The sequence below is a fragment of the Chanos chanos genome, chromosome 4 (genome assembly GCF_902362185.1).
Source record: "Chanos chanos chromosome 4, fChaCha1.1, whole genome shotgun sequence".
Classification (NCBI taxonomy): Eukaryota; Metazoa; Chordata; class Actinopteri; order Gonorynchiformes; family Chanidae; genus Chanos; species Chanos chanos.
Window position 1 is genome coordinate 17,734,676 of NC_044498.1, and position 144,179 is coordinate 17,878,854.

At 38.7% G+C, this 144,179-nt stretch overlaps 1 protein-coding gene across 1 annotated transcript; it reads left to right on the forward strand.

Moving 5' to 3' along the window:
- Positions 1-1,384: 1,384 nt before the first annotated feature.
- On the forward strand, positions 1,385-98,968 carry LOC115810006 (MAM domain-containing glycosylphosphatidylinositol anchor protein 2). The gene is given in 19 exon segments (XM_030771901.1): positions 1,385-1,400; positions 1,951-1,990; positions 8,240-8,259; positions 8,617-8,756; positions 20,937-21,111; positions 33,955-34,151; positions 42,562-42,694; positions 43,805-44,074; positions 56,768-57,097; positions 63,463-63,783; positions 70,526-70,795; positions 77,427-77,575; positions 83,544-83,721; positions 93,047-93,067; positions 94,566-94,721; positions 95,887-96,048; positions 97,924-98,057; positions 98,325-98,424; positions 98,880-98,968. Coding segments are annotated over 19 exon segments (2,901 nt in total).
- The last annotated feature ends 45,211 nt before the right edge of the window (positions 98,969-144,179 follow it).

Below are 144,179 nucleotides of genomic sequence, written 5' to 3' on the forward strand. Positions count from 1 at the left end.
CTTTAAATATTAATCATATGGAAAGTCATGAAATGAAAATACTTCATAAAACATGAATGAAACCATGCACTGTCAGAGTGTTCCTGTAAAGCTTTGCCTTTATACACTCATGGGTTCACAGTGGCAGAATGGCATTTCTATTCCATCTCTGAGCACATTTGATTATGCTCGTCACGTGTTTATCCAGTGTATCTACCTGAATGATTCAGCTGTCTTATCCTCGGTTATTAATGTCTTTGGCTTACAGGAATGTTTATTGTCATAGCATATTTCAAAAGCAGAAATTCATAAGAGATGTTAGGAAGGCGGCACAGATCATTAATGAATCTGTGGTGGAGGACGTTTTTTTTTTTCATTTTTCAGAGTTCTCCTGAGAAATAACCACTGTATTCTGACAATGTCAGGAACAATACATCAGACACAGCTTTAAAAGGTGTTTGTCCAATAAAGTAAACATTTCCCAAAGAAATCTTTCATTCATTGGAAGCAGTCAGTGCAGTTGTAAAATGTCATTGTGCAATATGCCTTAATAATCAACCTTTTTTTTTTTTTTTTTTTTTTACCAGTTGTTTCCCTAAAGAACATTTAGTATGACATTTATTATGAGTTCTGTTTGTTAGAAATTTAGTTTGTCAAGAATAATTTCAGTGTCATTTTCAAGTGGAATTTTTGAGGCTGACTTACATGCAAATATAACTTGATTTTTGTATTGACTTGTATTGAAATTTTTAAAAAAGTTTTTTCCCCAGCCACCTCTAAAATAAGTAATTATTCATAAATAAACTATAAATTAGAGTACATTCATACATGCACATATGCATCTTTTTGTGAATGAATGCATGTGTGTTTCTTAAAGTCTTATGACTATGTGTGTGTGTGTGTGTGTTTACAAGCTTAGAAAGAGTACAAAGTATTTAGCCTTAACCATATACATTCCTTCCACTGTACATATTTTGGCTTGCAATGACTTATTCTGGTTTCACATAATTATTTGCATATTTCTGTTATACATGGAGTTGTCCTCGATCTTTATTTGTTAGTGCTTTTCCAGTGGCTTTGTGTACTTAAATGTTGAGTGTGAGTGGACACTTAAAAAGGTGTCATCTAATAGCACACTGCAACATTGTGTTATCACATTCTCTGGATTAAAAGGAACTTTTATAGATTATAATTAATTCAATTAATCTGTCTGTTAATTTTAATGAGACAATAGAGATGATTTGTTGTTGCATTTTTTTTCTGTTGAAATTCTCTCCAGGAAGGTAAACACAATCATTTGAATAATTAGGTAAAATCACAAAGCACAACAGGATGTGAGAAGACATCCTTAATTGGCAGGGTTTGAGTAGACTGTGGCAGGCGGTGAAAAAGCTCCTGTTTGGAAATGGAAGGTCTCCTCTGTGCATTACTGCACTGTGTTCACAGGCGCACGTGCATACACACAGACTCAGACACACACACCCACACACACACACGCACACTATTAAAGATTTAGGGTCTGAACCATTAATCTGTACCTTTCCTAGGGAGTAGTAATGAAGAGCCCTGGGCTTTTGGCATGGATTAAAGCCTTAGTGGCTGGTGTGAGGGTTATGGAGAGCTTAGTGTAAGCCTGCCAGTGGGCACCCTTAGCTATCCTCCTGCTCCACAGCCACAGATAGGCTGATTACTCAACATCTACAGTGTGCCAGTCAGCCATCAGAGAAACACTTGGCACAGCGCAGAACATCCAACTCTCAGAGGGCAAACCAACAGTCTGTTCCCAGTCTTAATACAGGTCTTGGCGCACTCTTCAGCCGATGGTCTGAGAATTATCGCTGAGGTTTGGCCAGTAGGGAGCTTTATCCCCTCCACAGATGTCTGGTTAATGTTATTTAAGGAAACAAAAACATCAGGTCAGTGCCGCCGGTGAACCTTCAGAAACCAACCTTGGAGCATGGGCAGAGTCAGCCAGACTTGGCATTCTCTTTTTATAGCATATTATGGGTGTGTGCTTGGATGCATGTGCATGTGTTTTCTGCCCGAATTCTTGTTTTAAGACTTCTGGATATGCATCCTGTAAGAAGTGATTGACTATCAAATTACAGTGTCTGCTTATCTAAAGTCATTGTTTTCACTAAACATACATGCATTTAGTGCAGTTGGCTGCTCCTCTGAAACAGCAATAGTAAAGAGCCTAGAACATTTTTACCCAAATATATACGTGCAGAGTTAACAATATTCAGTGCAAGCCATGTTCATTTGGCCATTGAAATCACTGATTCGCAAGATCTTGTTTTGTTAGAAAATGACTGTTCAGTCTAGCTTGGATTCCCTCCAATCAAACAGAAACTGTATGGTAAATGAGGCACACCAGTGTGTGAGGCTTGTACCAGTGTGTGAGTTTGAGATCGCTGGTTTAGTCGGGTTATGAACTGAAATGTGGAGATGCAACTCAAGCAGCCTTTGTCTAAGAGACTAGTGAAGTTGTCCCCATGGCAACTATTTACCATGTTAGGGCAATGAGGCCTGGGGCTCATTGGCCCAGACTGGCATTATGACGCGAGGCGGGGGGAGAGAAGTGTAAAATGGATGAAGGAATCAGTCACTGTGTCTGTCTGCTGGTCCACTGATTATCACTCCAGATTCAGAGCACTCTGTTCATCTCCAGAGGGCTTACACAGCCATGTTCTTTACCACCTGATTTGACTCATCGGCTGGCCCCCTTCCATCAGTGTTGGGTGTTGTGATCTGAATTATGTTCGTGGTTAGCCAATAAGCAGAATACAAACAGTGTAATGCTAGCATGAGCAGCCCTGTGCTTATTACACTTGATCTAAGTCATAATTCAAATCTCATGGTTTAGGACTCACTTAGGGTTTTCGCTTTTTCCTTACAATGACAGGTCCATCACTGATATGGATTGATGGCAGCTTATCTTGGTCACTTGCTTACAGATGTAGGAATCTGAGATTAGTTACTAAGAGCAGAATCACTGCCTGTGTCTCACTAGATCCCTTAAGTCTACACTATTGACGTGCATTTTGGTAACTAGGGGCACTTGGATTATGACATTTGTATCTGATTTAGTAATCACAGACTACTCAGTCAGGCATTTACACAAAGGCAGTACACAAAGCCGCTAAATATACTTTGTACTCTGGTGTCAGCTGATTTTGTTCCACACATCAGTTACATACAGTGAAACTGAGACAGAAATCCAACCCATTTGTTAATGCAATTTTCAGATCGCATAACAACAAAATGACAACCTTCATATAAATGAACACAAAATCAGTGATCATCTGAATGCACATCAACAGCAGAGCAGCAATAACATTGTGATATATTTACATGCACACAATCTCAGGGTCAGATCTGCATATGAGCAGCTTGTGAGAAATTATTAAATTAAGCAAATTCAGTTGAGAGTGGAGATATCAGTCTGAATAGTGTGAGTATGAATGACAGTGTGTGCATGCTAACCTAAATGATGCTTTCAGGTTTGAGTTAATATGCACAGTGCTGACACTCCTTCTGTAGACAGTCTCTGCTTAATATTGAATGTAAATGCAAATGAGCATGTGTGATGTCTGTTGGCTGTCATTTTTGCAAAGGTAAAATGTGAGTGTGTGTGGGTGTGTGTGTGGGTGTGTGTGTGTGCTAAATTTAGCAGCCCGTGCTGCCTTGCCCAGTTGAGAACAGCAATGGTTTTGTTACTGAATGAATATATGGATAAATAATCAGCTAGCTACAACCTGAAGTGCTAATGAGTGAATTGAGGCGAGAGCCCAGTGTGGCAAATATCAAGCATCAATTAGACTCTCCATGACATGAAAGGCAAACAGCACCTCTTTGCTCTAATGACTTTTTTGCACTTAAAAGGAAGAGGGTTCATTCTGTGGGCGTCTGGATGGTCTAGGTGTTTTTTGTTGTTGTTGTTGTTGGGGTTTTTTTTCAGCAGAGGGTGTTCATTGCTCTGTGAAAAGTATCAAAATTCATCCAAAAACAAATACATATTAAGCTGCTGACATGAGACTACATGTGAATGCATCTTTAATCAGTGAGAACTCCAGGATGGTGAGGTATTTGTGACTGCATAAGTATATTGGGTGATGTGAAAACAGACAAGTTCAGCTCTCTTGCCCCATGCTTAAAACACCAGTAGATACCCTTCAATACCTTCATATCTGTATTGTCTTGTGTCCATATGGCAGTTGTGCTAGCTCAAAACTGATTGTATGAATCTCCCAGATTGTCTGGTTTTGACATTCCAATATGAACTCAAACAGTTTGACTTATACACACACACACACACACACACACACACACACACACATATATATCGACGCTCCAATATATCTGAAGCCAGTCATTCTTTTTTCCACTTCATTTTCAAGAAGCATAGTGTTGTAAAACAATACAGTCAGCTTCTCAAGGAGGGTGCTGTCCACCTGATCCCAGTTGCGAAATCCATTTGTGATATATAGATGTCAAATTTGGGTGGGCAAGGTTCCATTTAGCTCAGTTTAGTTTGACATGTAATCCTGTCTTTGCTTTGAATTGTGTAGCAGTTGTGTTTTAAGGATGTTGTGGTCTCTGGTGAATACAACAGTCTGTTTGTGTACAAAAAGGAAAAACATTGGTTAAATGTAAACAAATGTTAACAATGGAGTATAAATTCTATTTACACTGTGTTATTTAGCTAGCATTAGCACCTTATTCAAGTTTTTATTTCATAATAGTTTTTTCATTTTCACATGTACCAAGTTCCATAAATGAAAGACAAAAGGAAAGTACATAATGTGTACTTGCAGTTCAGACTAATATAAAGCACGGGTTTATCAGTGCTTGCAAATGGCTACCACTGTTCCTGAATAACAGTTTTACACGATAGTTATGACAATCATTTAGCTATCGAAGCTGCCTGCATGGATGTTCCCCATCTGGAAACAGCTCAGCTGCATTTAGATAAGAACAGTAAGGCTAGATTTCAAACCTAGACTGATGCTGAGCTGTTCTGAAATTGGATTTTTTTTTTTTTTTGAAACCAAGTTTATTGACAGTTAAATTCCTCAAGTAATCTGGATCAATTCCTAGCTAAACTGCTTTTTACTTTTCTAGGATACACAGTACTGGCCTGACGCATAAAAAAAGTGTGTTTTTTGTTTAGCCTGTGAACATAGTTGTTTTTGTTTAAGTTATAATCTTAACTTCCCGTTTCTAAACACTGTGTTGTTTTTTTTAAAAAAAAGAGGGCACACTAGCCAGAAAAAAAGCAACTAAATGCTGTACATTTTTTAATGCATTTTTTTTTCTGGGACTGAATTTTGAAGACTCACAAGTGGGAGGCAGATTTGAGTAACTGTTTGAGAAGCATGAGTGGAAGGAGGAGACATAGGAGGATATGTGTTTCAGCACAGCCGAGTCAGTGGGTCAGTCAGTCAAAAGGGTGTCTTAAAACCAGCACAAAAAACATGACAACAGCAGGGTTTGCACAGCAAATTTGGCCTGCATAAACTGAAAATGAGAAATTGTCTGTTTTATTGGGGGGAAAAAATTCCAGTTTTGAATAATGAGAGGACAAGTGTTTTTATGTTTCCTTACAGATTTTCATGTCTGTCTTCTCGTTCTCTAAATATACAGAGTCAGTAGAACACATCTTTTATCACACACACCACACAATTTTCATGGGCTCCATAGGCTCGATTCTGGCCCCATTCCAGAGTGCAGTTCCACCACCTGTACCAGTCAGAGTATTGTCTGCCTATGCTAACATCTCAGCAGTTTGGGGCTCTGAACAAGCCCATTTGGTGAAAAGATCATTGAAAAAAGATAGTGAAAAAGGTGATTTAAAAATGATAATATTTGATGGGAAACCTTACAATTTAAAATACTGCAAAACAATGGCAAAAATTTTTTTAAAAAAAATCAAGAAATGTCCACACAAAACACCAAATACATCTGCAAACAAAAAGACATTAAATAAGAGGGACTACAAAAAATGCCAATTAAAATTAGGGAGACTCACAAAGTAAATAAAAGACTTCAGAATGGAATTTGAAGCTATTCAGACAGAAACAAAGTGAGTCATAAACCAAACCATGCCTCAAATAGCAGAACTATGGCAAGAGCTGAAGAAAACCTATGTATGAACAGATAGAGGGTACAGATACATACTGAGCTAACAAATGATCCCAACATAAAATGTCAAACACTTCATGAAGAAAGTAAATGAGATGGAAGGCAATATGGATTATTTTGAAAATGAATAAGTGGCAAAAACAACTATTTCAGGCGAATACAAATGCAATGACATGCTCCAGTTCTTCATAATTTTTTTTTTTGTTTTTTACAAAAGTACCAGAGAGGTTTTTAAAATTTTTCATAAGCATCACATTTTTGGTAAAAACATTGGGAGTAGACATAGAGTAAGGCCAATCCTTGTTACTTTTCTCAACAGCAATACAGCATGAAAGATAAGCCATGAGGCCAAATACAGAGATCAGTATAAACCACTTCAGGAGAAAAACATGCTGGGGCAATGATCCTTACATATCTGAAGTCAGTATTATTCTAGAGGAGACATTTACACAATGTATGGGACTAAAATGAAAGGTGTTCTTATCGCCTAACAGAAACAGTAGATGGACACTTAAACCAATCACTATTTAAAAATGTGCACTTGGAGTATATCCCTCCCTCCCTCCCTCCCTCCCTCCCTGTCAATGTCTCAATGTCTGTCTCAGTTCACATTTAACCAAGTCCAATTTCATCTTGATTGCTAGTGTGAGATAAAGCTGTTTCCACTTTTGCACTGTGTGCCAAGAGAGCAAAGACTTTCCCCATTGCCACTGCTCTGAGTCTTGTCCCTGTGATGCTTAGAGAACAGGAGAGTGACATTATTAGAGCAACACAAAAACCAGAAACTGAAAAAGACAGCTCTCAGACCAAATTAGTGATGGAAATCCATTTCCCAGAATCTGCATGGAAAATGAAAAAAAAAAAAAAAAAAAAAAAAAGCAAGTGTGTGCTTCTCATTTTAGAATATTTTTAGGACATTTTTTCTTCTGGCAGTCATTAAATTTTATCACTGATATCCTCAAAGCTATTCTGTTTTTAAAAGTAAAGTTATTTATCACTGTTTTGCTAATTAGGCTAAATTCCGTAAGATGAACTGTCTACAAAGAATTTTTGGAGAGAAATGTGGCTTCTGCAACTATGGACATAAGCAAACTTACCCTAGTTTTGTTATGGATAAACATACATTTTATGACTGTTAATCACTGATACAGCTCCAGTATCCTCTGACTGCTCTGTCTGAGTCAAGGGACGGATGGTGTATGGCAGAGATGAAGGCTTAGTAGAATAAATTGCATTAGAGCTTGTTTATCTGGAGCCCTGGGGTCTCATTCTAAACCCCTTTGTTTTAAGTGGCAGCCTAGCGTGAAGCTTTACTTCTTCTCTGTGCTTCTAATTAGCTTTGCTCTCATTGGAGTAAACACAGCCTCATCCAAGACCAGACATGTTTCCATATCACCAAAAACCTGTCACCTGGCAACCGGTCACATTGGCCTAATTTCTATAATCAAATCCATCTGAACAGTGGAGAGGTCAGATCAGACTCCGATGAATTAAGATGTTTCTATCAGTTTATGATTTTCATGGCTGCTCTGTTTTTCTTTGTTTAGCAAAGAGAAATGAACACCTTCTACTGGCCAAAGGGGAGGATCTGCTTACCTCTCATTAGTGCTTCACCTAAGGATACTCCTTGAGCTCTGCTCATGTTGCTCTGAGTGCCTCCTGCTTATTTCAGATTCTTCAAGACACACTCTGTACACATTTTATACACACTCTCAGCTCATGACAAACACTGACAACAAACACGCCAAGCTGTTTGACGTACACATCGCTGACATACACTTTTCTGAAACTCACGGTGGTAACACAAACACTCATTCTCTAGAGGTCGAGTATGGCCCTGTGACTTTAAAATGTATGGAAAGCAAAATCTTTGTAAAGTTCTCTCGGTTCCTCTAACTTTGGCATGACAATTTTCTAAACTGTATTCTTGGTAATGGTGGTACTCCAAGTAACACTAGAATCATTCCAAGATATTTTTTGGGAGGTTTTATCAGCAGTGAGTTGCCCTGAAGTTCACAAAGAAGATATTTGACAGTTCAGCTTATTTCTCTGCTCAATTTATATGAGCCTCAATTTTCAAGGACCCTGAAATGGATGAATTATATTTAATTAAAAGACACTGCCAAGGTTGTTTCTGCTCCTCTTAAGTGGGCTAATGTCATTTTCTCTCAGAGGTGTTTAGTTTGAAAGCTGTATGCCCTTCACAGTGTGTAGCAGACCCTCTTTCCTGAGATAATGGCTAGTACCTAACAAAAACACCAACTATATCATTTTATAATAATAATTTTGAAAATGATTACACTGTTTTTAGAAAAAAAAAAATCAACACAAAATTCTGTCTCAGATCATCGTAATCCAGGACGAAGGTTTCTCAAGGAGGATGTTCATGTTTTTTTTGTTTTTTTTGTTTTTTAGCAATGGTGTGGTTGTGTTGGTGTTTTCATGTCCTCCCTCTCTCTCGAGTTTTCTAATTCTCCTGTCCTCTGTCCACAGCTCCCCCTACTGTGCGTATTGTGCACTCAGGTCACGCATGTAATGTGGAGGAGGAGCGATACTCAGAGAGAGTGTATACCATCCGGGAAGGGGAGACTCTTGAGCTCACCTGTCTTGTAACAGGCCACCCACGACCACAGGTAAGGCCTCTCATCACACAAGTATGCAATTAGAACACCTCTAAAGTGGCTACAGACAGTGTACACACCTTCTGTGTGACAGTCATCACTATAGACAGTCATGTATTATTTACATGAAGGGCCTTGTACCAAAACTTTCAAACATGTTCAAAGAAACCTAATGAATGAATATTGTACTCCAGTCCAATCATGAACTCAGAATACCTGTGCACATTCTGGTGTTCCATTTATGGATAATGTAAGAAGTTTGGAATACAAATATGAAACTAGCATCATACACTTTCCTTGATTGCTTGGTTGCAATGATTTTCTGTACATTATTATGGGGCCAAACACATATGCTTTAAGGTGCTTGAACACCTACTTTGTTTTTATTTATTCCTTGTACCTCGTATCTGTCTTCTTTCTCCATAGATTGTAATAGCATTCCATAGAACAGCATGGTTGCTTCTTGTTTATTTTGGCACATAGATAGAGGTGCCCATCCATAGTTAAGCAATTTAGTGCCCGTACACCCACTCCTCTAGAGCCACCTCTTGATCAAAATTCCATATTTAGACACTCATATTTCCTGTCTGTTATGTGCGGACTCATGAAATGTATGGCTTCACATGCAGAACAGCTTGAAAGTTTTGGTTAGCCAACTTGTTGAAAATTTTCAGAAATGTTTAAAAATCCTCCAACAATCATGTTCTCATGAACAAAAATACCAAAGTGCATCAACATGAATAAAAAGAATGACAACAACAACAATACTACTATTGCTACAGCTACTACTACTAATAATAATAATTTATAGCATGATTTTTACAAAAAGACACACTATTCCTTAACACTTTCTCTGAAAATAAAATACAAACGGAAATATATCACAGCATTACAGATAACATGGGGGAAAGGCAAAGGAATAAACAATGGGAGAAAAGAAGGCAAGAAAGAAAATGAGAGCAGTGATGAGGAGGGTTTGAAGCAGAGTGGAGAGTGTCAGGGGTTAATGGAAATGATAGGGGATTAACTGTAATGCCAGGGTAAAAAGGTAGACTTTCAGAAGTGAGGTGAGGATAGACAGTAATTTGATTTCTATTCAGATGGAGGGAGTAAACTCCAGGGCCTGAGAAACCGGGTGAGTTGGTAGGGTGAGTTTAAGACCATTGCTTATAGATGGATCAGAGAAGGATGTGGCGCTGGCTTAAAGCTCAGTATTGCCCATATTTCAGTGGATGTCCAGATTTGGACATGATTTGTCCAAAGGAATGAGGAATAAGGGGTCTGAAGATTTGCGAGACCCTACTATGTTACAGTAACAGACATGGAGGTGATGTTCTTTGGGTTTGTGAGACAGGATCTGTGATGCCCTCAGCAACAGTCTGCTGTTATGTGGAGATCATTCAAAACAACAAGGGCAGTTTCTCTATGGTGGTGGTGGCAAAATCCAGACTGGAGAGATTCAGGCATGGGAGAATATCCTAGTAAAGCTGGGATCCAGGGCAGTGAACGGAATGTTATGTATGGAGTGGCAGTTTCTCAAACTGGAGACATTCAAAGCAGGTTTCTTTAGAACTGGAAAGACAACAGCAGTTTTGTAGTCAGAGGTGACAAGGCTGTGTGAGAGTGACACAATGAAAATGAGGAAAGGACAGGTGGTGAGAGGTTATCAACAGACAGTGATGTATTGATCTTAATGATTTTTTCTTGGAAAAAAGAGGAGCAAGTTAGAGAAATCAGAGGAACTGATTCAGATTCATAAAAATTCTAACTAAAATGGATTTTTTTTGTTTGTTTGTTTTGTTTTAATAACCACCATTCATCAACCAAACTATCTCCTTGTGGCTCCTATCGCTGAAACCTGCAGTATGTTATTTTGTGCAGATGGTCCCACATTCAGACCACTATCTCTTACACTCTCTTACTGTTAAAGCAGCTCTGATTGCCTGTTTAGTGGTATTAGGTGACTGTTTTATAGCTGTCACAGTGAGTTAGTAGAATCACACAAATCTAGTGATTCTTAGCTGGAGGGCACATTTTGATGTAGCCAAGCACTCACACTCGCCTTATCCAGCTAATGCAGGGCTTGGTGATACGCAGACTGTCTTAATCTAGTGAGTTATTGGAGGGAAGTGCGGTAGTGGCAGTTAGGAGCTTTGACAGTGTGACAATGAATAAACTCTCTGCGCTGTAAAATGCACCTGCAAATTCATAATTAACGCTAGTGAAGCTAATGACTGTACAGAAAAAAGAGTGATGACACCTGCCAAATAAAGGCCATATGAAGGGGTATTGTGAATGTAGGAGGAGCTGCATTTCCTGTGGAGTAGCATTAGAGCCCAGGGAGGAACAGTCTGAACAGTTGCACTGGAAGTTAGAAGGGAAGGGGGGGCAAAACAGTGAAATTATTTCAAATTAGGAAACTGAACATTTACAGAAAAGAAAACAAAGAACAAAAGACATAAAACTGAGTATAAGAGGCTCAAAACAAGCTAGAGAAATCATCCATAACCTTTGACCAAGCACATTAGAATGCACTGCTGTTGTATTGGGGATGACTTCGGGCTGGTGCAAAGATTCTTAATTTGATGGCATTTTATTGTAAGGTCTCACAAAAAATTGTCACGCTGGCGGTGTGGTGCAGGACCCAAGTGCAAAGACACGATGATGTGGGTGAAAAAACGGAAGACTTTACTTAAAACGAAGATCAAAATACAGGTGTAAACTAATAACAAAAGCCATTAACAAAAAGGTGCAGCATGACAGTGTGCACTAAAACACAAACAACGATAGACAAAAGACAAGTGAAACACAAGGGCTTAAATACAGAGGGAAACTAAACAGGGCAAAACAGGATTGGTTCAAATTAACAAGGTTAATAATTAGACAAACAGGTACAGGTGAGGGGCGGAGACAGACAGAGAACAGGAGCACAAAGACATGTCAAACCAAAAGTCCAAAATGGCGGTGCAGGTTGTGACAAAAATAGAATAATCGTTTGAAAAAGATCTTAGTTTTGTCATTGATATGGAGCAACAGGCTCTTTTCTAGTCATGCATAGAACATCTTAAAACAGAGTCCAAAAAAATCCCAAACCCTCTTGACCTCTATCTGAAATCAGACTGAATTAAATATTTATTTGTGAAAGGAGAAAAGCTGGTTTAACCAGACTAAGCGTTTTTTGTTTGTTTGTTTGTTTGTTTTCTTTTTCTTTTTTTTTCTTTTTTTTTTGCATGGAGCTGTCCGTATTTGCTCGATTGGACAAATTAAATGAGATGTGCTGGTGTCTTGGGGATTGACTCTGCCCATTTACCCTAATTAATATTTAATTTCCCCTTTGATCAATATACAGCCCATTAATTTGTACACTCCTGCTCAGGTTGGCCATGCATAATAGGTATTGATTCTTATATTTCCATTGAAAAGGTGAGGCCATTTGAATTAGTGAGAAATTCCGCCACACAATTTATCTCCAGAACACCACAGGGGGAAGGTTCTTTGCCTGTCTCCTCTCTAATTAAAATGTAAAAAAAAAAAAAAAAAAAAATTGAGAAGAGAGGAGATCAAAGTTCCTACATCTCTCTTGGATCAGAATAAGCATCTCCTTTGAATTGTAATGATTAAGATATCCACTTAGATCTTATGACAAAGATGGTTTTGGAATGACACAACGGACCAAGGCGCCATGTTCAAGACCACAGGAGGTTCACAGGAAATGATGTCAGAGTTAAGATTTGACTGAGGTGTTAGGACTAATTAGTGCCTGTAGTCACTAGGATGTCAACAAACATTTACAAAAACCTGTTCGCTTCACTTTGTTTGAATCATCTAGACATTCTCTTTTCTTCTGTTTTCTGTTTCTTCTGTCTCAGAAGAAACTGAAAACCTAGAATTCTGGTGCACACCCCCACACCCCTCCAAATAAGGCATGCATATTAGATCAGTGGATGGTTGTTACTTGGCTTGTTAAAGATTAAATGCTGGCCTGCTGACATTTATGAAGAATTTATTCTATTCTAATTGTAAAATCTTTGTCACCTAAGTAGGCCACCAAATATTAACATTAGCTGTGTTGTGCCTCTGTGTTCTCTGCTCTCTTCGTGTGACCTCTCTAGAGAACTATGTGCTGAAAACAGAGTGTTCTGGCTGAGCTAGCATCACTTGAACACAAGGCAGAGAAGCAATTTATGCCCTAACTGAGGTTTCAGCAGCATTTAATTGTGGCAAATTCATGACTTTCAGTGATTGCACACCTTAAATTACACTGGGTCTCCTGCAGATGCCAGCCTCAGATGGATTCACTGGATCTCATCCAATCAGACAATAGATTATTCACAGTGGGCTTTCTCATGAGATGGGCAAAAGCAGGAGAAAAAATGGAACAAATAAAGCATTAAATAAATAATACGAAGATAATAATAAAGATAGGTGAGTGTTTTCTCCCCTTTTTTCAGTTGTTTACTACACTTTTCTCCCTCTTTGTCCCTTTTACATGAGCATATTTTCTGCAATCCACCAGTACTGTTTTGTACTATTATGGGATGTTTCTGATTGTGCAAGATGAAGTTTGTCTCTGGTGATGAATGTAGTATGAACTGAGGGTGTTGATTAAAAGCTTTGTTGTTGCCTGTCTCATTTTCTGACCTCTGCTCTTCTGAGGATTAGGTGCCAAATGTTTCTGTGTCAGTTTAGCCTAAGTCTCCCTGAAATTGGCTGCGTGTAGTGCTTGATTGGGAAAATAATCCATTGTTGTTTGCTTAATCCATGTTGTTTGAAAAGTTGTTTCTGCATTTTTTAAGTTGAATGCATCAGTCTTTATTAAGCGCACAGAGAATACATACATTACACAGTATTTGACAAATAATAGTGTTGTGATAATTTAATGATAAAAAATTTATTGTCAGTTATTAGGAACAATTTGGTTTAACTTTATTTAATAATCAAACCCTATATATATACTGCCATAATTCTGAGCTGTATGTAATATACACACACACACACACATATATATATATATATATATATATATATATATATGTGTGTGTGTGTGTATATGTATATGTATATTACATACAGCTCAGAATTATGGCAGTTTACTACATGCTTATTATTGATGCTTCATAAAGAGACAGAATAGGATTTCCATGAGACTAGTGTACAGCCTGTAATTGACTTTATCCCTGCTGTAGGCACTGTCTCTGTGGACCTCTTGCTTAAGTTCCACTGTTTGAGGACATAATGTACTGACACTGGACCACACTGGGTAAACTCCCTCTATCTCTTTGTTTTGGTAGTTTGACAGGGTCAAGTTTAAACCACTGAGCTCTGGCGGTCAGTGGACAGAAATTAGGGGACACTGAAGAGAGAGTTTGCATGGCAGCAATAAGCCAGAGAGCAAACAGGGATACAGAGATGTTGACTCAGAGTATGCAGTTTACCCTGGAGTGGAGCTGTCTCTTTTCCCCTCTGATCTTCAGTACTGCCTTCCTCAAATGCCTGAGTTAGTGTCATTTTCTGAATGTGTTTTATCAACTGAGGGGAAAGCTTGGGCTACAGTTAGATTCCCAATAATGACATAAAACAGAATGACAGAATAACTGTTACTTTTTTTTCGCATTGCTCACAATGTTGTAGGAATTAGTGTTCTTATTTGTTACTGAAAAAATGCTCTTATGGAAGGGTGATGCAGATTAATTTTCTTATATGAATCTGCCAGATTTATAGATATGTAGATTTGTTATTGAAGTACCTTCCATCAGTTAATTTGTTGTTAGACAAAGAGCAGTACATCTCAACTAACTATCACGTTATTCTTTGACTGTCATGGCAGTCTGTTTTCTTTATGGTTCATCATCCTTGTTACTCAGAACTTGTAGTTTGTGCGGTCATAATTTGGCAATGGAACCTGTTGGGTCACCCAAACCCTGTTCCTCAGCATTTCGGGACTGAATGATCTGCCAGTGCAGCCTCCATCTGTGTGAGAGATGCAAAATATGAGGGAGCAATTAGAAACCAGTAGATAAAGTTTGGAGAGGGAGAGGGCCCAGGGGCAGAGGGAGTGATTTACTAACTGTTTTGCCTCGGTGTAGTCTGCCAGAATGCCCGCTGCCAAATCCAGCCTAACACTTCGTCAGAGCCCTCTGATTTTGGTCGATAAAAATGCATCACAGACCAAATTTACTTAACGTGTTGACTGCAATGTTAGAATAAGGGGATCTTAGGGGGATCTTTGTCATTGCAGGGATTTGCATTACACTTTTTAACTCGGCCGGCTTACAGTGTTAGGCTATGGCTTTCTGAGCACAAGTTAACATTTGTGAGCAAGTTTTGGTATCACCCATCTGTTTAAACTGTAAAAAGTTGGGTCGAGTTGAACTGCTTTTGTTTGGTTTTTATTTCTGTTCTTTGCTGTAACTTATCAAAACCATACCTGTATGTTGCCATGCAGGCCGTTTCCCAGTTTTAGGAATAGGGCAGAAGTTTTCAAAGGGGTTAGCAATGCTTTTAGTCTCCAAATGGTTTTGAGTGCTTTTTTTTTAGCCACCACTGTCATAATAAATTCAACTGAAGACCAAAGGAAGCAGGGGCATAATAGCCTTAACGAGTGTTTTAATGTTCATCTGCAGCAACTTAAAGTCAAAGTAAAAGTAGTTTTATACGGAAGGGCCTGTAGGCTTAGGCGATGAAAGGAGGCTGTTAAGGTGGTCTGTTGCTATGAGAAACACAACAGTAGCACTTTTGTCTGTAAAATCACAGGGTGTTTTGGATACCACCTGCTTAGAGTTTTTCGCAATTGCTTGAACGCATTTCCCACAACAAAACTGACATTTTAAAAAATCCTTCTCCCCCTCAACAGACTAATACTTAAAACATAATTTTTCTTGGTTTTCTTATTCAAACAAAACATGTACACGTTTTAAATGAAAATGAAAACTGATGTGTAATAACATGAAAGGAGATTTAACTGTAGTCCACAATACTTAATATACAAATATTTGGCACATGATACAAAGTCAAATAAAGATAGAGGGGGCTTCACGTAGGCTAGAGCTAAGGTTCTTTTTTCTTTCATTTTGAGGGATTAAGAACCGAGGCTTACGTGCATTCGAAGTTCAATTTAACCTGCTTCAGAGCAGGTTTGGTGAGGAGTGTAAATTGCCAAACCATGACACAGTTGAACATAACGTTGGCCCACTAACCTGTGAATCCCCTTCATAATGCAGCCCTAGTCTGAATCTATAAAAACCATATAGGAAGCTGACAATGGCCTTACAAATATGCAAAGTCAGTTCATATGTATGCATCTGGGATTTTGCTTTTTGAAATAAAATGTCGTTAAAATATATGTGTTTTGCTTGACAGGATTTAAACAATTATTATGTAGAGATGTTTATAGTACAGTGAAAACAAATAAACAGGAAACCCCCTAAGAAGTTAGCATTTTGTTGTGATTACTGTGTTCACTGTGTTGTGACAGACACATGTAGCTTAAAAAATACTGTACACTATTTTGAGAGATGTTACTGATCCTTTGGATTTTTACTGAAATAATAAAGACTTTTTGCTGTGGAGAAAAAGTTTTACTATTTTGACAATTTCAGCTTTTATTTTTTACTTTTTTACATACCGAATCCCATTCATTTGGTACATGCGATTGAAAAAATAAAACTGTAATGTCACTCAAGCAATATAGTTTTATTGATACCGTGTCTCCCTCTGTCTCAAAACTCTTCACACAAAGCCTGAAAATATGAATGTTTAAGCTGTGGGAATATTGAATTCTGTCGAGGTTTCCATTAAGCTTTATATATTTGGTTGGAGGCTTTTGTCCGTGTGCAATTTATCCTGATAACTTAAGTTGCACAGTCACTGCAGGAGTCATAGTGTCCTTATGCCCTGAAAGATGGTCTAATACGTTTTCAGCCAAACTTGTACTTGGCTACTTTATTATCTTTTGGAAGGATATTCACATTCTATGTGCTATAAATCCCCTTCAACGGGAGCAAATCCAAAGCGTTTTCTGTGTTTATTCCAAATTCAGTTTTGACAAACATTTATTATGTGAAAAATAACGCCTCCGGTAAGATTGACCAAGGTGAAAAAAACATGCTAAATATATTAAATTTTAGCATACTTAAGTGTATTCAAGTGTGTTAATGATTAATTAACTTGGCGTGCTATTTTGGAACAACTAATTTTGCATGTTTATTTTAGTTGTAATTAAATTGTAGAAAATCACAATTTCAAATGTATTTAGTGTACTTTTATGTGCTAAAGCGGAACAACTTAAAGTATACTTTAAGTATATGGCTATGTATGTACTAAAATAAATGCTTGATTGGTGAAATTAAAGTGTGCCCTGTTTGTGTTATAAGTAAATTAAAATGTATTTTAATTAATTATTAATTAAACAAAAATAATAATTAATAAATGTAATATTTTCAATTAATACATTAAAAATAATAAACTTAGTCAGCAGCCTCACCCACAGAGTAGTTGGGGGATTATGTGCCTTGCTCAGCAGTACTTCACAGCCATGCATGCGTCCTGTTGGTCCAGGGAATCAAGCCGGTAATCTTTCAGTGGCGAATCCGCCTCTCTGACCGTTACGCCACGGGATACCAGTAAGTTGTCTGTCAACTTTCGCAGCTTTAACTTTCACGGATTTGATTATACGCGATCTTTCCATCAACAATTAGGCCTAAATAAGTAAAGAAAACTAAAAAAAAGTAGGACATAAATGCATGAAATATATTTATTATTCTATTTTATCATTTACTGCCATAAATATATACACAAAGTTTTTATAAAAAGTTTTGCAGAAAGTTTCAGTGCGCTAAAGATCTGTGGACTACGCACTCTGTTTGGGGACGCCACGCTCTTTATTTATAAAACATACTGCTGCAGTATACTGTACTGTTTTACTTTTTTGTGTGTGTTAAGTATGGTCAACAGTATTAAGAGTTAAGGTTGGGGAGGCCTAGAGATATTCATGGTTTTTCCATTTTCATGAGGATCCTGCACCCCTAATCCCCGCTAATGTGGTGGGCCAACTGTAAAGTGTTTAGCTTTATGTTTAGCACTCGCATTAGTGTTTTGTTGAACATGGTTTTGTGTGAAAGATGTTTTGTAACATGACACTTTTCTGCCAGTATAAACGTATTAAACACTATTAAACATCAACTTATTAAACATCATCACAACTGCAGGAGTAGCTATTTGTACACTTTATACACCTTATTGAAAAATGCGATAATTGGGCTTTCAGCGCATTATTGCAGTGATATATTTGAACACTCTCCAAAAGAAATGAACAAGTAATATACTGAAACACAAGCATGAATAAGTGCACTTAAAAATTACACTCAATTTTAACTTAAAATATAGTAGAACGTCAGGATACTAAAATGTGTATTTTTAAAGTATGCTTTCAGTGCATTGCCACAATGATAATTTTGAACATACATTTATAAATATACAAAAAATATATTGAAAAACAAAGTTCAAATAAGTACACTTTAGAAATTCCATAGAACTTTCACCTAAAGTATATTTTCATATAATATATTTATAGAAAGTGTACTCTATTACAATTATTTTAAAGTGTGTTAAAAGTTTTATTGTGAAAATTGATAAAAGCATGATGTTAGTAGAATTTTCATATATTTTTAGAGATGGTATGATTCTTTGTTAGTATATTTGCAATGTACTATTGAAAATGTGAATATATTTGAAATGCAACAGAGTATTTTTTTTCACCAGGGGACAGACACAAGGACATTCCATCTTTTCTGTGCCAGAGATTAGATTTTGTGGAAATAGTAAACTCTGAGTTCCCTTGTTCTTTAAGATGACAAAGGAATTCTACAGCTACTTGGTTTTTCACTGAAAAAGGTTTTCCACCCGAGGGATGGAAAATGACGAATAATAAATAGCAGATTGTGAGAATTCTCTGCGCCCTTTCCCTCCCAGGCATTTCTTCGTACTCTGTAGAATCTGAAATTATCAAACAAACTGACATCCTCATGCAGAAACAGCCCAGGGGAGGGACATGCGTGTGTATAGTTCTGCTGATATCAAACATAGTGTTATATCTATCTAATTGGGTGCAAACCCCATCCAATATGAGAGTTCATGACTCACATCCATACAATTCCAGATCTGTTCAGTGTGTTTCTAACCCTACGTTGATGATGCTATCACAAGCTAAATAAAATGAAATGAAAAAGTCCCTCCCCAGTAACTTGAATGAAGAGCACTCATGAACTCATCAGTACAAAATATCCATACACTGTCTACTGTGAGTCCATTCCTGTTAACTTAAACTCTGATAGGTTTGATCCTTAGTGATTCTTATCAAGGCAACAGCTCAGTCATGCTAATGCAGTGTAATTAGCAGATAGCAAATCTATGGCAGCTGTAAAATTGATGCAAGCACTAAGTATTTTTTAATCTGTGTAATGTCTATGAAATCACTGAAATGATGAGCTGTGCCACAATATTGACTCTTTACCATGACTGACACTGCCTAACATGTGAAGCACTACTCATTCAGTTTTCTTCCACACCACCCCATACATTGAAACATGCATTAGAAATAGATTCTCTCTCTCTCTCTCCATCAGAGTGCTCACTGTTTTCTTGTTTTTTGGGGTTTTTTTTACATTTCATCAGTTATTCTCAAAATACTCCCTTCATGGATGTGGTACAACAATTAAATTAATAATTAACTTAATTAAATATTTAACATTTACCAACTGGTTCACAGATCTGCTGCTAAAATCACTTGCTGAAATGAAAATGTTGTTTGGGAAGATTACATGGCTTTTAAAAACAAATTTTGGTATGGCATGTGAAGTCTTCATTTTGACATTCCCTAAAAACCCCACTGTCTTGAATGCACTATAAATCCAAAAACCAGACCCACATAGAACGATGGGACGAAAAAAGCAGCTTGGTAATCTATGGTAATGTATGGTGATATACATTTAAGTGCTCATCTGTTGAATATTTTCAGCTCAGCCATTGTGATTCAATCTAGAGAGTCAATGAAAATAAAAAAATAAGTAAGAATTTCAACAGCTTATCAGAATGATGCCATCTTGTGACAGAGAGGCATGATAGCTGGATGAAATATGTCTTGGACCCTGAAAACAATGTGAAGCAGCAGCCCTATCACCAATATCATCCTTCACAAAGCTCAATAGCATTCATGTTAGCATTTCAGTGAACTCCGTAACAAGTACAGTCCAACTGAAATCTGAAGGACAGATTCCTATGTTACATGTTGGGTATGTTGTAGTGTGAGGTGAAGGTTAATATAATAGTGTTATGTGACGTTTTCAGATGTTCTTTTTATTTCAATACATGTCATTATTGTTAGCCACAAATGTCTAGCAGTACCAGATATCTGCTGGGTACCTCTTCGTGAATTCTTAGTGAACCAAGCTTAACCAAATTTAATAGATTCATGATCTTGAATTCATGATCTTGAAGTTAATTTCATAAATGTATAAATGTTCATAAATGTGAGGGAAAGTTTTCATACAATTATCACATATTTAGAAAAAATCACAAGTTCATTTTATGTGAAAAAAGCTACTAAACCAACTACACTACACTGACTTTACTGGTGTCAACGATTTATATGTTTTTACTGTCATGATTATGACAGCACGTATTGTTGTATGAAGAAGCCATAATGAGCACCAGTGGTGATCGAAACGTTGCAGTATTGTTCCATAATTACTGAAATGTTACCATGACAACAGAACACACAGTGGTCATTCTGCTGCAGAACTTGTTGGTCCCTCAGTTTCTAACATTCTCAGTTTCAATTTCTTAGTCCTTGAAAGAGAGTCTGAGTGTGGTACAGTTTGTTTAACCTCCAAACTACACATTGTAAAGATATTTTTGGAAAATCCTTGAATACACTGACACTTTTATCGCAACAAATTTTGTTCAAATAAATAAAAATTTTCAGCATGTTAACACTGAATGGCCAGTTTTATTAGCTGGTGTGGTTTTGTAGACATGTTTGTATAGAAACCTGTCATGCTCTCCCTTACAATTTAGTCATAGTTTCTCAATATTCAACTGCAACGACCATCTCAGACTCATTTATACCAAGATGTTCCATATCCATATAAAAGCCTATACCTTAGATAACTGCTACCTGCTCTGTTTTCTTCACAGATACGGTGGACCAAGACAGCAGGGAGTGTGTCGGACCGCTTCCAGGACTCCAGTGTGTTTAATGAGACTCTTCACATTGATAAAATCCAGAGACACCAGGGGGGGCGCTATTACTGCAAAGCAGAGAATGGCCTTGGATCACCTGCTATCAAATCCATCAGGGTTGATGTTTACTGTGAGTACCATCGCATTCTCCGGAGCTAGAACAAATGAAGTCTCTCTCTCTCTCTCTCTCTCTCTCTGTCTCTCTCTCTCTCCCCCTCTCAGTGACCCTCATTTATGAAATGAACGTACGACAGAAAACTCAGCATTTATAAATGTGGACGTGAGCAGAGGCTACAATCAAATCTCACGTCAAGTCTCAACTCGTGTATGCAAGTTTTCGAGTCAGTATGGACTTGCACTGCAGCACAGTAAATCTAGCTGAGTCGGAGAATTGTTATTAGACCATATATTCTGACTGGCATCTAAGCATATGCAACCACATATTCATCACTTAAAAATATGGCAAAACTTTCTATTTTTTAAAGGCCTCCATCGACTGTGTGTCATATATCCCTAACATAAATAGATATTTTCAAATTATTTGCAATTAACGGGGTTAACAGTTTTTTGGTATAAGATTAATTTCTCCTTCATTTTGAGATAGCATACTTGTTAGGCTAGGCTACTGGTGACATAATTATAAGCAATTAAAATTAAGCGATTAAAAGCAATGGGTAGGCTAACCGATTTGCAATGTGATAGGTTAGATGCTTATTCAGTGACCTATTTACACATTACGTATTACCATATTACGCATTTCCATGTCACAAACTCCAAGGGCGAGGCCTCTAAACTGAGCGTATGTAGGAGCGTGATATTTAAATGACGATTGTTTTCAGCCGCCACATGTATCAATGCCCGATCATTCTTATGCTGTGATTGGCGAGATATGAACATTTCATGAATCACACATGAACCCTGTCGTAAGATGATTTCTGAGCTTGGATCTGCGCTGGTTTCTATGTTAGACTGATAAATGAGGGCCTCTGTCTTTCTTTGTCGAATGTATAACAACCAATTCAGTTATTATACCCATCAATGATTACGTGAGGTTACACTGCACTTCATTATTGAGGTTGTGAGCTTGATCATTACCGTCAGCTTGTACCATAGTTGACTGTATTCAGGGAGGCAGCTCACCAGGGTAGTTTCCCCATCATCGCACTGCAGAGGCTCTTAGTGTTAATGGAGTGCCTGCACAGTTGCACATGAATCTATTGAAACAGCATGAACCTCCACATGTGCTACGTTCCACTACTGGTAGGCGAGAAGAAGCAGTAGCGTATGTATCAAAAGACATATGCGGCAGTCATCATGCCTCTGGATTTCTGTGATGGGGACTTTAAATGGTACAGGGAACTGACCATTAAAATTGGTTAAAGAAGGGATCAAAAAAAACATACAAGGTGAATAACACTGTAGGCATCGCCATCATCGTGCAAATTAAATTTTATTTCACACAGTATGGAATATGTATTTGGTGCAACTAAAAATATAAAATGCACACCTGTTATAAATATGTATTTTCATTGGTCCACAGATGTGATATAGTTGTATGCATAGTCTGCAATGTGGCAACTCCCCAAAGCACTCTGAAATCCAGTCCAGTAACTTATCTGAAATATTAAAATACAAAAACATTAGTTGAAGTTCTGTCAGCTTGTCAGTCTTCCCAGTTTTGAACCGAGCTTGTGAGGGTCATCTGCTTTGTTGAGACCCTCCAGTGTGGCTGAGGGACAAACACATGACTACTAAGTAAAAGTATTCTTTTAACTTCATCCAGAGCCAGCTCAATCATTAGTCAACGTTGTCATTGTGTATCTGGGACTCACAGAGCTCACAGAGCCAAAAAGTGTCCCTCTTGCCTGTCTAAGGGTTGTTTGCTGTCTGTGGTGTAAACCGTATGTGTGCCAGTTGTTTGGTATTGAGAGAGGCATAGCCATGTAGACAGGCAGTCTAATTTGGAGATAGTGTAAATGTAGAACGGGTAGGCACAGCAGTCACTGCCGCTGAAATGGCACCATAACTGAAGAGCCTTTGTTGCTTTCAGCATAGTCACGCTACAGGATGAGAGACACTGTGTTTTCCTCATATTATCCATTACTGAGACAGAAACCTGTAAGTGTTAAAAGACTGGTGTCATCCCAGACAGGTGATTTTAAGAGTAAAGGCCACTGGGACCCTAGGTGGTGTAGCAAAGACATTGTATTACAGCCCAGAGCTGTGTTTGTACACGTGAGACACATTGTTCAAATCCTTATCCCAAACTCGGCAACTGTGGCAAGAAATCCAAGGAAGACCAGTTCAATCTCAATGCTTGTCAGCACTCACTGAGGCTCTGTTGTGGATAGAAATAAAGTGAATAGAGGTCTTCTCTGAGCATGTTACATTACATTTAATCACAATTGCACCACAATGCTAAAAATGCTAACTTACCTTGCCTGAGGTAACTGCCACACAAGGAGAAACTGACAAGCTCACGGGTAATCGGACATTCCATATTCAGGAGAAAATTGGAAACTAGGCTAAGTTACTGGGAGCTAGTAGCAGCTTAATACATTGAAGTTTGCCTTTGGTCTGTAGTATGCAAAGTAGACAATCTAATTATAACTTTTTTGGTGTGTCATTCATCAAAGAGCCACTGAACAATGACACTATCTATCTCTAATTAATGCAATCTGACTATTCGTGGGCAGCACTGGAATGCATTAGTGCAACTCTGGTCTCAATAATTAACTAGTGAACTGTAATGTGGAACCTGCCAGACCATATGTCATTTTTATCTTATATATTGTTTAACCATCATCACAACCATGGGCAGGATTAAGGGGGACAGTTATCACCCGCTGACTCTTCATCACTTCATTATCATCTGCTGTATTATTTTACATTTTATTTCGCAAATATATCTTTTTCATCTTATGGTGGCAGTAATAGCAATCTATAACTAGTATTTTTGACAAAGCTAAAAAGGGAATGCTTCATTTTAATTTATTTCATTTTTATACATGTGGACAAGCATAGTAGCTACAAATGTAATTACAGTCTGTCTTACTGCATTGATGTGAAATCTGCTGAAACCAGTATGTGCAAGCAACAATCATGTTGTTAACATGGAAAGCACTTGTCTGCATGTGAAGCAAAGATGTCAGTTAACGTATAACAGAAGAAAATAAGAAGTCTAAGCCCACAGGAGAGGCAAACAATGCTACCTGGAGCAGTTGTGCATAATAATTGCTTGTTTGATTGTCCCACACTGATCATGACTAATAAACTACTCTTTTTAACTAGATACAACCATTCATTACTTAATACTATTGATGTCCTTGAGCAACCTAAAAACACACATCCATATTATCTAATTTAAACATATTACTATGTTTGTAACAACCAAAACTAATTACGTACAGCTCACTGGAACCACAAATTTATAATTTGTCCGAGTCAAAAATGTCATATAGAAAAAAAAAAATAACAAACAAGTTTTAAACAAACAGTTCAAATTATTCTTTCTGCCTGTTGTCACCTGCAAAATAACTGTGAAGTGACTTTAACTCAGTGATGGCATCTGATATGTGATGCATGCTTGACTGTTTGATTTCAGTACACTTGATCACCACAATCTCCCCTGATGTGGAACTGTAAGCCTGTTTTCGTTTATTATTAATCTAAACGTAAGTCTGCACACAGTTCTGGTGCTAGAGCATTTACTTTCATATAAAATCCCAAGAAGTAAAAACTGAACAGCGTTCCACGCAGTCACACACAGCAGTAGATGTGTGACTAGAGCCTAAATGCATCTATTCCAACTGAAATAGTCCAAAAGCCACAACACTGTAGTTCAGACATGGGCTCCATGCCTCACCAATCCACACTGGGCTACACCACTTCCACAATTTCTCCTACCCCTCACAACAGCGTTAAAAGCAAAAAAAAAAAAAAAAAAAAGGACAATTTTGAGTCAGGTGTGGTGAGCAACTCTCTGTGATGGACTTAATAGCTGTCTTTCCTGTGCGAACACCTTTGCCACACTGAGTTTTTCAGCAGAGACAGAAAGGGAAAGACATATGACAGAAAGAGATTTTTTCTGTCTCTCAGTTCAAGCTCAAGGTGTTAGGGTAAATGAGGCAAGAAAGTGAAAAGATAAGAATCTGACATGATGAATTTTCAGTAGCCCACTAGTGTCAGAGAGGATGACTACATTAGTTCCATTCCAAACAAGAGCTTTTTTTAATATGGATATTTCTTATAATAATTTCACCAGTGCGTGGTGTTTGTTTTAGCAGTATTTTTACAGTTACTATGGTTATTAGACTAATAAGCACAAGTGTTTACATCATGTGCCCTTGTATTTGGCCTTGTTGCTCTTATATTGAGTATTTTCATTAAGTTCATTTTGTTGTTTTGAGCATGCTATAGAAACACATTGTTTCTCTGCAGAAATTGTTGAGCTGTCCCCAGGGCTGAACTAAATTGATGGGCTACATGTAGCTGCTGCTGCTATTTTTAGTGCTGTGTGGCCTTGATTGTTAATTAGCATTGAAATTGCAGCCTTGGACACTGGAGCCCACAAACACCTTCAGCTTGGCAAGATGAAAAATGGCATGGTAATGTTTTCCCTTCGTTTATGCTGTTGTTTCTTTGTCTTGTTATATTTGTGCGAGTTTGTGTGCAGTCTTCAGGATGTTGGATGGACAGTCCCATTAAGCTGGGGACATATAACAGAGACATGTCACCACATAGATTGGATCAGAGAGGGAGAGAACTGGTGGGATGTGCCATCAGGGAAGAAGATAAGTAGATGTCTTGCGGAGAGAAATCTTTTAAAGCCTGCTTCTTGTGGTCAAAATGTCTGACTTTTCATTGTGCATTAGTTTCTTTCCTTTTTATTATTTTATGGTTTATTATTATTGTTATTGTTATTATTATTATTATTATTAATATTATGTGTTTCTGTGTGTGTGTGTGTGTGTGTGTGTATGCATGCATACACACAAGGTAGAATTCTACAGAAAATTATTTAGTAGCCAGTGCGAAAGTGTGTGTGTGTGTGTGTGTGTGTGTGAGAGAGAGAGAGAGAGAGAGAGAGAGAGAAGGGGGACAGAGAGAGAAACTCCTCACAGAGATGAGTCATTGTTAAGAAGTGTGACTGAGAGATGGTGCCTAGGGGGTGAGTTATGGATTGGGCAGTAGGATGAATCTGAAGGTGATTTCCCTGGATCCACAACTGAGGTGGTGTCCTTGCCTTTAGTGGCTCTGATGACTTTGAAAAGTTTTGAAAGTTTTCAGTAATTAATATATTGACTATATCTGTCTGTAGTCCTATACCTCTTTTCTTCCCTCTTTTCTCCTTGTCTTTTCTAAATTATTAATACAAGTATTAATGCTATCATGTCTCATCACAATATCACAACTGAATATATTTCTCTAAAAGGCCCTGAGAGAATTTATTTGTGTTATAGGCACAACTTTCTAATAATGATCAACAATAGGTTTGTCATTTTTTTTTAACACTCTCTACTTTATGAAGTGGTTTAAATGGCTGCATAAGTGGGCTCAGGTTTTCTGACACCCTTGTTGTGTTTTATGGGATTGCTAGTTAGAGGCGAAGCAAAATCACCCTTTTGTTTTATCAGTTTTATTTTTTACATTCTTGAGAGTCAGTGGTAGACCACAGGATTGTTTATGAGCACTGGCTCGCTGACAGAGGACTGTGCCAATATGACAAAGGACAGTTTTATGGTCAGTAGATCCAAATTGTTTTTTGTGACTGATATATCTTTCATTCAGTTACATCTGTCATTTAGGAACTGACTTTATGTGACTTTAGTCTGCTGTTCCACCTCAAGAACCAATAATGTCCACCATCTTAGAAGTCCACCATGATATTTTTGGAGCTCTTGGTTAGCTCTGAAATGCTGCAGTAAAGTAATGCTTCAGGATTGTGGCTAGATTTGGGCCACTGCTAGTACTACAGCAACTGTTCAAGCAAGTACTCATTCTCACTGCATGTCTTTTCTACTGTATGTATTCCAGGGCCCTTTTTTGTGTTCTGGGATGTTTCTTTTGCTATATCACCCGTTTCGTTATTTGAGTCTGTTTTATGTAGTGCTTTCTCTGGTCCACGTATTGCTCTTAAGGTACATTGTCCATTAAGAAGATCTTCTGATGTTTTCATCATTATAAGTGAGAACCTTGGGGATGGGACAGAGCTGTGATTTGCACTGTGTGAACAGAATCACAGCAGAATCAAATCTGGAGTTACATTTTGTCGCATTTACCAACGGCTAGCTGATGTATGTGCCTGATTCATCCTGGCGGCATTAACTATTTACAGTCCTCATATTAAGCGCTAACAGTGTGTTAGGTGCTGACATTTTTCAAAGGCACACTTAGAGGATGATATCAAAGAACATGTCAATGCCACAGTTATGCGTGCTCACCTCATTAGTGCATCCCTACATTAGACACACATGTCATAACATGTGGGATGTGAGGAATAACATGTGACTGCCCACACTCGCCCATGGCCATAATCCATCAAGTTACACTAGATGTCATTTATTTATTTGAACTGTTTCAGTCTTTGCCTATTTAGTCGGTTCTTGCCTGCAAGCGTTGGTTGCAGTGGGGGAGTTCATGTAATCTGCATTTCTTTTACAGTTGTGGAGGTAAGAGAAAAATTATATTTATTCCTGTTACAAGGTTTCTGAGGAATTTTACACGAAGCCTGAGTAGATACACTGTTGAACCTAGCTCAAAAAATGAGTTCACTGCCTTTTTCTGACAGAGAGAAACAAGATTTTCCCATTCTGTGTAGAACTGAGTTCTGTGTAAAATATAAAATAGAATTTCTCAGTGTCACTTACACAACAGCTATTCAGTCTAAGGGCATCTGGTTTGACCATGAAAAAACTGTATTCAGTATGACAGCTCATGTCCTTCAGTTCACTTTCTGTCTGAAATTCTAAAGAAAATACAGATGTGGCTAGACACACTCAGTGTGCAGACACAAGCCCAGTTTACTGTCCTTACTGAAGGACTTTGACTAAGGGAAAAAAGTCCTTAAAACACTGTGATGGTGAGGCTGACCAACTCTCTAACTGCTCGTAGCGCATGATGATGAACACTAATGTTGTCATTAAATGGCTGATGTCATCTCTAAGAGAGGAAAGAAGAACATGCAAACGTCCATTTTATCCATTCTTTTTAAAGAGCCTTTGGAAAAGCATGGTGATGACGACAATGATTACTGCTTCTGAAAATGGCTTACAACAGTGATGGAGTCAGTCTTTTCTTATATATATCAGACAGCAGAACTCAGTACGTCATCCAAATATAATAATTCTACATGTCTAACAGTCATTCACTCTGTCAGCTATTCTATTCTATTCTATTCTATTCTATTCTATTCTATTCTATTCTATTCTATCATGTTATATGTTTTTTTAATAACTTTAGCCTTTTTCATATTTTGTAAGTGCTGTGAATATTTAGCACAGAGTGATAATTGTTTTAACATCCAGTCCTTTTTGAGAATGATGTGAAGCGTTTGTGAGGTTTAAGTGTCCTAGCCAGACTGTAAGAGAACTTTCTTTGGTCTGGCAGAATTGGAGGTGCTGAAAAGAGTTTGTTCAGTTTGTGTGGCTTGTTTTCCTCTCAGATGAATTGATGAGGAGATAAGCTCAGACAGACTCCCCAGTCTTAGTGAGAAGATGAAGAGGGGATTCATTACAGACCTGACTGGTCTACTGGGTCTCATTATTTCCTCATCTCCATCAGGAAGAAGAACAGGGCCACCTCTCCATCCATCAACCCCCCCACCCCACCTCCCCCCAGTTTCCTCCTTTCAGTCCCCTTGCCCCTGCACACAGCTGAAAAAGAAGCAATGCCCCTCACTGACTAGGACAGTGGGGGCAGAGAGAGAGAGAGAGTGAGAGTGAGAGTGAGAGTGAGAGAAAGAGAAGTTAATACAACAGTTTAACTGTGAGAGAAGGTGGCATTTAACTTCTCCCTGCTTGGCTACAGATCACTTTGACTTACTCTCTTAAATTCTCTGCTCATCTCAGATACAAACGCTCTGTACCACAGTTACTCTAAAACCACGGAGGAGGGACTCACATAGCTGTTTTGCAAAGTTTAAAAGTTGATTTAATTGAGAACATTGTGCAAATTCATTCCTTTGATTGATTTAGATCAATGTTACTGACTTAACTTGTGTTGTTTCTAATTACAGTGTTACAACAGACAAAAAAGAAACAACGAACAAAAAACAAAGCTAAAATCACTCACAAGGTAGAATTCTACAGAAAATTATTTAGTAGCCAGTGCGAAAGTATGTGCGTGGGTGTGTGTGCGTGTATGTGTGCGTGTGTGTGTGAGACTCAAAAAATTAGACAAAAGTAATAACATAAGAGTATGCTGAGATTCCTCCAAAGGCTCTGATTGGAACTTGTTGACTTGCAAGTCCCAGTCTGTGTGTGTGTGTGTGTGTGTGTGTGTGTGTGTGTTTGTGAGTGTGTGTGTGTGTGTGTGTGTGTGTGTGTGTGTGTGTGTGTGTGCGTGCAGGTGTGCGTCTCTGTGTCTGTAATCTTCAGTTTTCAATATGTGCCAAAATCTCCTATATTATGCTGTGATGATGTGATACTGTACCCCAGGTTTATATCAGCCCAGTCCAGTGGAAGAAGAGTCTGGTGCTCTTGTCGCCCAAAAATGGGAGAATATAAAATTCTCTCTCAGTTCACATTTAATGTTCTGAAAGACCAAACCAAATTGCATTTCGAGAAAGCCTCTTTTATAGAGAAACTCTCATTTTGAGATTTGATTCCTCGGTAGTTTTGTGCTTCACAATCATTTATCCTCAAGTTTCTCTCAAACACTCTTCTCCTTCACAGTAATGTTCTTATTATTAGAACTCTGAATGACCACTCTGTGAGAGATAGAACCGATTATCAGGAGGTACTGAGGACAACAGCTTCAAAGAAGCCCTCAATCTCAAAGAGAAAGGTATACTTCAAATCCCTGAGCATGAATAATGGAACAAAACTGGTGCATCCAGTAACATTGCCAATTAAAACCAGCAGCTCAGTTTTCCCTACTGAAGCAGATTTGACCATTATAATTTAGGTATATGGTCCCATTGTGGAAAACACTGACATCCTGCACATGTTCCTGTGTGATTTTCATATGTTGATGCAATATCTGAACTTGGTCTGTTTTTATAATTAGTTGGAGAGAGAGAGAGAGAGAGAGAGAGAGAGAGAGAGAGATGAAATATTTGGAATGTGGTTGTGAGGTTTAGCATTCATACTGAGGCAGAGAAGTGATTCCATGATCAGCAGGGTAATATGTAATGAGACATAACTGTTGCTTGTGGTATTTAGTCTATTTATATCTGCCTAGTTGTCTTTAGTGGGTGCAACAAGGTTGGAGACAGGAGGCTGATATAGATATCTGGATGCTTAAAAAGTTGGATGCCATCTCTTATGTCTAATGTTTATTGCTTTTTGTACATATGTGTTTAAATTTTCCTGTTTTTGACGTTTGAATCTGTCTTTTTTTGGCATATGACAATGACAGAATTTGTTACAATTTCGTTGAAGTCCTTCATCAATATTCTGCTGTCCCGTGCTAAGTATGGCAGCTCTAATTTGCAAGCGGATGGCTGTGAAGTCTCTGAATTCTAGACAAAGTCAGTCTCCATCAGCTGAGCCTTGCTGTGAACAGACACTTAATCTCACTGTTGCCCTGGTCACAATCTCAGCAGCCACTATTAATATGTGAAATCATCCATCTGGCCTGAGGAGAAAGAGAGGCACATTCCCTGCCAAGAACAGAAGTTCACATCTTTAGTTTCCTTTTATTTTAATGTGGAACACAGGTAGGGCTTTGGGCCTTCTGACCCCCCCCCCCCCCCCCCCCCCCCAGTCCAACAGGGTGATGACTGAGTTGTAACACAGACAGGTAATAGCATCTCTCCCAACAACGCTTCAGGTCAATATCTCTACCTAAATAGCTCTTGGGGAATTAGGCTAGTTTGCTTCTCATGGGCAATGATTGCAGGATATAGCCACTGTATCTGTGTCCTCATTAACTGGACATCTGGATGATGGCAATTTGCAAGTTTTCAACCTCACCCTCACCTCCCCCCTACCACATTTGTGGAATGGAGGCAAACTGCTCATCTTTGCTATAATGGGACTATTTTTTGCCCTGGAGAGCTGGAACAGAAATGTGTCCCAGGTCACAGGTATTGTGTGTAATCACGCTGAGAGACTGATTATTGCCATCCAGACAAGGTGAACTGAACTGAAGCCCAGTGACATGCATAGCTGACTACTTGATGGGTCTAATTTGGTGTGTTTTTCCTGTAATGACAGGTATAGATTACACTGAGAGAAAGAGACAAACAGAGAGAGAGAGAGAGAGAGAGAACTGATTTCCATTAAGCTACCACAGTTTTGACTATGTTGATTTAGTATGAAGAGACCCAATTATAACCGGATACCTTTTCTGTTTGTTTCATTTAATGTTTCAAGCAATGCATTTCCTGGCAGTTCCTATTTACAACAGTAAATTCACAACTTTACATGGAAAATATGCAGAATTTTACACGTAAAAATCGCTGAGCAGAGAAAATGTTTTAAAATCCCAAGGAAAGTTAAATAAAACTAAACCAACTAAGCTGAGAAGGTTTTAACTGAGTCTTAATCGCAGAGCACTTTGGCTAAACCTTGGCTGAATACGATGAGGAGGCCCCGACATTTGTGAATTCACTGCAGTGCCTTGTGCCAGAAGTGACTAAGTAGGTTTTTTGCTTATGGCTTTATAATTTAAGTGCAATAATCCATCAACCATGACTCACTGGTACCTTTGGTAATTGCACAACACCAACAGGGGCAGCAGAAGACTGATAATGGTGGATATTGAATTTTGTTTGGAATTCATCATATGTTTTATCCAGTGTGCACATGTACTTACTTATACAAGTATTTGGTTCCCAGACACATCTTCCTTTTTGCATATATCAGCCAAGCTGTTCAGCAAATTGTCCACATAGCAGAAGACATGCATTGACAAATTTAACAACTGTAGCAGTCATACTTAAAAGCTAGCAGATGGAACATGCACACTACCCTATGCGTTATATTTTGTGATTGCTTTCCGTCCTACCACGCTGCTACACCAGAGTATTATATGTGACGAGAACTCTCAAGAGCTGCTACGAGATTTTGAATACATATAGACTCTCCTCTCCATAATGAATCAGTGTGTTTATTCAGAGCAATTGTGGTCTGCCAAACGATTGCACTCAATGGCTGCATTCTCAGAGCATTCTCTAACCATTGCCATCGCCTCAAAGGTAATTGCTCTTGCCTGCGTTGCCGTAATGGATCCTGGATGAAGTATTGACCGCCTCTAGGTTTTGATTAAGGGGCTGCAGGGCAGAACATGTCTTAATGAAAGTGAGGAATCAGCATTCTAGTGGGAACTCAACAGTCCCCGATTAAGCCTCGATCTTCATCCCACACAGGGATCTGGGTGAGGGGTATTAAATTAAAGGGTGCTTTCATCGATTAACATTTCCACTGTGTTCTATGTTTCCACTCTGTGTCTGAACGCCAAAAATGAAGAGGATGTTTATTAAGATGGTTATGGCCTCCTGGGAAGCGGAAAGGTCAACACTAATCATTTCCAATTTCAGCCGAGAATATCGCTTATTCACTCCCTATCACCCTCTTTAGATGGTCATTAGAAATCTTTGAAGATCATATCACACACACAGGAAGTCTCAGCACCCACTTAAGTCACTGTCTAACAGTGGTGTGATCATAGATTTGTGGTTCAAATCCTGTCTGCTCCACACTTGCTGATTGTTGCTCAGGGTCCATTGGAATGCAGTTGGACAGGTTCCCTTTGCCATGATCACTCTCCCTCTTGTCATTTGATGATGGTCACTGATGCTTCAATACATATGTAGTGGCAAAATGTGTCTCATCTCTTGACAATGCAATGTAGCTTGTAGTGTGAAAAGATGCATTGGCTGGCTTTGGAAAAAGTAGGTGAATTATCCATAAACAGTTCGTGAATAACTGGATTGGGGAGCAAGTACAAAATAAATCCTAATATGAAACAGTAAAAAAAAATCCTGCCCAGCTCACAGAGTTATGAAGGCAGACATATCTCTTAAAGCAAATCGTTATCAAGATGCCAAACTGCAGGTGAATTAAATGATTAATATCCATTTCCATTTGATTTTGTTGAAGGTGTTGCTCAAAAAGCTGTGAGTCAGAGACTGGGTAACAAATGTAATCTCTTCTTCCTGATGGGATAAAAGGCCAGGTCATTTGGTTGGTTGGTTGTTTTTTTTTATAGGGGGGGGGGGGGGGGGTGAACAGTAAACTGTTTGCTTAGGATATTCTTGATCCAGGCTGGATTCTAGTATGTGTCCACATGGTCAGCCAGTTAGGGGTGGGCACTAAGGATAATAAGTTGAGAAACTGTGAAAAATATGCTTTTGAAGTGTGTATAAACAGCACAGAGACTGCAAAAGGCTTATATTTGTTATATGAATGTTTTAGCAGGTTCTCCTACATATCTGTTCAAATAAAGTACAAAACTTGTGGTTAAATCTCTTTTTCTTTTTCTTTTCTTAATAATCGCAGTGCTTTTTGTATATGTTTGTGTAGGTACTGTTAATATTGTAGTGTCATGTGAGTAATGTATAGCATGAGTATGGCAGGAGCCTATGCTCTTGCTAGTTTGAATAATTTGATTATAGTAATTTGATTGAATTTACACATGTTATCAGCACAGATTTATAATATTCGGGGACAAAAATTTGTGAGTGGCTTATTTGAGATAGCCTAGATTAAATATTCAGAAAATGTTTTGTTCCAATTACAGTCTCGTTCCTTTGTCATTTTGGATTCAACTATAGCTTTAATAATTCCCCTTTTCTTCCTCCCCGTAGACCTGGATGACCCTGTTGTGACTGTACACCAGAGTATAGGAGAAGCCAAAGAGCAGTTCTACTATGAGAGGACAGTGTTTCTCCGCTGCGTGGCTAATTCAAACCCACCAGTCCGCTACAGCTGGCACCGTGGTCGAGATATCCTCTCTCAGGGGTCAGACAAAGGTGTGGAGATTTATGAGCCCTTCTTCACACAGGTAAGAATGTCAACAACTCGTCAACTTCTAATTAAGAGTCTGAAAACTTTATCTAACGGTTTCCAATCATCCAGTTAAAAGTACTGATGGCCAGTATGATAATACCACTGTCGCTTTATTCCACAGTGGTAGAGGATTTGGAATCTTAGGTCTAGTAGTGCTGATTGTCTAAGGGGTAACACTGTTCATTTTACATTTGTGTGCTTTCACAGAATTGCACAGAAAGATCTGTTTCCTTTTTGCAGACTTCTTTCCTTCATTTTAATCACGGAAGCTCTTGAGATCTATGGTGATTACATATGCAAAATACAATTACACTTTATCTGTGCCTAACAGTCTAACTAATATTCTTCAGTATAGCTCCAGGTTGAGTCATTTAAGGAAAGCTGTTCTGGTTTCTGGCACAAACCCCTTTAGTTGATCAGAGAACCTTAATAAGATAGTTCTACATGGCTCTTGAAAGGTTTCTTTGCCTTACCTTATCACATTGTAGAGTTTTTTGGGGCCAGGGAGAATCTTCTAAGATAGTTCTTGAAACGTCCTTTACCTAAGGGTTGTACTTGACAGAAGAAGAGGTTCCGTCACAGGAAAAAGATGGATAACCATGTTATCATTCTGTCCAGAACCAGTCTGAAAACTTAGATGAAGTACTACATAAAATCATTTTATTATGTCAGCAACTTGGTTATTTTTAGACCTTTAGTATGAACACAAATGTTATATCCCCATACCATAAAGCGTTGACTCTTCAAAGCATGACGTGCACTGATATGTCAAACTTATTTATATACTTACAGCTTAACTGTCCAGCTAGTTATCTTACCAGGTCTTACCCATTCTACTCACTTTTCTTAAATCAGATTACAGACATAATCCTAAATCATAAAATATTAACTAAGATCATCATCTGGGCAAATATAGTCTTTCTCTTTTTAGCATTGTGAACAAATATATTTATTCTTACTGTTCTTATTATTCTGACATTGCTGCAATTCTAAATTAAACAGAGCTGTATTTAGTAATATTCATATGTAAGTACAAGTACAAATTCATAAGTCATATGAGATAGGGGGTAAATAAAACGCACACACCCTTGATGCAGGATCTACAGTAAATATCAAAATGTTGAGTGTGAATGTCATTAAAATGGATCGAGAAGGTTTGTCTTTTACACAATTACTGTCCAGTAGATGAGAACTGATTCAGTTAAATGAAAAGGAGAGCAAAATTAATTAAATGCTTTTTTGTAGTGATCTAAAAGCTCAGTGTAATTAGATATGCATCAAACTCCATGGCAGCCTGAAATCAAATTCAATCAGAAGCTATTTTCAAACACCAAACCCTGATGTAGTTAGTAATCATTCTAGGTACTAATGATTATCTTAACTGACTGGAAGCATATTGAGAAGAATTATTAGTTTGGTCATTTACATATCAAAAATACATCTTGCCCTTCAGGGCTTCCAAACAGCCTTACTCTCCAGTAAGTCCAGTAAGTACTCTTCTCTTATGAAGGGGTGCAAGGATGGGAAAGATGGTATTATCATAAGTGCCAGTTATAGGCATTATAGGCCCCTTAATCATTAGATCTGTTCCATAATACCAATGTAGTCTTTTATTTGACAGGTGGTAACATTGTGCAATTCACGAAAAAATAAAAAAGAGAAGAAAGTACGAGTCCCTTTTGACAAGAAACAGCAAGTCAAACCCCTGATGAATTACCCAGAAAGCCACAGTAAGCAAGATCACAAATACTGTAAATGTTCTTTTGAAAGGCAATTTCTTTCATTCTGTATACACTGCCAGCAGTCTGGCATTTTGTATACACTGACAGCACTGATGTTCTAAATGAAAAGTAATGTAACAATCTCTTTTCATTAGTTTATGGCACTTCAACCATTTCCCCACAGAAGATCAAATTATGTGATGTGTACTTTGCAGAAACTGCGCTTAAGAAATCTAAGAATGGGTTATGGGACCATCTCTCTGTGCTGAAATAGTGAAAGGATTGCTTAGGTTGAGTTTGAAGTGTCAAAGGGAGGAGTGCAAAAAAGTGACTGCGATCACTACTACATCAGATTTGGCCTAAAGTGCATAGGCTTGCATTGATTTGAGAGAACAATGTCAATTTTGTTTATTTTGCTGATGCTTTTATCCAAGATGCCTATTATAAAAAGAACTGTGCGAGTAAAATTGAACTGAATTGATCTGTACCTGGTCTAACACATCTGCTTCAGCAAATGAAAGGACTCATAATTAGCTGATGATTTGAATTAGAGGCATCAGAACAGGAAGAGACCTAACATGTACTGAGCGTCCAGGAACAGGATTGGGAGGCTCTCTCAGACACATATATTCCCAGTCCAAAACACACAGTGTACCCTTCATCATCCTTTGATACTCCTGCAAAGCACAGAGAACAGACCTACACAATGTCTTTGGACTTATTTTAGTCAATTATGGGAATACTTTGTGACACCAAAAACCACTGAAAACTATTTTTCGGAGAAGTTAAAAACAGAAACCATTATCATGAAATAGCTCTTCATTTTAACAGAATTAACAATGAGGATTTCACTTACTGAGGAAAATGGAAAATATTTGACCCTATGTTATAAGATCTGAAGTGTGTCCAGGTGTGATGTATTCTTGTCATCCTCTCTTGATTGCTTTTCCTCTGCCTGCTTTTTTCTGCCTCCATTGACAGATGCATTAAATGAGCCTAAATTCTCCTTCGTTCTCACCTTCATTAGCACCGCCGTCACAGAGCAAATAATCAATGAAACATCTTATTTGTAAAATTGTAGAGGGAGGTAATGGAAATCTGGTAACAGCAGTTTGAAAGAAGACTTATCATTTTTCTCAAGTTGGTCTTTTCTCTCTAATTCAGGAACTGAAAAGGCCTTTCTCATCCTCATTTTGTTACCTCAAGGCCTCTCCATTGGTCACCGTGGTTGCCTTTCTTTTGTTACTTTAGCTTTTAAACATTCACATAAGCTATTCTGGCTAAAGTGCCCGGGCACTGTATTTGTATAGTTTACACCCTCTGCCAAAAAGGAAGCTATGAGTGCACAGATGAATGAATGGATGAATGAATGAATAAGTAATGAACAGTAGTATTTGAAAATCCCATTTTCTTTGGTAAGAAGGGATAGGATGTCAATAGGAAGGCACCAAAGGTCAGTACAGTGCTTATTAGAAGAATACCTAAAAAGACTTAGGGACAGACCATCATTTTTACTGACTGTGCACACTACTTCTCCATGCAACACAACATAACTATAAGATTTCACGTGCCTGTCTGCATAAAAATTGGAAATTGATATTTTGCTGAGAGGATAGTGTCTGGATCATAGCAGTTTTGAATTTAGACCACATAGCTGAGGTCATCTTTTGGTCCTGGGTGAGGTTGCCTAAGTGATATCAGTTCTGGGCCTTTAGATATGATGCCATAAGTGATGTCAGCTCTAAGTCCTTGGTTAGGTAGCATAGATGATGTCAGCTTTGTAACTTGTTGCACCACTCTTGAAAAGGATGCAAAGGGTCCAATGACAGCAATTGACTGAACTCAGATATTTACTGCACTTGGGGCCTTTTCTGGTTTATGGTTTTGGGTGAATATTCAACTGAAACTCTTAAATGTGCAGCCAGAAATATCTAACTGGTATCATTATTTCATCACTGGCTGCATATATCAGTTTCTTTAGGTTGATGTTGAGGACTGGATAAATATGTAGATTTTCTAGCCAACCAATGATGCCTATGAAGAGGACTTAACTGATGGCCTTGAAGACCAAATAGAAAATCAATGTGTACTGTACTTGCCTGAAGGCAATTTTTATATAACTCTCAAAATAGTGGGGCATGAAGGGATTGGGCCTGTTCTGTTTCAGTTGTGGGGAGGGTCATTTATTCTGTCTGTTAAAATGCTCAGAGTGGCCTTGTCAATTTTATGCTATACTAAACCAAGTAGTTGTGTTTTTTTAATCAATACAGCTCCAGGCATCAAAATCACAACCATCAACATCATACGGCACTCACAATGATGAACACTAAAGACACACTACACAAAATAAATAAATAAATAAATAAAGTGAAATGAATGGAGCTCCATCAATTTTCTGTGTCCACTTTATGTGCTTTACTGCCTATTCATTACAGCAATCCCCCGAAAAAAAAAAAAAAGAAAATGAATGCCAAAAAATGTACTCTTCTTATTACAATATTATAATGGAACCATAGCATACACTGGAACATCTGTCAGTCATTCAGGTGAGTAAAACTGACACGCTGACTTTATTGCATCCTTAAAAAGGCAGGGTGTAGATTAGTAGGCATCTTTCCATGCCATGTACAGGCTAGAGGGTTAGCCTTAAAAAGAAACCTGATAACCATCAATCTAATGTAGCTCATACAACCTTCCATTTATTCCCATTTTTTCCTGAATTTGGAATATCCAAATACATGAATAAATTACCTCCTAAATCTCACCCGCACAGGGCGGCCAACCACGTTTAGGAGAGTGCGGATAGCTCCGCCTCGTTGGCTCCACTTCTGGCAGGTCATTTTGCTCTTTTCAAAGGTTTCAAACTACATAAAGGGACAAAAGCTCTCATGCAAAGCCTGCATCCATGCTTGCTTGACAAATCACCAGGTGGGAGAACGCATCTGGGAATTTGGAGACATGCTGAGCTTTCACTCTCAGGATATGAATTGCACCCAATGGCCATGACGGTCTTAATTTTATACTCTCAGCAAGTACGGAGATTGGAAAACAGAAGAAGGTTCAGATTTACTTAAGTTTTGCTGGTTTCTCAACACTTGTAAGACTGTGAACATAAGCAAAAAGTGTTGTTTCATTTAGGTGGCACACAGAAGTTTGCTGACCTTAAACTGGTGACCTGAGTTGTGGATTTTTATACAAGGACCCGGGTTAATGTATAATTTTGCATGTTCCATTTGGACTGTGACTACAGAGAGAGGATGATATCAGTGTAATTAAGGAGCGTAGCACAAAGCTGAGAGAGAACTCACCTGGCTTTTTTCAAATCCCAATTTGGGTCCATCACCTAGTGGCCCAGAAAAATAATAGTGAAGCACCTTCTAGCATTGTCTTCATATATTTGCTCCAGTTATTTTTGGAGATTAAAGTAACTGATCAGAGTTAATGTAACTCTGCAATACCATCGCTTTTGTTATTGTTGAACAAATCTATGACTTGAGGATGGAAGTTCACCTTCCATTTTACGTGTGCTTACCATGATTTGAGTCAAAATATCAATACACAAACACGTCATTTAAAAGATCACCTCCAAACAGGAAACTTTTTGTCTTTACTGTTTGTTTTTCTGCACAAGCACATTAGCTCCTTTTATGGTCATTCTTAGCATGTCTAGCCCTAAGAGTTAAACTGCTTAGTTATCAGATTAGCACATGTCAAAAATGATGGCGCTGTCGTAGGGGAAAGAGTGAAACTCGCAGACGTGTTGAATCTAAAAGGAAATTTCCAGACCACCAGTGAAATTTTAATGTCTTTCCTATTGCCATTTTAGTTGTAAATCATTTTCTAAAATAAATCCAGCCCCTCATTTCCTAAAATCCTCCTAAGTTTGGGACAGTCTTAAAAGTCTTCTTCAGACGCATCTTTCTTATGTAAGGTCTTTCCAAAAGCATCCTCCTTTAAGAGCCTCTTGAAAATGATTGTAAATTAACGTGCCTCAAACTAAATATAATATCAGAGAGAAAAACTCCCCATGTGCCATCTGCAGGACTTACTGCAAACTACAGATCTGTCCTGTAACTTCTTATGGCATTTATTTACAAGGCCCACATTTTGTAAGACTTTGCAATCACCAAACATAGAAAACAACCAAATTAAGAGGGTTAATGTTTTTCATAACATTAGAAGACTGAGAATTACAAAATGTTAGTTTTAGAATAGAGAAACACAGGCTACTGACATGTTTATTGTGATGTGTTATTCATTAGACGTTCCATCATGTAATGTTTGAAAGGAATGGGTTTTTTTTTTGCAATATGATTCCAGAAATTGCTCTTTTCTCCAGTGGTGAAAAAGCCTATTCCACAAAATATTTTTATTTTTCTTAACCCTCTTTTCTGATTCCCTTACCTTGCCTTTAAGTGTAGGCTTTGACCTGGTTCCCCTATACTGCAAAGAAAGCCATTTGAATTTTCCTGAGCCATTTAGGGGGCAAAAGGATTCCACATGTTTACATTGCTGTATATAGGACATTGCTGTGTATTGAAGAGCAGTCAACAACATTTCAATTTAACAGTGTGTGCACTGAAGTAAGACATCCACTGGATTCCAGTTATAACCACAGTGTAAATGCCTTTTAATCCACAGTGGAATTCATGGAAGAATCTGTCTAATTGTGTCTTTTTTCATGATTCACCAATCAGCACAAAAACAATGGTGGAGTCGTTGAATTGGCCAGGTCTTTTTTTTTCTTTCTTTTTTTTTTTTTTAAACATAGCTTTCACACAGATAAGCTGAAAAATGTGGGAGGATTTTAAGCTCAGCACGATTGTGGCTCTGGTAATTAGCCGAGACGTGCACACTGTTTCCGATTGGTCTTTTCTTCATTTGCTTTTCTCCTCTGTCATCTTCCCCACAAAGAGATTTCAGAACACACAATGCTCAGCGGACACTTGTCAAACCTGTTGCGTTGTTTGTTGTTTTTTGTGTCGGTAAATGCTAGTGTATAATATCTCTCACTAAGAGGACTACAGTTAGAGTGGCTTGCTTTTATGTGTGTGTGTGTGTGTGTGTGTGTGTGCACCCCTGTTTGTGTAACTCTATGTGTGGGTGTGCTTCAGTAACATAGCATTCCAACATCAAGGAAAGGATTCTTAAAAGCTTTTATGGTGTGGTCATTCAGTGACACAGCAATGCAGAAAGAATGATCATTTTCTCTCTACTAGAGACATATATAAACACACATTTACTGTCCACTGTTTCCCTCCTACCCTCTTTTCTCCTCTCAATTCCCTGTCTTTCTTTTACAATAGTCTGTACCCCCTCTTTATTTCTCTCTCTCTCTCTCTCTCTCTCTCTCTCTCTCTCTCTCTTTCTATTTATCTATCTTCTTTCTTTCTTCTCTGTGACATCTACACATTCAGTCTGACTCATTCTATTTCTCCCTTGTTCCTTCCTCCCAGTCATGCAGTAAATGGATTTTTACTCTTATTGGTCTCCCAACAGGGGCTTGGCCTCTGCTCTTCAAACACAACATATTCTGATATCAGCCTAAAACAGAGAGGTAACAGTCTCTGCTTATCTCGTAGAATTATGTTTTGGGATGATTATGGAGAAATGACAGAGATGAATGATCTTAATTCTGAGGACTGCCACAGTGTGATGCGTCTGATATTCTAATCTCTCCTGATGAGAGGGGAGCTAGATCAAAGACCTTCATCAAAACTCCCCATCACTGGCTCTGTCTGCTCTCAGATCTGAAGATGTTAAATACGCATTCAGAGGCAACCAGGCTAAAGACCCCCTGCTACTCTTCATCAGACTGCTGTAGTATAGTTTGATGGAATAACACATAACATAACCCACTGAGAAGTTATCATCTTCTCTAATTAAAATCTTTAGCACTGACATATCATTTGCTCATGGTCCAGTGAATGTATTTTCATTTAGATGTGACTGTTTGAAATTATGTCACAGTCCATGTGAGGATTAGTGCCAATGCATTCAGCGTTTATATTTTCATCTCATAATTGCATATATTCAACATGAGAAAATGTAACGTACAGACAACATTTCAGTATAGGACACCCGCTGCAAGTGGTGTCTATGTGTGCGGATTAACAGTACATGCACTAATTTGCAGACCTCATTTCTCCTCATCAATACTGCTCTTTATGAACTGATCAATGCATGTTTGATTGGGCAAATGAACTAGATTCTATGGTATTGTGAACATACATCTCAGAGCTGTGATTTAGTTTTTATGTAGGGAGATTTTTTTCATCAGTACTTTAAATAGAATAGAATAGAATAGAATAGAATAGAATAGAATAGAATAGAATAGAATGTGATACCACATAGAAGGTTTGATTAGTGAGTTGAGTGGCCATTCTAAAATTTTGTGTTTTTAAGTTTATGCATCAAATAAATTTATCTTCAGTCAAATCAGGTGAAAATCATTTAGAACATAACGTTGAGGGGCGGTTCTCATGAACCCATTAGCATTTCAGTTTAGCACAAATCCTGCCTGTCATTCCTGCTATTTACTTCTAAATAAATACGCGTTGTGAAGGTGACTCTTAAGTCAAATCTGCGGCGCTGTTACCGGGTTAAGTGACAGTGCAAAGATGTGAAATGTTTTTAGAAACATACATTTGCACATTACTCCTTGTCTTTTGCTCTGAGCTGCAGGGGGAGACTAAGATCCTGAAACTGAAGAATCTGAGGCCCAAAGACTACGCCAACTACAGCTGCATTGCCTCCGTCAGAAACGTATGTGGTATCCCTGACCGCAAGGTCATCTTTAGACTCACCAACAGAACAGGTAAGAGCTCCTTCCAGGACTGCTTTGTCTCCTGGTCTTCACAGGCCCTTCATGAGTCAAAATTCAGTTTAGAGTTTGTTTGCACAATGGGGAATTTTTGTCTGAATTCAGTATGCTCTAACATGCAGCGGAGTTTAACTCATTTAAGAGGTTCGTTTGTTCATAGGTTATTAAAGTTTGTCAAGAAAGGTTTTTTTCCCTAAGTGTTTGTAATTTTAGGCACAGTCCTAAGGAATATGCATAGCAAACAGCACAGTAATAAAATGACATGGAAAGAGTTCAAACGTGACATTTACACACGACACTGGTATTATTGAGCTAACTCTGCTGGCAGGCTGTCTAGCCTGTTCCTGTTCAGATATCTGTGACCTTTTCATTACGTGTTACATTGGAGAACCATGAAAAAAACAGAAACTGTGACACATGACCCATACCCCTGCACAGTACTGCATCTAAACAGCACATTTCCCATTGAAAAACATCCAACCATGTGATCAGGTGCTGGAAAGGTTCTGTTTGTTTGTGCAAAACAAATCCTGTTGAAATTATGCAGCATAGCAATGTACGCCTCTGAAACACTTATGTGTTTTTGAATTCTCGTTCACCTGAACAGTTCAAACTAATTACTGTTGTATTTTTGATGACAACTGTATATAAAAAAAGCGACTGAAATATGGTATAGATTGTACCTGTACCTGTGATAAAACCGCATAATTTCTGAAGGTGTTTACTGCAACACTGGTGATGCAGAAGTGGTTTTGGAGTTTGATAGATAGATGCTCATTCCACTTCTATGTCAGAGTTGCCAATATCAAAGCCCCAGTCAGCACTTTCCCAGTGAATTATTTTCAATAGCAATTTTAAAAATGATACCAATGGTCAATGTGCTTACATAAGTGTGTTTGTGTGCAGAAATGTAATGGAGTACTTCAGTGTAGTATGCACAAGCAAAAATGTAAACAAAACTTAGAACTGTGAAATAAATTATGGTTTCATGCAGATGTGCTCATGCATTTTAATTCCGTTCAGATAGGGAAAGTTGACAACTTCAAATCAGGCCATTTTTATTTGTGTAGACAGTATAAATGAACTCATTTTCTGCCACTGCAGCATCTCCCTCTATAAAGCTGCTGGTTGAGGACCCTATTATAGTGAACCCAGGTCAGTCTGTCTCCCTGGTGTGCATCACGACGGGAGGAGAGCCCCCGCCCACCCTCACATGGATCAGCAGCAGAGAAACCCTGCCTGAGAAAAGCGTGGTAAAGGACGGTACCCTCACCCTACCCTCCATCTCCTCTGAGGACGCAGGCGTCTACAGCTGCATCGCCAGCAATAACGTGGGCAACCCTGCCAAGAAGTCCACCACTATAATTGTTCGAGGTACTGTATCCACACTGAAGGTACACACAACATAACCACCCAAACTGGGAATAATTGTAGTAGCATTGGAAAGGTCTGTTTAGGTCAAGGTTTTCATATTATTTGCCGTATAATGAGGTATACTATTAAAGTGTTTGTGCCATTTGAGTGACTGTCATACTGACAGAATAGATTAGAGTCTGATGTGATTGCGGTAATCACATTGACTCTTAATTTTCAGAGCAAATGATGGACTCCACAGAGGAGGAAACTGCTTAGCAGCATCACACCCAGCATTCCAGTGCATGCTAGTCTGCGATATCTGAGCGTCAGATTTAATATTATAACTTGTTTGGCTGTGAAGGGCAAAGCCTGCAGTGCATTACTGCGGGTGGACTTATTAAATGGCCAGTTACAGCAATTAACAGACAGCACTCAGGGTAATCACTAAACAGCCAACTTATTCCATTAGCAGAGAGTTTGAGGCTCCTCCCTCAAGGTATAAAACGGCTGCCAAATCTACTACTCGTCGAACATCACAATTACTGACTGTGTATGTGTGTGTGCAGCATATGGCTTGAATGTGTGTGCCTGTGAGTGTCTATTGTCCATATGTGAAAGAGTGTGTGTGTGTGTGTGTGTGTTTGTGTGTTTGTGTTGTTTATATTTGTTTATCACACTAGTCCTTGAAAAGCTCACTTGTGGCTGCACTGCCAGAAGGACTGCGTGTGTGTGTTTGTGTGTCTGTGTCTGTGTGTGTGTGTGTGTGTGTGTGTCTGTGTGTCTGTGTATGCATGCATGCTGTGTGTCTAGATCTCGCCTCAGCAGATGGTGGCTTTTCTGTCCACACTTCCCAGCAGTCCTTGAGGACATTCAGTTTGGCCCAGTCCTCCTGAATCCCAGCATGCTCTTGGCATGCCATACACCCTCAGTCATGATCCTCCTTCTGGATCTGAGAACTGGCTCTTCTCTCCAACACTAAATCACTTCGCTGCTTCCCTTAAAGCTGCACACACATGCGTGGGCTCTCTCCCTATCTTTCTGAAAAGATCAGTCCCAGCTGGATGAAGAGAAGTCTGTGTGTGTGTGTGTGTGTGTGTGTGTCTGATGAAATGGATTTCAGTGGTTATGAGCCTTTGCTTCTCACTAATCAAAGGTTTTGGGTCAAAGGCACCACAGGAGCTGCGCTCTTTGCCTTCATACAGAGAGCAGTTGGCTGGGATCTGGGCTAAGTTTGTAGCCTGCTTCCCTCTCTTTTTTCACTCCTAAAGTCTGTGAGTTTTATTCCTCTGCCTAATGATGTGATGAGAGTCACATATTTGGAGCCAAAGAACTCTGTGTTAAATGTCTCTATGCTCATACCATCACATTTCCCCAGGAAGCTTTCAGATCACTGAAGGAGAAGTACTTAACAAATAAGATTTTATTCACCTCATATAAAAAACCTCTCTCTCTCTCTCTCTCTCTCTCTCTCTCTCTCTCTCTCTCTCTCTCTCTCTCTCTCTCTCTCTCTCTCTCTCTCTCTCTCTCTCTCGCCATCTCTCTCTCTCCATATGTTGCCTCATCACATTTATAGGAGAGCATACAGCCATCACTCCCTGCTGAGTTATTTGAACTACAGAAAGAGCAAAAAAGAAACCAGTCCACCAATTCTGCTTTTCTCTAACGCTCTCTGCCTGTGTGAGACAGAATGAAAGCCTTTGTCCTGCTTGTAAATCAGCAGGGGAACAGTTGCCTTCAAATTTGCTTTGGGATAAAAGTGGATGAATCACGTTTGTGTTTCTGTGTCAGCAACCAATGACATGGCAGAACTGAGCAGGCAGAGTGGACAGACATGTCTATGTCGTGTGTGATGGACTGATAGAGATGTCAAGTCACACATGATCAACAAATTCATTTCACCCCTTTGCCAAACTCTGTTTGCGTGTGTGTGTGTGTGTTTGTGTGCATGTGTGCATGTGTGTGTGTGTGTGTGTGTGTGTGTGTGCCTTTGTGTGTGTCAGTGACAATTGTACATAAATATTTGTATGTTTGTACTAGGGCTTGGTCGATTGTTTTAAGAATTTTGATTCCATTGATTATAAAAGTAGGAAATGACTGGAAATATCACTGTTTTAAATTTTTAGTATGCTTGCAAATTCTTTTTGGAAGTATGTGAGGGTCTCTTGACAATTAAAGCATTTCTACAGTAAATGCATCTCCTTACAAATATTTGAAGGACAGGCTCTTGCTCATCCTAATTAGGGTCGCAAAGGGTGCTGGGGCCTATCCCAGCATTCATTGGGTGAAAGGCGGGGAAACACCCCGGACAGGTCGCATCACAGTGAAGGACGCAGTGTCTTTTCACCCAAAACATAGGTTCACTCATTAATAGCTGTATATACTCAGTTGCTACACTTTGAAAGGAAATCAACACTCTACACTGACTCTTCACTCAAAAAAGGTCACTGAGCAATGTGCACTGATCATGAGTGAAAATACACTCTCCAGTGCAGAGTAGGTGCTCCACAGGAACAGCTGCAGAGGATGCTGAAACATCAGAGATAGAATTTGCTCAGAACTGGGAAACTGCCGCTGTTTATCTTTCCTGAGTAACAGTGTGGCAGATGTGGGTTTAATGAGATATTTCTCAAGTTCTCTGCTGATGAGAATGTCTCTGAGTGCTGTGCTTGGTTGCTCCATAAAACCAAACTTAGAAACGCAAGCCTATCCACCTGAGGCTATTGTATGGGACATGTTGTGTTGTGTAAGTTAATTTTGCTGCAAGAGCTTTGACCTCTTCAAGGATAGCCCTGTCTGCATTACTGCACCGAGCTTGCTTTGAGTAAAGATCTGGGCCCGGGGCTACTCGGGGCAGATTTTTCTTCACACACGTTCTGTACCTGGCGGGCCAGTAATTAGGGTGGATGGAAAGTCCTCTGATCTGTGAGAATGATCTTCTTCACAGTGACAACAGATTCTCGCATGTAAGCAGAGGAAACTTCAAATGAGTCTTAAAATATCTTTGGCGTCGGTCTGTAAATATTTCTGAGGTCGCTGGCCTTGGGACAGACAGCTCATCCAGCTTTGAATCACTGACACCGGAGCTGAATGATCTCCAGGAGTTCCACCTCGTTAATGATGCTGGCTGCGCACAGTTTTCTTCTGCAAAGAGGTCTGTGCAAAAGAGGGATGTAGGGAGAAACTGATGTTTGAATCTTTGGAAATGCTGTTTGAATCTTTGGAAATGGCTTTGTTGAGCTTAGATGTAGATTTCAGGCCATCCATTTTTGAAGTTCAGCTAGACCTGTGGAGCTGACTGACAATAGATCCTGGTTAGTGCTCTATTCTTTTTAGGACTGGTTTTTACATCTGTGTATTGTAATGTAATGTGTTTGTGATTATGTGTTCAGGCACGTGTGTATGCATGTGTGTGTGTATGTGTGTGTGTGTGTGTGTGTGTATGCTATGTACGTACATAAGCATAGATGGAAGCTGTATAGATTGAAAAGAGGTGGGGTGGCTACACTTCTTTCTCTCTCTCTCACGGTCATCTGTCTTTCTCTGTCATATTTGTACCCTTGACTAAAGTCATTGGTAGCATTGTGTCAATTGGAGAGTGCCATCTGGCCCAGCTAAGAGTGTTAATCTTTACATGCTGATTCTGTGCAAGGCATCTAGAAGTCCAACTTAGTAGCACACCAGTGGTGGACGACAAGGACAGGAACATCGCAACAAGGACAAAGAGAGAGAAAGAAAAAGAGAGAGAAAAGTTGTAGATGTTGTGCTTTACTTTTGTTCAGATACATCTTTAAAACAAGGCAGGTTCACTGGTGGTCATGTACAACCAACATATGAACATCTTGTAGTGCTTATTATAAAGGATATGTACCATTCCCTGCCCAATAAAACAGAGTGCACAGTAGGTGAATCTGCAGTTTAAAAGCATAATCACTCGATCTCATTACACATTTTGAAGCAGCTGTTAGAAGACCTTAGCATAACCTCTCTGTTCAAGTCCAGAAAACAGAGGATTAGTTTAGTGATGAGGAATTTGCTAAAGATGTGTGAGTTCATTTTGTTTCTTATCATCCAGAGCCACACAGTTTGGAAGTGTAAGTATGAGCTGAGTGTGTGTGTGTGTGTGTGTGTGTGTGTGTGTGTGTGTGTGTGTGTGTGAAATCTTTAAGCTATGGGGCATGTATGCTACAAGCCATTAGACTGAGCTAATGAGATCCATTAATCAAACACAAGTACTTAAAATTCTGCTGTATAAAACACATTATGAATTTCACTTTAGATAAACGATGCATTTGCAAACTGAACTTGTTTAATGATTGCTTTTTACTTCTTTTCATTGAAATACTTTTTTTTGTCATAAAGCATTATGGAATTTTCTGATGGCAGTTTAGTCCCCTGTTGTTTCTGCTTATTCAGCTCTGACCTGTGTCTGATGTGAGCTCCACTAATGTCAAAAACATTGAGAGCAGTGGAAGTGAATGTGTCCAGCAGATGCTGTATCATTAAAATTGCATTCTGAATGTTGATTTTTGCATGTTAACTCCCATTTGTGTACCTTGTGTGTTTGCTAGAGGAGTACTTTTGAAGCCAAGTTCCTAAGCAAGTGTTGTACTCACCTCAAATTATATATATAAATATATTAAAAAAACACTTAGAGCTTTTGTTGGCAGTTCCTTTCCTGTTCAGTGAGCCAGTTTCCCACTTTCAGATTATTCTGGAACATCCACAGCAGTGTAAACTGTGCCCTCGGTTTACCTCACACTGCCTCATAAGATAGGTAACCTGATGAGGAAACCATGAGAAAGAGTGGAAGTACTGTTTTTGCCAACCATCCTCACAGTATTAATGAGGAATGATGAAGGCTGGTCGTGTGTGTGTTTGTGTGTGTGTGTGTGTGTGTGTGTGTGTGTGTGTGCATGCGCACATGTGTGTGTGCACTTGCATATGCGTGTGTGTGTTTGGGCAGTAGATGCACTGTGTCCTAATTGGAAAAGCATCTCTCCTGTCCTGCATGCTGCTTTACCAAAGGCTGAAATCCCTTAGGGATGACTCTCATCTCTTTGTAAATGTGGTGACTTGCCTCTGCCAGCATAAGGAAAGATCCTCCACTTCCTCACAGCTCTGAGTAAGCAGGAGTCATCAATGCTGCTAGATTTTTCACCGTCCGTCTCCAAAACTGTTACATTCCCGTACTTCCTCCTAAGAATGAAGTTTTTGAAATCTAAATCTGAAATTGGAATCAGAAAAAAATCTTATACTGTGCATGGCATTGTGTTATTTTATTACTTTTCCCATAAATCTGATCAGTAGAAAATACAAACCCTTCCACTCTTATTATTATTCTTATTCTTACTCTTATTCAACAATCAATATTAAAATCCACCCCAGGATGTAATCCTCTCTCATTTAGAGTTTCATCTATGAATGAAACAAAAGCCTAGTGTAAGCTGGGTAATATCCATACTGGGCTTATTACCTTTCTTTTATTTGTCCTCTGCATGTTATGAGGGGAGCCATATGTTAGAAGAGTAGGAACTCTGTATTATATGCCTCCCTGTTCATCAGTCATTACTTTTCCTCCACAAGCTGCCCGATGTCTGAGGAGGTTGCACTTTACAAATAAGATTGTATTTACATCAAATAAAAAAACACCTCACCAGGCTGTCACTGCTGCACCAGACGCGCACACACCGCTCTCCATATGCTGTCTAATCAAATTTCTAAGAGAGCATGGAGTCATCACTCCCTGCTGCCTTATTTGGATTGTACACAAAAACAGCGGGTCAAAAACAAACTAATCTGCATGTCTTCTGAATGTGTGTGTGTGTGTGTGTGTGTGTGTGTGTGTGCATGTGTCAGAGAGAGAGAGAGAGAGAGAGAGAATAAAGCCTTGCGTTTTGCTTGTAAATCAACATGTAAATGAATGCCTTCAAATTTGCTTTGGCATAAAGAGTTGGCCAGAGCTGCAAGAATTTCCATATGTCAGTGACCAGTGCCAGTTAGATGGCAGAACTGAGCAGGCAGAGTGGACACACATGTCTGCTGAAGGGACATAGAGTTACGTTATCTCTGACCAGCTGACGGAGATGTCAGTCACACATAATGGACGTCAAAGACATTTCACCCTTTCACTAGGTGGAATGTGTTTGTGTGGAAATGTGGTTCAGTGTGCGTATTTTTGTATCAAACCTGTGCGAAAATAGTTTTTTCAAGGCTTCATTAAATAATAGAGAATTTCTTTTTAGATGTTTGTGTCCTTGTCGTTTTTATCATTGAGAGCTTTAGAGAGTGTAAAATTCTGCTGCATAAACACATTACAAGTATTATTTTAGACAAACAATGTACTTTCTAGTTCAGCTTGTTCAGGGATTACAGGTTTTATTTTTCTTTTTAATTAATCACTTTTTATTCGTGTAAAGAATTTAAGGAATTTTTTGATGGGAGTTGAATCTTCTTTTGTCTCTGCTTACTCAGATCTACCATGTATCTGTGAGAGCTCTTAAGGGTATTGGGAGAAAATGGGTCTAGCAGAAGCCTTGTCATTAAAAATGAATTCTAAATGTGTGTTTTTGTACGTTAACTTGCGTTTGTAGCCTTGTCTGTTTGATACAGGAGCGCTTTTAAGCCAAGGATTCTACGCTAGTGTTTTACCTCCGCTCTGCTTGGCAGTTTTTCCAGTTTAGTAAGCCACTTCCCTGCTTTCAGAATCCACATCCTCAAAATGTACAGCCTTGTTTAATGTGACCTCAGTTTACCTCTCACTGCTGAGTACAATAGGTAAACTGAGTACGATACGTAAGCAGATGAGGATGTAGTGAGAAACATGTAAAAGTACTGTTTCTGCCAACTGTCCTCCTCACTGAATATTTTTCATTAATCATGTTGAGTGTGTGTGTGTGCGTGTGTGTGTGTGTGTGTGTGTGTGTGTGTGTGTGTGTGTGTGTGTGTGTGTGTGTGTGCGCGTGTGTGCGTGCGTGTGTGTGTGTGTGTGTGTGTGGGTAGGTTGCTGGGAAGAGACCTCTAGTCTCCCTGTAATTGGCATCTCTCTGGACCCTTTTTCACCCTTTTCACCTAGTTTAGCAAAATCTCAAACCCCAGAGGGTGACTGTCATCTCTTTTTGAATTGGTGATAGGTTTCCTCCACAGCAGCAAAATCCCCCACTTACTCTGAGAGAGCAGGAATCAGGATTGTTGCTTTACTTCCAGCCATTTACCAAGGGAAGCAATAACATTCTTGTATTTCACACTCACTAATGTGAATGTGTGACCTGTGACACATCATGTCCTTTTATCTCAGGTGTCCTAGAGACAGCTGTTGCTAAGCAGTTATGTTCGGTCTCACAGAGAAATAATATTCATTAAGTGTTTCAGTTAAGTTTTAGAGGACACCATAGCACATAGCATAGATACTGTTCTGCTTAACATACTTCTGTCCTCCAACCATGCTTTTTATATATATATATATATATATATATATATATATATATATGTACTTGCGCTACAATAATTATGTAGGACAGGTTACATAAGACAAATGTCATCCTGCTGCTAAAGAACAGGTGTGGGGATTTTACATCCACCAATGATTTGTGTCATTGTTTCTCAGTTCTGCTTCTGCGGAACCAGAGTTTTGCACATTTCAGGTGTCTCACTGCTATAACAAACGTCAATCAGCTGGTCGAGCAGTAGATAAATATCCGATGGGTCAAATTAGTCGTGATAGATCAGGGAGGAGAGTCTTCAAAGTGTGTCATGCCGTGTGCCCCTAGGAGCAGAGGAATTGAGCAAAAGCACTGATTTAAAGTTGATACAATCTTTGATGGTGCGATATCGGCCGGTATGAGGCAACAGATACCCTTGAGGGATTTGGGCACTTGGCTGATCAAAAGCTAATTCGTATGACGCTCTGCAGGAGAGTGCCACAGTGGTAGCAACACAAAGTGGAGAGATGAGAGTCTCATAAGGGTTTAATGAGAACTCTCCAGTCACACACACACAGGTGTATGCCTCAGACACTAAATCTGTTGTGACTGCTGTCAGCTTCAAGATGGTATGACAGAGAGTGTTCTTATTCACTTTTCCCCACATATCCATAACTGTACAGCCCTCACTAAACATAAAAAAACCACATCCTTTAACTGTTTCCATATTTCTGTGTCCTGTACCATTTGTGTTATTTTTTTCTATGTAGTGTAATATGTTTCATCAGGCACTGAGCACCTTCACTGTAATATCAGGCTCGTGCTTTTTAAAGGCGGGATTCTACGCTCCTGGCATGAAAACATTGCAAAGGGTCTTGTGTCTTTGCAGCAATTTATAAACTGTTGGCATACATCTATGAAACATGTATCAGGTCTTATGAAATGTATGAATGTAGAGGGTCATCTCTCTCAATCTACAGCCACAATCAACAACCAAGAGACTTCCTATTTTTTCAAGGTATAAAACAGATAACGTCTGAGAGCTTCTGCTTTTTGTGGAGACCCTGTGAAGCCATCTTAACAAACAGAAAAAAACCTTCAGGGTCTGTTATTGTTGCAGCTGTTACGACTCTTATAAAATGATTTTTAATGCTGATTGTCTTTTCAATCTTCACTGAGAGTCTGAGAGGAGAGGGGTTTTTTTTTCCCACTAACTTGATTTGTAACAACAGACCATACTCATTTAGTAACCCAAACTGAGAGTACAAGATTTTAATACAGTAGATACAGATGATGTTCTATAGATGGGCTAAAAAATATTGCTGGTATAAGTGCATGTGTTTTCTCTGGTTTAGATCAAATTGATGTCTACCAATTTGTTCATGTAAAAAATGAGTCCCCTGAGTTCACTGAAGTAAAGTATGATGTACCAGGCTCTGTGCCCAGACTGCTTTTGTCCTCATCGTATATGTTACAGCTAAGTGATATTATTTGTAAAAGTGACATCATCTTCCATTGTTATGGTTACAGCATAGACAGCTGTATATCTTTTGTGTACTTCCTATCAGATGTATATCATTTCGAAAGTATCTCAGCTCCCCAAGACTGTTTCAATAACATCAGTAACTGGATGAATTGGTGACTGCTGAACTGTGATGAAAGTGTTGATACTTGATCCTTAGGCTGCCAGAAATTAGCTAACTAATTATAGTTTGCGACAGCAGCTTTTCTCTGTTGCACTTAGTGTGGTGTTAAAGAACATAGATTTTGACTGAATTTTTTGGTGCACGCATTTAAGGTGTTTCTGTTGCAGCGTTCTTTTAATTAGAGAACATTACTAAGTAAGCGTGGGAACGTGCTGTTTTCATGATGCTAAAAACTACGTGTATTGATTCATGACTGAGCCACTGCAAAGCTTTGTTCTCTGAATGTTCCCCACTTTCTCTAAAAAGGCCTTTCAGTCTAAAATGTAGCAAGTAGAGCTCTTTTGTGAATTAGAAAACTTTCACAAATTAGACCTGTTCTGTATTCTGTACAGCTTCAGGTTACATTCTGTTATGATTATAAATTACCATAGCTCACTTACAAAGCTGTGAGCGAGCTTTCTCCTCAATACTTTTTTGTGCAGTCCTCCCCCATATGTTTCACTCACAAGGTCCAGGTTATCTGGCGCTGTCTAGTGTAGCATACAGACAATACAGCATTTTCTCTCAGGACTCCACGGCTATTGTCTTCCAACAAATAAATGGGATTGAGATACTTGAGTCCAAAAACAGCAGTTTCAGCCATTGTTATGAGTATATGCTGGGATGTCCTGTCTTGTTTTCAAAGTCAAAGGAGCATTGCTACCCTCTCTCCATAGCTCATCATTTGCTGAGGAGGTGCTTATGTGTCAGGTGGTCTTCCTACCTATGCTTCCCAGTGCCTCTGAATTTTAGTTATGGTGCTGCATCTAGGCCTGTGAGAGATTCATTACTGCTCTCTCTCTACCACACAACCCATATACTCTCCTCCTCTGATCTGTGCATCCCCTAATCTGTGCATTGTTTCGTGTTTTACCTCTCTGGGGTGGACCATAACTGACGGCAGCTGTATTTCACAACCAGTCCTGAGCCTAGTCGTTGATTCCACTTGAGTATCTTATTGCCCACTTACATGCATGCTTTCCTAAGCATACCTGGTCTCATTTCTTTTCCTCCCTGTGACCTATCTGTGCACACAGCATTTAAGCTGTCTGTGATACTAACATCTGTTATTTCAAATTATTAATACGAGCACCTATTCACTACACTTCTTCTCCACCTCTACCCACCCTGGGGCCACCTGCCCCTGGAGTCCAGACATATGTATTAAGGATGAGTGGCACACCAGACTCAGCTCCGGGCCCTCTATCGCTTTGATTATCACCTAATCTCTAGAAAGTTCCGCTTTGATCTTGTGTTGCCTGCCTGCTGGCCCTATCCCTTGTGATGGCTACTCATGCTTTCTCTTCAGCTGCATCTCTGCCTCCTCTGAACTGATCATGCAGTCTCAAAAAACTGATTCTGCACATGCGCTTTTAATGAGTGAAGATAAATCACAGATCTTCTTGCTCTTTTATCCCTAGTTCCGTAAGGTAGACTAACTTCTGGGTGCCAGTAAAAGGACAATGGGCCCCCTTTTTATGAACCCTAGCTGCTCGAAAGGCTTCTTCCAACTGTAGCCTAAGGGGGTATTTCCATGCCACACTTGCCTGAGGCATGCTCACTGTGGGTTTCAGGCCAGGTATTCAGCAAGTTGCTTTGTGGGAAGGTCTACCCTAAGCAGAGCTATATTAATATAATTGAAATGATTAGAATTGAATTATCAGTGTAGACATCCTTTGCAATGGAGACATTAGGACACGTTGCAGGTCTGTTGACAGGAGCACTAGCATTGGAAAAACAGGTGACTGGAGCTGCAGTGTGCCATGGCAAATAAACAAGAGAAATTTTCAGAGAAACTGGGGGGACAAGAGTGGTGTGTATTTGTGTAGATATTTGATTTGATTTTTTGAAACTATTATCAGTGAATTCAGGGGACTACTATAGCCGAACTGAGGCGGTTGTTTACTTGAAATGAAATGTTATTTCATATTGTCCCTGGTTGATCCTGTTTCATGTTAAGCCGAGTTTATTTGCAAGTTGTGTCATTAGGAAAGAGTGTACAAGTGACATATTCCAGTTGCACATGACAATTGCTGGACAATCCAACACAGGACGGATGGAACTGTATAGGACTATATAAAATAAATCAGTAAAAAGATACAGATTCACAGAATAAAAAAGTCACAAAAGTATCTTCTGGAGACAGGGCATTTCGCATTTTTTCATCAGAATGAACCCCATGTTTGCAGGTAAGATCACTTTTTGTGTGAAATGATAAATCTTATAACATTATTCAGTTACTCCAGCAGTTCTACACATTGTCACTCAAGGAGCTGCATGTGACTGACGAGTGTGAGAAGAAAAACACCTGTTATTTAAACTGAAAAAGATCTTCTGTAGTGTTAGTTCATCGTTACAGTTTCTGTTTCACAGGACAAGGGCAAGCATGAGTCAAGCAACCAAATCAAGCCTTCTTCCCTAATATATCAACACAATTATAAGACTTGAACTACAGTGAAATTACATTGATCAAAAACAAGGGAATGGGAAAAAATATCATGACACTGTCAGTCATTCTTGTTTTGCCTCTGGTATTTTGTCTTTATTCAGTTTCCTGCATTTCAATCTGACAGGGTTTGCTTTTTGTTTACTCTTGTTTTAAGATGATAGTGTTTCACAAGAACAGATTTCAGAAGAAGAGATTTTGTGGCCCCTTGAGTTTTTACTGAGGTAAAACACTGCCACACCTTCTGAATCAAATAAACAGCTCCCAGGCAAAGAAAGGAGGGGTGGGGTTGGAGCAGGCTTGATGAGTGAATGAGAGCTGGCATTATTGCAGAGCTAGTGACGGTCGTTTTTTTTTTTTTTGGTGGTGTTTTTTTTTTTTTTTGTGATACATTCTCCACAGTTGGTCCATGTAATGTTCTTGTTGTGGGATAATTAGTGCAATTACAGCCTCACCTGCATGTCTAAATGAAAACAGGCAGCGAAGAACTGCTGTTGGTGAACACACAAATTGGATGGCACTTTGCTTGATGAACCCTCTCATGATGCTGCATTACTGTGACTGCATCATTTACATATCACATATATGTATTTATTGGCACTTAACTCATCACACTAAAGAAGCTCATTCCCCAAAACAATGTGGTATTACAGAGTGTCAGAGGGGAAATGTTTCCGGAGTTGTGATGAGCTGGGGACATAACCATTAACTTCCCTGCAGGTTGACAAGCTTGGGCTGTAGACTATTGGGTTGCTTGTCAGCTCAAGCTTTAAAATGAAGCCTCTCAAAGGACTTTCTTATTTTAGAGTTGTTTTTTACTTTTTTTTTTTAATTAAATTATACACCAATAAATGACCCAGTATCACCTATGGTCTGCCTACGGAGCGTTTCTAACTGTTTTCAGTCACAGTTTACCTGGTTGATGACATTTTCTTTTCCCTGAGGCATTGTGCACTCTAAGTTTTGATGCAGGTGTTCTTTCAGGGATTTGGAAACAGTTAGACAGACAAGCTCCAATAGCAATAAAGCCTTTAAGTATCCTTTAACTTTACTCTTTAACTCTCTTTCTTTTGACTGTGAACTTGCAGCTCTGTCAGAGTGAGGCTTTGAAACTGGATTGCTCTGTTCCACTCATGTGGGTTCTTGTGTGCTCTTGTCACAGCTCTGAGAAAAGGACGGTTCTGGATCACGCCAGACCCATATCACAACGACGACAACATTCAGATTGGCCGAGAGGTGAAAATCTCCTGCCAGGTGGAGGCCACGCCCCCAGAGGAGCTTGTCTTCAGTTGGCTGAAGAATGGTCGTGGCCTGCGAAGCTCGGAGCGAATGGTCATCACTCAGACAGATCCCGACATCTCTCCCGGAACCACTAACCTGGATATCATCGACCTCAAATTCACAGATTTTGGTACATACACCTGTGTTGCATCACTCCGTGGGGGAGGAATCCCTGAGATCAGCATTGATGTCAACATCTCATCCACCACTGGTGAGTCTAACACACACACTATGGCCAGGCTGCTGCGTTTTATGCACACATACACACACATGTAAATGTACACACAGATACATATATTTGCAATTCAATACATACACTCTTACAGTGGACTTTTACTTACCAACATCCATAATCTCATAAAACTATAGATAATCTTTTTCACACTTCAGATCTCTCTAAACGTTCTCTGTGTTGAATGACACCGACATTCCTTAGATGTTTGGATTCAAACAGTCCTATAATTAGGACCACCAAGTGGTGTACTCATACAGAGAATCATCTGGTGCTTCTCCCATGTCCTACATCAATTCCTCAGATCTCAACTGCACCTCATTTGACTGCTGTGGTAGGGTTTCCAAGAGACTGCCAATGCCCACTTGGTCCAAGGCACAATAAGCCACGTTCCTTCAGGCAGTTGTGCCGACCACACTTGCTCTCCTTCTCGATGCTTGTTAGTCTCTACAGACAATCAAACACCCATGTAGTTGTAGGTATCAGTGCATGTCTAGTGCTGTTCCTGCACATTGATGCAATGGCACTCACAGGGAGAGATTTAGTAGAAAGGTTTACTGGTGCTTTAGTACATGTTTAGCTGTTAACACAATCCAGAAATCACTACAGTGGCAGTTGTAAGAGGTGGGAACCACAAACAGGGATAACAGAGAAAAACCATACCATCTTAGTTGGATGACCCACAAGATAAGGAGTTAGAAGTGTTAAGCCTGATAAAACATCACTTAACACTCATAAGACCACCTGCACATAAGAAGCAATTTGCTGTTTTATTTTTCTAGACAAGTAAATTAGTTGTGTTAAATTTCTTAGTAAATCTGACCAGTGGTGAAACAAAATACAGGACTTCACACAAGTCAAATGAAGTACATGCTAGTTTTACTCATCTCAGCTGATGTGGCTTAGCTCTACAAGAGATCATAAATAATTGGAAATTTCAAATTTGGGAAAAAAAATGAAGAGTCAAAAGAAAGTTTACCTATTATTATTATTCACTGGTTACTGTAGTATTTATTAGCATGTTTGCAATTTTGTGTAAAATTCATGTTTAGTTGTGAGAGTTTTGCCTAATCTTCACTGTGTATTTAAATTTTCACTGAAGTGTTGGACAGGCGGGTGTGGAGTAATGGAAGGCCCAGGCATTGGGCTTTTCTGGTCATGAGGTCCCATTGAGTGATTCAGTAAGCACCATCTATCACTGTTCCATCACCATTCTTTTCAACCTGCTTACTTTGGACCAGATCGAGGCAGACGTCATGCGCTGTCCAAGAGTGGGCAGCACACACAGGTCTTACCGGAGTTATCTGGCACAACTGTTCTCCCTGATACTTTTTGTGTTTAGGCGTTTGTTGCGTGTTCTGTTGCTATAAATGTTTTTGACAGATAGACCAGTGTATGTTTTAAAAACCTAAAAGAAGAAAAAAAACATTGACTCCGGTGACAACTCTTTTACAGCATAGTTCATACTCTGTCTAGCTCGATTCCTGTCTACAGCTTCAGGTAAATATGTACAAGAAGAATAAGTAAAGAATATCAAATATCAAAACATAGATTACACTGTGTGGGGACAATGTAGGAGTGAGTAGTAATGGGACATCTTTCTCATATACTTAATACAACAAGGTTTGAGTTCTGTCTGTCATTTTGTTTTGCTCAGGTGCAATCTTGTCTCTTTAATAATCAGCATCAAGTATCAAAGCAACTCAGCCTAAGAATAATGCCTGAATAATTAGTATGAGATAATCCTTTGATGATTCCTTTGGCTTTAAAACAGTGGGATCAATAGCACCCGCCCAGTCTGTTGCCTCATTGTCTTTTAAGTACTGCATGCTTGTGCCCCCCCCCCCCCCTTTTTTTTTGGTGAATGCGTTCATCTGACTTTGCTAACCGACAGAGGAATAAAGTGCCTTAATGTGCATGTGATATTCTGTCAGGTCAGAATAAAAGATTTCTGTTTGATTACCCTACATAATACAAGGCTTTGAATACATGATTCACCGAGATGAAAGAGAAGTCGATTTAAAGAGTGCGTGGGCTGTTGCAACTGTCTTTCATCTGCAGCAAAGTGAATGGATAAGAATCTAGGTCAATGAGACTTTTTTTTCTGATGAACTGTATCTTACAGAGTGACATTCTCTCAGGGGTTAGATGAGTTAGTCTGAGTTTAAGACAAATTATTTATAGTGACAGAAAATGTCATATGAATCGTCAGTGTTTGTTAAACTGAGGAATCTATTGTTCTCTTGTATTTTGTCAACCCTAAATATGGCTCTGTGTGGCCATGCATCTACCACAGGTATATCTAATATGGTGAAAGCCTCGAATCTGCATGTGTTTCTGTGTTTGGTCTGTTTTTGTAAGAGAGACCATGTGGGGTGTGTGTGTGTGTGTGTGTATGTGTGTTTCTGCCAAGGGCTGGTTTTTCAGGCTAAGCTGATCTGGGCCAGGGTTACTCTCTCCTGTTGATGGAGGAACTGAAGTACCAATTAGAGCTCTTAATAAAAGCATTAAGAGGAGATTAAGAAGCAATTCTGCCAAAGTTTCACACTGTGGATATATTTGGCATTAGTGTCCACAGTATGTGTCCTTTTGAAACAACACACATCTACACTAGAATACTACCCAAATAAAATAAAAATCCCATAGAGAAAGAGTCGCCACTCACACAACTTCTGGAACTTTTATGATTTCTGTTTCTCTCTTCTTCCGGGTTCAGAGCAGTTCTAATATTTTAAGTCTTCGCACTCTCCTTAACCAAATCATTCTTTCATCCATTTGAGATTGTTCAACCACTTATTTATTCATAAAGGCTATCCAAATGAATGCAAAGATTTCTGCCCTCCTATAGTGATAGAGGGATTAGGGGAGAACAAACAGGCCAAATGGGGAGTGGCCCCCCATTTTCATGCACCAAGGTTATAGACAATCAATCTTCATTGAGCTCTGCACTTTTAATGAAGCTGTAAAAGAAAGAAAGAGAGAGAGAGAGAGAGAGAGAGAGAGCGAGAGAGAGAGAGAGAGAGAGAGAGAGAGAGAGAGAGAGAGAGAGAGAAAGATATTCCAATCAGCCACTAGGCAATTTATCTTCACATTAGTCTGTACATTTAAAGAGGCTTTGCTTAATAGGAGAAAGAGAGGATGGGGACACTAGCTAAAATGTTGTCCCTGGTATACGTTTAATCAATCTGACATTCTCTTTGTCCTTTACTGTGATTTCTGAATTCATTAGGCTCTTAACTACTACTAGTAGGTTACAGCATGTTGGACATGCCTTCAATTTATCTTTAAAATAGAAATTTGTGAAGGGCTTATCAGAGCAAAAACTGGAAATTGTTACAGATGAACTCTGAGTTGTGGCTTCACAGGAAAAAATGCTCAGAGACTGTTCATGTCTGTATAGATGGCTAAGTAGAGTTATTTGGTGATAGGTACTTAACATTAAGGATTATCCATTAGCATTGAGTTGATAAATCTAATATTTTTTATGTTCTTTGGTCCACTCTTCAGGCTTTATTTAGCTGTGTTTGAGTAGGTGAAGCTGTTGTGCATGTCAAGTGAAAATGTTTAGTGGAAATTGACTTGAACTGAGTTCTTTAAGACCACAGCACAAGACCTGAGAAACAATCCGTTATCAATCATGTCATTTTTCATGCATTATATTTGTCTGTTTTCGCCCCTCCACACTGTTTGCCTCTATCTGTTTCAGTGTTTGTTCTGCTGCTGGCTGGTTTACATTATCACTGTGTACGTCACACTTTCAAGGTCTATGCTCTGAGAAAGAAGAGTGCACCATTGATCGCTGTGGTACACTGATTCAATAAAACTGGAACCTTTACCCTGACCTCCACTCCTACTTGTTAGACCCGCGGACACATTTTCAAACACTGACACTTATAGTACTACGTACACTGGAGCACATCATTGGGTGGGATGGTATTAGAGTACTGTGACCTGAACTGTTTAGGTATGCTCTGTATGTCGATCACAATTACATCCTAGTAGAGTACTCACAGCTGCTTTTTTTCTCTGTCCATCTCTCTCTCTCTCTCTCTCCTTCTCCCTGCAGGGTAGCTCAAGTCCCCTAGGGAGATTGTGTCTCTCTTTCTGCCCAAAGACTGTAGAAAATGTTTTCAGCTGTCTGGGTGATCCCACGCACACAAACCAGACACATTCTTGCAGACTTGCATGCACAAACACACACACACACACACACATATATATATATATATATATATATATACACACGTAAATACTGTTTGGAAGGAAGTGGACTCGATTAAAGATTTGGGTAGACATTCACTGACAAGCTGATGTGTAACCATGGCAACCAGTCAGTGACGTCATCCATTTTATTTCAGAGGCCTTTGTCAGCATTCTGAATCTCTAAGGCATAAAGGTGGCTGTGATTGCTCTGAGGAACGATGACCACAGGGTGATGTTTTTGTATCTTTTTTTTTTTCTCTAAATTTTCTGCTTCCAGTGATCATCTTGCTGCTATGTGGGGCTTGTATTGTACTGTCGCTAAACAAAGTAGATTCTCACTGCAGATTTGGTTTTGAAAAATGAGTGTGGTTCATTTTGTCTGTGAAAGTAGGTTGAACATTTTATTACATTTGGGAGACATATATGTGCTTAAGCCAGACAAGACTTACAGATAATGTGGTCTTGGTGTCATTTGAATAAGAAAGGCATTGTTTGTTAAGAGGATGATCAGGGTAAAAAAAAAATCTCTGTTACGCTTTAATTTATAATCAATAGGCAGAATCAGTTATCAATACCATCATTACTCTTCAAAATGACAGCATAGTGCATTACTGCATTTGACACAGGAGTTCATACGTAGTCATGATATGTGTGCAGAAGATATTTTATTACAAAACCTGAATAATACATTGTACAATTAGCACATTACATGTAACAATTATGTAAAATGTCACACAGGACTTTATGTGACATAATGGCTTATAGTAAATTGTCCATAGATCATTATATGCTGGAGTTGCAGTAATGTATTATGATATTGTCAAATCATATTATCCTCCTTTCATTGGACAGTAATGTAGTGTTGGTGATGACACACATTTATTGTAATGCTACAAATAATGTGTATAGCTCATATAGAATTATATGGAATCGTTGAATGCTTGAAGTGATTATATGTATATATCACAGTATATTTCCAACATTACGTTTATTGGGATTTCAAGACTGCTGGTCTGGAGATAACAAAAACAAACCCAGTTAATCTTAATGGTTTTTCAGTGTTTTAGGCTTTTAAGGGAAACTACTCTTGGCTTAGCAGTGGATCTAATCAGCCTCTATTACTGCAGCAGCTCTTCACTAGCAGTTTATCTGAGATACTTACAGTAATAAGGAGTGGCAGTTAATAGTAAATTATTCATGCCTGTGTGTAAATTTTGAGTTCAGTAATCTACTATTTTAAGTAATTAACAAAAAGCAAGAGATTGAATTCTTCTGGTTTCTTTAAACCTTGAGTTTGTTTAGTATCTAAATAGAGACATTAAATGACAACCATCAATTAGAGTTGGAAAAAAAGAACATTATTCCAGGCACATCTGAATAAATAAGATTAAGACAGGCATGACTTTGTTGTGTGAATTTACTATCACTGGTGTTCACTGAGCTTTCATCATCTGAAGAGCTGGCAAGTGTTTTTGTTGAATCAGTTTGAACATACTGGGATATTTTTAAAAGCCTCTTGGCTTCTGTTTAAGTGACTGCATCACTGAAAGGAGCATTGGACATTTATGGGTGCCTATCAGACGATAAGTCATTTTTCTGGATCGGTTTGAACTGCTGTTTGTAAATCTCTCTGTCTTTTTCTTACTCGTTGTCTGCCGTGACTAAACTCAGATCATGTTTGCTTTGTGGAAATGAAATGATTTCACTTCCACAACTTTTGCACATTTTAAATAGAGAACGGGCCAGTCAATAATCATTTCGAGTTTTATCAGAAGTCACTCTCTATCACTCTTCATCCAGAATTGTTTGCCTACTGGGACACTCAATTTATCATGCATCGGGTGTCTTGCGTTACTTTCCATCCTTTATAACTTTTCAACACTTACTGTCAGTCCATCACATTAGTAGTTGTGACATTGTGCTCTGATGGTCATGTCATTTCTCAGAAATCCTATCAAACACTTGTTCCTATTTTGACTGCTTTTCTACTGACGTACATACATATCCATACGCGCGCACACACACACACACACACATACATAGACACACACTCTGCATTTGTGTTCATACTCCATTCAGCACTGGTGCTGTCTACCATTTTAAGCGACTCCTTCTGCCCACTTTCTAGAGCCCCATATCAGTCCCTCCTCTGTTCTTCTCTTTCTTAGTTCCACCCAACCTGACGGTGCCGCGGGGGAAATCCCCGCTGGTGGCCCGGGAGGGGGACACGGTCGAACTGGAGTGCCTTGTTTCAGGGAAACCAAAGCCCATCATTTTGTGGTCCCGGGCAGATAAGGAGGCACCCATGCCGGATGGCAGCATGCAGATGGAGAGTTATGATGGGGTGTTGAGGATCGTTAATGTCTCCAGAGAGATGACAGGCTCGTACCGCTGCCAGACCAGCCAGTATAATGGCTTCAACGTCAAACCCAGAGAAGCAGTGGTGGAGCTCATTGTACAATGTGAGTATATATATCCCATCACTGTGTATGTGTGTGTGTGTGTCTGTGTGTGTGCATGTATGTGTGCATACATGAGTGTGTGAGTGTTGTTTGCATGAATGTGTACTTTGTGTGTGTGTGTACTTTGTGTGTGTGTGTGTGTGTGTGTGTATGTATGTGTGTGTGTGCGTGTTTTGAAGTCTGCTGTGTTCATGCTGGACAAAGTTTAGTGATTAATTAAGGGTCTGTTGAGCATGCTCAAGTTGTGAGTGAGTGCAGTGAGTGTTAATTTGCATTTTGTTCATACTGTTTGAAAACAAAACAAAAAAACAAACAAATAAAAAAAAACCTTTTAATGACGCACCGGCTCTCCAGCTCAGTTTAATCAGAGTCATTTTCTCTTGCCTATTACCTGTCAGTTCTCAGTGTAGTGCCCGCTTCTCAGCTCTGCCTCAGAATACACACTAAACACAATAATAACAACAGCAGCAGCAGCATGGTACTCACCTGGATGGAGTGCAGATGTAATTTTAGCCTCAAACAGTGTTTCTTTTTTTATCTTTTTTTTTATTAGATGGAGAACTCAAGAGCTTTTCTGTGAAACTAACAGAGCTACAATTCAGCTTCTCTCTTTCTCTCTCTCTCTCTCTCTCTCTCTCTCTCTCTTTTCTCTCTCTGGAAGGTTGAGAACCCCACTGAGAAAGGTTTAGACTCGGTGGTACTGCACTGAGGCTGCCATGCCTATAGGGACCCACTACTGTATGAGGGGAAGGGATGATGAGAGAAAGGAGAGGAGCTGCGATTTCAGGCACTCTTTTGGAGTATAAGCCCCCTAGTCCTACCCTCTACCCCCCCCCCCCCCCCCCCCCTTACTCCCCCCCTCCCCCATTCACACCCCAATCCTCCCCAGAAGATGTGCCATTCAAAGATGCCTTAACGCTTAATTAACAGCCCACTAATTTATTCCCAGCAGAGCTCATTTTCTATTCATTTATGGAGATTTGAACAGAATATTTAAAATCAAAGCAGTATGTCAGTCATTCGTGTAATAGAGGGATGGTTGTTTTTTTTTAGGAGGGAAAAGAAATGTAATGAACAAAATGAAAGCAATATGTGAAGAAGAGTGATTCACTAGCATGTCATTAAAGGAGATGTGTGTACTGGGGTATGGTAGCCTTGGTCTTCGTTTAATACTTGACGTGTTAATACCCTGTGACTGAATGGCCTTCGTTCTGTGATCAGGGCCATGGTCATGTTCTTGACTTCTGACTCTCTTCTGAGGAATCTTCCTATCTTCATTTTCATAGGCTTATCAGACCCTGTTTTTTTCCTAACAAAACTCTAATCCATGTTATTATACAGACCATACAGTGTTTATATTGCAAATAAAATTTCCCCTGTTGGAGCAAATTTGTATAACTCATTATGCAGTCATAATACATAATTTAGAAAAGGCTGGCATCCCAGATACTCTGATTAATTATCTGAGATGGCAAATTATTTTTTCATAGTGAAGATCCACAGTGAAGTTATTATGTAGTTATTGACCCTAGAGAAGCTCAACAATGAACTAAGAGAATAGAGTTTTGTAATTATATTTCAATACTATGACAACAGTGTAGAGAAGAGACAGAGAGGAGAAAGGGAAGAAGAGAAATGTAGTCTATATGGTCTGTGTCCAAAAATTACATCTTAATGACTGTGTCATTGATCCAAGTCTGACAATCTTTCCACTTTCTCTCTTCTCTTGTCTTCTTTTCATTTCATCATGGGCCTCCGTTTTTTGTTTCTGGGTTTGTTTGTTTTTTTTGTTTTTTGTTTTTTTGGGGTTTTTTTGCAAAACACTAATGACTCTGTTCCACAAGTGTTTTGATGGGCTTTGAAGAGCAATTCCAATGAATTCTCACTAAATTAATTGTGATTGCGTACAGATATCAGCAGCACATATCAAAGAGGAGCTACTTTGTTATGGCCAGATGTAAGATTGCAGATTGTAAAGAAAGAGTTGCAGAGTAGATAACAAATCCTCACAGCTCTATTGAGATTAATTTCTTTACCAAAAATATACACTCGAGAGGCGCTATTAATGTCCTCAATACCGTCACCTATAGAAAGAATCTTTTTATAAAATAACCACTGAAACATGATGACAGAGGGAAAGTCCATGAATGATAATTGAGAGAGAAAATTGTTGACAGTGCACATGAATTTTTACATAACAGTTTCTGGACCAGTGGGGAGGTGTCACCTCACTGTTAGACTGTGGGAGTATAGTGTTGTTATATGGTGAAAATAATGCAGAAACAAGTGATACAAGTGTTCATCTTTTTTCACTGACCACAGTCCATATTTATTTAAAAGCCAGTGAAAATCTCATACTGGACCACACCCATAAAAAAATTATAGAAATTCTTGCAAACCCACCACAGCCATTGTATAAACTCCAAAGGGCTTTAAACTCAGCCACACATTATTAATCAGCTTTTAATAGTGCAATATACAAATTTATGTGATGGTGATTAAATGAAGATTTAAATACATAATTTCTCATATTACTTGTTGCTGGTGCTAATGATATGGGTTGAATCCTTTTACACTATCTCAATGTGTCCAAACAGAACTTATGGAACTTCAGTGATCCCAGCCTCTGTAGATCCCTAAGACAAGGTTTTACAGGACCAAGGTTGGAATGTTAGAGGATCAATTTTATGTAAGGAATTAGCAAGTTTCATTAAAGTCAACCCCAGCCAAAGCATGGAAATTTAGAAGAAATGAACCTGTGGTAGAATACATGGTGAAACCGTGGCTTTATTAGCCTGGCATGTCATTTGTTGCTTTTATAAGGTCTTTTTGTATAGCATTAAGAGCACTGTGTAGTGTGAAGTTCCGTAACATCTTTATTAATATGCCACCGCAGTGAGTAAGTAACAATGACATCTGTGGAGCTCCCTTGTCCATTACACCTCACTGTAAGTTATCTCCCTATTAGCATAGGCTGTCTCTGCGAGTGAAGCCTCCTAGCGTGTGGATCCTTCAGTGCCAATCCTCTGAGGCGTCTTTTCCATGCCCACATCAGCGAAACCCAGCGGGTAGCAGACGCATGCCTTTGGTTTCCAAGCACAACGCAAAGCCATATTAAGTAACTCGATCAAGGGCCGTGCTGCATTTCTCTAAAGCAAAGAGCATTAGAGGCGTGAAGAAATAGCTTTGGCAAGTCAACAGCTTTGATGTGTAAAAAAAAAAAAAAAAAAACCTGCATGTGTTAGCTCCTTGAGTGGCCCAGCCAGATGGAGGGCGTCTAGTCAAGAAAATTTTCACTTTCGCAACATGCAGCCAAATCCCTCGCCATGAGACTCTGATGTTCTTATGAGAGGGAAAACAGGAGAATAGGGTTGTGTTTAGTTCAAACAGAAAGCATGCTTGCCACTGAAACATCAGCTGGTCTGTCAAGATTAAACCAATCAAGCTCTTAGGTCATCAGTGTAACACAGTTAAGTCATTTCATTCCTGCTTTTGTCTCGGGACTGGGTTTTTTTTCTCTGTCTCTTTCTCCCTCTCTCTGCCTGTCTCCCATGATTTCTTCCTATGTGTATTTTGAAACTCTAAAATACATAACATTTTTTATTGAAAAAAAAAATGTTGTGATCTATGCAGTGGCACACAGTATATACTATTCTTATCTGTGTTCACAGCAAAGTACACATCACAATCTTTGACTGTTTCTCTGTTGGGTTTGGTACTAGATTTGGAACTTGCAGTTGCGCCTTCAGTAGAGAGATTTTTCTTGGCTTTCCTGCCTGTAGCAAATTCACATTATCTGACATATATCAAAAGATGCACAAATAGAAAGAATACCCTGCCATGAAAATATAATGGATGAAATTAAATGATTATTGTTTTTAATTAATTTTCCCCTCTCTGCATCAGTAGAGCTGGGATGGCCCGAGGGTGAGATTCATGAAAATCCTGTTATGGCTTCAGTCGTGTCTGAAATCATCTCCCTGTATTAGCTCCAGTGTTGTAAATTTGAACTGAAATTTTAATAGCCTCATTTTCACAGAGCAATATTGAATTGATCAACCATGTTGAACAGTCTGAAAAGGTCAGCAAATGTGTCCTGTAAACAGAGTCATTAGGTAGGAGATGACAACATAGTTTATCTCCTGCTCACTGGAATTCAGGCCATTAGATGGTCAGAGCAAAAGTTTATACTTAAAGAACAATATAATAGGCTGGTTCAGAATCACTGCCACCCATAATGAAAATGAATAAAAAGTAATAATAATAATAATAATAATAATAATAATAATAATAATGATAATAATAATAATACCATAACTACGATATATTGTAATTTTCTCCAGTATGTGGAAGTAATATCCCATCATATTAATGATTCAATGGACACATTGATTGGTCTATCATTGCTTTTCACTGAACCATTTCTGTGTTGATTTTCATGTATATTCCATTCCATTAAGCCAAAGGTCCAGAATATTCTTCACACTCAATACTAAAATTGTTTGCTGAAAACAAAATAACTTTTACAGTGATTATCTTAGTTTCTAGACTTAAATCCTACCAAAAACCTGTGGTCTGAATTGAAGAAAATCTACTATCCAAACCTGAAAATCTTAAGGATCTGAAAAGGTTCTGTGTTGAGGAATGGTCTGCAAACCATACATATGTTCTCAAAACCTTTCAGAAAAAGGTTTAGTGAAGTTGTCTTTTTCAATAGAGGTTACACCAAATACTAAAACTTCTCCAGTAACTGTGAAACTTATTTTTTAGAATGAAATTTTTATTTTGAAAAATTAGTTATTAGTTACAAAAGGGCAGCCATGGTATAAAGGTTAGAGATCCGGGCTCGTGACTGGAGGGTTGCCGGTTTGATTCCCAGGACCAACATCCACAGCTGTGTGCCCTTGAGCAAGGCACTTAACCCTTAAAGACAATGCTCCCCGGGCACAAGGAATGCTGCCCACTGCTCCTGCGTCTGGATGGGTTAAATGCAGAGGACAAACTGACTTCTCACTGTTCACAGTGCATGTGTGCAATCACTCACTTACTTAAAAATTAGTCCACTGACTCAACAGAATATGTTGTGTAATTAACATATATCTCTGTTACTGCATATCCTGCAATTCTTATTTTCTCATTGAGGATACCAGTAGTTCTATGCGTAACACTACATGAAAATTCCGAAAACTCATTTTTATGTAATGCCATGTTGTGTTTCTCAAACCAGCATCTGATCTTATATGCCATTGGGAGAAATCTCCCTGTACTTTGATTGCTGCTCTGGATGCTGTTTGCCTGGTGGCAGACGTGTCAGGCGTTTCCTGTTATTTTTAATATACGGCAGTTCTGATGTTCCACTGAAGTACCTCTGTGAGGATGTAAGGTGTACTCTTCTTAAAAGCCTCTCCACAGAGAAACTGCATTTTTGTACTGTCTCTGAAATGTTTGCCTCTCAGTAATGGAACTACATTTGCTTCAGTTTAGGCTTGTGCCACTCTGGAAGACTACAGAGGAAGCCATAATTTTCAGCAGTACTCAACTTCTGATGTTAATATAATGAGTAGTGGGCTTGGACCTGCACTTAAGACAGGAGACACACAGATGAGATGTTCATTCTGTTAAAAGCTTGGTCCTTGTACGGCTTTCCAGGGGAACTATTTTCTGTTGTATTGTGTGAGAATAAAAAAGAAATCTCTTTATCTGTTTTTCTCACTCTGTTACTCCCCCTTTCTTTCTCCTACTCTCTGTCCCTCTCTTTCTCTCACTCGTTTGTATCTTCAAAAAGGTCAGTTTCTGGACTTTATCTTCTCTTTTTCTGATGTGATATCTCTCTGGGAGTCTTGTCAGACCTCATCAAAGACACATGCAACTATTAACTTAGTTAAGCATATCAATTTTCAATTACATTGATTAAGACCATACTCTTTCTTTCTCTTTTTTTAATCGAATTGAAGATAATGCCCTCTTGGATTAAATGGCTAAACCGTTATCTGCATTTTAATGTTTTCCAACAGTGCTCAAGCGCTCATATGGTATTATGTTGATTATGGAGCGATTAATTTCAGGCCGTCCAAGGCCTGTTTGTTTATGGGCTTTTGATGTAGTGTGAATATTTTTTTTAATCCTCCATTGGGACTTCATCAAACATTCAGATTGTCAAATGCAGGAAAGTTGTCTTTTGTTGTTTATAAATGTGTGTATCTTCTACAATATTTAGGCCTTAGTTCTTCAGTACAATGGAACAGAATTAGAGATGGGCCCTATTCTTCCTGATAAAAGGTTTTCTACATTACAGAAGTTGTGAGAAGCCTTTGTTATTTTATTTATTTATTTGACTTTTGATTACAAATGCACTGAAGCCATAAAATATGAAAGCTTGTTTTATAGATGAGCAATACCCATGACTACAAGTATGGACTTTTTTTGTCAGTGAGAGTGGATGAAAGACCTTGAATATAAATGTTATCTTTGTGTATGTTTGTGTGTGTGTGTGTGTGTGTGTGTGTGTGTGTGTGTGTGTGTGTGTGTGCGTGTGAGTGTGGCTAAATATATGAATTTGTGAAAAAGAAAAAGAAAACGGACTAATGGTAACCTCAGATAAAACATTATACACAAAACAAACTTGTTCCAATAATTATTTAAATGTCTGAGTATTCCAGCTGATTATTTAACTGCTTTGGGAATTTTGCTCTCTCTCTTTCTCTCTCTTTCTCTCTCTCTCTCTCTCTCTGTACCTCTGCAGATCCTCCCTCAGTGGAACCGGTGTGGTCAGAGTTACGGCAGGGTTTAGGTCGACCAGTAGCAATGAACTGTCGTGTGCTCAGAGCTCACCCATCGCGTGTGTTGCGGTATGAGTGGCGACTGGGATCACGACTGCTCCACGCAGGTCATTTCGACACAAATGATGAGACAGAGTATACAGTGCGCAGCCTCACACGCGAGGGCTATGGAGAATATACCTGTGACATCATCAATGAGGCTGGTGCTGGACGTTGCACCTTTGTTGTCACTGGTATGGGCAACTTTGTGTCGCTAAACTGTTCATCTTTCATCTGTTTTCATGGGCCTTAAACACTAAAAATCCACTGAAATTCATTACTCTTCCTCACTCCCTCTGACCCTTTCTTCTGGACGGTACTATTCTTAAGTTGCTTTTCATAACCATGACTTTTACGTTTAGAGCATGTATTTTAAGCTGTGTTTCTTTTAGCAGTTCTTACTTTTTCTTGCTTTTTTTGTGTCCTTTCACTGGTGTTTCTATCTTTCCTTTCACTTTGTTTGAGTCTGGTTAATTGATTTAAAATACTGTCAGCATCATTCTCCCCCATGAAAACGCTCCTTTTTCAAATTGTGTTTGCTTTATTACAAAAACTGGTGATTGATTTAAAAAAAAAAAAAAAAAGAAAAAGAAAAAGAAAAAGAAATGGGTACCTAATAGCTCTTGACAAAATCTGAATGGGGCCTGTTTTCCATAAGCATCAGTTTGCAGCTGGCAGATGACGTTGGCTGTGGAATTTAAATTCAGATTCATGTCCTCTTATTCCCCGCTGGCAGAACATCCAAAGATGGAGTGTGTTGGATTACAGCAAGCCAGGGCTCATCTTATCAATGCTGTGTGATGCCCTTGGCAGGCGGGGGTGTGGATGGATAGTTGTGGTGGCCGTCTGGAGCTTTGCTAGGCTGGGCTCTCTCTCAGACCTCCTGAGGAGAGTCCTAAGTCATGGCGGTCGCCCGACATTTGTCAGTGCACTCTGACGCCATTTAAGCCTCTTCCCCAGAGTGAGGCTCTGGCTTTGCAGGCTGAATGGATGGCTTTTTCCCGTCTGTTTGTCATAAATCTGCCTTGCCTCCCTCTGAGGAGCAGGTACAGTGAGGAAAAGGTCTGTCTTCCCTCCAGCTATTTGCTTTTTGTGGGCAGGCGGAGACTAATGTGCCATCCATCAGAGCTCCTCTCCTCCCCATGGTCTCTTATTCCTCCAATTCCCACCATTTGGGCTCTCAGGAAATTGCCAATTTTACTGGATTTTCAGCATCCCACACAGAGCAGGTAACTCTCAAAATTATGTCCTAAATAAAGGAAGCACCAACATAAAGCATCTTAACTGGGCACTGGGCCATCACAAGACACATGTACAGTTTCATTATGCATTAGCATAGACTCTACAGGATCTCTACTATATGGATGCAACATCGTTTTTTCATGAGAGATTCCATCATTTGGTGTTTTGGTGATAGTGGTACAACATTATGTTTTTGGGTACCACTCCAGAATCTCACATTAGTGTTCAGTTGGGTGGAGATCTTGTAGTTGAGAAAATTATAGCATATGCACTATTTTACACTCATCAAACTGGTCTGTGCACTGTGGATAGAAGTGCTGTCATTCTGTAGGAGACTTGTTGTTATCAGGAAAAAGACATTTCATTATAGAATTAAAGTGATTAGTGAGAATGGCTATGTATTTATTTTCATTTACCTTGCCCTCTAAAGGGTTTGGTGGAACTATACAGAGAAAGTCCAAGGCAAAACTTATTAGAGCCGGGAGTAAGCTTTATGGTGGGAGTCAAGAAGTCAGATCTGTAGATTTATTTTAGCCTCTGTCGCACTTACACTTGACCTCACGTTGTAAACTCTGATTCATCTGATCATATCACTTTTTTTCTACCACATAGACAAAAAAACACTTCTAAACCAGGGTTTCCGGTAGGCGGTAATTACCAGTTTTTGCCCGGTAAAATTTATTGGGAAAAAAAAAAAGAAAAAGATCAATTAAAAGCTTGCCGGTCAAAATGTCTGGTAATAATGCTCACACAAAGTGTTGATTTTAGTGGTTTTGCTCAATCATTACTGTTAGTCAATCATAATCGTTACTGTTATTAAATAGTCAAACTGATTTGAGGTCGTAGTCATTCTTTCATCAACCTAGGTGAACTTTATATTTGCGTTTGTAAACATAGACTGTCATTGAAACGTGACCAGCAAGTTCCACATTTGACCGGTAAAAGAAATTCTTTCCGGACACCGAACTGGCAGGAAAAAAATCTTAGTGGAAACCCTGTTGTAAACATACGTTTTTTTGTTGTACAAAGGGGTTTGTGTAGTATAACGTGGTCTTAGAAACCCTCTCTCTTAAGTTCTTAATTGGCAGGTCTTGATGGAAAAACATGCTCATGCACTTAATAAATAAAGTGAACTGATTCATGGTTAATTTTACCCTACATCTTGAACAAATGCACAGACATGAGAGTCAAGGACTATGAGATTTTGACAGTTGATCCCAGATAAGGATGTCTTTTCCTTGTGCCATTGTAACTTTAGTAAACGATGATCCTTTTGAAACATCAGTAAGTGTAGTATGCACATTGAAGCTGAACTCAAACATGCCCCAGGAATTTTGAAGTCACTGAGATCTCTTCCTCTATCCATGATAGCCGAATTAACTTATGACTGGACATGCCCAGTATCTCCATACGTGGCCCTAAGCATGATTAAATGTTAATTGCTTTATTAACTCAAGAAGAATAACTGTCTAAACAAATGCTTTCAGGGCAGTTCATGGACACTTATGTGCTCAAGTGGTTCCCTTATTTTGGTTGTCAAGTAGTCCCATTTGCTCATAATCAAACACTATAAATCAGCTGTGGACTGTTAGTCCAGAATTATGATTTTGGTCTTTTATAGGAAACATTGGTGCTTTTTAACTTATTTTAATTTTACTTGCTGGATGTTTTAACCATGATTATTCTAATTAGTGCTATGGTTAACCTAAATTGTTGTCTTGGAGGCAAAAGTACTAGTTTATTCCCACTGGTTTGTCCTCTGCCTTAAAACTTCTTCATATTGACAGAGACTTCATTTTTGACATGTTCATTTAACATCTTAACATTTGGTTAATAGTTAACATATCCAATTATAAGTATTATAAATGTAAGTTATAAATGAGATCTGCTGCCTCACCTAGAAACTGAGAGCATCAAATGGTTTGCATACTGAATTGTGATTACAGCAGTATTGTAGCCAAGTCACCATCTTTTGCATTTGAACTGAATTTTCAGCAATGCCATGGTTTAAATGGCTGTGAGTCAGACAGTATTCTGGAGTTATTCATGTTTCATAGAAGATTAAATTTAGCAGTATGTGATTTAAGGTCATCATATCCCATCTTCAATTTAGTTTGATTAAGGATGTAACTTTGGCTGTTACGTTCAGATTCCAAAAGTGTGCTTGAGTCGCTCTCTCACATGTTTAATCTCTATCAATTTCACTCTGTCTTTGGCTCTCAGTTGGTTACAGTAGATCTGTCAGCTGGATAAATTCCATGGTCAGTTTCTTAAAACCTGATCTCACGGCACAGAGCGGTGGGCATCAGTGGACAGGACAGTTGGCAGGCCATTTGTAGTCAAGCTGTAGGCCAAGCTAAGCCACAGTCAGTGTCTCTCTCTATTGCTGAGTGCCAGGCTGAGTGCCCATCTGTGGCGCTGGGCTTTCAAGGATGCCAACTCAGTCGGGTGGCACAGTCTTCTAAAGGATTAGGTTAAAAACAATTTCCACAAAGAACCTAGTCCAGGCCCAACTGTGCTCCTTATTCCACAGACCACTCTGCCTTTTCACATTGACACTCATTTGTCTAGTACATCGTTTTGGTAAATCACCTTTTTGTCACCTCACACCACCATTACAGACATTACAGAGTCTCTGAAATGGTATTCCACTTTTGCTGAATGCAGCCCACAGTGGGCTGTAGATCTAATTATCTACACTTTTAATTGGGTAACTGTAAACTGAGATTGAAGAGAAGGCTTCATTATAAAGTCATTTGCAAATGAGTGAGGAGATTGATCGGATGGTTAATGCTGACTCAGAGATGGCACTCTATAAGGAGAAGTCAGTCAAATGCTCCTGAGAATGGTGCACATATGCCTGCTTTAGAGACACACACTCTCATGCAAATGTCATTTAACACAAACAAAGGAGGAATAAAACATTACAACTTTTTCTTCGAAATGCTGAGTGTTAGCGTGGCTATGCTGTATAACACTGTGCGATATTGTTTTAAAATGATTACTAAGTGTAATGGTTAGTAAATAACAATGCACTAGCACAGTTTTCTCTGCTGTCACACCAAAAGTGTTGTGGAGCAGACAAAGAAAACAAAATGCTTGAATAGGAGTCACAGATTTGAATATGATCTTAAAGCTAAAACCTCAATAATTTATTGTCACTTACAGTGAAGCTGAATTAGGCGTTATATAAACATCATACTGCATTCAGCAGTAATATTAATATCAATCTCCATTTAACCTTTACATAAAAGTTAATATATCAACAGTTGAATCAAATAATTAAGATAATGTATATATTCTACAAACTACAATACTTTCAATGGTAAAATAACATATAGATGCAACATTTGACATGTATTGGTTAAATGGAGTTGGATATGCTCTCACAGAGGAGGCAAAGTCTTATTAAAACCCATTCATATCTCATGCATATGCACTTTTAATCTTTTATGTATTTAATCTTGATCAGGCTCCCAGATGGTCCAAATACATACATTCAAATGGCATAATGGCCTTACCAGAGCCGAGGAGTGCTCCTTTGTGCTTCTGTAATGAAAGCAACGAACTTTTAATTGCACATACCTCTGTGAAAAAGATTAGCAACAGCACAACCAAGCACTTAATCATCCGGTGCTCTTGTATCCAATCTCACCAATGGTACAGAATAATAATGTTTATAGTGAGAAAAACTGAGCCAAACTCATACAACAGATAGTGAAGCTCAAGACACTGAGTTAAGAAACTATAAATTTTTTTTTAAAAAAATCTTCTGATTTTAGTGCTCAGTTAAGATGGCAAAACAAAGATTTGCTAATAGTTATTGCAAGCATTGTGAAACTGACCAGCTATATAGTACTCAAGTTTTTGAGGAGAGAAGATGACACAACTGTGGAGTCTGGCCATGAATAACTGAATGTCTGAATATCAGCCTGCATATGTTGATTAAGGCATTTTATGCATCATTTGATCTGAAGGCAAAGACTGTGCTGTGTCATGACCCAAGCATTTTTTTTCACTCCTCTGAGTAGACATGCAAAACCGGAAATGTTTGTTCCCAAAAATATCGTTTGAATGCATTACTGACATATTTACAGCTGGCTATCATACCACACTACTTCATATGCTGTGTAGGATCAAAAACACAGAAAGATAATTAAGGATTAATAAGGAAAGCAATCAAGTATTCCCTTTGTTTACTAGGAGCCCATGTACAGATTAAGTGCCTCATAATTTTTGATGCATTAAAAGTTTGTGTACTCACTGATACAGTGACAAGCAACACTTGAAATTTACTGAACCTGTAATGCCTGAAACCAATTAAAAATAAATCACAAGGTAGAATATAATTTCATGAAGATATCTCTGAAAAGCATTTTATCTTATTGATGGATGTGTTTGTCAAACGTATTTTATGAGAAAAAAAATTACTTAGCGTAACATTCCATGCAAGATATCATTTTGAAACTCTACCCTCAGAACAAGTCTCCGTTGAAAGATTTTGCTTTGACAATTATCAAAAATTTTATAGTGTGAAATCCTTTAAGAAACACATCATGCAGGATCCCAGTTGTTCTGAATTAATAACTGATTTTCAAGGCTTTTTGACCAATAAAGATCCCATAGTGAGGGAATTTGGTTTTGGAAAGTAAATGTCTAAATTTGATGAGACTGCCAGTTGTCATTACTGCTACGTAAATACATTTTGTATCATTGCATAGTAAAAATACAGTGTGCACTGCAAGCACTGAGCTCTAACTTGCACATGATCCACAAAAAAAAAACAAACAAACAAAAAAACCACATGTACCATGCTTTCTTTTACTGCAGTTTACAGGGTGCTTTGTTCACTCTCCTCAGACTGTAATCAAGTCCACTGACCTTCCTCTGATGTGTCTGGGAACCCATTTCTGGGTTGAGACTGATCCCTGTTGATTTAAGGAAAATAAGAATCACATGAAATGATGTATATATGTATAAATATTTTTTTGGAAATGCTTCAGTTGGTGCCATCTTTGGCAAAACCCACATTCAGACATTCTCTCTCTCTCTCTCTCTCTCTCTCTCTCTCTCTCTCTCTCTCTCTCTCTTTCATTCACTTTGTCTCTTTCTCAATAAAAGAGGATCCTCTTCTCTACCCTCCCTGAGTCTGAATCTGGAGATCATTAAGTGAATCTGGGAGGTCACAGTCGTAATAATTCATTGCTGACACCAATGTTGTTGGCAGGTTTATGAGGCTGCATGCAGAGACCAGCAACTTCTCATCATCCTAGCTGATGACTTGTCCCTATACACAGTCCATAGCCTCCAGCTTCCTCCATAGGCCCTGGATTTCTGTGACTTTTGCCATGCTTTCACCAAGGGGAATGTTTGAGATGTTTGCTTTCAAAATTCTCTGCTATCTGGAATAAACTACCGCTGCCCAATGAACATTTTTTTTTTCTTTCCTTTCTTTTTTTCTTCTTTCCTTTTGTAGAATTGACATATAAGATTAAACATGGTCATAAATTAAATTCGTGATTAAATTGCATATGTCAGAAGGAGGAAGATGGGTGATAAGATTTTTTTTTTCTCCGTACACAGGTAGAGCTTTTGCTCCAGAGTTTTACTATGACACGTACAGCCCACTGTGGCAGAATCGACCTCGTGTGTATGGATTCAAACTCCAGTGGACTCAGATGAACCCTAACGCTGTCGATCGGATCATGGCATATCGCCTCGGAATACGGCAGGTCAGCAGCAAAAAAACCAATCCTCCACCAATCATTTCTATTTTCACAGCCATACAATGCACTGTTCATACGTGATACCACCTAAGATCCTCAGGGTTAAGCAATTACCTCATCTTACATGGCAAACAAAGTGCTAAAAGAAAAGAAAAGAAAAGGAATTCTACTGTCTCTAAGTAGGTGGAATCAGCAAGATAAATTGTTTGTTTATTAAAGCTTACAATTACAGATGAAAAAAATAGCACCAAAAGAAGTGTCAAATCTGTATGACTTAAAAAAAAACCCCAGCAAAAACCAAAACCAAAAGCAGACTGATCTATACCCACACAGATGTGTGGGCCTCTTAACCAAACAACAAAACAAAGGCTTCAAAGTCAAGTCTTCTGAGGCTTCTACCTACACTAGCTCACCTAAACATAAAATACCAAAAGTTACTAAAAAAATAAACTTAAGAAACTATAAAAAATAAGGAAAGCCAATAGTTGTGCAGCATTGTATAAGTTCTCTCCGTCGGGCTGCTGGAATGCTACTCTTACAATCAGATTTATCAAATTTTCACTAAAACATCTCATATGTGTTAATACTGGTCAGGATTTTTGAAAATATAAAATCATTAAACTTAAAATGGAAATATTTTACTTGTGTTCGATAACTCAAGATCAATTCAAAAAGGTCATTTTCAGACAAGAAAACTTAAGGCACATTTTGAGTATTAGAAGAAGAAATAGTTTCATATTTGGCAGTCGTACTTTTCTAGTTTCAACAACCTTGGGCTAAAATAAGCAGTTGAACGTAAATCAAAAAAAAAAAAACAGGCTCTGAACATTAACACCAAACCAGCTCACCTGTCAGACCCACTGCTACAAAGCTAAAGGAACAATGAAGGCGCATTTGGAAAAATCTCTGATAGTGTCTCTTGAATATTGGTCAGATCTGAAAAACAAAACCCACAGATCACTCTCAGTGCCAGCAGGTTAGGTGACACTCGAGTATTTGCTCAAAGGTCCACAATACAGAACAGTTGTCAGAAGGAAGCCACCTCTGTCATTTGAAGTATGTGAAACAAAACTTTGATAAGCTCTTTGGAGCAAAGTGCCTTGTGTAGATGAAATGAAAATTGAACTGTCCAGTCAAAACCAAAGAACATACATTTGGAGAAAGTTAAGCAATGGAGAGTTAGGCTTTTGGAGAAAACAAAACACCCTGCCAAGTCCTAAGTACAGGGGAAAATCTATTATGCTTTTGGTTTGTTTGGAAGTCAATGAAACAGGAAGTATTGTGTAGAATAGGAAATATTGTGATGGAAGGAAGAATGAATTTAACTAGATATCAACAAAACCCAATGTCAGTCAAGAAACTGAAACTGAAGAGAGGCTGGATACTTCAGTAATATGACAGCCTAAAACATACCTCAATGTCAACCATGAAGCACTAACAGGAAAGAAAGATGAAGGCCTTGGAATGGCTGTCACAGTCCACAGACTTCAATAGTTTACAAAAAAATCTTTGAGGAGATCAGAAAAACATATATTGCATACAAGGATACCTATGGATGAAAAGAGAATGCAAAAAACAAAAGCAAGAACAAAGACAAGGATACAATAATTATTGTTATTATTTAGATCGACATTAGGTGCCTGCATGGACTACTCAAATTTCTGTACTATAAGATATTAGGACAAGCTTCAATTATTACTTACATACCTGTTTAAACTGCTATTACTTATATGCGTGTAGTAATGGTCATTTTAAATGTGGCCCTACATGTCTGTGTGTCATTGAGAGATGTATACTTGATTATAATTCCGTTTACTGCAAATCTCACTGTGCTCTGACACCAAACTGAAACAGATGTAATTTCCAACCAATGACTGTTTTGGGGTGTTTTAAATGCAGGGCATGTCCTGCAAAGTATCATTTAAAGAGTGTTGAGTAGCTATGAAACCTAATGGTCTTATTGGTCTATATGGTTTATATTTGTGGTTTAAAAGTATTTACACAGGAACTTATGACTGATAGTGACTGGAGTATATGTATATATTTTAGTGAACTTACGTCAAGTAAGATTAACCATGTGTTTTACTCTCAGCAAATATTTTCCCCTGAAAGGAGAGAATTATTTGTCAGACCCTTACAATTACAACTCACGAATTGGCTCCTTTCAGAATTTTCATGGCATAATTGTTCACTGATGCTGAAAATTAAACAGTGCTAGCTAATCCAATTTCTTATTTTGTTATTGTTTTGTATTAACTATTTCCTCTGAGACTGTAAACTGAGGTGTCCTACCTCATGAGATTTAGTCTGTAGTGAATTGTAAAAGCGTGTGCGCGCGTGTGTTTGTGTGTGTGTGTGTGTATGTGTGTGTGTGTGTTTGCACATATGTATATTTTTCTACATCTCCTGGTTTTCTCAAGGGACATAAATTCACTGTAATTAGAGCAGAACTCCTGCAGATATTTCATCACCTCAGACACTAGTACGATTTAGTACAGGCAAACTGCAACACATGTGGTTTAAGGTGAATCATTTTTCAGTTCTCTCTCTCTCTCTCTCTCTCTCTCTCTTCCTCTGTGTCTTTGTTTTCCTACGATGATTGATCTAACAGCATTCCCTGTGGTAAGGCAGAGAGATGGAACATGAATGAGTGCAGGGGGATGAGTGTAGTGAAGCCTCTTTCGTAAATAAGTAAATGGCACAAACCCCTGTAAGGCTGAAACAGTGGAGTAGTGAGAGCATCAGTATGAGAACCTTCTCCACATGGTTATTTATAGAAAGAGCTCCCTGCTGCCTACAGTCCTTCACAATCATTATCAGTTTCCTCTGGCCTCTGACTTTGAATTGCTACTGAGAGCTTCTGGGCTTTATGGTTCTATAATGGAGGATTCTCTGTTATCGTTTCTGGGGCCGTTTGAGAGGCAGGCTTGAATGGACAATGAAACCTGAGTTGAAAAACCCTGGTAAAGATCTTCACTGAAGTTTTTGAGGATGACCTTGACTATCACACACTGCAGCTAGACTATACCAGACTTTGACTACCACTCCTCTGCTACTCATTCTACTCTTTCAGCAGCAGAAGCAGCTATTCCCCTCTTTCCATCTCTGTCTGTCTCTGTCTCTGTCTCCCGTCTCTCTCTCTCTCCCTCTCTGTCTCTTTCTCTCTCTCCCTCTCTGTTTCTCTCTCTCTCTCTCTCTCTCTCTCTCTCTCTCTCTCTCTCTCTCTCTCTCTCTTTCCCTCTTTCTCTCTCTCTCTCTCTCTCTCTCTCTCTCATTCAATAGATCTGTCAGTCAGCTGAGGCTGACTGTGTGAGGTTACAGGGAGCTCGATCAATACCACCCAGGCTAATTACACATGGGTAATTCGACTCAGGCTCAGCGAGTGAAGCACAGGCACTCTGATTGTTCCTATTCTGATTCTGTTTCATCTGCTGTCTGATCACACTTTTCTAGCCGCTAATAACGTTCTCATGAACAGGATTTACGGCAAGAAACTGAATGTCAGAGATAATCAAAGGTATTCATTTAGAGAGATTGCAAGTAATTCTATCGTAATGAAGTGCATATAGCAGGTGGTGGGGAGCAGAAATCGGAAACTAAAGTAACACTGCTGAACTGACTAAAGCTTGACAGCACACTCCTTGTACATGCTTAAAACAATTATTTGTTCCAACTCTAAGATGATTCTGAGATTTTTAATGGACCAAATGATTATTCTCAATCTTAATACTATGTTTCTGCAATATGTATAATATGCTATGTGTATGTGTATTAATATCAAACCTGGAATTTCCAAAATGTCTTCTGCCTTTAACTGTTGTTCTCATGGTTAAACAGCCTCAAATCTAATTAAATCAAACTTTAATCGCAAAAACAGGATTTGAGACTCAACAGTTGATTTGAGATCATTCAAAGAAGAACAGATTTCCATTTACATGTGCTTTTCTCTCCATGGCTGTATATCTGAGATGCAATCACATGCCTAAATTAGCTTTGTCGTCGCTTTCACACCGTAAATGATTTCACGCTCAGCATAGCCCACTCCCCATTTCTGAACTGCTTCTATGCCACAGAACATATCTTACTTAAAAGTTGATGATGCTCATTCATTCTGTGGAAATGGCTGGAGTTTTGTTAGAGTGACAGCGTGACTTATGCCAACGGTGTTATCTGAGCCTCCGTGGTGTGTCATTAGATGTAAGAGACAGTGACTTTTGGCAGGTTTGATTATGACCTTCAGCTCTGTTAGAAGGTAAAGATGTTGTTCTGTGGATCTTTGTCACATCTACATTCTGCTCTGGAGTACTGAAATGATTGCTGAAGCATAAGAAACTTTAAAAAGGGGAAAAGTCTGGCTCCCCTTATTAATATCAAGGGGCAATTTGTAAAAATCGGGGTCACTCTTCTGAATTTCTTGACATTTCACTCTTCGAAATGTACCACACATGGTGCTTGGTAGCTTGGTCGTGCTGAGAGTTTTAAAGCTGTTTCTATGTGTAGTGGCTTTCACAGAATTATTGTTGCTGGCTTTGATGATGGTGTGTCTTCCATCTATCTTAACGTCAGGGAAAGGCTAACAAGCCTTGCCTTAAACTTGGGTTTTATCAGCCTCTCCTGTCTGAGCCATGTAAACTCCACACCAGTTACATTCCAGTTTTTTTAGTGGCCACCAGGGAGACATTTTGTTTGGTTTTATTTCGGTTGTAGTGGAATTTTTGTTCTACAGCTGGTACACAAACTTGGTTTCACACAGAAGTAGTCCATTTTTTGTGTGTTTTTGCTCTGCTTGATCACACTGTCCACATCAAACCAAAGTAGGAACAACATTATCATGAGAACAGAGTTGGCAGATTTGAAAACGGGTAAAAACAAGGCAGATTAATAAAACCAGCGGGATCAATATTTTTTGATTTGGCAGAGAATTGTTAGCAAGACAGTTGTATGTTAAAATAGTTATTCTTGCTAAAAAAAAAATAAAAAATTGGAGACATTTTCTGCCCCTTAGCCTGTGATTTCAGTTGCATAATAAGATTACTCAGGGGCAGTTTTGCCCTTTACTCATGAATATATGTGTATTTTGGATAGGCATTTGACATTTGTTCTGATCTGAATTGAAGGGATGTACTACACAGGACTCATTTTGGACTCTGTGCAATCTTGGCAGACACCTGTATGTCCATGCCACAAACCGACGTACATTTAGTTATAATGTAGTTGTATGGCTCAAAGCTGTGTAAGAGAACAACCAACACACTTAATCACCACAACTCAGTTCTCTCCTCATGGCAGCTAGAGTTAACTGTCTCTTAAGCCAGTTTTAGGCAGGTTTATTGTTGTTAAAGAAAAGTAAAACTGTATGATATTTCTGTAGTATAGCATGGTATAGAAGATGAAGTGTAGCAGTATGATCTATGATGACTTGATTGTCTTGCTAGGTGAGAATTCTCTTTAAATAATGACTCGAACTAAGGCGAAGAGCCATTGCAGTAGTCCACCTGTAAGGACACTGACAGTCACACATTGTGTTTAAGGAAGTACAGACCACAGAAACAAACAAACACAAGGCAGACAAATGTTAACAGTAGTGGTTAATCTCTCCAGTTATTACAGCAGTTTTAACACAAAAGGAACATAGCTTACTCAAGCAGAATCTGAAACAGTTACAAAAAAAAGAAGTAAACAAATGCATGCACATGTATATCTATAGCACAAATACAGTTCACACACAAACTGGCACGTGCATTTTCGGAACATATATTCAAATATGAATTAAGGAAGGGGAAAGCTGTAAGTGAGATAATACAGTTGGAGTATACAGTGCTCTCTATACTTTAACAAACTGATATCAAGTTAAGACATGCTATGCTTTTATTGCTGCTGTTAAGCAGTTACTGCATTATTTCCCTGCTGTCGTTAGCAGGCAATGTGGTATCTCCAAGGGTAGTATGTGTGACTTTAGCTTTCTCCCATACAGACAGGACAGCAGAGATGGTGGGAGCAGGAGATCCCAGTGGAGGGAACCATCCAGAAAGGAGAGCTTATCACTTACAATCTGACAGAGCTGATCAGGCCTGAAGCATATGAGGTGCGACTGACACCCATCACTCGTTTTGGGGAAGGAGACTCCACAATCAGAATGGTCACCTATAGTGGTAAGTGTGAGAGAACTGCACACAAACACATGCGTGCACACACCCACACAAACACACACACACACATGCTTGCTTGTGCACGCACATATAAACACCAAGGTTCTAAACATCAAGAGAACCAAGGTTACAGATATCAAGAGAGACAGATCTATAAACAAACGGTGAAGGAAGTGTGTACACATGCAGGAATGCCTCACATGAAGGACCATAGAAGGGAGAATACAACGTTCACTGGCATTTTGACGTGAAACACCACCACCTTTTTCAGAATACTCTGACAATGTGTGAAAAGGCTAAAGAGCAGAGACATGAGACTGGTCAAATCTATTGACTTGAAAATGCGATGGAAAATGTCATAAATACTGAGAAGTCTGCCTGCTCTTTCTGTCAAAGATTTTTTTTTTTTTGTGCACTAAAATAATTTGCGAGGTGAGGTCAGATACCTCTGTTGCACAAGGGGCCTCAGAGTTTCCTCAGCCAAGAAATAGCTCCCAGACTGGTCTTTCTCCTGTCTGCAAGATTTTTGTCTTAGGTATTTTTAAGTTATGTTCCTTACATTTAGCATTTTCATAAGCACTATGATCTGACAAACTGTCTGCAGTCAGTTTTGTTTATTTCAACCACTCAGCTTACCCGTCACTAACATTTGGTTTGGACACCCTTGATTTACAGATACCATGGGGGATTACACAACAGGCTGGTTAAGGAAAAGGTCGTGAATTAATGACCCCTTAACAATATCTGTAGTGTAACACCATGTGCATTTAATGTTGCATTACAAATTAAAAAATTTCACATAAATCTCAGTCATTACAACAAACATATTATTGAACTCAAGGCAGCTGGTCCATATGTTTAGAGGTTACTGTATTTGGTGTGTTTAGATACTGGCCAGGGAGGATTCTGTATGTAATATCAAAACATTTAAACCTATACCTCTCTGATAAGAGTAGTATTCTCTCAGCATTAATATTTAGCATTAGAGAAACTGAGAGTACTAGATTTGTGTTGGTGTTTTTTGTTTGTTTGTTTTTCATTTTTTTGTCTAATTGTTTTCTGTGTATGTCGGTGGTTGAGAATTGTTTCATGCTTCCTAAGCCCAGAGACGTACCACAGGGAATAACCCAGCTTTATTGCGGCTCATCAGAATCAGATGCGCAGCTCAGGGAAAAAAAATGCCAACAGCCTGTAAGTGGGAAAGTGCTAATGCCTAATTACCATTCCCGGCTTACTCACACATAACTCAGATGCATTACGAACTTGCCATTTTAGTTCCCAGTCCCTGATGCAGTTCAAAACATAACGTAGGAATGGGGAAAAAAGTAGGTCAAAACAATTAGAGGTCAAAATACTTAATCAAGCTCAGATCAGGTCAGTAAATAAACCAATGAATGTATTGTACAAGCTGTGAATCAGGAAAAAATATGCTTTGCTATGTTCATTTTAACCTTTTCAGTGTGAGTGTTTGTATATGTATCTAATCAGACATTCATCCTTTCACTGGTTCGGTAGATTAAAAAGTTTCAAAATAACCAGAGTCACATGACACATGACCTGCCCAAATCTAGAACAGGCCTCCATGCAGGACTTCGTTAGTATAGTTCTCAACAGGATCTAATTAGAACGGGTTTATCTGGTGCCTGCCTTTTCTTATTTTGGGGCGTTACATGTGTTGGCTTAATTAAAACTAAAACCCAAGCTAAAGTTTCTCACTCTCACACATACACTCACATACACACACACACACACACACACACACACACACACACACACACGCACACACGTACACACACAGATCACAGAGACAGAAAACTATGAATTTGTTTACCCTCCATATTGTTCCACAGGGAGAGATAAGTAATGTTTGATAAGACTGAATGGAAAGTCCTGAAGAGTTCATGTATGGACTCTTGGTCCCCTTGGGGAAAATAAACGAGTAAATAAACAAATAAATACATACATACATACATACATACTGGAAGTAGTATTAGACTTTGCTATAGGTGTTTATTTGTACACACTGATTAGTTTGTATAAACTAAACAATTTCGGCAAACAATTATGGTCAGAAAGAGACATGCTTCTGTGACCATCTTAATTCCAACAGAGACCATGAAATTACAAAAACAGCACAGTTTGTTAAGGAGATTCCTCTTCAGTGTATAGCAGTAATGAATACTTACCATAAGAGTATTGTGTTGACAAAGGCAACTACAAAGGGTGGGCTCCTGTTTTTGACACCTGTGATTGGACTGTGGAGGTGGAGAATGCTCCTTTGCAATTCTATCAGTTCAACACAAACATTTCCTCATCGTGAACATACTCAGAGGCTGAGGTATATCCACAGTGACAGACAGACTCCAGTCTTACACAGCTCCTCTCTCCCACATGCACAGATGAGCTGATGCAGGAGATAAGAGAAGTTGGGCTTTTCTTCTTTTGTGCTGTTTTTCTGAGGGCAGATATGAGTGTGAACTCACTAAACACAGAGAAGCAGTGCTTGTTTTTGGACCCTGAGACTTCAGTTTGGTGTTTGTATAATGCCATATGACTCTATGATAACATTTGTCCAGTGTTAGGTTTTTTTGTAATGTAAAATTTTTTATTTTAGCATGAGCTTATTATTGCTTTTTTTTTTTAAGTCTGAAGATTATCTCAGGTGTTAGCCTCATTGTTTCTTTCATAAGCATGTGAATGTATTTTATTAGCATGCTTATGTATTTTATTAGCATGTTTACTTATTTTGTGCTGGCATTGTGGCGCTTATCATGATAAGGGCTGTATGTTTATTCATTGGTTTTCAGGTTATGATGTGTATTTATCCCATTGTCTTCTAGCAGATCTATCCAATTAATAATTCAAATTAGCTAGAATCCAAAACCAGGCCTTGTTCGTAGGTCAGAATTTTGTGGTTTTCGCCATCAGTTTTTCTTTTCAGTATTGACTCAGACAGATTTTTATAGTTTAATCATAACTTGTAGCATGCTGAAAGGTAGGTATCAACATTGTGTGGCCTGAAAGATGTTTATGATGCTCTAAAGTAGAGTGATATATATGTTAAAACATACCAACACTGTTATACTGTACATATGAGCAGTCATGGGATGCCTCTTGCCCAATCAAATTACTTGACCAGAGCTAACTGTTGTACTGTTTGAATTTGACTGTGATTGTCTCTGGACTCGTGGGCTGCCAATTGAATGGGACCGTCTTATAACTATGAATACTACTGAATGTCACAAACATTTGAATGGGTTTTTTTAATGTTAACAAACACAGACACAAACACTGATCTGAATGGATATGGAAATAAAAACCTAGTTACTGCGTATCAGTTTGCCCCTATCAAGGTCAATTAGGCCGAGACATTTGCATATTTTCTGCATATTTGCTACCTTGCATTTTCTAAAATCTCATGAAGGACAGATGCATTTTTGGACAGTTTTCAGCACGCAGGTCAATTCAAAGTTTATACTGAACCAGATTTAGCACCCTCACCGAGCTGGCTCCTATTAGCTTTGGAGTGTTTTTGAAGGAGCAGTAGGTTCTCCCATTGGAAAGTTAATTTGTATATTGATTGAGTTTTTTTTCTTCCCAAAGTTCATGTGCTCTTTACTGATGAGCAGACCAGCCAGACGCCAGTCCAAGACCCTTCTCAGGCTCTGGCCTTTAGGAAGACTAGTTTCATCTCTTCTTTTTCATACTTATCTCTTTCTGTTCCCCACACAAAAGGTATTAAAAAATAATCCTGAGATAACAATCTACCCTTTGCTGCAGAGCAGAAATCAGTTGTACTATCATCGTCTCAATTTTCTGTCTGAAACATATCCTGGTCTCCCTGTTGTTCAGTGTAAGTATTATCACCTGACCTGAACCCTCAGATCAAGGGTCTGTTCAGTCATAAATGTCATAGGTTTACTGACAATTAGGCTTAAGCCATGATTTGTTAAAACTAGGTAGAAGAGCTGTGAGTTACCCTTCAAAACAAAAGACCATATCGACTAACAGCTTCATTGTCTACAATATACCACACAAGACATTATTTTAGTTGAAGCTGTAGTTTCTATCATGTCACAGAGGAGTGAAAGCTTAATTTATTTAAATAATACGACAGTAAACTGTGTTAAGCAATATGTAAGCGGAATGCCTCTGACTATACAACTGACAAAATACAACATCCAAGAATAGTTGTCAGACTCTAACTCTAACTAGGCTCATCAATAATTCTTCAGTTCCACGGAGTGTTGAGTTATGCATATGAGGAACCACAAACCCCAGGTGAAATTAAAATACAGATGTTACAGACAAATGATTCTCTTTACAACATGATGCAGAAATCTTACAAGTTTACAAACTTGTGGTGTGCAGCACAAATCTGTCCTTGGGGTTTACACCACTAAGTAAGATTTTCCATTTAACTGGATAACATTAAATCAAAAGTCAGGATTTTCCAAAAGAGGAAGAGGTAGGAGCACTGGGCCTTATACACTAATAGTGTCTTTAAATGAAGATGAAATTCATGTACATATATTTTCTGCGTACCTAAGTACATCCAATGATGAACACTAGTTCTTCTTAAACCAGACTGTATGCAAATTCATTTAAATTAATGAAAGTAAATTCCCCAACTATCTCAAAGTGAGTTTAGTATCATGTGTAATCAATTAAACGTTTTAAAAAGCCACAGATGAGAAAACAACAAATAGTAAAACACCACAGGAAAATTAACTGTGGAAAGAGACCAAGGAAAATTAGTAATTAATTGTTACCCAAAAAATGGAAATTGTGACTTTGCTGAGTCATTGCCAAAGTGAATAGACGAAAGAACACAATTTTTAAAAGTATTAAATGTGATGGGGATTGCCTAGGAAGAAAAAATACACTGGCACAAAATTACTGATGCCATCAAAGGAAAGATGCAGGTTGGCTGATTTAAAAAGAAATGGTTTTGTTTGAGGGATGAAGCAAAAATATGCATAACTATGAATAAACCCAGCATGGCAGGTGGAGGAGCTGGGCTCCAAAATGATCTGATACAGATTAGCACATCGGAGGACTCGCCGGAGAGAGAGCATTTGCATTCTTTCAAAAGAAATTCCAAATGAATCTCAAAATAAATAACCTTCATTTTTCAAACACTTTAAATAATTTTAGAGCATGTGTATGTGTGTGTGCACGCGCGTGCACGTGTGTGTTTGTGTGTGTACCAGAACAGAAAAATGCTGTTGCTTCAGTACGCATTCATTCAAATTTCAGACCTGTAATCTATTCATTTAGACTGGAACACAAAATACTCTCATTCAGACAATGGGCGAATTTTTTCCAGATGAAACACTTAGTGATGTCATCTGTGATTTCCCCAAATCGATTTGTCTTTCAGTTCAGGAGAGAATAGAGAGCTAAAACAAAAATCAAACCGTGGTAAGAAGAGCAGATCTCATTTTCCAATGTGAATATCTATCTCTGTGAGAGCACCTTAAGGAGTACAGTGAGAAGCAGCATGTGTGTAGACTACCATGGGGAAAGACTGGTCTATAATTTCATTATGGAGCACCGTTTTCCCTCATTTTATAGCAATCCAGCTCATGCTGTCTGTTTATGTTGATGTACAATGAATGTTCATGAATGGTACTCATACAGCTGAGGGGAGTGGTTAAATCTTACATTTCAAGCTAGGGTTGTCATTTTTTGTTCGGCTGGTTGTTTATTTGTTTGTTTTTCTATTTTTATTGGCCACACGTACAGGATTATGATCTATACCTAGGTTGCCATGGAGATACTCAACAGAGCCAGATCTTTTTACTGTGTTTGTGTGGCCACTCGTTCCCACAAACTACTGAAATGAGACTACAAACTGACATCAGCCACTGAACCAACAAAATAAAGGTTTCGTGTCTGAAGAGACCAGTCAGTTTTTGAAACTACTCAATCGACCAAGGATAGCCCTGTTCAGTGATCAGTACCCCTCTCTAAATGACACAGGAGCAGGGACAGATATACCTGAAGCCTCCTCTTTTTCAGTTGCTTAGCAGCTTTTTCAGCTGTTCACATCAGCATGAATTTTTTATCAGCGACAAGAGTGATTTTTTTTTTCTTGACAATATTTTCTTACCCCCAGGCTAAACCACACTGCCTCTAGCTGTATTCACCTCATTCTCCGGACTCAAATATATTTGTTTCATGTTTTATTCCTCAGAATCTTAGCCCCCTGTTTTTTAAGTGTTTAACAATATTACGATAGCTAGATGGATTTCATTCTTACTGAAAAGAAGTACTCTTTCATTTTCTGTTCTTCATATGATTGAGATAAATCATCGGTAGACAATTTTAAAAGTCTAAATATCATGTGAAATGTAAATATACTCTTAGTTTTGCACGTATTTCTAAAGTAGTTGCAACAAATTTGAAAAAAAAATGTAAATTTTATCATTTTACACATGTAATTAATGTTGCAGGTCTCAGACAGTCTGTATCTAGACCATCTTCTTATGGATGCATGAGCAACAGTTCAGTAGTTCTGAAAATCTTAGCGACTTCCACGCCTATAGCGTGACACTCAGGTACACTTTAATGGGTCTCTGGTGACATTATTCATTAGGTATTTAAAATATTAATCCTCTGATAAAACCTACATTCTTGTCCTCCCATGACCTGGTCCTGAACACGTGTTTTAGAAACTTACAGTTTAAATATTCAAGACAGAGAAAAAGTTACAGAGTACTGTACATACCCGGTTCACTCATTACTGCTGATGATACACCAGTTGTCAGCACCCAAGCAAGAATGGTCTTCTTCTCTTTCTTTGACACTCGCTCCTTTATTGTCTCATTATACATTTATCATTTTTACAGTTTTTCAAAAATTTCTCTTTTTCTTTTGCATACTCATTGTTATTTGTTTGTGGTTTGTACATTTTTGCAACTTTAACCGGTTTTATATGCATAGTCACGTTTTGCCAACAGATGAAGCAACTTAAATGACCTCAGGTGTGGTATTTTTATTATAAATTTTATAGTTTTTTTTAATAATGCAAAGGGTATTCAAAGTATCTGTTTAGGCTGCTAAAGACACAGTGGATACATGACTGTGGTGGCTATTGTCTCAGCACTAAGAGGTGCAGTGAAAAGTCTGGTGGCTCAGTGTTAATTAGTGAGCAATACAAGAGCTCTCCCAAAACCTATAGCATCACTACTAAAGCTGCTCTGGAGCTTATTGTGTGTGCAATGGGGACTTGCCTGTCATATGAACTTTCATCTGTCTCTCTCTCTCTCTCTCTCTCTCTCTCTCCCTCTCTTTCTCCCTCTCTCTCTCTCCCTCTCTTCTCCCCCAGCTCAGTGTTGTTAATGGGCTCAGAATGACTGTTGTGTGTTGTGTGCCTTGGTATTTCTGTCGCACTTTGACCAACAACTGTGCTGTGGCTTTTAAACTATATTCTTTTACACATGCTTGCTTTGTGAAAGCATTTGTCATTAGCTCATTTAATCGAGTAGATGAAAATCAATGTTTTTCCATGAGCCAAAGTGTTTCATAAATCATGCTACAACAACAAAGTTTTGTGGTTAAGCTGATGTAGCGCAGCTATTGCGTCTGACAGGAATCGATCATTAAAAAAAGAACCATGCATCTTCTTGACAGGACAGATTGTATTTACTCGGCAGAAATGAACTGTAGGCTAATTGGCTTATTGAAACAAACAGCATTCTCATAGACTTGACCTTATCACTGTTCTCTGAGGCCAGACCCCTCTGATTTAGTCAAATGAAGGCTGCATATTAAACAGCAGAGCTTATACAGAATGCTAATATCTCTCCCCTAGGAGTCAGCGTTGATGAAAGGTAGCACTTTGTGTCAAGCCTTTCTTTAGATTTGGGCTTGCAGGTTTTCACACTGACCATCTGGTCTTAAAGCCACATGAGCTCTCTGCTCCGAACACAAACTTATATATGACTTTTCAGAGCAGTTTAGAAATGTTAATGTTTTCATAATTGCTTTGACTCATTTTCAATTTTTTTTTTCTGCGTTTCAATGTGCAAAAAAAAAGCAAACAAAAACACTGAACTATTCATATTTAGGCCAAAGCGCATTTTTCATGCAGCCTAAACATGACTGTGTCAAAGAAGATTGAGGCTCATGCAAATGGGTATCACAGCAGCAGGCCATCAGATATTGTCGCTATGGTAATATAATCATTTATAATTTATTACCATAACAAGGAAAAATAAATATATACATATAAATATGCTACCCAGGCCCAGTTCATTATTGAGTAATGGAACTGCTCTGAATAAATATACTGTTGATCATTCTATGTGTTACTTGTGAGTATTTATGTACTCATAGAGAAATGATGTTTGTGCAACACTGCACTCACATGCAGATGGTGATTGGCTGGGACTGTAATAACTACACTGTAATAACTACACTGTACTGAATAAGGTAAACTGAAAATCCGAAATATTTCATTTGTGTTTACTTAACTGTACAAAATAGCTACTCTCACACACACACGCATACATATACACACACACACACACACACACACACACACACACACATATATATATATATATATATATATACACACATACATACATGTAGATAGATAGACACATTTATCCCTCTTCCACAGCAATTATCACAGTTTTGTATTCAATTTATTCAGCATAAACTTTGCTCTTTCAGTAATGTACTCATGTAACAGCCTGTTATTCGAGTTACGTAGGCTTTTTCAGAGCTAAAAGGAATATGTTTGCTGGTGTGTGAGCATGCTAAATGTCAATTTTGTGGCTGACAATATGGTTGTCAGTGTTTATTGTTTGTACTATTAGATTAGAAATTAGATAAAGTTTCGGGAAGCCTGTGTAAACAATGGTGGAAAAGTGGCTGAGAACAGAGACATTATTCTTGACTTATATAACTCAGTCCAATTATGATGACTCATTGCATATCTAGCCATTTTAGCACTTTGATGAAAAGCTGACATGCTATAGATTGTCTGTTGCCCCTTGCATTAGAACAGGGTAAAATCTGAGTGAAAGTTTGTTCAGGTTACATAAAAAAAATTGAATTCACTGATGTGAGTAAGACATGCCTGCACTTCCAAAAAGTGACCTCATATTCTGAATGGTCCTTGAGAGACATTTTGTGTTTGTCTGTTGGCTGATGTAACCTGCTTAATTTAACATTAAAGTGGTGGGGACAAAATTACATTTTCCAAAAAAGAAAAAGAAAAAAAAGGGAAAGGAACATGTCCTTACCAGTTATGTGGGATTTATGTAGCAAACTATTCCCCATGAATAATATATTCCTCCTCTTTTCTTCACAGCTCCCGTCAACCCTCATCTGAGTAAGTAGTACTTCTCATCTCCTCAGAGAGAATGAGTGTGTGTGTGTGTGTGTGTGCGCGCACTACTAGGTGTACCTGTACGTCTGTGTGGGTGTTTGCGTGGGTGCACTGCGTGTATGTGTCTGTGTGTGTGTACATGTTTGTATATATGGTGTGTGTTTGTCTGTTTGGGTGTTTGTGTGTGTATGTATGTGCCTGTGTCTGTGTACATGTCTGTATATATGTCTATGTGTTTATATGTATGGTGTATGTGTGTGCGTGTGTGTGCGTGCGTGCATGTGTGTGTATTTGTACAGCTGTCCTTGTGAGGACCAGTTTGTGTTTTAAACTTTGGGAGGGACAACTTTTTGGGAAAGTGAGGACATTTTGGCTGATCCTCACTTCTTCAAAGGGCTTTTTGAGGGTTAAGATTCGGCTTTAGGGTTCAGGTTAGAATTAGGTTTAGGTTAGGGTTAGGTCAAGGGTTGTGGTTAGGCATTTAGCCATGATGGTTTAGGTTAGGATAAAGGGCTGGGGAATGCATTATGTCAATGAGTGTCCTCACAAAGATAGAAGTACGAGTGTATGTGTGTGTGTGTGTGTGTGTGTGTGTGTGTGTGTGTAGATACGGATGTGGGTATGTTTTGGGATGTATACAGTGGGCCACATATGCTTGTGTTATCTGGGGGCATAGGAGCTAGGAGCATGACCCTACATTTTTTCTTTCATACTACTTAAGCTCCCTTCATTCTTTCTCTCTATAAACCCCCCCCCCCCCCCCCTCATCAAATGGAGGGAAGATTTACCTTGGCCTTTCTGATATCTCTCTGAAGAGGACAGTATTAACTATGCTGCCAGGGTCCAGGCACCCTTTTAAATCCATAGGCCTGCTCGGGGGACAGTTAGGAGGTGGAACTCTGACTGTCTTAACCAAGTAATCAAGACAGAGAAAGAAACTTCACACACAGCTACCTGAGCCCCCCTCCCAAAAAACATCACAGCCTCTCTGAAGGTCACTATACAAAAGTGCTCCAAGCTACGTTTTAATAAAATCTATGAATATTTATCACTCACACTATATTCTGAATTTAAATGTCTGTCCAACAATTCTGTGAGGAGGTGGCAAAGCTTTTAAACAGTTTTCTGCCAGGCTGTTTATTTATTTATTATTTCTTTATTATTTATTTATTTATTTATTTATTCGTCCCCAAACTTATTTGTGACTCTGTTTACTCAAGAGGTCAATTGTGATTACACATGCATCTGTCTCAAATGTGAATGCTGAATACATGATTAAACAGCAAATGTAAAGGCCAGTTAAGGAAATTAAGGGAGTCACGATTAACAAAGATTTTGTCATTTTTTTTCAAATATTATTATCTGAAGGTGTATTATCCATCTATCTATCTATCTATCTATCCATCTATCTATCTATCTATCTATCTAGGATATTAAGGTGGTGAAATACATGTTTCAGGGTCTGTCTGCTGCAACATTCCTATGTGATTTTTGTGTTTAGGGGAATTTCACTGCAGTTTCGAGGAGGATACCATTTGCATGTTCACTCAGGAGAAGAAAGATGATTTTGATTGGACAAGACACAGTGCCGCCACACGTGACACTAAGTACACGCCCAACACTGGACCGAGTGCTGACCGGAGTGAATCCAAACAGGGTAAGTGCTCAGACCAGCAAAGACTCAAGAACACAGAATTAGAAAAGTCAGATTCTCAGTAGTACATGTGATGATTTTAGTGCTTTACCTCTTAAAACTGATCTTCTCACAATAGTGTTTCTAGCCAGTATCTTGGCAGTAAAATTTCATATTAGAGTAGCTTAGATCATATTTGGTATTTTGATGTGTACAATTCTCACCAGTTAAGAGTGATTCAGTCCCGATTGTCCTTTTTGACACAATCAGAAATGCTTTATTGATGAGGAGGTTGCAATTGTAAATTGTTGTGATCCTTTTGTGTGTGGGAATGGAGGAGCAGCCATTGTTGTAAATAATTCATGTGATTTAATCTAACCTCTAATGGTCTGAAACTGTCCAGTATTTCATTACCATCAGCAGCAGCCCACCAGGGGCTGTAATTATCTCATATCAAATTCAACAGGGCCTTGCATTCTATTTGATTTTGGCTTGAGGGGTTTAACTGTCTACCTAAAGTCAGAATGGCATTAGGTCTAAAGCAGCTCAGTAGTCAGAGCAGAGGGAGTGTGGAGAAATATGATTAATGCATCTGCAACATGTTTCAGCTAGAACACTGAGGACCTAGCAGACCGGCCGTAATTCATATTTTACAGAATGCAGCGTGACACCATAAGAGCATTTGTCAACCAGAGCGTTCAGATTTCAGCTTTGATTGTGATCCACGCCGGACACGATTGCCTGTGAAACTGTCTTTCACATCAAAGAAAAAAGTGTTATAGAGGGTTTTTCTGTGTGTTGCAAAAACAGAGTCTTGCAAAATAAATGGATTCTTTTGATGCGCTGTAAAAAGCCATATCCTACAAACACTTGATGGAAATCATTGTCATATTTTTTACTAGCACTTTCAACATTTCCCCCAGAAGTATAATAACAGTATTTTAATCGGTTGTACAAATCAAAGATAGTGCAGATTTCAAAGCATGGTGATCACTGTGAGTATCTGTTTGCTTGAGTTCTCAGTTTCATTGGGCGTTTTGAGTGATGTGACATGTTACTTAGACCACCATGGTATTGAAAACTGATGTTGCAGATCTTGTGTATGCTTCATGCTCATACTACCTGTGTTTTTGTTTGCTAATTGAAATATGTATAATGATTTCTTATGTGTGTTCTTTACTGTGATCAGGTTTCTACATGTACATCGAGACATCCAGACCTCGGCTTGAGGGAGACAAGGCACGTTTGATCAGTCCTACCTTTAACGTGGCTCCCAAAAACCCATATGGCATCACCAATCCCCCTGCCTACTGCTTCAGCTTTTACTACCACATGTACGGGAGGCATATAGGTAAGCCAAAAATTCTTATCACTCACTATTACAAGTAGAGGAGAGTGCAACTTACAGTTAAGCTAGAGAAAGAGTATTGCTCTTGGAGCAATCCACGCCTATTTCCTGACTATCCTTAACGTGCACCTTCCAACATAGAGACATAGCTATATCATTACCATGAAGAGCTGGCAGGGGAGACAGTTTGTCAGTTAGAGACATGTAATAACACTGAATGTGTGCAGCTCTGAGCCAGTGTAGCTGACCTACATCACTGCTGATAAAATCACAATGTCTATTTGCTGTATCGTGTAGAAGACATACAGTAGATAATTTTTTTTTTTTTTTTTGCCAGAGCAAATAATGGCCATGTGTCAAACTGCATAGAGATATCTTGCAAAGCGGGTATCAGAGTCAGTCTGTCTTTTTATTGCTATGGTTGAACTGTTTCTGCACTCTGCAGTCTGATTTCATTCTTTTTTTTTTTTTTTTACTGGAACTGCAGCAATTCTCCAGGTCTCACTGGGGCCATTCCCGATGCTTCCTTCCCCCTGAGATACCCATGTTTAGTTCTTCTGTGAGAGAAGAGATTGAATCTCAGGCAGGCAAAACACCCGAATCCTCCTCTCTGCCACACTGTCTATGGGGAGTCTATGGTGTATCTTAGACCAATTGATGTGTGCGTGGCTTTTCTGCCTTCAGGTGCCAGAGCACTGCTCCTGGCTCTCCCAATCTTACCAGCACCTCCACATGACAGGGGTTATGCACAACCTCCATTAGGCAGGGCTAACACACAACAAAGGCAACCCAGAGAGATGATAGACTTCCCTTTTTAAAAGAACTTTGAGAGGCTTAGAGACAAAAGCTCAGTCCCACTGTGCTTCGTCTGTGTGATATAAATGCAAATGTTTATGGCAGAGCTATTAAGAGGGTTGAAAGCAACACTGAAATGAATCTCTACCCCCTGAGCAAACTGTGTGTAAGTCAGCATTTAGGTGGTGCCCAGAGAGAATTATTTAGGTTAGAGTGTTCTCTGCTTGGAATTCATTGTGGAAAGAAGTCCAGAGGTACAGCTGGTCAGGGAAGGCACAGTGGCAGAGTGTGTGTGTGTGTGTGTGTGTGTGTGTAAGCCTGCCAGAGTGGATATTTGGACAAAGCATCCAGGGGAAGGAGCCCAGATAGAACATGACAGACCACATGCACACACACACACACACACACACACACACGCACGCACACACACACGCATACTGAAGAAGTGCCAGCGTGGTTTGACATTTCCAATTTCAGAGGGAACCAGTCTCCTCCCACCCTGAACAGAAATCACCCTGAACAGAAATCTATCAGTGTTCACTCCAACCATTTCCCTCCTTTTGTGAAAAGAATTCCTATCACCAATACAGCATGCTCTCATCAGCATTCCATAATGAGAGATGCTAAATGAAATAGTTTATGTTTTTGGTTTAAAAGTACCCTTGGCCTGTCTTTCGCAATAAACACATTCACAGAGTCTGAGCTGGAAATGGATGACTGCCTCTGCTGTCTGCAAAGCAAATATAATCATAATCACCAAATGAAGCTATATTTGAGTTCTGTGTGATAACTGTATATTTTAAATTTTTAAAAAAAACAGTATTTGTGTGGAAATAATCAAAACTAATTAATTAAGAATAATTTAAATATCTGTTTCTTTACTCTCTTAAGTGCTTTGTATATTATGTGAAATTCATGCCCAAATAGCTTAAAAGCACGACTCAAGGGGAAAATAAAATCTTGTAAAAGCACTGTCCTGCTCACATGGCCTGGAAATCATTTACAAATAAGGTATTATATGCTTGGTTGTTACAAGTAAAGTGCATGAAATAGAAGGTTACTTTTGTGTTTTTCTTTCCCCAGGGACTCTTAATGCATTTCTGAAGCAGAGAGACCAGGCCTTGGCAGACTTAAGTCCAGTTTGGTCCCTCAGTGGGAACCAAGGAAACCGCTGGAAACAGGCAAAGATCAGTATCCACCCCACCTCATCTTTCCAGGTGAGTGATCCTGCTTGGTAACAACGAGACCACTTGACATGTCTGGCTAATCCATGCTAGGCATTACCTTACTTGGAATGTAGCCAGTCCCAAGTATAAACAGCTGACTGATTTATTGCTAAATTCGTTAATTCGTTTAAGAAGTGCTTACCAATACTTATTGATATTATACAAGGCCCAAACTGATATAAGGAAAACACAAATAGGAACATAAGTAGTGCTTGTCTAGTTAGTTTATTTTTTTTTTATTTATCTTCTCTCCTATAGGTGATATTCGAAGGCATTCGTGGTCCTGGGATTGAGGGAGACATAGCCATTGATGATGTCACCTTGGAGGAGGGGGAGTGTCCAGACCCTCCGTCAAATCGTATGTAAAAAAAAAAAAAAAAAATCAACAAAAAAACATCTCCATGGTTGCTCTGTTGTCTCCATATGAGTGATAGCAACCCCAGCTGTGCTCAAGAGAGCTGTGTAATTGTGCAAGAGAACAAGCAGAGACAGAAAATAGAAGGCAGCATAGGTAATGACCTAGAATTGACAGAGCTATTGACGGGGAAATAAGAATTCTCCTCATCACAGTTTGATCTTGGAGCAAACAGAACATTGACATGTCCCCTCTGGGCTTGGTTTTGTGTTCTTTTTAGTTCCTTTTTTGACTGACAGAAGGAGGGGAATGTTTCAGTGTTTTTAAGGGCTGAAAAAATGGTGAATGTATTTGAGTGTTGAACTGAATTTTGGTTCATTTTAACAAAACATTTTGAAACACTGGTTTAGGGAAAGATACACCGTGTGTAATTTCTGCCTCTCTTTCTCCATCATCAGATATCAGATCTGTGGCTTCACCTAGAGGGACTCATATATGGCCACCAAGTGTCGTCTTGGTCTTAACCCTATTCCAGGGTCAGAGGTGACCTCTCTCTCTAACGGAGGTGAAAAATTCAATCTGTGAACCTGTTCCCTCAATATATAATCACCAAAGAATCATGTTTTCGGATTGCTGAGAGGAACACAACTCTGACTTATACTGGATTGCAAGAAAATAAAACTATAACAAAAAGAAAAAAAAAACTCACAAAAAGTAATAAATATTTGCATTTTTTAAAACTGCTAACTTTATTTTGCTGGATTTTTTCAAGGGGCTATATTAAGAGCCCTTTATTAATGGAAGAGCAGATACAGGAGGGCAAGTTGGCCTCAGCAAACTTTGTGTGGAGAACCGGAGAACTGTCTATAAAGCACAAGGACATCGTTGCCAGCTAACTGTAAAAAAAAAAAAAGGATTATCTGAGACTTGGAGGGAAAAGAACAGGCCATTTTCTAAAAGATAGTGTCCAAAAATATCCTCACTGTTAAATGAACTCAATGCATTCTGTGTGTCATCTAATTTGTTGTCATATCCTCAGTTTTATCTAAAAATCTCTATTCTCACCACCTCTTAATAACAAAATCTACCCTTTTTGGCGTGGTGCTTTAGAACACACACACACACGCACACACACATACACACACACACAAACACAAACACAAACACAAACAAAACTGTGGCAAAAATTCTGAAATCTGCTTTATAGCCTTTCCTAAGTAGCTGCCTCTGTTATTTCCCAACACTGTGCTCATGAACCCCAGTGGTGGAACTAGGGGTGTGGGAGAGGGACAGAAGAGTGAAGAGGGATGTTGTATCTCTGGAGGGATACAGTTACATGGAGGAGTGGAGGAGTGGAGGAGTGTGAGAAAGGCACTACCTCTCCTTTCTCCCCTAGCAGGTTCAGAAACAGAACTGAGGCCACTGTCTGCCATGAAAACAAAGTGCCTTCGGATGACAAACCCAGACGCGAGCCTGTCAATTGACAACAAACAGGCACAATGTCAGCATTTTGACCATCACCCATGGGCTATTTTAGACACCTTTATTTTTGCCCCTCTAGCACTGTTTTAAGAGGTACAACCATGACAGAGCAGGTGAGACTGGAAACCCTGAGGTCAGCACAAACCCTCTGTGTGTTATGACTCTGTATTGCCCATGCTGTGTCGGCATGTGGCTCCCCCGCCCCAATCACAGGTAGTCATTGCCTTTGCAAAGAGGAGCTCCCGACCCTCAAACCTGAAGTCCGAGGGGAAGACAAAAACTGAGAATGACACACACTCTGCGTTAAAACCAGACTGACTCTCCCTCCACATGCCACCATCATTTATATACCCAACGACGTGCATTCTGAAAGACGAGCATATGAATAATTCTAATAATATTTTACTACTATAGCTCAGAATGTTTCTCTGCTTTTACACAAACTGTGAAAATGAACTGTGGAAGAGTCTACCTGGGAGTATCCATAACCTTAACCAGCCGGTTTTTAAAAGCTATTGTAAAAAAAGAAAAAATTAAAAAAACAAACAAACAAACAAAACAACATGAAATAAAAAAAAGAAGAGTTTACGTACGTACATTGTTGGTTATAAAACTGTTTTGAAGACCTGTGACTTGTTTCTAATTCCTTTTTTTTTTTCTGACTTTTACCTTTCTTTATTCCTTGTTGTCTCCCATTCATTGCTAAAATGTCATCAGCTGGAACCATAATGAATAAGTGGGTCTGGTAAATGTGTAACTTGTAAATGTGAAAAAAAAAAAAATCCTCTGTTAATGAAATGTTTTATGTATGAAAACAGGAAGCACAAGATTTAAGGTTTTCCCATAACAAATGCAGTAAAAAGAATCATCTATGTGACACACTCCTACAAACCCAGTTTACAAAATAAATAATAAATTAAATAGACTCATCATCATCATCATCACACGTGTCATATTGAGTGCACAAAGGTGCCGTTTGCTTATTGTTGTGTCTCTGATGTGACAGCATACAACCAAGATTGCATGGGAGGTTGTTAAATACTTTTTATTTCAGATACCATAATGCTGATATTATTCAAAAGGGTTCTCAACTGTTTAGGTAAAGCCTTACAATTCATTTACATAATCAGCTCACGCAAAATCTTTTACACTTACCAAACAAACACCAACAAAACCAATGAAAGAGCAGTTTGTTGATTATGTGGGTTGTTTTCCCTGTTTCAAAAATCACTCAGCCTTTTCATTTTGCCTTGGTTTAGTTGGAGTGAGTCACATATATGAATTGCCCTATGTGGTGTACAATAGGTGTCATTGAAATATGATATAGTACATTGAGAAAGTAATGTAATCAGATCAGAGCACGTTGATTAACAGTCATTACAGGAATTATTGGAATTATTCATTCCCTCACTGCAGCATATTTAGTAGGCCTCATCACAGGAATTATTCATTCACTCATCTGAATGGAATAGAATCTGTTAGCAAAGACATTTCACTTCACCATGCCTGAAAAAGAACCTTAGTGGCTCTCTAAATGTATGATATTAACCATTAGGCAAGAACGAAGAGAGGACTCCAAAACTCATTTATCATACACTGAATATACAGTGCCAAGCCTCATTGTGTGGGAAACCTCAAAGAAAAAGAAAAAATAGAATTTTGGTTTGACTTCCCTGTGAACGCTGAAACATTACATCAGACACTGGATGAAAATATAAATGAATCCTTAAACCTTGTAACTGTGGTAGCACGTGCCCTTGTCTGTGGACGATCAATCTCTTATTTTACAGCAGAATGAATAGATGGAAACGTCAGCATATCAATGATAGCAGAACAGGCATTTTTGGTTGTGCTGGGGGCTTAATGTGCATTGGAGTTTCTCTTTGATTCCTTAGCTCTTGAATACTTCCTCCAATATAATATTAAGACCAGATTTAATTATGTATGCAATGCTGTATACATGTGTTAACCTAACCAATGACTGATGCATTACAAATGCTTAGACCAATCACTTTGTGTGTTACTGGTTTTGAATGTACTAAAACCTTTAATACTCCACAAAACACATGTTTAATACCTATTTGAAACTTTGTAAATTCTGCCCTGCGATGGTAGCTGAATTTCGAATTCAAGTTTTTAGATATAATTAGTGTCTAATCACACTGAGGCCAAAAACCTGCTACCTCAACAGTTATCCAACAAGCCTCTCACACAGGCTTATTCGCCAATCCCTGAGAGTGATTTCCACATCAGGGCCAATCAAACAAGCACTCCATCATCAACCTTTTATTAATTGGATTTCTAAGCCCTGCCCTCAATACAAAGCGGAATTCAAGACATATAAGTGGGTCGTGTTCAAAGAAAGGCTAAATGTCAAGGTTTGTTTTCAGATCTGTGATTCTGCCTGTGCATGGACAACATACTGACAGGAAGTTAGGAGACAGTATCAACTGAGGTTTCCCAGCACAGCTCCCAGTGTTCTGGGCTTTCTGTCCTTAGCTACATTTGCTCTTAATGTTACTCCTCTATAAGAAGGGCTTTAGTGCTGCTGTTCTGTCCAATCAGAGGTCTCTCTTGGTAGAGTTAGCACAGGTACTCTGTAGCGTCTCTGCATTAGTGGCGCTATGTCACTGTTGTTTCTATTTACACATATGCTTTAGACCCAACAGAAAGCAGTTTTATCAGAATGCTTTCAAGAGGACACTATGAGAGGAGGAAGTCTGGGCCAATGTCCTGTAGTGCTCTCAGTCAATCTGCTCTGTCTCTGTGCTCCATTTAAGTATAATTAGGCATCTTTTTCACTGTATTTTTTGAATTTATCACCCATTTTTGTGCCATACCTGCAACTAATGATAAAATAAAGAAATGGTATTTTACATCTGTGTTTGGTAAATTGTCTTCAAAGAGAGTTGTTCTTGTTTGTTTGTGGGTTGGTTGGTTGATTGGTTTATTTGTTTGTTGATTTGTTTGTTCGTTTGTTTGTGTTTAATGTATTTTTTAATACTGGGGTCTGATTCAGTCTACAGATTTTGTTAGTGCTAATGTTAACATTTCGCCTTAAAGATTAGAGGCTCCTATGTGTAACCCTGTAATCCTTACTATACATCACATATGGCTTTTAATTAGTGCATGTTGTTCTATTCTTTAATAAGGAGAGCCACAATATCTGAATTCTCAATCCAGCATCTAGATCAGGAAAATCATTCGATTTGAAGCTTTCTGCTGCAAATGACTCTGATTAAAGTGCAGCTTATGTGCCAATAGCTGCCTTCTCATCTGCTCTCTCAGAGCCCCTGCAGTGCTGTTGACTCATGCGGTCATCGGTTTTGGTGGTGGTGACTAACGATTCTATCCTGTTTACTCATTGTTGTGAAAGTTCATTTAATGGTGCAGATTGCTCTTTTCACAGAGTGGGAACTGTTTGTGTAAGTGATGATGAGTTTGCTCTTGTGGTATTTACAGTGCTGGCATAGTGAGAAGTGTAAGTGTTAATGGCAGTGACAAATATCTTCAAAATCAGCTCATACACCCCAGGGGTCTGTGCCAGTGTTGCATTTACAGTGTCTTTTTGTACTGTCGGTTTTATTGTAATAAAATGGGGTCATCACGATAAATGGTAATGTTGTATAAAGTGCTAGTTGCATATAATTAAGTGTAATTACTTGTGCTAAAATGGAACCATTTAGATGTTTGTTGAAGTATACTTACCATATGTTTTCCAGATGTGCTCTATACATTCAACAATTCCTTAAGTACACACTTGCAATACCTTTTAATGTGACCATTCAAGAAACTTTTTCTTTTTAAGTGAACAAAGTCAATACATTTTAAATGTATTTTGTAGTATTACAGTTAAACAGTGACATCTTTCAAATACACTTTTCATATATGTATTGTATTTCAACATACATAAGGTAGTTTTTAATATTATTTTATTCAGAGCATTATTTTATACTTATTACAAGCTTGCCAGTGTTTTCCCCACTACAAGATGATTACTGCATTCAGCGTAGTCTCATTACCTGTAGACTCATACCTTAAATGCTTCACTGTGTCAATACATCAGAACACAAGGTATACAGTCTGTTTAAGGGAGTACAGAATGTGGCAGTGAACATGTTACAATTGTTAAATAACAGACATTACAAGAAAGAGCAAGGGAAAACTTAAGAGTAAGGTAATAAAGGTGCTCAAATTTACATGTATTGTAATTGTTATTGTAATGTTATGGTTCAATCCATAAGATTACAGCTAAACATAAATTACCTGTGAAATGTCATACACTGCAAAATATTTTTTGTGTGAGTCTATAGTAATTCACTGACAGCAGTTTTGCCAGTTAAGTGGCCAACTGTTCATTGACAATATTTCTTTTGTAATTTGAAATTATACAGTGCAGAACTCAAAGATATACCCTGTTACTGTATTCTCTTTTTATATTCAGCAGCAGTTTAAAGAGAAGTAGATCAGTAGATTGCTATGTCTGTGAATCTGTGCATGTTGCAGCATACTGCATATTCAGTTGGCTTAAGTTCAGTTCAGTGTTTAGTTTATTTGAAGAAAGCAGAGCCTCGGGTATCTTTTTGCTAACTTTGATTGGAATGTGCTCTTACACCTGGGTCTTGTATATCTGGTACTTGATGGAAGAACCAGCCAGAAAAGCAAGACATAACAAAACAACAGTGATAGATCAATGTTAGATATAAGGTTACAGGCTATGCGGTTAAAAAAAAAAATAGTTGAGAAGCAGTCAAAATAATGGCCGCATAGGCTGCCAAATATAAAGTGTAAAATTAAATTACAGCAACATTCTATAGATTTAGCCGCCAGTCTGCCAGTGTCTTTCCTCTCACTTCCACATCAGAGTACACTCACTGATCTTAAACTGAGATGTTTTCTCATTAAGAAATATTATTTCAATATGTTGTTATAACCGACAAAATCCATTAAGAGACATAAATAATAAAACAGATCTGAAAAGTGTAATTGTACCGGCAGATTTTTGTTTCACAGAAATGAAATGACACTGAATTTTTAGAGTAAATGTTCTTTGATATTGCTCATTATTTTACAGTGTACCTAATTTTTTTGTTGAGATAAACATTTAACACAAAAGTAAGAAACCCTTCTTAGTTTCATTCAGTCTTCTCTGGATCAAAAGTTTTAATTAGGTGGGCATTCAGATAAGAGACTTAAAGGACAAATGAAGTATGTGGAGTGAATTTTCTTGATGCCATGACTACTACAGGGACCTTTATGCCCAGAGCAAGGGCATCTGCTCATTGTGGTGTTTTGTTGTTGTCTGTCCGTACCCTGGAGGAACAGTGGGAAGTTTTTATTGTTTTATGAGAAGCCAGCTTTTGTCATCTGTCTCTCACTGCCCCCAGGCTTTCCAAGGCATGTGCGTGTGTGTGTGTGTGTGTGTGTGTGTGTGTGTGTGTGTGTGTGTGTGTGTGTGTGTGCGCGTGTGCGTGTGCGTACAGATGCCCAAACTAATTTCATATTGGTCATTTGAACAAAATGTCTCTTCATATTTTTCTCCTTTTTATGCAATATTCAACATTCATTGCATTTTATTATTGATATTGTATCATAGGATGTCAACAATTACACTTAGATAAGAAGGGTTATAACGTATCTATAATTATTTATCTATCTATTTATCGTATCTATTATGAACGACTCTTTTCTCACATGGGGAGCATTTAACCATATACAGATTAATACAATATTAGAACACAAAAGCACTTAAAGATGTGTCTGAAAAATACCGAAATGATTATATATTATCTTTTGGCATATTTGAAATGAACAGTACTGTGAGTTTGCTCCGTTTTGAAAGCGTGTCAAAAATCTGATGTACTTATATGCGTATCATGCTTGTTTACTCTATATCCACACTAGAGGATGAAAAATTATCAAAATGCAAAATGAATTCAAAATGTTATTAACATACGGAACTATACACTGACTGTTGGATTATATATTGTTTAGTGGCTCAATGGGCATTGTGATTTCTTTGATTGTGAGATGTCTTTCTGATGGGTGGCAAGTTACTATGGAAACAGTTCAGTTTCACAGAGCACTGGTTGAATAAGGGGAGCTAAAAGTGTAACAAACAAAAATTCAATCTGAGACAGAATGTTTTGATATGTTTTCCTGTAAACAGAGATTTTACCTCCAACATGTGGATAATGTATGTAAGTGCATGCTAGAGTTGAACTCTGACCTACCCTCTTGGGCTACTTAAAAAGGCTCAAGTCTCATAGGATAACAGCACATAGCCTGATAGTCAAGACTGAATGATCAATGAAGGGTGGTACTCCTGAAAAAAGATTCTTTAAGCACAGAGAGATTGGCAGAGTAAAGTTAAGCCAATCATATTTAAAGTTTATTGTATTCACTGTCTTCAATCAAATGTGTTATATCCAGTAGGCAATTTGTTATTTCTTAACAAGGGGGATGGCCCAATAGCCAGCAGGGGGGACAGCCCAATGGTCACTGTCACTTCTCACTAGAAAATGGAGGGGGATGGCAGGTTAACAAGGGGGATACATTTTGGTCATTTTGCTAACAAGGGGGATGGCATCCCCCCTCATCCCCCTACAAATCACCTACTGGTTATAACTTACCATCGAAATCAGGAACATAAACTATAAAAAGCTTACGTCCATTCCACTTCCGGATAAACAGCATGCAGGCTGCAACGTAGCAGAGCAGTTGCTCACAGCTAGCTTAAAACATCCTAAAGTCTCCTATACAGTATGGCATCTGCAAACACAACAAGCTTTCAATCCCAGCAATAAGCAACTTAAATCATCATTAATTCAAACCAGTTGGTTAAACACACTCTCATAAAATCAGGACAACACAATTTGTGCATTTCGGTGTCATGTAATTTGCTTATTTTTGATAACGTCTAAAAGAATCTCCATACAAAGTTTGATAGGCTGTTGTGTCATGAGTGTGCCAAGCTAGTTCATTAGCTCAAGTGAGTTAGCAAAGTTAATGAATGTTTAGTCGCCATTTGGCTAGCACACCTTGACAATACTGGCTCGAGTGTCAATTACCTTTGACCGGGAAACACAGACTATTAGCCATAGTTCTTCAAGCTACCAGGTCTAAGTTTCTCTGGCACCACTGCACAAGAAAAAAACACTGCGTTGATACACTGTGCCATACCAGACAGATACCAACAGTCGTGGGAGTGAGTGATTGACCGCACACAGGAACATTGAGTTGTCACAGGTTACACAGATCACATTTTGTTTTGCTGCTTATGAAAGGGTGAGGCAGCCATTTATTTTGGGCCAAGCCATGCGCAAACACTGATACAGGCCAGCAACTCTATTGTTTTATTTGACTTTTATTTTTGCAGGCTATTGTTGCACTGGTGTGTGTGGGAGCCCGCTAACTAACTGCCCGCTAACCTCTAAAGGTACAGTTGTTCTGCTGTGGGATTTTATTGATGAAAACAATGTGCTTTATTTTGAGTTATTAAAAATACTATGCAAATTTGTAATTATCTGCAAAGAGGGACAGAAATGCAAAAGAGCACTGAGTACTTTTATTTTAGTGTGTGTACAGTAAATAACTGGGAATTATTATGTTTTTACATCTGAGGACAGTGTGGTTTGTGTGTAATGCTTATGCTTGTGCTTTGAATTCAATACGGTATGTTTATCCTTGTGTTAAAAAAAATAAAACTGTGTAAAACTACTTTTACAAACATATTAGGGAGGGTAAAGAAAACTAACACTAAGGCTGTTAGAATCAGTGAAATCCTGGGGACTCAGGGCCTCAGGGCTCTTCCCATACTAAGCAAGTTAGTGGAAAGTTGCAGTACCTTTATGCATATGTACCTGTACACTGGGAATAGCCGGGGATTTATCTGACCTTCATCATTAAATGGCTGACGTGCAAATGAACAACAAAAGGCATTAAAGACATGTGCTGTGATTTAGCTTCATTATGGATGGATACCACTGACATGCCTCACAGAGGACTGTCACCTTGTCGTGGTTGTGAGGCATTCATATCTCATTGATTCAGAAAGCTAAACCGGCAGGACCTGTGCTCTTATGCTCCTGGTAGGGCCACCCATGCAGGATAGAATAAAAGGGTAGAGATCAGACAAGGAACAGTCCACTGGTCATCCAGATTACAGGGGGTTGGGCACTAGACTAAAAACCTTGTCCCACAATAATCCTTATCTTATGGAAAAAGCAACAGAATGTGTAAAGGTGTTCTAGAGTCGTTGCGTGATGCTCATATGATCGCCAGTAGTGAAACCCACAGACAAGCCACTGACAGGAAAAAAGACATCCTGAACACCGAGACAAAGACCAGCATTGTTTTTTGGAATGTGCACACTATGTATGACACAGCCAAACTGGCATAAATCACAACTGAAATGAAACTATACAGCCTACACATACTGGGAGTGGGTGAGAGCAGAATCTGGAAAATCAAAAACCACAACTGGAGAAACTGTGTTGTACTCTGGCAGAGATGACAACAAACAATATGTCCCCATCATCCTAAAGAGAGAAATGGAGGAGTGCTTGATGGAGTGGAAACCTGTCACCAACAGACCGATGACAGCCAGGATGAAAGGAAGACAAATCAATCTGACCCTGTTTCAGTGCTATGCTTCAACTAACAACAGTGGCAACACCACCAAAGACACTGTCCACAATCAGATGCAGAATGGCAATAGTAGCATGTCCCCACCATGGCATTTTGATAGTGATGGCCAACCTGAATGCTAGAGTAGGAAACGACAAAAGTCATTCGAGCAATGGGGAGAGAGTGATAGAGATCAATGAACGACAGCAGGAAGTGGCAAATAATCAGCATTCACTGCATTTCTGATGCAGTTGACCAAAAACTGAGATGGGAGCAGTCAAGTTTCCACAACCGAAGAGGATGTGCCGGCGGGATCTTTGTTCTATGTAACATCATTGAGAAGTGCTCTGAGTGGCAGAGGCAGCTTTACATCAACTTTGTGGATTTTCAGAGGACCTGAGCTAATGGGCACAGAGACAGCATGTGACATATCCTAGGGCCCTATGGAATTCCATAACATATTGCTCAACTTATAAGGAGCTTCTACAGAAACTTTACCTGCAGTATGGTTCGAACTTCAAAGCCAAGACTGGTGTGAAACAGGGATGGCTGTTGTGTTCTTCAATTTAGTCAATGACTGGGTGATGAAATACACCACAGAAGATCTTCTCCACACAAGAGGATCTGAACTTTGAAGACAATTTGGTGCTATTCTCTCATACCCACAAAGACATGCAGGAGAAAACCAACAGGCTTAGCATGTTCACATACTGAGTGGGTCTCAGCAGCAACATTAAAAATACAGAGATCATGGTTCCCAACATTTCAAACCCAGTGCTAATAAAAGTCGATGGTATAGCTCTACCCCAAAACCAAAGAGTTCACCTACCTTGGCAGCATCCTCACACGGGATGAAGGACAGGCTGTGAAATATAGCATTGATTCAGTGAAGACAGGAATGTCCTCAGGATGCTTGGCATCGTTAGGCAATCGAATCATTTAAGTACCCATACCAAACTCAAGCTGTATCAGAGTTGTGTCTTGTTAACAGTCCTTTATGGATCAGAGTGCTGGCAAATGAAAAAGTGAGACCTGAGCCAACTGTCCACCTTCCACACCAGAAGCCAAAGCAGAATCTGTCTTATCTCCTGGCCTACTTACACAGTGCAATCAGCAATGCATGGACACAATCATCATGCAAAAGCTCTGAAGGTGGCTTGGTCGTGTCATCGGAAGAGAAAATGACTCCATTAACAAAGACAGCTATTTGCTGGACACCTGAAGGCAAATGAAAGAACACCTAAAAATATATGGCAACAAACTGTGGAAACAGAATTAAAGATTCTTATCTACACTGGGGGCAACATTTAGAAGATGGCCAAAGACACAAAGCAGTGAAAGACCATTGTTGCTGCTGTATATACCAATGTTCATAACAGGCAATGATGATGATGATCACACACATTGTTCTTGTAAGGAGTCTTTGTAATGGAAGCCATAACACCAGATTTGTCTGTTCATGATGACAAGGTTAATGTTAATAAAAGTGAGCAGAAGTCACAGCTCTAGTGCTCTGTGCACTTCTCACTGGTTTCTCTGCACAGGACGATCTGTGGATACAGAAGGAGAAACCTCACTGCCTTTCCATTGACATACCTTATCACTGCTATCCTCCTTATTTTTCACAGCCAAACCAACAAAGAATTTTGACAAGATGGAATGTGCTGGAAAAAAATAAAGGCATGGACCACGTTCAAGTGCTGAACAATTCTGATTTGGTTGTTCTTACTCAGATCACATATCGTTTACATGGCCTGTAATCAAATTTTGTACTACATACAAACATGCCCCAAACCCCTCCCCAAATCGGAGCCTTAAAATGCAACTCAATGTGTTTTTGCAGTTCAAACTGCACTGCCCACAGGTTTGAAAATGAAGCATGTAAAGCACTAAGCCATTATTATATTCCCCATAGTATTTGTTCTTTTTCAATGACACTTTAACCTCACATGCAAATCCTCTCTTCTCTTTCCTCTCACCTTGTTCTGTCTTAGCACAGATAGGCCCAAAGAGGCCCATTAACATGCACCTCTGGTAGCTTGCCTAGTGTACAGTGTCCTTTCCCATTACGTTAAGTTCACCTTCCTGCTTGTCATGCTTGGACACACAACTTTGTTTACATGACCATTCCTGCTTCCTGTGTGTTTGGGAAAATGTCACAGAATATTAATGCCTCTTAAAATCTCTCTAAATGGGTCAGACATGTCAGTCATGCCCAATCTATACTGCTGGCCAGCTGTCCATCAAGGTCCTGTACAGAGGACCCAAACATACAGGTCCTTGCCAAAACACAAGGGCAAGTTTGTCATCTGTTTTCTTTTTTTTCACTCAAAGGCCATGAACACAATCTGTATGTTACAAATGAAACATGTGTATTACCAATAGTGTTCAAACTCTTAAGCAATGTAATAATTTGTACCTCATCACAATATTTCTTGTAATACAATCATTTTGTACCGCAACCATAATAACTTTTCTTTTTTCAGTTTGTTATATTATTATTAGTGCCATGAAAAAATATTTACCCCCAGACTGATTTTCCTTTTTTTTGTGGATGAATTAGGTGGATGAATCTTCAACCAGATGTTGTTGTTACTTAAAGGATGCCTGAGTCTGTAGATAACACTATTTTGTTTATTTAATTAGGAAAGCATTGCAACACCAAAGGACTGAGTGTGAAAAAAAATAATTGCTCCCCCACAATCACAATCAATAACTGATTGTGCAACCTTTACCTGCAGCGACTGCAACTAAGGAGTCCCTTTAACTGCCGATAGGTGCCTTAAATCACCAACTTGTTTGTATATTGGTGATAATTATTTTGCTACTCTTAACTTTCAACTCATAAACAGACAGCATGACCTTATTCTTTAAAAATGTTCTGATACAGGGCAGTATTCGTGTTGGTTCAATGATTTCAAGTCATCCATGTCCTGAGGCAGCAAAACATCCTCAGACATCCCCCACACAAATCACCACCATGCTTGATTGTTTTTTTTTTTTAATGTTTGGTTCTTACTGTGGAGTGCTGTGTTTGGCTTTCACCAGACCTAACAGAACCTGTGTCATCCAAAAGTTTAATCGGTCATCGGAATATTCTCCAAATTCTTTCTTCATTGGTGAGAATGGCTGTGACCATGGTGGCTGTGGTTTTGTTTAGGTTCAGAGCCTTAGAAGTGACTGTGTAACCCTTTCCAGACTGATAGACCACAACAGCCTTTTTTTGACAGTCTCCAGCAGGGGCGTTTCGAGATATTGAAAACATCAGGGGCTAAGTGTAAGGCTAAGAAAACCAGAGCTTTTCATCTGGGTGCACGCATCTTCCAACTTCCAACTTTGTGTGCACTGTGCAGGGCTTGATTACTCCCCCCTCCTTTAGATGCGGCAAGTCAAGTTCAGCTCTGTTACACAGCCTGTCTGTTGTTTTGCACCTCCTTTTTCAAGGTGAAAATATTCAGGGCTAGGCTTAAAATATTCGGGGCTATAGCTCCGATTGATCGGACCTAACAACGCCACTGGTCTCCAGAACTTTCTTTTGAGAGCTGCATCTGGTGGCTCTAAGAACCTGGGTTTTGTCAACTTTCACTCTGATGGTAAGGACTAAAATTGATGAAATTCATGGTACCACTTTACAATAAGACTGTGCTTATAAAGAGTTTGTGAATGGTTCATAATAAGTTTATTAATTAGGTTGTGAACACTTAATAAATCATTAATAGGCTGTTATAACACATTAGATTAAAAGGGCAACACTGACCTGTCGCTTGCCAAATAGTGAACCCACATTTCTCTTTACTGTTAAGCCTCAGATCTCATTGGTTACTTAGTTTACTTTGTCTTCTCCATCAGCCAGGATTTATACAACTTCATCAGATACTTGTTAATAAATTACTAGCATTTAACCACAATTAGCATATCTTAATAGTCAAAACGTTTATTTGGTATATCATTGCATATCAAGTTTTCACATCAAATGATCAGATTTATATTCTAAGGCTTTGGCAATATTGTTTACCTTCCAAATTTAAGCATTCTATCAGCAGCCGTCCTCACAGGTGTTTATATGACACATGATATCAGGTTTTTATGCACACTGGATATTAAAGTGGTGTATTGTGATGTGTGTTGAGGGGTAGGTGGATGATGGACTGTTGTTTAGCCCCAGTTCATTTTTGTTCAGTTTATGTTTCCCATTGTGTACAGTAAAGTGCATATGTATTGTTCATCATGTAGTCTTTGTGTTGTGTTGTTAATTGTCATGATAGTTTAATGTTATCTGTGTACCATGAATGTAATTGTCTGCGTGAATGACGTACTTTCCTCCCTCCATGTCAGCAAGTTAAGTGTGTTGTTTCCTGGTTTGTGGTGTTGAAAAATTAAAGGCACATTGCTGAAAGAGCAAAGGCAGTGACATCACTTTAGAGAAAACCCAGCAACTCAGTAATAAATGGTGATGCGTTTTACACTTTACAAGAAGGCTCCCTTTTGCCAGTTATAAATGTTAGTAACTCATCAGTAAATAGTGATGCGTTTTACACTTTACAATAAGGGTCCCCTTTAGCAGTTATAAACGTTGGTAACTCATCAATAAATGGTCATTAAAATGAGATGATGAGGCTGAACCTTCAACATGCTAACTGATAAAGGGACAAGATAAAGTAAGCTAAGCAACTAGCAAGATCTGAGATGTAACAGAGATTTAAAGAGTGCAGCAGTAGCTTTATCTTGCCAGATTGTGAGCCTGCATCGATGTATGAAAACTGTGTTATAATTTGATTATAACTGATTAACAATTAACAATTTATAAAGTGTTTACAACCTAACTAACAACCTAAGCCATTTATAAGCCATTTATAAATCCTTTATAAGGGTAGTCTTGTTGTAAAGTGGTACCAAATTCATACTGGGCACCACATATCCAGAGCTTTCAAGCTTTCTGTTCAAAATGGCTTGGGCTTTGTGTATGACCTGATGAGCACAGGCTAGGTCTTCTTGGATTATCTTGTTCTAAACACACAGCATGTAACTGGCATTGATCTGTTTACTTCCTCACACTCAAAAATATTTGAGAGAAAAAAGTTCCCAAACTGAATTTGCCAAACAGGATGTGAGCCGTATCTCCATAAAGCACTCATAAACTTTGGTAAAACTTAACTATTATGCTACACAATACTGACTGCGTCAATAGCGTTTTATCTAGCACCACATGAGGGCCATGTTTGACAAATTTATACTTTACACAAAATCCTTTTTTGTACTTACCTTTATACTCCAGTCATTGTATCATCTACAGTTATGGAATTTTACATCTAATATTCCACATAGAGACACATGGTCTGAAGGTGTAGGTAGCGTGTCCTTGCCTAAGAGCCACCCACTCACAAATGGACCAATGTGTGCCAGTTTCAGTATGTATATATTCAGTGTTGAATATATAAAGTGTTTTAGAGAGTTTGGGAACTAAGAGAGGAGGTCATGACCTTTATGGACTTTGTGGACAAGGCTGGTGATTTTCCTGACCTGCATGAAAGCTGGCCATGAAACTTTGAATTGAGAGTGGACATTTAAAAAAAAAAACCCAAGATGAAGAACATTTTCATGGACAAACTGTATAATCATGAGAAAGCATTTAGAACCAAGCTTGTGTTAATAACCAGAAAGGTTACAAACAAGGCATTCATTCATGTTGATACTCACATCTCTGGAGCTGGCACAATGTGGAGTGAGAAATTGTAGAGTTTTATTGTGAAACACATGTGCAGAGTTTTCAAGGTGGTTGTCACACCTCACCAAGGAGGACTTACCGAAGCTTGACTCATACTTCTACACTCAGCTATGAGAAAGCAGTATTTAACATGCCTCATTAAATGAACCACAGTTCCCAAGGAAGAAGCTAATTGTTCAGAAAGGGCTGGTTCTATTTAGTTGGACTCTAGATGGATTTGTCTGAGCATACCTTCTTGCTTATACAATAAAGTACAACCAATCAAAACACAGATCTTGGCTGAATTATAAACACTTGTCCTCCATAAGTGGTAACTAATCACACTGAAACTTGTTCACATGGCCAAGACACGTTAATTTTATAAAAAATATTGAGATTTCTTGTTGCCCAGGTGTTTGATGGGTTTCTATCGTTATTTTCAGCTGATGATAATAATAAGTGCCTAAAAGTACATCGGTGGTAATATAGAATACAGAATGGATTGTCCCTAAGAATGCCCTCATATAAGAGTTTTATAGTTAGCAAGTTAGTCTCATAGAAAACGTCCATAATAATACACTGAATGTGTATTGAATGAGGATTTGCTATTGCCAAGACTGTTTTGTTGTTGTTGTTGTTGTTTGTTTGTTTTTTAAAATGTTACTAAATTATTTATAAATGGGGCTAAAATTTGAAAGCAAATGGATAAACAATGCTGATTTTAAGAACAAGATGAAAGTGAGAATGAATGTCTTTCTTTGATAACGAAATGGAAATAATTGTAAATTTGAAAGTGCATCCACTCAGGGATATACACTGCCTGGCCAAAAAAAAAAAAGGTGCCAATTGGATTTAAATAAGCAAATACTTAAGAGCCTATGATTGGATAATTACTGCAGTGATTAATATGTTTCAGCTGGCAACAATTCTTTTAACCCTAACTGATCCAGTGAGTAGCTTGTCATTTCTTAAACAACCATGTCAGAAGACGTATCCCACAGTCATGGAAAAGATGTTGCCGTGTTTCGGAAGGGTCAAATTATTGGCGTGCATCAAGCAAAGAAAACAACTAAGGAGATTGCTGAAATTACTGGAATTTGCTGAAGAACTGTTCAGTGAATTATTAAAACCTGGAAGGATAGCGGTGAGCTGTCAACTTCGCGTAAGCAGGGGTGGTTTTAGGCATGGGTGACATGTGCAGCCGCCCAGGGCAGCATCTTTCCGGGGGTGGCACGGGGTGCCCACACAAATAAATTCGTAATGGTGACATTTGCGTGACCGGTTTTCTATCGCTCATTTGCATGTCACGTCAATGATATAATGTCACCATTTTGGTCAATTAATCTTGTTGGAGTGGGCACCCTGATTCTAGTTTCTGAGCTGTGTAGGCTACTGCCTGGGAAGATCTCCCACTCAGAAGTACGAGAAGGGTAGGGGGGTGGGGATTGGTTGACCTCAGGCCTCTCAGACTCGAAAGGCCGAGTTAGGGAGAGCGGGGTAATCTATCAAATAACGCACCTCTAACTTTGTCCAGCTCTAATGGTGCTTTGAAGGCTCCAGCTCTCCAACTTCGTCTGTGTTTTGACAGTTTTGATTGCATCAAGTTAGAAGTTGTGAAGTTGCAATGTAGCATACGCTATGACATCCTGGTAATGCCACTGTCTTTAGGCTTTCTGTTTCTGTCTCAAAATGTGGGAAAATGGCGCATTTAGCTGCCAGAATAAAGAACATTTTCCTCGGGGGTGGATGCCCCTGGGCCCCCTCGCAGGTCTGGGTTTACCACACGTTCTTGCCCCTCACTTTGAAACTCGGTCTGTCTGCACACCACCGAGGTAAATTGGTTTAGTCTTTACTCTTGGTTGACAGTGATAGGGGATGGGTAATATATTGATGCTCAAGTGCCAGATCACCACAAATCAATGTTTGTGTTTGTTACTTTTTAATAGTCATTTCTGTATATATTTTTTTGTTTATACAGTTTTAAATGTTATTTATTTATTTTCTTCTAATCGTGTGAATAAAGGTAACAGTTAGTGCAGACCGGTGCACGAGTAGTGGGTGAGGGGTGGGGGGCTGAAGGTGGGATTCGCCCAGGGCGCCATATAAGCTAGAACCGCCACTGCGCGTAAGAAATGTGGTCAGAAAAAAATCTTGAATGATTGTGATCAGAGATCACTTAAACGCTTGGTGAAATTGAATCATAAAGAAAATCGACAGTAGAACTCACAGCTATGTTTAAAAGTGAATGTAAGAGCATTTCCACACACACACACAATGTGACAAGAACTCACAGGATTGGGACTAAACACCTGTGTGGCCACAAGAAAACCACTTGTTAGTGAGGCTAATTGGAAAAAAAGGCTTCAATTTGCTAGGGAGCATAAAGACCGGACAATGGAGCAATGGAAAAAGGTCATGTGGTCTGATGAGTCCAGATTGACCCTATTCCAAAGCAATGGGTGCGTCAGGGTAAGAAGGGAAATGCATGAAGCGATGCACCCATCATGCATAGAGCCCACTGTACTCTGGAGGCAGTGTTATGATCTGGGGTTGCTTTAATTGGTCAGGTCTAGACTCAGCAACGTTATGTGGCAATGAAATGAAGTCAGCTGAGTATGGGTTTTTTTCTTCCTTGATGGCACGGGCATGTTCCAGGACAACAATGCCAAAATTCATCAGGCTCAAATTGTGAAAGAGTGGTTCAGGGAGCATGAGGAATCATTTTCACACATGAACTGGCCACCACAGAATCCTGACCATAACCCCATTGAATGTCTTTGGGATGTGCTTGAGAAGACTTTATAGAGTGGTTTGACTCTCTCGTCGTCAATACAAGATCTTGGCTAAAAATGAATGCAGCTCTGGACAGAAATAAATGTTGTGATGTTGCATAAGGTTGTCAAAACAATGCCACGGTGCATGTGCACCATAATCAGAGCTAAAGGCGGTCCAGCAAAATATTAGAGTGTGCGACTTCTTTTTGGCCAGGCAGTGTATTATGGTAAGGTTAATATGTGAACTAGACTCCCCATGCAGTGATGCCTTTACTGTGCACGATGGCCCATTAGAAGTGTATTTTGAAATATTTGTGTGGCCCACCATCTGTTCTTCCAAACCTACTGCTGCCCCTCAGTGAAAAAGTTTGCCAACATCTGGTATATACTGCACCATCATAGATATCCTGAGTAAATGGGTTACCCCATTCGACACTGTCTCATTAGAAACACTAGAATGTCTAAACATGAAAACATAACACATCAACGTCAGTGTCATATTTATTTATTGTTCAAGACGCATTTTATTTTTCTAATTTATTAAAAAATGAATCAATACAGTTAACACTAAAGCTAAAGCACTAGCTATAAGGCTTGCTGTCATTTATACACAGTAACCTAGTGTCATTTCAGCATAGATATCTCAGTGAGAAGTGAGCATACGGACATAACAACACAAGGAGGACAGTGAAGGAGATCAGTTATGAAAGCAGGTAATGAGTATGTATTGTGCAAGTTTGCTGTTTGCCAGTTCTGTTGACACATGTTGGCAAGGTGTAGATGAAGTCTAAACACACAGGGATTCAGAGGGAGAGGATAGAGATGACATCCACACAAAAAGATCCACTTCCACCCAACAGTTATCCTCTCTCCTATAATAGCAGATATACCATCCGGTCGTGTGATTGGTAGTCTTTCAAATTTGGGATTAATCACCCTTGGTCACAGTATGACAGAATCCTGATTAAATGACCATTGACTGACAAGGTACTGTTTTTTAGCCCTACTTCTGTTCACATGCCAGCCTAGCTTTCCAGCTCTCAGACAGCAGCTGACAGCCCCACTCTAACCTGAAAGCAGAAGTCAATTTATTCTCATAAAAAAAAGCTTCATAAATAAGATGTCATAGTGACATCTAATATCCATTTACAAATGCCTTTCTAACATGTGAAATGACAGAATAAGACTCTTTCCCTGATATGCTTGACATCTTAGAATTACTATCATTCGAGTGCAGACTCTGCCAGTGCCAAGGAAATATAACCACATTTTAAATTTGTGCTGCTGCTTGCACACTTGACTGATAAAACATTGTTCTTTGAACATTTTCTTATTGCCTTAATCATTTTCATGGATAACCTTTTCCAGAATTCATGCAGGAGGTAGACCAATCAGTAAAAACAACAAATGCCTCTTAAGACCAAAGAAAACTTAAGTTTACATTTCCAGCTTGTAGTCTTTGAAAGCAACATACATTTATCAAGACCAAAATTGATTGATAAATCATGACCAAAATATTGAATCGATACCTGAAACAAAACAACACCAAAAGCTGTTTTTGACTCACTCAGGGAACCTGGGCATAAAAAAACTGTTACATCTTTCAGAAAGGAAATTACATATTGTGTGTTGCTCAGTTATGAAAATAAGTACAGTGTAAAATGCCATACTGTGGTATTGGAAAGATGCAGACCACCTCACAGTATCTTTGGTTGATGTTTTTATTTATACCGGGTTGTTATGTATCCACAAAAGAGGAACATGTTATCTTTTAGTCAAGAATTTTTGTGTTTGAGTACTTTTTAAAACTGAGTCAACATACTTCAGAGAACTGCAACAATAGATGGACTATTTACTTTTCAATGTTCAATTATTTGTCTGCAACATTCATTAAAAGTGTACTCTCTGTTAAAATAAATAAATAAATATCAACCCTCATCTTTTTCATCATCATATCATATTTTATATCCCCCCTTCTCTCTCATTCTTTTATTCTCTTTTTCAATCTTTCTCCCCCCTCTCCCCATCTGTCTCAGTAGTCAATAGAGAGTGCTTTTCACAAGTCATTCACAATGGCCAAATCTGGACTGCACCAAATTCCCCTCAGTTATTTGACTCAGGGAGAGAGGAGTATTACAGAACACGAATATACATTTGAATGTAATACTACTGACGTACATAAAAGGAAAGCGGATGATATCTTACCAGTTCACACCTCCCTGTCGGCTGACTTAAACCAAATCCTGGCTTCACCTGTGCTCACTGCACATCACAACTTGTAGGTCCTTTGAAGTTGACAGAACAAATTAAAGAGCCCTGAATTGTTTGAGGAGAATTGAAGCTGTGGCTAAATATCTGTAGTTAGCTAAAGCAGGTTAACGTTCCTATCCACCAGTACAGACTAGCTCCCAGAAACACATGTTCCAGACATCAAAGCCATTACAGTTAAAGCCCAGAACAGAAAAAGGATTGCATTCTTTTTCAAGAGCTTCAGTATTAAAATCACTTTAACCCACTCACATACTGTAGCGAGAGGTGGAAAAGCTCTTCATCCAAAAGGAATGGTTCGGTTTCCTTCGGTCCTTTTTTTATTTGTTGACCTAAAATGATTTGGCGATTAATAAATATTGCTCGGAAAAGGCATAAAATTTCAGCAGGAAAACATTAAGTTCCTTGTGTCATTATAGGGCTCGAAAATGGATTACTTGAGTAAAGTACAATTACTGGAGGAACTTTCATGTCTTCTATATGTATTTACATCTCAGCATAATAGTGAATGTAATTTAAATACATACTTTGTGTATCCATTCAACAATGCACCACTGAAATAACATATTATGAAGTAACATGTCGTTACTTTGACAAAAAAGGATTATTTCTTAATACTAGAAAAAAGTTGTGAGAATCCAGACATAGAAAAACATGATAAGGTCAAGTGTCACTGCTAGCTGCAGCTAAAGAGCTAAAAGCTTGCCATGGTCTGTAACAGAAATGAATGACCAGTGCTTATCTATGGAGAGCACAGTGAATGGTGTGTCAGTCCATGTTATCGCTGCATTTTCCATTAAAGGCAGCCGTAAGCAAGAACTTTCAGACTGAGAAATGTGATGTAAGACACCATAAATATCATGAATTCTGTCTGTTCCAAAGCAGTAAAGGGTGTTTTTGATTAATGCATTAGGATCAGATCTCTCTATAGGAAAGCAGGAGCAGGACTTCAGAGGGTTCTGGAATAGAAATGTGGAACTGACCTGCCCTGTTGTCTGTGAGTGGTGTTTTTAAGACATCTTATTTATGGCACAGTCGCGTATAATCAGATGAGTTTCATCATTAGACGCAGCAAAGTTATTCTGCCTACAAAAAAAGGGATGGCCCAAGTGGAATATTGTTTTTGATGTGGTTCAGATATGGTACATTAGTGCTGGAGGAAAGGGCTTTTTTTTGTAACTAGATTCAGCTGCTGTGTTTTCTCATTTTGTCAGTGTGTGTTGACAGGTGAGGGGAAGAAAACTCTGACTTTAATGTTGGTCAACCAGAGACACAGGGCCTGCATGGGAGTCTAGAGGAGTGGGGAAGAGTTATATTGGAGGATCCATAAACAGAACTTTCTGTCTTGGGCCTCTCTCCTCTGTCAAGTCAAAGGAGTTGAAGGTATTTGTCAGAAATATATTTTGGATGGAACTGATATGTCCTCAGGTGAAAAAAAGACTAGTGCAACCACTGGAATTTTGACATCCTTCAAGGGTGGTTAAAGGAAAACTGCATTGGATGCATAGTATAAAGGGTGCAGAAGAGGTATATGACATTAGGAATGGACACTGAATGATGAAGTGTGCCTGTTCCACTCAAGAACATTTACGTGAGAAAGGAAACAAAAAATTAAATTTAAAATTAGAAAATGATTTTGTAAATAAGTGTATTTCTACACAGTGCATGGGCATGATGTCACATCGACAGAAGAAGACATGTAGCTCTCAATATAAAACTACCATTCACAGAGGCAACCTGCAAGCACCAGTGACTTTGCACTGCAAACAATCAGGCCACACCACTGATATGCCGCTATTTATAGAATAGGCGGATAGGCACTTCCTTTCTTATCACCCCTACAACTTTCAAGCTATCTCAGTTTTGTTCTGTCTCTGTTTGTTCACTATATATATATATATATATATACACACACATGCTTGCGTGTGTGCGTGTCGGTCTGTCTGTCTGTGTGTGTTTGCCAAAAATAATATATGTGTGTTTAGAATCTTTTATCTCCTGTTCTCAAGATTCAACACAGTCACACTGGAAGTCAAATGTCTATTCACAGCTTTTAAGGTATGTTGGTCAGTTATTGCAAAATGAAGTCTTTGAGCTGTAAAGTCTTTCACATGAAAACTGAAGTATATTTTTCTCCTTCTAATACAAGTTAATTTATGCAAATGTTACTCTAAAATAAATGTTCTCACGTGTGAGTTTGTGTGTGCACGTGTGTGTGTCTTTATGCTCCTCCTCTTCATTACAAAGACCCTGGCCCTTATTAAAATGACAGGCTAATGAGAACTCCATGTAGTAAATCACCAACAGACTAGTCACTAGTGACAATCTATCTGTCTATTACTCCCTCTGCATTGACTTTATTGTGAACAGTGAAGTGTAAAGTTTTAATTGCATGTTAAACACTGCTGTCACTCTCCGGCTCTGTGGTCCTGTGTGTATGTACAATACTGCTCACCGGAGTAAGAATGAAGTTCAACCTACACTTACAACTAATTGATTACTATGTCATGTGCAAAGACATGGTCGTATTCATTTACCACATACTTGTCTCTGAAGGCTGCTCACCCAGAAAAGAGAGAGAGAGAGAGAGAGAGAGAGAGAGAGAGAGAGAGAGAGAGAGAGAGAGAGAGAGATTGAATTGATGCTATTTAGCATTTACTTAGCTTCAAGCATCCTGGAGGCATTTAGGTCTCTCTATACCATGTGGGCAAGAACAAGCTGAGAGGGCAGTACACATTAGTGGTGCATGACTCCTCTGCTAATTCATTAGAAACTTCAATAGACATTATGGAGAAAAATGAGAAAAGGAAAGTATATGCTTTAGTGCAAAACAGATATACACCGTGTTATGGGACGTTTCCATCTCAGGAGCTGTTTGCAGCAGCGGGTCTACAATTACATTTCTCAGTGAGAAGGTGAACAGGCCCTGTAGGAGTGTGACACCACCGGGGCAGGAGTAGAAACAACAGGTCCATGTTAATTCAGTTTTCCCCTGGTTGCCCTTGACCGGCTTGCTTTGTGGAACTTAAAGTGAACAGGCCTATCCCACTGTCATTCTTCCTCTGTATTGTTATTCTGATAAAGATAGAAAGCACATTCTCTACATACAGAAAAAGACCACTGCCATCCCTACATACAGGCACTGCAATTATATATAGGCAAAGGGACATCCAGGACTATGCATGGGGGTGGGGTTGGGGTGGGGTGAGGGGGGGGCTCAAGGACATATTAAGGGATGGCAGTAGGATCGTTATCAACCGCTATGTCCACGACAGACACACACACACACACACACACACACACAACAGTGCACTACAAATTCATTTATGTGGACGGCTTGCAGAACGTGTCTTCATGTAATTATCACTGGCTCTAAATAATCCTTCAGTGCACGGTGCTTACTCAGAAAAAAATCACATTACTGTACAAGCCAATTATTTGGTGTCTTTTTTTAATACCTCAGAGGTTTGTTTAAAGTGCTGTATGAACACAAATTGCCCTGGAGCAAAGAGTCCATAAAAAAACTTTCAAATAGCTGCTGTTTTTAGATATTTTAAAAAAAGTTTACTGTGTTTACATTATACCTACATATACCCATTAGCATGAAATTGTCTCAGTGTAACATTTTACCTTTCATTTGGTACTGCACTGGTACTGCAGTACTTCCTCTGCTCTCTCTTATTAGCACAAAGTTATACCATAACTTACTTTTTATCATTATTATAGATCTGCCTTTAAGATTTCATTAACAAGACACAAGAATAGTAACGTTAAGCCTTCCAGTTGCAAATACATATGTTGTTTGGCAGCATTTCACGGCATTAACTTTTTTTTTCTAAATCTTTTTCTCACCAAACTGTTATATTCAACATAGACTGTCTATTCTGAGCCACAAATAGGTAAAAATATTCAACGCAGAAACAATACAACAAAACAACAAATATCACTTTCTGTGCAGTGCTCTCAGTGCATTAATGTGACATGGAAATATTTGATTTTGTCTCAATAACTTGATGAACCTGATTTCCCTACATTGAAGTAAAGAATCGCAAATTGAATTGTAAACATCCAGAGAAGTGAAATAGAATATTGTGGCAAAGTCATGCTGGTTTTTACCAAAGCCATTTGTAGAAACCTCAGGCTGTGCTGTGCATGTGCTGTCATGAGAAAAGTTATATTTTAACACTAGTTAAGTATAACAATATGTGATTATCAGTGCTAGAGTGGAATCACTTAGAGTATATTCTAGTATACTTATAATTCTCCATAACACTACTATACAAAGTTAATATATTTAAATGCAATTCATGCCCCCCCCCCCTTTTTTTTTTTTTTTGCAAACGTTGATAATATTTCAGAATATTACAGTCCAGCCACAGTCTCAGAAGAGAGTTCATTCAAGGAATACTGCGTGAAATTGATTAAACGGGGGTAAAGGATAACATGAACCCATGTATAAATATCTTTTGTCATCACTTCCTTTAAAAGAAGGACCACAAGAAGCAGCACCAGAAGCAGTAATTGTAGTCGTAAATCTTTATGGCACACTAATTTTTCAAGTATTGATATGAGGTGATTGTCCCATTGATAATTGGGATCTGGTGATACTATCTGGAGATATAAGTGAGTAAATCGATTCTTTGCATAAATAAGTTGTTTACATTCCACATTTTACAAATAAAGAAAATAGAAAATATGCACTTTTGAAATTGTTGTTAGCTTTGTTTGCTTTTTCTCTCAATTCCAGCTACTGCAGATTTAGGAGTAACTGCCTGATCTTTCTTCAGCTTGTACAGTATTTGTGGTTTGGGGGCTCACAGTTAGATACCACTGTTAGCAGACAACATGGGTAAAATCGATAACTCTGTTTCTCTGTATTGCTGTTCTTCTTGCTGCACCAATGCCCTTGTAGCAACCCAAGTTCTGAAGCAAAAAAGAAAATAGCTGGCTTAAGCTGCCGGTGATGTTCAGCTCTAGGGGTTGTGTTTTAATGAAAAATGGGTAGAAGAATAGAAATGCTGTCCTTTAGCCAAGGATATGGTCTTAGGTGTGCTGCACTGATACCCAAAGCTACATTCATTAAACAACCAGAGTAACTGCCTAATAGCTCTACCGAAATCTGATACATGCCACATGCATACAAAATAATGTAAGTCTACTATGAACATAACATAACATGGACATGTCATTTATATTTTTAATGTTTATAGAGTTTATGCCTACAACATTCAACCAGAAACATCAACAGTATAATTATTCAGAAAAACAGTAAAGTGACTAATGTTAACTGAACTCTGATTACATAAGTGTGAAATTACATAAACAGTATTGGAGTTAATGTAACAGGCACACTGGATGTGAAATATGTAGACCAGAAATAGGGTGCTCGTAATTACTGTAGTTTAAATAGGCAGGGTAGAAACAGCTGCAGGAACACAGAAGAAACAAAAGCCAAAAAAATAGGGGTGAGTTCCTATTCACTCTACCATCAATATCAATTTCTTTCTGAGCTGTAGGTGATTTTCACACAGAAACACCAGTCTGGCATTCACTGCTTTAATAATTGAGAAATACCGGCATGATATGCAATATTATCAGACACTTCTACTCAAAAAATTAATATCCTTTGTCGAGTTGTGTTAGCCATTCAGTGTATAATTCAGGTAACATTGTTCTAAAGTCTTTGGTAAATAATGGCTGTTAATCTTGCTATGTACAAGGATGCATTCTTCATAGGGTTTTAGTACTTGTTCATAGCAATTGTGTTAAGTACCAACCTGATGTTATTGTAAACTTTTGTGGCAGTGTAAGCTTCATTAGAATTTGTTAAAATTCCAGGAATGATTATGTTGAGCCATGTCATAGTAAAGTGTCAGCAATGCTGGCTTAATGAAATGAGAATTCAATGTGTGAATTCTTGTGTTTACACTGTTACATAGCAGTATAAACCAGGAGTTTCCACTGACTTTTCTAGATAAGGCTTAGTTGGGAATCATTTTTGCCTATAGCTGCTACACTGTGAGTACACAAAAACCTTCTTTGCACACCCATTGTTATTACAGAAGAAAAGTTAGCCTCAGTTTACACATTTGTTCTTACCAATGTCAGAAAATCTTGTTATTGCTTTCTGACCTTACTGGTATGAATATATAAACCAGAGCAGTGGTTTATAAATATTTGTATTTACACAATCTCCTCAGGTGTCATTATCATGTATTAATGTGCCACTTTAAAGTGGCTACATTTTACACACTTGTGAGGTTATAATAGTAATAGGTAGAATTTAATTGGATCATTTGTGTCCGATATTCCTGAGTTTTGACTCCAGTTGTAAAGCTAACCAAGAGACACAACATGGAGCACACCTCTGAAAACTGTCAGAAAATATTCTTCATGAGCACAAGTCCTGTGTCACAACCAAAAATCTTGATTTTTTTTTGTATAATTAAACTTTTAACCATCCAGGGGCATAGTGTGGTGGTGAAGTGGTGGAAGTTAGAATGACTTATAGAAACAAGTATCACTAAAAACTCATTTAAAAGTTATTTTGAGAGGTAGCCGTGGACGCAGTGGGTAGTGCTGTCACCTCATAGCAAGAAGGTCCCGGGTTCAATTCCTGGCTGGGCAGCCAGGGTCCTTTCAGTGTGGAGTTTGCATGTTCTTCCCATGTCTGTGTGGGTTTCCTCTAGGAGCCCCAGTTTTTTCCCACAGTCCAAAGACATGCAGGTTAGGTGAATTGGAGACACTAAAATTACCCCTAGGTATGAGTGTGTGTGTGTGAGTGTGCTTATCTGTGGGTCTGCCCTGCGATGGACTGGCGACCTGTCCAGGGTGTTTCCCTGCCTTTTGCTCAATGAACGCTGGGATAGGCTCCAGGCACCCCCCGTGACCCTAATTAGGATAAGCGACTTTGAAAATGAGTGAGTGAGTTAGACATGGAATGAGTGGGAAATGTACAGCAAATTAGTCAGCTGTAAGATAAACCCGTCATCTCTTATGTTTGAATTTGCAATCTTTTTTCTGCAGGTTTTCCTGCTGGTACATGTACTCTCAGGGTGTCTCTCAATGTGAGATCAAAAATATTCCGTCAGAGCTAAAGTACTACTGCGCCATTGTGGTCTGTAATTGTGCTCAATTGGATGTAAATGAAAAATAACTCATTGTACATTGATGATTATTCTGCAACATCGAATTTATTGAGTGTCATTAGCTTTATTTATGGTCTAGTTGATTGGAATTAAATTAAAAGTTTGACCACCTCATAATTTAAAGCAGTTGCTGTTGGCAGATATTTGTCTCCACGTTTGAGTTCACATGCAGAAAGCATTGTATTGATCAGAGTAAAAAACTCTTGCTTTGTAAACAGGACAATGTTCATCACCCAATTTAACCTCTAAGCTGCAAAAAAAAGCTGGCATTACAGTGGGGTGATAAATAAAGGATGAGGGGGGCGTCTATTGTGTAATAGGGGAGCTGTGGATGGCCAGTCCTTTAAATCAAGTGACTGTTTCAGGTGTCACACAACTATTCTGAGTAGAGGTTCACAGGCACAAGCAGCTAGAGGGCTTTTGGTCTTGTTTTGCACTTCAATTTGATTATTAATTTAGTGATATGGTTTGAGGCATCAAGGTTAGTTTCAATAAAGTTTATTAACCTTTGCATAAAAGTGACATAGAGAAAAATGTCAGTTACATCCTCCCTCCAGCTGATGACCTCTCTACAACTGGTTGATCACTGGCATTTAGATTACATCTATAGTTACATTCATTCATTTGGCAGACACTTTTTCTCAGAGCAATTTAAATAATAAATATGTGCAACACCTGCATGACTCATCTGAAAATCCAGAATCCAGAGACGCCAGAAAATCCTAATAAGTAAGTGCTGTCTTGTGGCTGTGAGTGACATACAGCAAAGGCAGAGAACCTGACAACTAAAAACAAACTGATAGACCAACATACAGTGCTTATGACAACATAATCCTATACCAGTCATCTAAAGTAATTATGGCATAATTATTTCCTACTACAACCTGTCAAAGCATTGTTATTTCGACCATCCAAAAAAGAAAAGATGCCCAATTTAATCACAGTTTGCCAATATTATTACCACACCCAATTATTCCTAGTACAGCACAGAAGCTAAAAACTAAGTAAATAAAGTTACTAACCACATTAATAACCACAGTTAACCACATTATTTAGCTTGTATTTTAATGTGAGTTGTAAATTCCTGTTTTTCCTTTGAAGCTCAGCTATTTGATTCCCATTTGTTGAATGTAATCTTTTATGACATCAGCTGTTTTTCAAATGCTCAGATGAGTAGAGAGAAGGGTATTTTGCAATTGTCTAGACTGTGGTTGATCCTCTAACATCTAATTTGCAAACAGAGTAAGCACATCTTGAAGATGAATTTGACAAGAACTGCAGTATCAGGAAATACATTTGCGAAACACATTAGGGGAGTCAGTCTGAATGTTGCTGGTGTACAAAGATCAGTCTTTATACTGTTTCATCATTTTGATAAACATAGGAGCTAATTATACTAGGAGTGAACTACCCATCAGCCCTAATCACTCTTTTGCTTAATCTGATCAAACATATGATGATACAGTGCCCTCAGGAAGTGTTCAGACCCATCATGTATTTCCACACTTTTTTACATTATCAATTTAATTCAAAATGGATTAAATTGGGTTTTTTTCTCTCTGTCTCTGCCAGCAACAGCACACAATAGCCCATAATGATGAAGTGAAAACTTTTTTTTTTTTTTTGGTACATTTTTGCAAATTTCTTAAGAATAAAAAAAGGAAAATCTCTCGTTTGCATAAGTATTCACACCCTTTATTCTGTACTATGTAGGACCGCCTTTGGCTGAGATTACAGCTGTGAGTCTTCTTGGATACGCTTCTATCAGCTTTGCACACCTGGATTTGGGCAGTGTCTCCCATTCTAGCTTGCAAATCCTCTCAAGCACTGAGAGACTGGATGGGTAACATCACTGAACAGCAGTCTTCAAGTCTCTCTATAGATATTCTGTGGGGTTCAAGTCTGGGCTTTGGCTTGGCCACTCAAGCATTGTCTTGTCTATGTGCTTGGTTCATTGTCATGCTGAAAGGTGAATCTTTGCCCTAGTCCAAGATTGTTTAGACTAGGGAGTGGGTTTTCTTCAAGTATTTCTGTGTATTTGGCTCCGTTCATCTTTCCTTCAGTCCTGACCAGTCTCCCAGTCACTGTCACTGAGAAGCATCCCCGAAGCATGGTGCTGCTGCCACCATGCTTCACTCCAGGGATGGTATTAGTCAGGTCATGAGTGGTACCCGGTTTTCTCCAGACATTATATTTGGTATTCAGGCCACAAGTTCAGTTTTAGTCTCTGCAGACTGGAGAATCTTTTTTGTCACACTCCCAGAGAACTTTAAGTGCCATTTGACTATTGTAAAGACCCACTTGATGGAGCACTCCACAGATGGTAATTCTTTCAGCAGGTTCTTGCATCTCTGTGCAGGAACTCTGAAGCTCTGTCAGGGTGCTTATAGGATTCTTGGTGACCATCCTGACCGGGGTTTTTCTTGCCTGAATGCCAAATTTGGCCATACAGACAGTTCTTGGGCTTCCAGATCTATGCATTGACACAATCCTATCTCAGAGCTCTACAGAGGTAGACAGGTCTATACCCTTATAAATCATGGCCAGTCATATGAATATGCTACATGTGGACTACAGTCAAGTTCTAGAGACATCTCAAGGATCATCAAAAGAAATAGGATGCCTCTGAGCTCAATTTGAACTGCCATGGCAAAGGGTAAATGAGAGGCTTCATTTTTTTGTCTTTAATAAATTTGTACAAAAGTATCTTTTCGCTTTGTCATTATGGGGTATGGTGTGTGGATTGATGGCAAAAAAAATCCATTTTTAATTAAGCCAATAACACAATAAATTGTTGGAAAAGCAAATGGTTCCAAATAGTCTCTGGAGGCAAGAGTTCTCACCCACCTGTCCAAATCTCTATTTAGTTTTTGGCTGTTCAAGTGTCTAGAAGCCACTTAACATTTGTGAGCAGCTTTGTTGTTAAAGGATTAGCCAGTGATTCCAGTTTTGCATCTGTTAGGAAAAGAGGAAACCAAGTATGCATAGACTGCATTGACAAGACTGAATGATCAGAAAATGGTCATAGATCTATATTTCTTAAACACGTTTAATTTTTGGTTGAAGGCGGTATATGACTTTCCAACTCGTAGTATGTTTAGTTTTTCCTTATATGTGTGGGTAGTTGTACCTCACAATATATCCAATCTTTGTAAGGGTAAGAGTCAGATAAAGTAAAATCATTTTAACGCACTCAGCTGCTCACTGCTCTCATGTCTACCATTTGGTACAAATAGGCAGAAAGTGGAGAATTCATTAACCCTGTAGGATGATAGTAATTTAAACAGTCTACAGTGCTTTGGGGATGTATCTGTAACCCATGACCAGCTACTTAGCAGAGCTAATAACAGACTGCTTCTCACAAACTTTATAGTGTAGGAATGAATAATTTGTGTTTGGTTGGTAGCAGCAAAGGTGAATCTGTCTCTAGTCCTCTCTTCTCTCAGACCACAGTAAACACAAATCTACAACACAAGGTCATAGAAAGCATAAATATGGATGTGCTGCTCTGACTGACAGTCAGTGAATACTTCTCACTGACTCGGATACCAGCTTGAGATATGGCACTGATTACATCTCTGACATTATCCAAGGACACAGTGTGTGCGTGTGCATGCACTTACACATGGGTAATAGCGTGACTGGGTGTGTGTGTGTGTGTGTGTGTGTGTGTGTAGCTAATATTAATGCATTTCCAAACAGAGCAATATTCTCTCTTAATGAATCTTGTTTCCCCCTTCAGTTCTGACCATCCCAATTTCTACTCTTAACGGCAGATAGGCTGGATTGTTCACCACATGTTCTAAATGTCTGGATTTTATGGCCAATGGTAGCCTCAATGGGTTTTAATAATAGTGTAAATGTATGTCTCATCCACACTATTTGTTACCACACATACAATGAACTTTCTTTTATTCCTCCTGGAATAAAAGCATATTTGAGTTTCTACACTGAGCAGTCTACATTTTGTTTACAATAGTAAGGTAAACTAAGGAATAAGTGGGATCTTAGCATTATTTTGCACATGTGCTCAGTTTACTGGCACAGTCAGCACACAGAGGTTTATGTGTGTAAGATCTACGAATTTCTTGCACACCACACCACCGCATCCTCTTTCTCGGTTTCATAGGCACTCGCACTGCCCTTGCAATTTCTTGTCACTCAATTTTCCTAACTGCCTTTACTTGCATGTATATTTACATGCAGCTGACATTACCAGTATCATCATGAAATCCCACCCCCCTTCTCTCCTGTTTAGATAGTGCTGGAATAAAATGAGTGTGTCAACTGCAGTCCAGTGAAGGATTCTGTAAGAAGACAGTAATAGGCTGGCGCCCCGTACTTCCTTTCACTCGGTGCAGTCTTGCCATGTGACAGCACACATCCAAACCACTCTATAGAATAGATAGAGTGCTGCTTGGCCATCGAAATGCTTCATACACCTTGTAATTGTGCAGTGCTGTCACGTCGCAAAATGATTATAAATTGCATCTATCCTGGCGCAAACTATATGCCATTTCCATCTTTACATAATAAAATGATTAGACCTCCTACAATGTTTTATTCAAATTCATTATGCTAATGATGCATAATCTAATTCAAAATAGTTGTGAGCTTAGAGAGATGGTAATTTGTGTCTGAACCTCAGGTTTTGATGGGTCCAGTGAAGAGATAGGTCATGCATGGGTGCCAACACCAATGTGTGTATTGTAAGTGATTATAGGGGTTCTTTAAACTGATCTTTTAATTGCAAAGTGGGTAGCCATCTTTAACACAAATATATAGAAAAAGTTATAGAAGAGCAATATAGAGCATTTACAGGGCATTTAATATTTAAACATGAAATCAAAACATTGTAAGGCAAGTGCTTGTGGCCATTCTGAAGTATAAGTGCTCCCTAAGTTTGAGGTATATACTACTGACCTGATTTGGAGCAGACACACAGAGCTATTGCACATATATACAGTATATACACACACAGACAGATTATACGCTCCTGAAACTTACAAATATATCTTACACACAAATTCTAGCAGTCTGGCCTCACGGGAACACCATGATATTAGTCATGCATTTCATCACAGACACAGAAACAAACACAGTAAAAACACACTCTTGCACAGTGGTACACTCGTGAAGTCATGCATATACTGATACATCCTTAAGCACGCACACACACACACACACACAGATGCACAAAGATACACCCGTTCAGACATGCTTACACTGAGAAACATTCTCACTCGTACATTGATACACACTCACACATCAATTCACGTGCATTGGCACCTCCCAGAAAACTACAGAGAAGCAATGCTTGTTATAAAAGATACATATCCATTCTCTAACATTGATTGTGGGTCTGACTGTATTAAATGTTAATTTTTTATGCAATACTCAAATACAGTTATGATTAATGAATGTTGCATTTATTGTAGAAATCATCTTGTAGAAATTATCTCTACATATTGTAGAGATCATCTTGGGAACACTCAGAGGGTCACAATCCCCAGGTATTAGAGAGCACAGTTTTATTATGCTTGTAAACTGTCTTTTGTTTGTCATCGATCTTTGACTCATTTTCAGAACTGACCAGAAAGCCGGAACACTGCCAAAAAAGGATCGGGTTGGATCATCCTCAGTTTGTTATGGACTTAAGCTGTTCAATTTTTCACCCACCATTTTGGTCAACTTGATTCAAATTAAGCCTCTAAATGTTGGTACTATTGTGAGTCACATGGCAACTTTATATTGTGATACACAATACGCAATTGAATCAATTTTGTGCCACCCTAACTTTGTATAAAATTGTATATAGTCAAATTTTGTCTCATGCACAGCGTTGGGTCCCACAATTGATGACTGGAAAGGCAAGCTGTTCCCCCTCCCATTAAGAGCCTGAAAATGTCTGGAATTCTGCTGTACTATTTTAAATATATCAATATGATATTAATGTCTAAGGGTGACTATGCTAACCACGACCCTGACACTTTTTCTGTTGGAACAGGATTCCACTCACTCATCTATAAAACTGAGCAGGATCTGTAATCTCAACCCCTTTTAAATTTTCACCTGCTCTGCCATCAGTGCCAATTACTGTAACAGTCTGGACCACCAAAACATTTTGCTTTAATTTTGTTGTATGCAAGGACCTTGTACTTGCAGTATAGACTTTAGTCTTCATAGTAATAATTCTGACTCTCAATTCTGCTCTAAAATTTATTTAACCAATATGAGTACAGAATGGTTTTTTTGTGGACTCGAAGGCTTTGTAATCTCTTTACTCTTTTTTTCCACCTTCATTTAACCATCTCTTTCATTTAACTTTCAAATACTATGTAAACACACACACACACACACCCATAATATGTCTGTAACATGTCTGCAGTGTGACTCAATATACTGACACAACATCTGCAATAACAGATATCTGTACTTTCACAGGGAATACATTATGTTAAAAAGACCTAAGTATACATATACAGTCCCACACACACCAACATACATACACACAGTACATGTGACTGCAGTCCCAAGGGCAGATAGTCTAAGAAAATGGGGGGAGGTGGGGTCATACATAGAAAAATCCATCCTTTTATCATTAATCTAAAAGTTTTTGTCTCTGGAAGAACACACTGGTGTCTTACAAACGGACTGATAACTGAAATGAGATAGGAGAGTGTAAGAGAAAATGATAAGTGGATGTGTCTCTCCTCAGGAGTAAACACTGCACTCTCTGGCTTTTCCTCTCTCTCATACTCACGCTCCTCCCCATCCTCCATCACACTAGTCTTATCACAGGGATCATCATCCCTCATCTGAGTTGGAGAGAGAGAGGGAGAGAGGGAGAGAGAGAGAGAGAATGCAAGCACAGGCAGGGAAAGGAAAGGATGGGAAAGAAAGACAGCAAAAGGAGCAGATGATTCTGAAGTTAGGCAAGAAAGCCATGATGTTCCTGTTGCACTTTTCTGCAAAAAGAGTAGGAAATAGATGATAAGCAGTGTTGTCATGGTTACACTGCAGACAGGTTAATTGAGCTAAAATCTGAAATGCCTGCTTCTCCTTTGGATGCCCAGAGGCAGGCAAGGCCCCGGGGGGCTTCACCCGGGATTCATGAAGGCAATTTTCTGCCTCATCATTTCAAATATGTAAATTTAACCTCCAGGTAATACGTGTATGTACGACTGAATTGAAAAGGCAGTGTTAAGTTTCTGATGATTCAGTTTACCAGGACATACTTTGGTTTGATTTTGATCCGTATGATTTTCACATGAATCTTTTGAATGTGTAGTCACATTGAAAGAAATATAATCAACAGTACCAGATACTCAACCTCATTTGACTCAGTGAAGCGTAAATAAGCTTGTTATTTCCAGGGGTGGACAGTAACGAAGTACATTTACTTGAGTATTGTACTTAAGTACATTTTTCGAGTATCTGTACTTGAGTGTTATTTTTTTTGGAAACTTATGACCTTCTCTCCACTACATTTGAAAGACAAATATTGTAATTTTCACTCCACTACATTTCTATGAAGGTTCTCGTTACCCATTACTTTGAAGTCAGCAGATGAATTTTCTTAAATAAAATGCGATAGACCATATTGTGTTCATCACAGGAGAAAAACCAATCACAGCAAACTACTCCAATGCTGTCAATCAAGTGCGTGCTGCATTTTTTTAACAATTGAACTTGACGGTTTTACTGATGGCTGCTGCTACGGCAGATAAAGATGAAAAAGATAAAGGTTCCTCACCAGAGCACCTCTGGTCATATCTTAAGTTCATGTTTGAGATTTTTGAAATCTCAAGGCAGTAAGGTCACGCGAAGGCAGTGGATTCACGTAGGACCCGATCCCAATAAGACGAGGACGGGGAGGGGCGGGAATCATGCGGTGACGAGGGTCATCCAGCTGTTTCACATTTCAGGCAATGATGTGTAGTAGAAGTAAAATTAACCTAGCCTACCACATATTGACGTGTTCATCCTTTTAAAGCCAATTTGAGTTAACCTAGGGCCTATTTAACTGAAGCTATACACTGTCTTTTATAGAGGATGCATTCAATTCAACTGTTTTTCTATAGGCTTTGTAGCGTATTCCACAGTTTTTTTTTCTGCAGGTTCTACAATCAAGTCAGTGCATTCAGTCGGTTGTTTCAGAGTTATTAGGCTCTGTAAATGCATTGTGGCAACAATACAACAATGTGTTGACATTAAAAAGAAAATGTACTTTTGAATACTTAAATATTTTTAAAAACAAGTACTCCAGTACTTTAACTCCAGTAAAAATTTAACTGAAGAACTTGTATTGGAGTAATATTTGACCAGGAGTATGGGGTTGTGTACTTTGTCCACCTCTGGTTATTTCTTTGGTGTAAGATTAGTTTTTTTATCGAGTTAATTAACACATTTTAATATTCTGCAGAAAGTTGTCTATGAGAACATCGAGGCTAACTAGGGACATATATTGCTGACTTTTTGCCCTTCATACCTGTGAAAAGGATACTGCATTCTTTTTGTATTAGTCATGCAAGATTATTTGAACAAGGATACAAGTGTGTAGTCACAGTCATGCAAAGGGTAAAATAGATGTTTTTAGGTTTGATTGTGTTCTGACCTTGTGTCCTCACACAGGGAAAGCAGAGAGGCAGCCAGATAGACAGACAGACAGGCAGACAGACAGACAGACAGGCAGGCAGGCAGGCAGACAGACAGACAGACAGACAGATAGATAGATAGATAGATAGATAGATAGATAGATAGATAGATAGATAGATAGATAGATAGATAGAGAGGCAGCCAGGCAGGCAGATGGACAGACAGATAGACAGATAGATAGACAGACAGGCAGATAGATAGATAGATAGATAGATAGATAGATAGATAGATAGATAGATAGATAGATAGATAGATAGAGAAAAGAGGTACATATTTTGGGAGGTGGGCAGGGGAGGGAGTATCCACAGGAGGCCTATTTTCATCTGTGGCCACAGATGGCAGTGCTGTCTCCTGGGACCACCAAAACGAGGATACCAGATGTGTCGTTTAGCCACACCTGGTACAGTGCCACGGTCATCCGCACATCTGTGCCCACTATACATGCCCATTGCACACACCAAGAACCACTCACACCCTCCCTGTTTATTACACTTCTACTCAGTCTGCTGCTCTACTAACCAACAGTTTTATACAACAGCATCTGATTTTATGCTTACCAAAGACAAAAGCGATTAGCTAGGCTATGTTATGATTCAGCACAAAAACTTATCAAGCTGATAATGATGTTTAACTGAACTGTCAGATTCAAACTTTAACCAGGTCCAATATTCAGTCTACATGTATTAACATGCACAATGTGCTACATTACAAACTGTGCAGAAAAATGACTACAAATCATCAGTTTTATCATATGTTTACCAGGTCATACAGATATGTATTGAGATCTGTTAGATTACTGTGATGTATGATGTAATTGTGATGACCCTTGTTGATTATTAAAACCTAGCTGCCTGTGGTCAACAGATGAACACTTTGGTTAGGCAGTAAGAGCACAGGGGCAACTGAGGTTCGGTATCTGGTGCTATAGGTGATATATTTCTCACAGTGTAATTAAGTACCTCCCTTAATAACTAGAATGTGCCCTTAAGTTCTTAAGTTCATACATCTACAATAGAGTAGGCTGCCTTCAGGTGTTACGGTTCCAGCATGCACTTCACATGTGCTGGATCCATTCATACTCATCTCTTGAGCAGATGCTGTATCAAAGGGATTTCTCTCAATCTGTAAAACAGGGTTTGGGTCCTTGGGTTTTCAGGAGAAGGTGATATTAAACTTTCAGTTCAGGGCTCATGACTTATGCCATTGTTAATGCATTAAGGTTGTCAATGCATTAAGGTTAACAGTAAAATGTTATTGAGATAAGAGAATAAGAGTAAGAGAAAGAAATGGTATTTTGGTATAACCATTTGTTTTCAGTGTATGTAACAGACATTTCTTATTGGATATGGTTATTTTTATGGTTTATGGTTGTGTGTAATAGTTTGGTATCGAAACTGAAAAATATGCTTCTGTAGAGCTATGCTCGGCTCAAGGTGCATATGTAGTGGACTACTGATTTTTTTTTTATCGCAGTTCCAATAAGTGAATTTTTTGTTTGTTTGTTTTGGTTTGGGGATTTTTTCTCTGTTTAGTTGGTTTTTTTGTTTATTCAAACATGATGCCAAATCATAAGGAATATGTATTCATCGTGTAGGAGAACATTCCACGCTGTTTGTGCTTTTGATCTTTAAGAATAACATTAATCATAATCTGAAGCCGTTATGTCGTTTGTTGTTCTCTGCATTTCTCCCTACAAGAAAATATATGCACCTTACTTATCATGCTTTAACTGAGCTGATGATTACAACAGCTTTTTTGTCAATGTAAAATGTTTAAAAAACAATAAAAATACATGGTGCTATTATTCAGACCATAAAGAATATGTAATATTAAGATATATGAATCCATATAAAAGAATAAAGTAGTCTCCGAACATCTCTCAGTGGGAACTTGTTTTTCTTACATTGAAGTAGCTCCACATTAATCTCAAAAGCTTAGAGCAGTTGGTTGTCATTTTGCAGTCATTAGAATAGAAGAGAATCTCTGTAATCACACACACAGTGAATTTAGCAGTGAATATGACATTTGCATTTAACCCATCCTGTGCACCTGGTAGTGAGCACACACACCAAGTGCAGGAGCAGTGGGCGGCACACCTAAGTGCCTTGGGGGTTAAGTGCCTTGTTCAAGGGTGGTTCAGCTGTGGATACCGAGGGAGGGGAGAGCTCCCCCAATCCCCGCGCCAACATTTTTCCAGGGCATTGAACCGGGGGCCTTCCGGTCGCAAGCCCACTTCTCTAACCATTAGGCCTTGGCTGCCCATTATGTCTTTCTCTTTCATCTGAAATGGTACACAAAAGCGGCAGTCCCTTTCAAGTTCAGTTTTCTCATACTCATGGTCCAGAAGACCTATAAATAACTGTTGTACAAGTTTAAGTTTCTTGCAGCCATTTTCTTGAGGAGGAACCTTAAACTTAAATGTACTGATTTTTATATGAACAGTATTTCATTCATTCTCATGGAGAAGAGCCTTAAAATAACAGTTGCTCAAAGCTGTTCAAAGTTTAGTTTTCTTACACTTTTTTTTTTCTAAAAGAAAAACCTTGAAATAAAACGTGTTGAAGATTTGTTTTCTTTCAATCTCATTTTAAAGAGCTTTGTTGCTGTTTGTAATAAATTTGTTCTTTTGTTTTAAATTGTATATGTTTAATTGAAAAGAGAGGAAAGCCTAAGTTCAGAGCTGGTTCAGTTTTCTTTCAAGCCGAACAGTGATACAATCTGAGCTTTGGACCAAAAAACTGAGGTAGTTATTTCTAAAACCAAGTGCACATTTGTATATGATTGCCTTTGTGATCAAACACAGGAGTAAATGCCGCTACGTTCCATTAAAAAAAAAAAACAATTTTGTCCTCCTTTATTTTCAGGAATAATGTAAAAGAATATTGTTAATTTAGTCATATCCTGAGCTGAGAGAAGAATGGCTGGCTACCTCACTGATGACATGTGGTGACTTGAGGTTTTTCTTTCATAAGGTTGGAAGTATCAGGGTAGCCAAAGTCATTGTAAGTCACGAATAAACTACATTTGTTTAAAAAGAGTAAATAACAAACAGTCAGGTGCAGTTTAAAATGAGAAACCGGTAAGATGACATTACAAGAAAAACACTGATTGGAGAAAAGTCGGCTTTATGTGATAAAGCTCAGGAGCAGCACAGCTGATGACAATCTCTTAGAATGACATTTTCCTTTCCTTGTTACACAAACACACAATACAAATGCATGCGTTGGATAAGGGGCCAAATGCCAGTCAAATAGAGAGAGAAAAAAAAGAAAAACAAACACCCCAAAAAAAAATTACAACAGGATGAACTTTGGGAATAAAGAAAGTATGCTTACACAATGAACTTCATTTACCTTGTCATTCACATGAGAGAAATATAAATGAAGAAAAATATCCGTGTAATGATCGTCTGGCATTAGTTATCTAGAATTATCATGTCAAATTATGTCTGAAAACTGGAAAATTATGGCATGTTAATGTTAAAATTAATTCAGAAAGTTAGTTAGAAAGCCACCTAAACCTCTTATGGCCTATGAAGTATTCAGTCGACATAAATACCCAAGTGGTGTTTTCACATGGTGACAAAAGCACCTTAATTGGGCACTAAAAGCCACAAGAATAGCTTAAATGCCTCTGAGCATTGATTCTGGTGTCTGGATGGATGTGACACTGTTAATCCCTAGGAAAGAAATGAGATATACTACTTGACATAGACTTAGGTCTGCATGTTTTGCATTTTTTCATGCTCTTCTAACCATAAGATGACCACTTGTGCCCTGTGGATGTGTGGATGGGGAGTTTGTCATCCTAGAAGAGACCACATCAATCTAGATATAAATGCTTCAACATGGAAGGAGGGTGATTACTCACAATGGCTTTTGTATTTCTTGCTGCTTACCTTGGCCCCTAAGGGGTTGGCCAGACATAAATCATGCCAAGAAAATGCATCACACACCATAACATAGCTGCTTGACCCTTCGCCAAGGGAAAGGGGTACTCGGGCCCACAGATTTCTTTTATCACACGTGATCTTATTCATTTGTTTAGAGCACAATGAAGAATGACTCATCTGACCAAATCACTCAGACCAAATCACTTTCTCCCACTGCTCAGTGGATCACTGCCTGTGTTCTCTGTATCAAATGACTTTGTAAACTATATTTGTAGTGTTCTACGTGATACATGTACTGCAGCCCAAGTGTAGTCTCTATGTAGCTCTTTGTAGCATGTCCTTGATGAAACTGCCTGCTTATGTCCTAGATTTATATTTGCATTCTCTTATTCAGAGTTTCCCATCTGTTTGGCCTTGCATATCAAACCAGCGCATGGATACCATAATGGAGGGCTATGTTTTTACAATCACAGCTGACACTTCCTTAACATGTCTTTCCCTCAGATTTCGATGCCAACATCACTGCAACTACTCTTCCTTCTTAAACATCAGCAACCTACTGCTGAACATGTCACAACAAAGTCATTGAAATATCTTCCTCTAGCCCTGGTAGCCAGACAGTGTACCCCTCGGCCTGCTCATCATTTCTACACGTAACCCTAAACAAGCTGGACATAAATTTTTTAATTTAGTCAGGAACCACATGTGTGTGAAAGTGCCTACTTTCAAAGCAGGTTATGAATCTCGTTTAATTATGTCTGCTCTTTCTTTTGGCAATTACCTGTATTTTAAAATCGCTCTGCCAGGGAGCATTAACAAAGCGTTGCAGTCTTATATAAGTTAAACACTGAAGTGGCCAAAAAGACAAGAAAATCAGTGGCCACAGTCAGTCTGAGAATGAGTATTGAACCATCTCAATGTCAGGACATGCTTTCAAACTCTAACAACCACTGTTGCTTAGAGACACTTAGTGTTGTTATATAAGATTTGTTATTGTTGTCATCTTGTTCAGCTGTAAAGAAGGCGACACATGTTCCAGGCTTTCTTTCACTCATGAGTTCTTACAATAGAAATGTATGTACGGTATGCATTCTGGTGGTTATATGCTAGATTTTCAAGCTGAGTTTGCCCACATACCAGAATGTAGTATGTCTCTGTTATTGATTTGTAACTGTTAAAGCCTTGCAGCATCTGCCTCATACACTTAGATAGTAAAACAATGTATGTTGTTTGTGGGTTCATCCGAACTGCACTGTGTAATTTCTCTTTTTCTGTGGGGAAGAGAACAAACAGTGGATACAGAGGACTGAAGAGGACAGGTTGTTTGACAGTATGTGACATCTCCTAGTGATAAATACAGGTGAAAGTCCAAAACATGTTAGTGACAGTAAAGAGCCAATCATGTTTGTGAGGGGGTGCTTGAATATTTATAATGTTGCTCTCTAAAGCAGTGCCACAGAGATTTAACATACAAACAGAGAGGGAAAAACACAGGTCCATTATAGAGCATGACAGGATTGAAGAGATGGAAAGTGAGGAAAGCCAGTGTGCTCAGGAGCTGGAATAAATAGAGGTGCACTCTTCTCTATCACACACACATTCATACAGGTACACACACATGCACACACACACAAAATCACACACACACACACACACACACACACACACGCACGCACACACACAGTGAGAATTTGCCAATACATTTTAATGAACCCTGGAGATGTTTCCAGAAAGCTTTGTGATGGGAATGATGAAATGTATTCTATATGCTGTCTGTGTCTCTTCATCTTTTCTGTATTCACAGCGTTGTGAAGGATGTAGAGTGGATGGAAAATTGCTTTAATGTGAAGAAAGATTTCAAGAAATCAGTTCTTTCAGTTGAACCAGACAAAGCAAAGACAGTTTTAGGGCTTTTTGGCTTGCTGATTTACACATGTGATTCTGAAAATGAACCAATTAGATTTGTAAGGTATAAATCTGATGTGACACCCATCAAATCGCTATCACCATAATGAGTAACAGTTTTTTACAAGAGCAGTTAAAAGATCGTTAGTAGAGCATTAGTTAGTGGTATAGTAAACATTCTTAAATGGTTAATACTTCTTTTACAAACCTTAGTATTTTTTTGTAACATATTTGATTAACATGACTTTGTTCTTGCTCTTTTAATGATTTTGCTGATGCTGTTCCACAGGCTCTGTGGCAGCTCTAAGATGAATCAGTGTTGTTGTACTGCTGCGTTATTGAATTATGCATTTAGAGCAGTGCAGCAGGTTATAGGTTATGACATGTTAGTTGTGAGAGTGTTGTGTACATGTGCTAGTGCTGCATGTTATTAGTGAGTAAGCTTCTGTTACTGTGAAGTGTGTGGTGATTAAATATTGCATTTTATTTTGACAAACCTGATTTGATAAATGTAAAATAAAACATCAGCAGCAATTCATAATTATGCACACAAATCTTGCATGTATATCATATACATCTCATCAGCTTTTTAACATGCTGTTAATGTCTTTTGTCATAAAATCCAAATAAGTTACAAGTTGATGACTCTATGAGGGCCTCGAAATAACCAAGGAAACTGCATTGTGTTGGCAAATAGTAAAAATCTCTAAATACTTATTGTTTGGAGCAGCATTTATGGCACATAACAATTTTAAGGCAGCACTGATGTCTGTTTTGGAAAAGTTAAATTTTAAATTAAAGTTATATTGTTTCTATACTTCAACATTAGACAATTTAAGAGATAAGACTATAACAAAGTTATACAGTTGTAACAGCTATAACAAATAACAAAGCAGGTAAAAAATACATTATAGCTGGTTAGTCTGGTGTGTGAGATATCTATGGCACAGTTTATGTAAGCTTGCACAGGTAACAGATTAGTTTATGCAAGAGAAAATCAATAACAATCAATCAATTTCAAAACAGCAGTGCATTATATGAGCACACATAAGTGCAATCAAATTAACCACATATCCAGAGGAACAAGATGATGTAATCCACTAGGGTATAACATGGAAATGTGTATTAGCTCCTCTCCTGGCTGGTCAAGATATGAGCCTTTTTACTCAACTAAAATGTGCACTTCACATTGCATGGGGTTCTTATTCGGCAATAATCCTTTATGTTTTGTTTTGGTTTGGTCTGGGGGTTTTGTTTGTTTGTTTGTTTGTTTTTTGTACTTGTTAAGTACAGAAACTAGGTTTACTAGATTTAAGAAACTAGGTTTATGAATATTTAGAGGATTATCCTGACAGTGTCCCTAACAGAGAAAAGTAAGAAAAAGACTCGCATGAGCTGCAGTACCTGGTGATGAGAGTCCAAAGGGTTACACACCACCAGCCCCAAGTGCTTCTCAGTCTACTAGTTTATTCTCCTTTTGTGTAATTTCACTTATTGTAAGGAAAACAAATTTCAAATAATTTAGCACATATAGAGTCATAAGTTTGTTTGTTGAAGGAGCATGTGTTGTTGAGTGAATATTGTTTTCAAACTAACCCAAATACACAGTAAATTCGGTGCTCCTTTGGCAGAGGCAAAGCTGTCTGACAGATTAAAATTTTATGATTCCCCTTCTCAGTGTGTCTTCATATTGATTGTGTGTCTTTAGTTAAGCTCTGCATCCATGTCTAATTCATTTCTTAAGGCAGTCATTGTGTTGTGTGACAGCAATTAGCCACACTTTGTTTGAAGGATACACTGGTTCCTGACATTCTCAATTAGGACAAATTATGCTGCAAAAATGAATAATTACAGGATTCAGACAAGGTAGGAGCGTCGGATATCACCACATGGTTCTAAGTGCTAAAATTTGGTTTGTATTGTGTCATGTAGTTTGGGAATGTGACAAGCAACACTCAGATTAATTGTGGTATTGTTATCCCACTGTATACAAGTTTGTATGAGATAGAAGGGTTTTTTTTCAGGTCAGCAAACACACATTTTAGCATAATTTGGAAGTTGTTTCATTAGTGTTTGATAGTCTGAAAGAAATGGAGACAAGACAGAGACAGACAGAGGTCATAGAGAGAAAGAATGGCAGACAAAATGGAGAGGATGAAAATGGAAAAGAAAGAGAAGGACTACTTGTGGTGAAGCAGACATTAATAAGGAAGAAAATGTAGAGAGGGCAAACTCAGGGGCCATCCCAGGGTCGGATGAATACAGATGCTATATCTGCAGCAGATAAAATAAGCATGCAAATACAGTCTATAACAGACCACCCATTTCACCAACTGGGTTTACAGGGCAAATACAGAAAAGGTGCTCACCTCAGACATATAATAGAAACTTAGAAACTTCACAACAAGTAAGTACATTTAAAAACTTTGAAAGCTTCAGAATTTATAAGGAAAAACACTGTATGGGTTTAATTCACTCAGCCATTGCCTCAGAACATCTAGAAGATTCTCCTGTACTGAAGTACTTGTGGAACCTTTCAAACAGTAAAGCTGTTTGGAAGTTTGGCTCAAAGACATTGTTAGCCTCTACACTGGAAATGATTAACCATGACAGAGTCACTGACTTCAGTGTTCCCAGAGGGAATTACAGTATCCTGTAAGAGCTAGGAGAGATAGCTAGGAGCATGGGCTAACATGAAAACATGAAAACATCCTTCAAAATACAGATTTGCTCACTATGTGACCTTCCCATAAGGGCCATTGTTAGACATCAACACCATAGCAGGCCTGTAATTTTTCTGCACATTTAACATTAACGTAACCTCTTTGGTTCAACATTGGCTTATTGCAGTAGCCAACATTTTAGATTGCATCGTTTGTATTCAATAGGGAGTCAGTCTTTGATGTTAGAAATTCCTGTTCAAACATTTTCAGAAATCTAACCACAGAGCCTTGGTTCCAATTCACTCTGTGAATACTAGTTCCCTTGTCAGTCTGCTGTAAATTAGTAAAACTGCTTCAATTAATTCAGTAAAACCTCCTATTCTGGCTAGGTTAGCTTACCTGGCCAAATACTGTTGCCAAAAAGTACTTCATGTTATGAAAAGTTAGACTAATTAGTTAATTTCCTCTGAAATCCCAGTCCCTCTTACTGTATGGAAAACAGTTCATTCAGAGATGTCTTTATAGATGTAGAGTTTCAGGTCAGAACATTTGAGTCTTTTCAATGGCCGGGAAATGATATATAAAGAATACTAAGTTTGCATTCTAACTCCAGCTGTATTGTACAGTCGAAGACCT